This window comes from Leopardus geoffroyi, chromosome A1 (assembly GCF_018350155.1).
Source record: "Leopardus geoffroyi isolate Oge1 chromosome A1, O.geoffroyi_Oge1_pat1.0, whole genome shotgun sequence".
NCBI lineage: Eukaryota > Metazoa > Chordata > Mammalia > Carnivora > Felidae > Leopardus > Leopardus geoffroyi.
This window is the reverse complement of record NC_059326.1, coordinates 106208949-106341098: the sequence shown is the minus strand read 5'-3', so window position 1 is coordinate 106341098 and position 132150 is coordinate 106208949. Positions and strand designations below refer to the sequence as shown.

Here is a 132150-nt window from a genome sequence, read left to right as displayed (position 1 = left end):
TGAATCTGTGCCTTGGTCTTATCTTTTCTGGTTACCATTTATTGAATATTTACTGCTCACGAGGTCTAAGACTAAGCATTTTACATGTGGTTCTTTAATTCGCACAATAATCCAATGAGAAAATGCGTCTTCACTGTCCACCCTCCTCCCTGCTTCTCAATTTACAAAGGAGACTAAGGGCCAGAGAGGTGGAGCTGCTGCTTGGGATCCGTAACTTGTAACTACAGAGTAGGGACCCAGTAGGAGGTCAGTTTATCGGACTCTAAAGGTTCTCAGTCACTTTAGTGGACCACCTGCTCTTGCACGAGTTTCTTTTTCTTTGGGAGGCAAAATTTTAGCTCTAGATACTGCTCAGGGCCACTGTTTTAAGGCCTTAACAACTGTGTCACATCCCCTTCGACGTGATTTTACTGCATGGACCATGAGTAAGACATTATCTTAAGTAAGCAGAAGGAGAAGGCTGTGGAATGTGGCCATTGCTTCCCTCTAAGCCTCTCAGGTCCTTCTCCCTTGTTGCTTCTGATTAAAATGTTTTCTGGTGGCGGGGCGCCTGGGTGGCGCTGTCGGTTAAGCGTCCGACTTCAGCCCGGTCACGATCTCGCGGTCCGTGAGTTCGAGCCCGAGCCCCGCGTCGGGCTCTGGGCTGATGGCTCAGAGCCTGGAGCCTGTTTCCGATTCTGTGTCTCCCTCTCTCTCTGCCCCTCCCCCGTTCATGCTCTGTCTCTCTCTGTCCCAAAAAAAAAAAAAATAAACGTTGAAAAAAAAATTAAAAAAAATAAAATAAAATAAAATGTTTTCTGGTGGAAGGTGGGATGCCACATAGCAGGTTCTTTTTACTTGCCTCTTCAGAATAAGCTTCTGTCTGGAAATCCCTTCAGTAGTCAAGTAAACAAAAACACACTCCTTGAAAATATATAGTTACTAGTCTTTGAGCTGTCTAATCCTCAGTACTTCAGCATGTGCAGTTCTGGCTATTTTCTTGGAATGCTAATAGCAAACGTTTTATAATGCTTAGCATGTTAGAAGCACAAGTCTCAGTATTTGTAGTAGTTTCCTGTGGCTGCTGTAACAAATGACCACAAACGAGGTTACTTAAAACAACATGAGTTTAGGGGCTCCTGGGTGGCTCGCTTGGTTAATTGTCCAACTCTTGGTTTCGGCTCAGGTCATGATCTCACAGTTCATGAGTTTGCGCGCAGCCTGCTTGGGATTCTGTCTTTCTCTCTCTACCCCCCCCCCCCCCCCCCCCCCCGCTCGCTCTCTCTGTCTCTCTCTCAAAAATAAATAAACTCAAAAAAATAAAAGATAAAAACAAAAACACAATGTATTTTCTCACAATTCAAGAGGCCAGAAATCTGAGGTCAGTATCAGTATCACTGGGCTGAAATTAAGATGTCAACAGGCCCATGCTGCCTCTGAAGACAATAGAGAAGAGTGTGTTCCTTGCTTCTTCCAGCTTTTGGTGGCTGTTGGCATTCCTTGGCTTATGGTCACATCACTTCAATCCCTGCCTGCATCAACTTAGCAACTTCTTGTGGTCAGATTTACCTCTGCCTTCTTCTTATATGGACACATGTAATTTCATTTAGGGTACCTCTAGATAATCTCCCCATCTCTACATCTTCCTTGACTTAATGACATTTGCAAAGACCGTCTTTAGCATAGAAGGAAACACAGACGGGTTCCAGGAATTAGGACCAGATAACTTTGGGAGCCATGATTCAGTCTACTACAAATTTTATACATGTAACTCACCTAATCAACATAGACATTGAGGGAAGTATTATGATTATCCCCATTTCCTGGTGAAAGTGAAGCACAGAGAGGTCATTCAGCTTACCCAAGATCAAACAGCCATTAAGGGGCAGTGTGTGGACTTGAACACAGGTTTGTGACCTGAAAAAACTAGCTGCCATCGTAATTCCATGAAAAGAATAACTCCTATAGAAGAACCCCCCTGGGCTGAGTGTGCCAAGATTGAAGTCAAATGTACAGAGGTTTCTCCTTTAAAGGCAGTACTCCTGGGTTATAGAATTTCCTCACTTTCTCCTCTTTGGCAGGATTCCTTGCTCCACTGTGTACCTTATCATCTTATACATACACAATCACTCTAAGTGCAGGGCTTTTAGAGTAATGTGAGAAAAGTGTGCTGTGTAAACTGTAGGCAGGGGAGGTATCTACTAAATGAATGGACTTTTAACCGATCCATCAAAGGAACACCATGTTTGAGTTGGCAGTAAGCGATAAGCAAGCTTGATACTCCTCTTATTTTTTGAATTTTTAAGACAGATCCTTCTAGAACAGCTTGCTAGACTCCTATATCCCCTAAATCCCAGCTTAGTTAAAGATCTTCTATAACCCCTGTATTTCAGGAAAGGCTTTTCTAGACTGAAAATCCTTTGGCATCAAACTTATGTAATTCCAGCAGACAATTCTGTAACCTGTGGACTACAGAGCATTGAAGGCTCTGTCCTTGGAAATCTCAGACCTATCCATCTCTGCCTCTGGCTCAGGTCAGGCTGTTTTAATCAAGCAGCCCACTTCCGTATATGTTCTGGAGTCTCGTCCAGAAAGCTGTGTATTTACATCCTTTCCCAAGTCTCTATTCTTTGGAGTATCCTTTCAACCAGTTAACTTTTTATTTTTCTTTTCCATACAGAGTTTCACCAAAACACAATTTTTCATATCACTAGACTCTTAAGTTCAGATCACTTGGCCTGAAGTTTAATTCCTTTCATGTGAATCTCATTCTCCTCTGACCAAACTAGCACAACAGCTCACATGCCTTTCAGTTTATGGCCTTAAGCTATCCTGTCGGTGCTGGGACACCACAGGTATGACTATTCTACAACATACTGGAAAGATGTATTTAACGCATAACACCATATCAAATAATAAAAATGTTTTTAAAAAAATATTGTATGTTGGGAGGTGAAGTAAGATAGTCCCTTATACATTTCTGGTGAGCAGGTAAATTAACATAATCGTTTTAAAATGCAACTTGCCATCATCTATCAAGAACCTTGAAAATATTATCTTTGATCTATGAATTCTACTGTGTAAGTCGGTATAGGTTGAGGTGCTATATGTGAGAGATTCAAGCATGTAAACTGGTTTAAAGACAATAGACTCTTATTTTTCACTCACGTGATAGCTCCAGTTGAGTCACTTTCTTCAATACGGTGATTCGGAGATCAAGGTCCTTCCTTCCAAGGCATCGCCATACCCTAGTTCTTCATCATCTGCATCTGGCAGACCTAAGAGAAGGGAGAACATGGTATTCACTTCAAGTTTTAATGCAGAAGTGACAGCTATCACTTCCCCTCACATCCCCTGGTGAAAACCCACAAGACAACCCACTGCAGGAGAGACAATAACACAGTCTAGCCTGCATGCTCAGAAACAAAAGGAATTAATATTCTGTTGCTTAGCTAACAGTCTTGGCCACATCAAGCTTTCCTAAGAAGCAAGCCTGAGTATCATACCAGAAGCATAGTGTAGTGGGAAGATTGCCCTAATACTGAGCATATACAAGCATCATGGACAGATAGGTGAGCTTAAGTTTGAATGCTGGCTCTGGCCTTCATAAACTGGGGCCCTCATGTAATTTAAAACTTGTTTATTTTACACTTTGGAGTATTCATTTTCATGGGGATTTGGTAAAGATTAAATGGGATACTGTATTCAAAGCACTTACAAAAGTACTTGTTACGCCATAATCATTTAACAAATGGTGACTATTATTATAACTGCTTTTTTATTTTTTTTTAATTTTTTTTTCAACGTTTATTTATTTTTGGGACAGAGAGAGACAGAGCATGAACGGGGGAGGGGCAGAGAGAGAGGGAGACACAGAATCGGAAACAGGCTCCAAGCTCTGAGCCATCAGCCCAGAGCCCGACGCGGGGCTCGAACTCATGGACCGCGAGATCGTGACCCGGCTGAAGTCGGACGCCCAACCGACTGCGCCACCCAGGTGCCCCTATAACTGCTATTTTAGAGTTATATATGAACATATCTGACAGAGATTCTTGTTGAACGAAAATCTAACTGTATCAGTAAGTTAATCAGGGCACATACATTGAAGCAGGAGATATGTGTAAGGAATATGAATTTAATTAGGTTAAACTACTCAGCTATATTAAAATCCAAAATGCAATAAAATTTTAACCCATGTTATCTATCATTTTTCATGTTTTGTTTTGACTTTTTATTTTTTTGAATTTTTAGTGACTTTTACTGTTTTTTTTCTTGCTTTTGCTGCTTCTTATGTTAAAACTTATTTAAAGTAATAAAATACTATAGATGTATTTGAAATCCCTTTAAATTTCCCCTGATACCCCTCTCTCCCTCTAAGAGAAAATTTTTTCTTGAGTTGATGTATGTCCTTCTTGATCAAATTTAACTCTGACCATGCATATATGTTCACATAAAAATATATGATAATTTGGAATGTTTAATATTACATAAATGTAATATTAAATTTGATTTATAAATTTATAATATATAAACAATAAATAAATTATATTTGATTTATTTTTTTCATACAATATTATGTGTCCAATATATTTCTACATTTAGTCTATAGATCTAGTTCACTTAAAATTCTAGTCTTTCATTGGATGCGCATAATACAATCCATTCATTCATTCACCGTAGATAAATAAAGATTTCCAATTTTGTGCTATTCCTAAAAATATTGCAATGAACATTCTTATACATGCTTCCTGTGAATGTGTCACAGATTTCAACTTATAATTTAGTTTTTTGCTATTTGCAATAATCTTTTACTTATTCATTTGTATGGATCTCTCTCTATATATATATTTATATATACATATATATATATTCTCAAAACTACACACATTTTACTGTATAAGTACCCCAAATGCCATTGCCTAATTGTGTGTCTTGATATATTGCTTGACAAACTTAAAACTCAAACTAAGATTTGGTAACTCTGGTGGGAAGTTGTATTTATTTTCAAGTTGTTTTTATTGTGAATAATATATGTGCTTCACTAGAGAGATTTCTGGGGACAAATGTATATTCCACACAGATCAAAGATAGACAAGCCATTGAACCTCTTGCAGTTCACCTTCCCTGTAGCTAAAGACAACAGAATCTAAAAATGTTGCCAACTGTCAAGGATTTTCGTACTGCTCATCCAGGCTGAGATATCTGCTAATTTGGATAATGGCTACAGCCCATCAGCTAATAGTATTTACAACAAAAACATATGGCCAGTACTTGGAAGGCCAGTTATTAGCTAATGTGAGTCATTTCCAGATGAATTAGAGATAATTTATATTGTCAGTATGAATTCTTTTTGAATAGTATGGCATTTACCAGGGTTGGCCTTAAGAATAGACATTGGTGGCTACTTACGTGTTAACCCTTGAAGGACTCTGAAAAAGACTACCTGCCCATCACAGATTAGGGATACAGACTGAAAAAAAAGCACTAAAGCTTGAGGGAGGCAGCAGCGGGGGAGGGGAGGGGACGGCAGGGCAGTGGAGACATAAGAAAAAGAAACAATCAGAAAAGAGTAGGAGGATAGAGACTGAGCAAGTTAAAGTCTGTGTTAGTCAGAATCAGTGCTATATCATGCTGCAGTAACAAATTGTTCCTAATAACAATGGCTTAACCCATTAAATTTTTTTTTTCTGCTTACATACATACTCCTCAAGAAGTAGAAGTTTCTATGATCATCAGAATTTCCTCCACAAAATTGATATACAGCAAAACTCATATTCTGATCATACCTGAGGGTCTATAGCAGATCCCATGGCTACCTGTAACTTCCACAGGAGCTCATATACCTTCCATGGTAGCCTGGAAGTAAATTAACTGGAAACATTTGGTAAACAGCATACTGACTACCAAAGATCACCATTTTGGTTATCAACTGTTGGTTCAGTTGGTTCACTCTCTATTCCCAAAAAGAGAATACATCTACCCCTACTCCTAGAAAGACAACCCCGAATCCCACCCAACGGAGCATGATATTACCAAACCCCAAGTTCAGCTGCTTGTCACTTGAAAGACCAATACTCAAGAGACAGTTTTGATTGGAAAGGAATTTGAGGTTTATTCAACAAGCCAGCCACCTGAGGAGAAGGTAGACTCTCGTCCAAGAGCCAACTCTGAGGTTTCTGTCTGGTCCAGGGGTTTTGAAAAGGGCTTAGGGTAGTTAATCAGGAAAGGGAGTGCAGTCGTCTGCAACATTTCTTGATTGCATGCCAACTCGATGGTGCCAGCTAACAACGTTATCTCAGTGCCCCCGGGGGTTGTAGAAGCAGGTTCTGTTCTTGTTCCATCATGTGCAGGAATATTCTGTTCATTCTGCAAAGGAGGGCAAAGTCTATAGATACACAAAGGGAAGTTAGTAAAATCATCTCTGTGACCTGAAAAAAGAAAAACATTTTGTTAAAAAAAAAAATGCTAGGTTAATCAAAAAGCTGAGGTGGCTTCAAGCAGACTTGCTGGCCTCTGTGGCCTGGGAAAGTTTTGGTCCTACACTCCTCAAGGCAAGTGGCCTGCTTGCTGTGGATCATCAGAAAGTAAAGAGTGTGTTAGCTTGAAGCAAGTTAGCTCTTAGACTCGTTACAGTGCTATTACAATGGCATTATGCTCATTATTTTAGAATTTCGCATTATATTCTTTCATATCTACCTCAAGTTTGGATGCAGCTACTGTTGAAATGGAGAACTATCAACTAAAAAGACAAGTTAACACCTTCCAACACACACACACACACACACACACACACACACACACTCACACACCCCATACATTAGTGTGACAGAAACAGGTAATCATGCTAAGGCTGGAAGCATTACAAGTCCAGTACAAAAAGTAGAGAACTGCTGAATACCACTAGTTTAGTGTGGTTTCTGTGAATCTTACCAATGAGCAGGATCAGGAGGCTGTCTGGCATCTTTCATCCAAAGCAAGGTTTACGGCGGTACCTGGAAAAGACAGAGACAACGAGCTTCCACTAGTCAGTACTTTGCCAAATTAATGTAATGAAATAAAATTTTCTGTAGCATGTCCAAAGATGGGTAGGCACCAGGATAGGACACAGTTTACTTTTATCCCAGGCTTGTTTGTCAGCTTCTAGATGCGCAAAATTAAACTCCCTGGTGGGCTGACTAAATTTAAACCCCAGGACTCCTCTGGCAAATGCATTTCGCTTTTATTTCCACCTCACTTTTTTCCCGCCTATGCAGTCTGCAGCCCCTGAGCTCATTTAGACTGGAGTCTAATATCCGTGCTTCTGGCATCTGGTTTGTTTGGTCCCAACTGAGTCTTTCCCTTCAGAAGATAGATCTATAAAAAGAAAACAGATATTTTTAATAAGCGTGGAAAACTTTCTGGTTACAAATGTTTTCATGATGAGACCACTGGCTGAAAAATAAAATTTGAAATGAGACAGTTTGGGGGTATTTTTTAATGTGTAGATAACACTTCAAGAAGGATAACACCCTGGGGTAATAACCTGGGAGGAAGTACAGAATGCTAAACACCAAAGGGAATAAGCAATTGAAAAAAAAAAAAAAAAAAAAGCCTGGGCAACTCTTAAACAGAAGTCAGGCAAGGAAGCTGACCCTTCCTGTCAAACAATGAACTGAATGCTAGAAGCATGGGTATCATCTGGGAGGTGGTGAAAAGGGCATAATCTTAGGTCCTGAACCTTACAGTGTCAGAGTCTGCATCTTCACTATATCATTTGTTGATTCCAATGCGCACTAATGTTGGCACTCAGCAAGATTTTAATTGTTAAAAGTTGTTGTAAAATAGTAAGGTATCATTGCTCCTGTATTCCTTGCATTCAGAAATCAGAACCTAACACAGTTACCAAACCTAGCACAACCTAACTAGCTGGTTATCAGTAACTGTTTGTTGTTAAAATTAAATCACCACTTTTGTACTGAAACCATTTCTTTTGCTGTATAGACTATCACTGCTGAGATAAAGTTTATGGCAAAGCAATAAATGTGAAATTTGAAAAAACAGCTTGAAAGGGAGGAATGCCTTATCATTTATGTATTTACATATTCCTGTGCCTGCACACATGCAAAAATCATGTATAGAAATGTATAAAATGTGATATGAATTAAAAATGTAATGTTTGTCATGTGTCTTTATATAATAAAGGATACCTAGATACAGAGAACTTAAATGTATCCAGTGTCATGAAACTTTTTTTTAATCTTTTTTTAAATGTTTATTTATTTACTTTTAAGAGAGAGAGCACACGTGGGGGGAAGGACAGAGAGAGAGAGAGAGAGAGAGAGAGAGAGAGACAGAATCTGAAGCAGGCTCCAGGCTCTGAACTGTCAGCACAGAGCCCAATGCAAGTCTCGAACTCACAAACTGCAAAATCATGACCTGAGTTGAAGGATGACGCTTAACTGACTAAGCCACACAGGTGTCCCCAATGTCATCCAACTTTTTTTTTTTTAATTTTTTTTTTTTAACGTTTATTTATTTTTGGGACAGAGAGAGACAGAGCATGAACGGGGGAGGGGCAGAGAGAGAGGGAGACACAGAATCGGAAACAGGCTCCAGGCTCTGAGCCATCAGCCCAGAGCCTGACGCGGGGCTTGAACTCACGGACCGCGAGATCGTGACCTGGCTGAAGTCGGACGCTTAACCGACTGCGCCACCCAGGCGCCCCTCATCCAACTTTTAAGTGGCAGAATATGGAATAGAATCTAGTTCTCCTGACCATAATATTACATTGTATCTAATAACTTGGATGCTTAAACAATTTATTAACTACAGTAGTATCTCATGATGAGTTTCAAACAAGAATCAAATTATAGCTTAAATGTTATGGACATTATGTTCATGTTTTTCTGGAATTTTAAATAAATGAAATGCTCATCTTGGAAGTAAAAATACTTCTCATTATTTATAATCAGATTTTTAAAAATTTTTAAAAATCTTTTTATTTATTTTTGAGAGACAGCGTGTTAGCAGGGGAGGGGCAGAGAGAGAGAGGGAGACACAGAATCCAAAGCAGGCTCCAGGCTCCCAGCTGTCAGCACAGAGACTGACACGGGGCTCGAACCCACGAACCACGAGATCATGACCCTAGCCGAAGTCAGATGCTCAACTGACTGAGCCACCCAGGCATTCCTATAACCAGATTTTTAATGTTTATGCTATTGTATTATTATGGACTTTTCTACTTTCTAAATAAGATAGGGTAAATTTAATTTAAACCTTAAGGTTTTAACTCAGAAATTTTAATTTCACTAAAGGGTAACACAAAATTTTAAATATGAAAGTGTTTCTAACACTTGATTCATTTTAATCTGTTCAATTTTTATAATGTAAACCATAAAATATATGAATAATAAAGACTAATGGGTATTTTCTGTGTGTCATGCACTTAGACCAATAAAACTTCCTTGTCTTCAAAATACTGATATATATTTCAATTTTTATTATATATAAACAATACCTTATTTATATCTATACTTTTTTTTTTTTTAATTTTTTTAACCTTTATTTATTTTTGGACAGAGAGAGACAGAGCATGAACAGGGGAGGGTCAGAGAGAGGGAGACACAGAATCTGAAACAGGCTCCAGGTTCTGAGCTGTCAGCACAGAGCCCGACGCGGGGCTCGAACTCATGGACGGTGAGATCATGACCTGAGCCGAAGTCGGATGCTTAACCGACTGAGCCACCCAGGCGCCCCTATATCTATACTTTAAAAATAAGGAGTGTAGAAAATCAAAACACTTGTGTTACAATAAAATAATCCAAAATTGCATGTACACCATGATTGTAATATAAAAATATTCATACGTGTAAAGAATGAAATGCAAAAGTAAGTTTATTTGCTAATACAGACTTATAGATTTGTGCTCCTCTAGACATTTACATAATATTATATATTATTTTCAATAAAAATTGAGTGCTCTGTGTGTGTTTTCAAATGAGAAAACAAGTGTTTCCTCCTACTGTGCTTAAATTTTTATCTTCTTAGTGATCAACTTAGGGAAACAGAACTTAATTTCAATTGAATTAGAGACATTGGTCTTATTCATACGTTTTGGTTCTGTTTAAATTTTTACAGATCACAAGTTCATACTCTCTTATCTTTTAAAAATGTCATAGTTTTCTAACTTTCACATTTAAATTTGCGATTAATTTGTAATTGATTTTTGTTTGCGGCAGAATGTTGAAACAAGTTTCATTACTTTTCCACGTGGATATCCAATTTTCACAACATGGTATTTTGAAATCAGTGTCATTACCTCACCGATCTCCAGTACTACTTTTCCACAAGTCAAGTGTTCATATGCACAAGGCCATGTTTCAGGCTTCCCTGTTCTGTTCCTTTTTTAATTTTTCTACCTTTGTGATACCATGATAACACCTTAATTATTTTAACTGTATAGTAAATCTTTCATTACACATTTTATTTACTTCATAGAAGAATATTCAGATTAACAACGTCTTTTTTATTGTTGTAATATGTATTAGAGAGAGAGAGAGAGAGAGAGAGAGTGTGTGTGTGTGTGTGTGTGTGTGTGTGTGCACGAGTCAGGGTGAAGGACAGAGAGAGAGAGAAAATCCCAACCACAACCCGGGGATCATGACCTGAGTCGAAATTAAGAGTGGGTTGCTCGGGGTGCCTGGATGGCTCACTTAAGCTTCTCACTTAGGCTCAGGTCATGATCTCGTGGTTCGGGAATTCGAGTCCCGTGTCGTGCTCTGTGCTGACAGCTTAGAACCTGGAGCCTGCTTCAGATTCTGTCTCCCTTTCTCTCTGCCCCTCCCCTGCTCATTCTCTCTCTCTCTCTCTCTCTCTCTCTCTCTCAAAAATAAATATTAAAAAAAAAAAAGAGTGGGTTGCTCAACTGACTGAGCCCATAGAAAGTCTAACATATATGTAACTAAAGTCTCAGGAGAGAAAAAGAGAGACAAAGAATGAGACAGAAGGAATATGTGAAGTGATAACAATTAAGAATTTCCTGCAACTGATTAAAGACTTCAATTCATAGATTCAAGAACACTAAATTCTGATCAAAATAAAAATCTACAGGCAAATAAGTGGGAAAATGGTTAAAGAGGACACAAAAATAGAAAAAGGAACAAGAAAGAAATCACATAAAAAGCATGTAGATACATTATAGGTTTTAGCTCAAAAACTATGGATGTTAGTTACAAATTCAAATACCCGTTCTATTGCATGTAACTGTAGTAAGTGCTAGGATTGGGCTATTTCAGAACCTCTCAGATGCCTTAAAACTATTGTGCAGTCTCTGCAGACTCTGCAGACTGTGCAGACTCTGCAGGAGTCGATCGATTCCCAGTGTATCCCAACTCCTACAATATAATCTTTTGAGCCATAATGTAAAGCATTGTAGGTTTAGAAGGGTCCCCACCATAGGTGGGTTCTGGAGTGCCTTTGTCCCAGACTCCCAAAATTCTTTCGTTAGTGTGGCTGAGCTTCCCCGACACCACTTACTGGTCAACCAAAGAACCCTGGGCCAAAGCATCCCCAAAGGGACTCAGCATTTCTCTGCTTTTCTTTCAAGACTCAGTTATTTGCATTTCTGTTTTCTCATCCAGTGACTTACTACTTTTTAGGATCCAAATCACTTTAAGGACATTTTTTGCAACCTAGTTTCTTCAGGTTTTCTCATTCTCATTGGGAAGTTACCTAGTTTGGCATTACCAGTGAAGATAATTCCTCCCTTATTATTATTTTTTTTCCACAGGCATAGGGGCTACCATTTCACCTTTCTAATCTAGTTCAAATGGCCTCTTCATTTCTTAAATTTATGAAAAATAAGGGTTTTAATATCAAATAGCATAGAATCTCATTAAAAGTCAGAGAATCTCTGAGTTCAGTCATTAATACTATATTTAATACTTATAAGTCAAGGATTTAACAGGTTTATTGTGTGCATTGCCCTAGTATTCAATTCCATCAAGATTCAAATGGGCCGAAGCTTTATGTACACACATTTAACATCAACTTTATTTAGCTTAGCTAATTCTAAAGAAAAACATAGTAATAATAGATAGAATGTTAGAGATATGGGGCAAATGGTCCCCAAATATTTATAATCTGGAAGACACTAAAGAGATAGGGAAACCAGGAACTAAAAGCAAGGACAGAAATAAAGATGAATATGTGCAGAAGACAAATTCCATTTTTTCTGTTTTTCTAGGCTCTACTATAGTTCTCTGGAGCTGCTCGTTCACCTAGTATGCAAATAATGTGGAATTGGGGATTCGTGTGAGTATTTCTCCCATCTCATTTTCCTAACTTTATGCTTGCTTATTCTTGATAACGCAAACAATGCCAGATGGTATGGCCAGTTAACAGGCTCTAAGAGACAGCTACCAGAACTTAAATGGGAGTTAGTCTCAAATAACTCAATTCAGTTGCTTTCCTTACTGTGAACTGGAAATGTGCAATCAGTTGGCCAGGGATAGACTGACTTACTTTATGTTAATACTTCAAGCTTTGTTTAATGCAGTTCTGTTCAGAAACTGCTTGTGGAGTAGAAAAGATTTCTTGGTAAAGACAAAGTCTGTGATGACTGTTGAATAGTGACTATGAATTACCAAGGTTGAAAGGGTATGGGGGAAGGGTGGCTAACACGGGGATATATTTAAGAGATGTATTTTAAAATCTTATCATGGGAGAAGCATGATAAGATTTTCTGCCTCTAGTCAGACAAAAGTTTCTGACCTGATGAATTGGGTGAAAGGATAATGGTGCCGTTTACTGTGATTAGAAATACAATCGATTGAAATCCTAAGATGCATCAAATTTAAGAAATTGGATTACAAAGAGGTGCAAGGGGCTCTGAGAGGAAATGGAAGAGAATCCAGAGAAAGTAATATCCTAGAAGTCAGGAGATTTGAGAGTTTTGCAAAGAAATAAGCACCCAAAGATATCAAATGAAGCCCGGGAGTCTAAATAGAAAATAGTGAGAAGCCATTGGATTTAACACTACGTTGACTACTAAGGAATTTTAGAAAGCAATTTTGACATCATTATGGCATCAAAAATGAGATTTCAGGGGCGCCTGGGTGGCTCAGTCGGTTAATCGTCCGGCTTCGGCTCAGGTCATGATCTCACAGTCTGTGAGTTCAAGCCCCATGTCGGGCTCTGTGCTGACAGCTCAGAGCCTGGTGCCCATTTCAGATTCTGTGTCTCCCTCTCTCTCGGCCCCTCCCCTGTTCATGCTCTGTCTCTCTCTGTCTCAAAAATAAATAAACGTTAAAAAAAAAATTAAAAAAAAATGAGATTTCAGTGAGTGAACATGCAAAGGAAGGTAAGGAAGTAGAAATAACTAGGCCTAGTAGATGTTCAAGAACCTAGGCCACAGTGACATGGAATGGTAGCTATAAAGGAATCAAGGTTGAGGGAAGGTGTCCCCCTGCCCCGGCCCCAGAAGGAGTAAACTGAGAGATCAGAAAGACCCAGGGGACTGTTAGGATAAGTAGAGGGGAAAAAGTACACAACTGATAGAGAAAATACCAAATGAGAAAGAGTGGTTTTCGTTTTTTAACTTTTAGCTGTTCATTTATTTATTTTTGAGAGAAAGAAAGAGAGAACAAGCAGGGAGGGGCAGAGAGAGTGAGACAAAGAATCTGAGGCAGGTTCCAGGCTTTCAGCGCAGAGCCTGATGCAAGACTTAAACACGTGAACTGTGAGATCAGGACCCAAGCAAAAGTCAGAAGCTTAACCGACTGAGCTACTCAGGCACCCCTGACAAAGGAGAGTCTTGACAGAAAGTAATGGTAAGTGGTTGGTCATAAAACAGAAGGACATTTTGAACATCTGAGGGTAGGCAAAAATTGTTTAATGAAGATATAGATGTGAATGTATTTAGAGAGGCTTAGCTGTGTAGATGATGCATGATCATACCTTAAATGATGAAAGATACATTGATTAAGCTTTACTCTGAAAACTTAGTTGAAGTTGGTGTTTAATACAAGGGATATAATTAAGAGAAATACGACAATTTGCAATAGTCATCCACATAATAGAGACTCTAAGTAAGATGAATGATACTGTGAACCAATCCAACAAGAATATTCTAATTAAAAAATCTTGCATTCAAGACTGAGCTTGAATGACAATTATGGGATGGAAGGGAGTTGCTGATGTCGTGTAAAGGCTATGTTCTCATCAGGAAGGCTGCCCTTAGACTTCAAGGACGTCAATTCCATCAACCAGAGAAAAGGCCAGCAGTCATGATGGGGTAAATACCTGAGATGGCGGAAGTCAAAGAGGAGGACATGCCTAAAAATATGTAGAAAATAAGAGCTGAGGAAAGAGTTTTTGAAGCATTCGCCACAATTCACTGCACCTGGTAATCTTCTATTTATATTGGCCCCTGGGATTTCGATAGAGCTCATACATCCCTGTTTGTCTGGTTTACATCTGTTGTCACAGCATCCTTTCCTATTTAACATTTGTCATGTGGTGAGCCTAGATTTAGGCACACCTGGTTGAACATTAGAACTAAGAAAGGTCATGCAGAGGTTAAGTGAATATGTCAAGTTAAGAGGGGTAAGAAAATTTTAAATTAGATCGCCATGTCCACTGGTGTTTGCCTGAAGCCACTCCCAGCCAAAGCATTTTGCTTTAAAGTAATTTGACCTTGATATGCTTGATTTTATAAGCCTCCCTGTTCAAACTGCAGGAGATTAGCTAAGGCTGAACTACTGACCTGATGATAAAGATCTAATCACAAGAAAAATGTCCCAGAGACTCATAAACTGAATCCACCGAATCCAATGCTTTTAAAATTAAGAGCCAGCTACCTAAAAAGAAGTAGTTATTTGTAGCCGCAAGTAAAGGATTGTATTAGCATTTTTTTTTTCAGGAGACAAAAGGGGGAAAAAATCAAATTAATATCTCCTTTTCCTATTAATTTGCTTTGCCTTTCTTCTTTTCCCTCTCCATTCTGGAAGAGCAGCTTATAATTTGAATATTGTTTCTTGAATACAAAATCAATACAAAAGCCTCTATAGACAGATAAGGGATTTTATACTTCAGGGCAGGATTTTCCAACGTTGGCATTAAAGATGCTTAGGAGGCTCGTTAAAACACAGGTTGCTGGGTCCTGCCCCCAGAGTTTGCTTCAGTAAGTCTGCCACTGAGCTGGAGAGTGGAGTAAAACTCAGGGATTTCTAATGATGCTGCTGATGCTGTCCCAACCCACACCTGAAAGCCCCTGCCTTACTACAGGTAGCAACTCAAAATACTCTCTTCCTTGTGTGGTACTCGAGAAACCCTGACTCATTCTTGCCCCATCACACTGCTGCCCAGATGCGGTGAAAATTCAGGCCTGCACTGAAATCCCACATCACTCACGATTAGTCACATGCTTCAGGAGACTCTGACCCTCAGCGGCTCATGTGAGAATTAAGTGAGAACATATAAAGTTAAATGGCTACCAAAGTAAAAAGCCTGATGAGAAATCCAAAAGTCCACTGGTTACCGACACAAAGCCTATGGGAGCCAGAGGGATTAGCTTAAATGAGCTCATTCCCCCATTTGTTAAGTGTGCTCAACATGGACGCCTGATCAGGGCAGAAATCATCCATCTGCAGTCACTAATCAGTTTCTTTCATATTTTGATATGATTACAATCTTAGTGATATGGGAAATTTTACAGATTTCTTTTCAGATTACTTTTTTTTAAGTAGGTTGTACACTTTTTTTTTAATACAGCAATTTTACAGATTACTTTTTTTTTTATTGGAGCCCAACGCAGGGCTTGAACTCATGAACCTTAACCAACTGAGCCACCCAGGTGCCCCTCATTTTACAGATTACTTCATAAAAGTAGACAAACAGTAAGCCATTGTTCTAATGTAGTGCTTCTTAAAGTTTTTTAGGTCCTGAACTTTGAGAAACTGAGGAAAGCTATGGACATTTTCCCCAAGTAAATACACACGGTTTGTTGGGGGAACAGTTCAAGACCTCCTGAGAGATCTGTATTCTCCAAATTCAGAACCTCTTGTTCTAAGCGCTTCAGGTTGATCCCCTGCTAGTAAATGAGCTTTCCACAAACCTAAAGTCTCCCTTCTGGGAGGATTTCAGAATCAGGAAGGGCTAGGCTCCCCGCCTTGACCTGACAGAGTCTGTGTCTTTAACTCAATCTTCTTTTGTCCTAGAATTGTATTCATTTTAGCTGTTGTGAAAAATTACCACAAACCTTGCAGCTTTAGAACAAACTTATTACCTTAAAGCTCTGGAGGTCCGAAGTCCTAAAATCAGAGTGTCAGCAAGGCTCTAACAGAGAATCTGTTTTCTTGCTTTTGTTTGTTTTCTTGCCTTTGTGAGCTACAAGAGGCTACTTGCATTTATTGGCTGATGGTACCTGCCTCTGTCTTCAAAGCCAAGGGCCTAGCTTTCTTAAATCTCTTTTTCACCTTCGTATCTCTGGCCTTCATTCCAAGGTCTCTCTGGCTTTCCTCTTTCCCTTTGTGAGGCTTCTGTGATTACACTGGACCCACCTGAAAAATCTAGGATACTCTTCACATGTCAGTATCTTTAACTTAACGATTTCTGTAAAGGCCCTTTTGTATGTAAGGAAACACATTCCCAGGTTCTGGGAATGAGAACAAGGATCATGGGGTATGTGTGTGGGAGACATTATTCTGTCCACTAAAGCATTCATTTTATTATCATCCTTCTAACATACACTAGCTCTTGCTTGATTATCATTATTTACAATATCAGTCAAATACAATTAATAACTGCAGATTTCAGTTAAACATTTTAAACTTACTGGTAGTAAGGAAGGACACCGAGAGCTGCTCCACGAAGTGTAAAAAACTTCTAAACTTAGATATTTACACACAAAAATTAATAACGTTTTTAGTTCTTAAATCTTAAACTTGCACATTGTGGACACATGGTCAAAAGAGCCTATATTTTCAGAGCAACTGAAACAAATAAATAGAAAAAAACAAACTAGTTTATCTTAAAAGCACATGATGTAATCCATCGAAAATTCTTGCGCTCAAATATAGAAAAACACTACGAAATGCAGGAAGAAAGACATGATTTCACAGAAAGATTGTCAAAAATAAAATGTTATTTTTTTAATTGACTCCATGTTCAATATGATTTTTAAGATAACATGATTTTAAGCTGAATTGTTAGTAGTATAATATTTAGAAAAGGAGATAACATTCATTCAAAAAAGATTATTTTCATTTTTAAAAAATTTTTTAATGTTTATTTTTAAGAGGGAGAGAGAGAGAGAGACAGACTGCAAGTGGGGGAGGGGCAGAGAGCAAGGGAGACACAGAATCCGAAGCAGGTTCCAGGCTCAGAGCTGTCAACACAGAGCCAGATGTGGGGCTCAAACTCACAAACCATGTGATCATGACCTGAGCTGAAGTCAGATGCTTAACCGACTGAGCCACCCAGGCAACCCTAAAAAGACTGTTTTTAAAGCATCTATCCACCAGACACTATGCTAGATAATGAGGATACTCTCTACTTTGTACTGTTACTATGTCCTCATTTTTAAAAATGTTAGATTCATAAAACCTGAGTAAAAAAAAATCACATTACAATTACAGGAAAAGGCCTAAGCTTTAAACTCAATAAAATCTTGGTACAATGAATATTTTTTTTCAGAATTATTGTATCTGATCATGCAGTTTTATTAGCAAAAATGCATTTAAAACTTTTTTTCTATTATTGGTTGCATCACGCAAGGTTTTAAACCATCTGCTTTTCAAAATGCTCAATTTAACATCACCATCTGCTGAAGGGGATTAAGAGCACAGTTACCTTGATGAGCCCTGAGTAACGTACAGAATTAGTGAATCACTATATCATACACCTGGAACTAACAACACTGTTTTAACTGTAGTGGACTTTTAAAAAAGTTTTAAAAGGAAGAAAATTCTGACACATGCCACAACACAGATGAAACTTGAAGACATTTTGCTAAGTGAAACAAACCCTCTGCAACATTTGAAAACTTTTTTTTTTCATTTTGCCCATATGTCTCATTACACACTACATTATAACCAATTACAGAATTTACCTGCTATCATTACTTTTAGCTAAACTTTTAATAGGTTGAGATTTTAAGCTGCAAGAGTAATAAAGATGGCATTATAAAAATCTTTTAAACCAATAATTATTTACATGATATTCTAAATTGTCTCAACCTTTTCCACAGACTCATTATTGGATTTGGAATGGACACATATTTTTAAAATCCTGAGTTGATGCATGCGTAGGCCGATGCATAAGAGTTGTATGACAAGAAGTTATTAATTCCTCTTCTTCAGTGAAGAAAACATGGGAAAAAAATAGAAAAACATGAGCGGTGACTGGTGAGTTTATCAGGCTGCAGACTCAGGTGCACAGGAAGGGAACCCAGGCCTTGGTCGCTTTGATCACTTGACGCTGGCATGAGCTGACCTGTCCATCATCCCACTTCCCCCATCTGGTCTGCAGATCAGGCCAGAGGCAGGCACATCAGTGGCAGCTGAGCTTCCTCCCCAACTATGAAGCTTTTTGGTCCAACTCTTTCATTATGACAATGACCCTCTAAAAGCCTTGGAACAATACTTGGCTGGGCTCCTGAACCATGCTGGCACAATTAGAATTCTCTCAGACTATCTCAGACCACTTTTGCTTAGACATGCCACAGACAGTTCCTACCACACCACGCCATATTGGATAAAGGGGTCCTTGACGTCTTGCTGCCTCCCAGGGCTTTACTTGAACTGGGGTTCAGACTAGCCCCCTCCAACCACTGCTCTAATTAGGGTTTCTACTGTTCTGTTCTTTCCTGGTATTTGGCCTCAAACATCAGCTGTTGTGATTCCCTGGGAACCACAACAATATTGAACCCTTTGGTATCCCCTACTGCCCCCCACCTCCCCAACTTCTAGTCTGGTAAACTGGAATATTATCTCCAGAGACGGGAAACAGTAGCCCTGACTGACTTAGCAGCTAACCCTTGTGAAACCCAAAAGTTATGTATTGACTTCTTTGTTCTGTGTTCTGCTGTGTTCTTCTTTGTTCTGTGTTCAGGCCAAATCTGAGGTAATGGCTGCCTGTTGCCCTAGCTGGGTAGGATGATGGTGAGGAGAGAAGGGGAAGGGAGGAAAAGCTGGTTCCTGGGATAACTAGGAGGTGGATACATATTCAGAGTCTTAGTCTCAAACTTAAAAACACAAGAAAAAGGACAAATGTATGAGTGAATATTTGGAGGGGAAGCACTTAATTTATGTGGAATTCTTGAAATTACAGGAGTTGTGAATGAAAATAGCTCCACCTGAAAGGGCATAGGATTGAGGCTAGCATAGGAACTTACCTATTCAGGTGAGAGGGAGAAAAGTGTTGGTTACTTAACCAGCTTTTCAAGGTTTGTGTAGTTTGATTTGTTGTAATTTTTTCTGATAAAAGTTAAATTTTAGATTTTTAAAATGCTATGAGGAATGACAATGGGCTGGGCAGAAAGGAATTCACTCCCATTTTTACAAGTTCTCTTCTGGTCACATGGTGATTACAAAATTTTTACCTCAGGAGGGGTGCCTGGCTGGGTCAGTCAGTGGAGCATGATCTTGGGGTTATAATTTCAGACCCGAGTTGGGTGTAGAGATTACAAAAAAAAAAATCTGGGGCTCCTAGGTGGCTCAGTCAGCTAAGCGTCCGACTTCGGCTGAGGTCATGATCTTGCAGTTTGTGGGTTCAAGCCCCACATCAGGCTCTGTGCCACAGCTCAGATCCTGGAGACTGCTTCGGATTCGGTGTCTCCCTCTCTCTCTGCCCCTACCCCGCTTGTGCTCTGTCTCTCAAAAATGAATAAATGTAAAAAAATTTTTTTTTAATAAAAAATAAATCTTAATTTTTTTTATTTCTGAAAACAATGAAAAAAAAATAGGGAGAATTTGTCCTCATCATCTTCTCCCCTTCTTGTTGAAGACTTTCAATCCTAAACCTCAGACACTGCCAAATATTTGAGAAGTTGTCTTTCTGTTTTTCTTAAATTTATATATATTTCATTGTTACTGAAGTAATGCTTGTGTTTTGCTAGACAATTGTATTTTTCAACGCACAATATAAATTTTATTCTATACAATAACAAGGAAAGAATCCAGGCACCAGCCCCAAAGGGCCTTATAATCTCCTAAGAAAATAATCCACTTAGTTCCACGGAGGATAAGATGCCATGATTCCATAAGGGGAATGATATGAAATTGATAACCTGAGCATAGGTCCCCCAGGGACACAGAATGACCCCAACCTATCCTGGGCACTCAGGAAGTATGCTGCCAGCTACTGATACCAAGAGAGCAGCAACCCATACAGAGATATCCTTACTCATGCAATCTATTTTGGCATTTGAAGGCTTGTTTAATCCATCTCTTAAAGAATCGTTTACAGAAGGTAATGCATGGCAATGTTTATTCTTGTAAATTATTTCTTCACGATAACAGCCACATCCAATTTCATTGTCCTTTTCCCCTTCCGGTTATGGCTTAGTACTACTGCTAATAACCTCAGACTTTGTGCTTGACTTATATTTGAACCAGATTTAGCAGCTTTCCTCAAAGTCCCTGATGTGTTTCCTAGTAGATACTGAGCACATCAGGATACTTTCAATGACAGGTAATAGGAACCCCAGTCAAACTAAAGGGACTTCATTGCTTCCCATAACTAAAGGTCTAGATGAAGAACAAATTACTTGAGAGGTCCAATTTGGGATTTTGCTCCATTTCTCTGCAGTGCTCAACTCCACGCTTCTGTATGTGTTTTTTTTTTTCCTTAGCTCAATCACCACGTGATTGGGTTTTTTTTTTAATTTTATTTTTGAGAGAAAGAGAGAGAGAGTGCAAGCATGGGTAGGGGCAGAAAGAGAGAGAGGGAGACACAGCTTGGGAACAGGGTCCACCCAGGCTCTGAGCTGTGAGCACAGAGCGCGAGGCCCGGCTAGAACTCAGGAGCCATGAGGTCATGACCTAGCCAAAGTCCGATACTTAACCAAGTGAGCCACCCAGGCATCCTGTCCATTGCCACATTAACTGTAACACAGCTGCCTTCAACAGTTAGGGCCACTGGCTTCCTCATTCACCTCTGGCTAGAGAGTGTGGCTTTCCATTGTTCTCTGTTAAAAGTAAGGAAGGACTTTCACGGAAACCCCCAGGAAACTTACCATGGTGCCTCATTAATGAGAATGTGAAACTCATTTCTATTCTTAACAAGCCCACTTAACAAAGGAATATCAAGAGCAACTTGTTCTACCCCATAAACTGGGTCAATTACACAAACCTTGTAATTGATAGAAGGAGAAAATCATCATCATCACCATCATCATCACTATTTCAGATAGGTTAAAGAAAGTAAACGTACTGGCCTTCATTTATGGACTTCTTTTTCCTATTAGAGACTCCCACCCCTGCATCTTGCCGGTAATACTTTGGTGATCTATTCCCTCAGCATTGAGCTTCACATAGTCTTTTTCTGAATTTGTATGCCTAACTCCTTCATTTCCAGGCTCCTCCTGCAAGGCTTCTCAATCAAGCACACTACCTCTTCCTTGGTTCTGCTAAATAAAGGTGAATGAACATCCTGTATGGCATTCATTCCTGTTTTAACTTGCTGATTGACTGACACTTAGATAGCTTTGTGATGAACAATATGAGGGAATATTATTTGTTACTTATGATCGTTGTTGTCATGTCTGGATTATTAAGGTTTGGGAATCCACCTCTTCAGGAATGTAACCCTCTACTAAAATCTTGTTTCCATGGGAAAATGACTGCATTTTTATTATTTCCATTGCCATTAAATCCATTTATTATTTGAATTAGTATATGGCTTTAAAGTTAGATACTGGTTTTTCCAAATTAATGTGTTCATTCATTCATTAAGAATGATATTACATGATCTAAATCCTGTACATACAAAATAGCCACCTATGTTTTTGCAAAATGAAAATTACGCACAGTTGTGTATATTCAGTAGGTAGACGCAACAAGCATTTTTTTTTATTACTGAGTGTACCCAGAACCTTCACATTTGTTGTCCATTTCATCTTCACAACATTTTTGTAAGATTTATACTTAGAGTTATGGATTTATAACTCCTATTTTACAGGTGAGGCAAATAAAGGTTAGAGAAGTGACTTCCCAAAGGTAACCCAACTAGGTAAGCACTGAGGCTGTGAGAGAAGAGAACACAGTAAACCTGACTATAATTACACTTTACTCCTGAGTTTATTTTTTATTTTTTTAATGTTTATTTACTTATTTTGTTTGAGGGAGAGAGAGCTTGAGTAAGAGAGAGGCAGAGGGAGAAGGAGACAGAGAATCCTAAGCAGGCTCTGTGCTACCAGCTGGAGGCTTGAACCCACAAACTGTGAGCAAAACCAAGAGTCGAACGCTTAACCAACTGAGTCACCAAGGCGCCCACTACTCCTGAGTTTAAATAGAAAGTCATAATGCTGGACACTGGACAGCGCAATGTCAAGGTGGCAATGCATTTCCAAGAGCCACATATTAAAAGAATATTTTGGTATGCATTAAACTTCTACATCTGCAGTGTGGGCCAGTAGATACACACCACTGTTTGGGAAATTTTTTAAGAAATAAAAATCACTACAGATTAATAATAAGAAAGATCATCATTTGCTATTCCATAGAGTTTTTAGAACTTGTTAATCTGATATCTCTCTTACACAAAGACAATAATTTTCTTAAAATTGCCCAATATTTTACATTCCAAACCTAGACACAAGCCTATACGTCTCTGGGTCTTTACTGACCTTAACAGTTTTGAGGAGTGCTAGTCAGGTATTTTGGAAAGTGTTCTCATTTGGCATTTTTCGGATGCTTTTTCTCACGATAAGACTGGGGTTATCTGTGGGTTACTGCCCACAGTCTTTTTTTAGTCCAGTGTGAATGACTAAAGGCTAAGAAAAACATATGAGAAAACTGTATTATTGCTTTGTTCTTTTTATATATGAAACTTCTCCCATTTCCCAGAAAAAAATTAATTCCTTTTACTACAAAACCCCATTTGATCTAAATGGCTTTTCATGTTTTCATAGCAGATGCATTGTGATAGCTTCAGATAATGTTTTCTTCTTGGGTTTAAATAGAGTATGAAGGTAATTAAATAGCAAAATCAGATATTTTGATGCAGATCAAAAACAATTGGCTATTTATAGACTTCCTTTTTATTTTTATGTATTTTTATTTTTTACATTTTTTTAAAAGCTTATTTATTTTGAGAGATGGAGACTGTGAGCAGGGGAGGGGCAGAGAGGGAGAGAGACAATCCAAGCAGGCTCTGCACTGTCAGCACAGAGCTTGATGCAGGGGTCAAATCCATGAACTGTGAGATCATGACCCAAGCTGAAATCAAGAGTTGGACACCTAACTGAGCACCCAGGAGCCCCTAGATTTCCTTTTTTTTTTTTTTAATTTTTTTTAACGTTTATTTATTTTTGAGACAGAGAGAGACAGAGCATGAACAGGGGAGGGGCAAAGAGAGAGGGAGACACAGAATCTGAAACAGGCTCCACGCTCTGAGCTGTCAGCACAGAGCCCGACGTGGCGTTTGAACTCACGGACCATGAGATCATGACCTGGGCTGAAGTCGGACGCATAACCGACCAAGCCACCCAGGCGCCCCTAGATGTCCTTTTTAAACATAATAGTTTGGCTTGCTTATCAATCACCAAAATATTTGACTACCATAGTTTGTGCAGATTTGACCATTCTCTTTGATATGAACCAATGAGGTCATATTTTTGCCTTCTTCGTTTTCTTGGCAACATTAAGAAAGAATTACCTTTTTATTTGTTAAATTCAGTCTGACAGAAATTTGTTCATTATGGTATTGCCTTTCTGGCATAAGCTTTCACATATTATCTTCAATATTTTTAGCTCATTTGCATGAGAATATAATATCTGGTCTCAATACTGAAACTCTTAGTATATGGAGAATTTGCTTTAATTTTCCTTTATGTCATTGACAATTTACAAAACATATGCCTGTAGAAAATGGCATTTTTTGGCTCAGATGTTCACTTATAAAAGGTAGTACATTCAAGAAATAGAACAAAGAAGAGCCATAGTAAAAAAAAAAAAAATAATAATAAATAAATAAAATAAATAGCAACGATTTACCTAATTCCATTCCCAAATCTGGCATCACGATGTCAGCATAAATCTGTCATTGGCCCACCCATTACTGTTATGGGTCTCTTCTTCCCATCCATCAGGCACATGGAAGCCAAAGTAATCCCTTGGCTACTCTTTCTGTTCCAGCCCTAATTCATAAACAGGTAGAAAGAGGCAAAATATCTGCCAATTCTAAGAGAAGTGCCTCATGAATCATACTAGAAGACCCTCAGAAGCACAATTAATGGACAATTCTCTGAGTATTTATCTGGAGAGTTCCTTTATTGCAATTCTCTTCCATATCAAGAATTAAAAGTTAAGATATTTAATATCAGTTTGAACGAAAATTAATCTAATTTACATTTTGGAAAGCAAGATGGCAGCACTTAATTTCAGGTAACTTTGGCTTCTCTTCCACCTATCATTTCCCTCAACTTTGGGTCTATGTCCTGAAAAGTATGCCGTGGACACTTGGAGAAGAGGGGGCGTATTGGGTCATGTGCCATACAGTGGTCTCTGAAAAAACCATTGTTTTATTTGGCTCCCAAAGATCCATGCTGTTAGTCACTGAGATGCCCCTTATTTCCAGCCCCTAACCCTCTAGAAGCCCAATATCCTTCTCACTAATCTCCTGCTAAAATGGAAGTCATGGGAACCATTCTATTTCTGAAATAGCCTCATCTCTGTGTCTCTAACATCAGAGGCTTTCCACTCCAGGTGGAAGTCTCTTTTCTATATTCTCTTAAGGACTTTTTTTTTTTTTTAATTATAATCAGAAACCTCCTTTCCCCCTGCTTCTATCCTAGCAAAGTTGGATCTTGGTAGGAGTTCCATTTCTCATATATATATATTTTTTGCAATTGTTCTTAACAATACATGTGGCCAACTTCCTTCCCCAAGTTTCTAGATGTTTTGTCTTACTTCCCAACTCTTTAAAAACGTAAATCCTTAGTGTCTTTTGTTTGAAAGGCATTTTGAATGTCATGCAGTCTTATTTTCTTTCTTTTATGTCATGAATTATTTTATGTGCTGATGGAAATTTTTTATAATCAAGAGAAAAGCAGAGAAACTCACTATCTCAATTTGCTACAATTACACAGAGGGCCCATCTTGGTCTTTATATGTATTTTCAATGTGGCTGGAGTTTCTTTTGCCTTTGAAGCAGTTTTCAACTGCTTAATTGTGAGGCTTTGTTTCCCCCATCCTGCTGTTGTTTCTTTGATAATCTGATCCCAGGTATTTTCCATTTTCCAGTAATTTCTGACAATGTTTTATCTACAGAAGACAGACTCTCTTGTCCGCCCCCCCCCCATCTTTTAGTGGATTATTGTCTTCATAATATTCTGTCTTTTACTGTAATGGATTTGACAGGAAAGGTGTGGGTAAGGGAGTGAGATGTGTATGCTAAATTCACCATCATGATCTAATCTCCAAAGATTTTAAAGAGGAATTAGTAGAAAAGTGTTCAGATTTATTGCAGTAAAGAGCACCCATAAATTAAAAATATGTACATAAAGGCAAAGCAGTTTTTTAATGGGAAAGGTAAAGAACACCAATCATCAGTATAAAAATTAAATGCTAATTTATTAATTCACTTAATACTTTTTTAACAAACAACATTTATCCATTCTCAGATAGTGGGAGAATACACTTATTTAATTCATTCTACTTATCATTTAAAAACTTTTTTTCTCTTTTAAAATTTTTTATTTTTGCAAAATTGATTATATTTTCTTTTTTGTTTTCCTTATCCTAAAGTTTGGCCTCTTATTTCTATGTTACTTATGGTTAACCTTTACATTTAAAACATATTTCAGCCTTATAACCTTTGTTTTTCCAACAATGACAAAAAGGAACTACAAGATCTGCAAATTCTCTTCCAACCAAAATAAGCGTTTTAGCATGGCAGGCAACCTGAGGCAAAGCCAACTTTCCTTCTGGTTGCACAGGGAGCCGGGTTTACGGGCAAAGGAGCTTCCTGCCGAGCTCCGCTCCACTTCTCAGTCCAGCTCCACACTCCCCCCTGTGGGAGAAAGCTCACTTTGCTGAGAGCTGTTCATGTGGTTCTAGCGTGAAGCACGCCTTGGAGCTTGGCACTTACAGACTGAAAGAAGTGCAAGGGTGCTTATTACCCTGTCCTTGCCATAGTGTTCTCAGTTAACAACTCACAAGTCTGCTCACACTCCAAGCCTTTTCCTGCCTCCGATCTTGGGGTTCATACCTGCATTCTTGTTCTAGTCCATTCTTTCTCTGTATCATTACTGGTTTCTAGAGCTCTGTTGGATTTTGTAATGAATTTGATCCCATTTATGCATCTTTCAAAAGTTCCTAAATGTTTCGAGCTTACCAGTTTTCTTGTTTTGCTCTCTCACACTTGTATGTTTCTTCTATCATCTGAATGTGAATTCAAGAGAAGGGCGATAGAAGTGCATATATTTTGGCCAGTCAGCTTCCTCTACTGGAAGTTTATAATTAAAAACATCAGAAAAAAAAAAAACACCTCAAAACACATATTAATGAAGATGATTTTATTGAGTTTTAGGACAGGGCAGATAAAAATCAAATATTGGAGTAAAAATAAATCCATTTTTCAAAACTAGAAACTAAATATTTAAAAGTACATTTTTACCAAGTGTCTAAATTGTTACCCACTTATGTATCATTTAGAATCTTTACAACTAAAGCAAATATTAGTTATGCACTAAACCCCAAAATAGGTAAAACAAATAATCAACTAGAGTTTGTTTTGAATTAAAACAAATTAAAGTTCCTACTAAAAGAAAAGCTGTTGCGTATTAAAGAAAATACAGCCTATGTTGATTAATGTCCATTTCCTTCCTCCTTTAATGTTAAAGAATCACACTCTCCTGTCCTCTCACCTGTCCTAAGAAAACATATGAAAATCCAATACGTAAAAAATCTTAAAGTTTGACCTCCCCTAACATGATCTGATCATAAAGTTCTTTGGTCAAGGGAACATAAGACTTTTTCAAGTTATCCATGAAATAAAGTGGGTCAGAAATTTTCAGTGGACTAAACCCTTCTTCCACCAAGTGAAACTTCTGTAGTTTGAATGTCCCTGTTGTTTCCATCTTCTCCTGTAAAATAATCGCCAGAATTAGTGGAATCATTTAATATTGTCTAAAATATATAAACAAAATATTCAGTAATGAGACTATAACGTTTAATTATAACACTTTCATAACCATTGACCATCTCTCTATTTACTACTACTAATTCAACATTAGAAATTTTAAAATGCCCTCTAAAACACTGAAATCTTTAGCTCAATTTACCGCTGAGCTTTATTCAACCTGTAAGAATTACGAAAACTGTCGGGTCACCTGGGTGGATAGTCGGTTGAGTGTCCGAATTTGGCTCAGGTCATGATTCGTGGCTCGTGAGTTCAAGCCCCACAGTGGCTCACTGCTGTCAGTCTGTCAGCAAAGCCCACTTCACATCCTCTGTCCCCCTTTCTCTGCCCCCCTCACTTGCAATCTCCCCAAAATAAATAAATATAAAAAAAAGAATTATGAAAATCGTCAAAAACTAATTACGCTTGATTATAAACCCTCTAAAACACACAGGCTTATCACTTTAATTCACTGTCAGTACATTATGTACAGAGAAAGCTATTAGACACCAAGAAGATAGAAGTTATAAAAGAGAACATTCTATTTCATAAGGCAGAATTCGATAAAAACCAGAAGGGGTAAAGGATGATCTAATACTTGGGTCGCCAAACTCTGCACTAAGGTGCTTTGCAGTATCCCTGGTGAACTTCCAGAGTGTCCAAGGGATATTTAAAATTTTCTAGGTAAACCCTGTGACATCTCAGTCACCACTTGCAAACTACTAGCTCAAGGTAGTTCACAGTTCCTATAGTAGTTTGTGATACATTCTTTCCAATGATGTCATGTCTTTATGAAACAGGGTTTTCAGTGGTTGGCATGATAAAAGGGAAGTACAGCCGGAAATCAATGTGGGACAAAGAATTAGGCTGGCTCTGTTCAGTCTGATCTAATCCCAGGGTTTGAGGAGTTGTATAATGCCCAATTTACATCTCTTTGGTACATCTGGTTATTAAAAAAACAAAGCATTTTTTCTTTCATGTTGTATGCATTACTTTTTCAAACAGCAACTAATGTGTTAGATTTATGAATTTGTTTTGACCCAAATACTGAATAAATCAAAGTTTAGTTATTTGCTTGACTGCAGAATGCCAGGAAATATTTACTGAGACACTATAGATGCCATGAATCTAGAAAATTTCAGAAGCTCTGCTTTAAGGGATTTAAAGGAGATAAAATGGGGGCAGCTGGGTCGCTCAGTCAGTTAAGTATCTGACTTTGGCTCAGGTCTCAATCTCACAGTTCGTGAGTTCGGGTCCTGAGTCGGGCTCTGTGCTGACAGCTCAGAGCCTGAAGCCTGCTTCAGATTCTGTGTCTCCCTCTCTCTGCCCCTCCCCCAATCCAGCACTGTGTCTCTCTCTCTCAAAAATAAATAAACATTAAAAAAACACAACAAAAAAAGGAGATAAAATGTAACCCTTTGTGGTTGTTTTAGGCATGCAGAAGGAGCTTGTTTTAAATCAGATGACCATGTAGAGGTCCTTATAAAGGTTCTATGAGTAATATGGCCGTTTTTATTCATCCTTCTGAACTAATTCAAGAGTCAAGTTCTCTGTGAATCTCCTTCCCTGATCTCATCCTCACTGTCCCCACCCTTTCCCAATACTGTCATCACAGAATTAGATCTGTGTAGAAACACATACACTTTTTCTCATTTTTAGAAAATTAGAAGCTCACTGTACTTACACTATTGATGTTCAACCTTAAAAGAAAAAAGGTTTTACAATGTGCCAGGTATATTTCCCCAGATTAGGTAATTTTTCATTAGGTAATGAAAATGGTTTAATAAGATCTCATCTAATTATAATATTTTAATTAACATTACTCTTATTCTAACTTATAAAGAATATCACAAATTTTTATTGCTATAAACAATATTTTGAAGAACATCTTTATATATAACATTTGTTCATCTTTGATTATTTTCTAAGGACATATTTCAGGAAATGAAATTACTGAGTCAAAACATGTAAATTCTAAGAGTCTGATTATATATTTACCAAATTGTTTTCTAGATAGATTATAACACCTTGTGTTTCTACAAGCAGAATAAAAGGAACATTTAATTTCATTGTACCCATACTGAGTAATACCATATAAAAACTTTTTTTGTAAATTTATTGTCCAAAAAAGTCATTTTTTAATTTGTGCTAAATGGACTTTGATAAGATTTTATTTTGATAATATAGTTGCTTTATTCATTTTGTCAGAGGTGACCTATGCTTTTTGCTCTGCTTATATCACATCATTTATAAGAATTCATTTGTTAAATAAATATTTCGACTGCCAACTATCATGCATTGTAATAAATACTGTAATAAATACAAATACTGTAATAAATGCAAATACTATAATAAATATAATAGTCACGGCTCTAGTTCTTTGAGGTGTTTAATGACACTAGAATATCTTCTAAGTTTGTCCAAGACTGATTTAGACTTCTAGAGTAGTTCAAAGCTAAAATATTTCTTCTGCTTAATGAAAGTGAATTTTAAGGTGCCCTAGGGGAAAAATGTTTAAGATATTATTTAATCTATCAACTGTGTACTCCATTACAATACACTATTTCTAGGGTGGTATGGGGAGGGCCAAGAGGAAGCCCAAGAGGATGGTTATAAAAGGGAAAGAGTTCTTGTGGTACCAGGAATGCTCATATCTTGACGGCAGTCAATGACGAATGAAGCAACATGGGTGATAAAAGTGTATAGGCCTTAAAACACACACACACACACACACACGCACACACGCACACATGCACGTGCGAATATAAGTAAAGCAGGAAATTTAATAAGATGGATAGATTGTATCACTGTCTATGTCCAGGTTATAATAGTTTTGAAAAAATGTCACCACTGGAGGAAATCAAGCAATGAGTACACACAGGATCTTTCTGTATTATGTCTCACAACAGCATGTAAGAATGTTATACATTGTAGATCATTCTACAATGATCTCACTAAAAATTCCAGTTGAGAATGTGTTCCTTCTGCTTTACATCCACTTACCTTTAGTATTTCAGAGCATTTTAATGAAAATAATCTGAGGCAGTGTATACAAACAGAAAAATAGAAAATTACGTAAATATGTATTTATGACAGTTAAGATGATGTGTCCCACTGGCCAAGTAATGACAGGCCACAAAGATGCTCAACAAGTACTTTAAAGATGAATATGAGGCCATCAATTGCTCCCCTAGGAATGTAACAGTGATACGACAAATGTATCCAGAAAAGCTCTATGTGATTGGATGTTAAGAGGTGATAAATATTAGCTTTGGGTTCACAATACTAAATACATGAATGGCTGAATAAATGGGCAAGCAAACTGATACAGTAGCTAAGTAAATTTTCTTTTTACTGTTTTTATTCTAATAACCTAACAAGAGAATGCCCAGCTCTCAAAACAAATACATTCAGAAATCCCTCAAGGTATAAAGTCCCAGAGGGAGGGTAGACAGAAGGAGATAAAAATTAAAAGCAGAATTGCTTAAAGCCATTTGCTTTTAGGCTCTGCACACATCCTGCAGACACCTTGAGGTCAGCTTGGTGGAACATAATTTTTTTTCAACGTTTATTTATTTTTGGGACAGAGAGAGACAGAGCATGAACGGGGGAGGGGCAGAGAGAGAGAGGGAGACACAGAATCGGAAACAGGCTCCAGGCTCTGAGCCATCAGCCCAGAGCCTGACGCGGGGCTCGAACTCACAGACCGCGAGATCGTGACCTGGCTGAAGTTGGACGCTTAACCGACTGCGCCACCCAGGCGCCCCGGTGGAACATAATTTTAGGCACAGAGCACCAAATGTCTTCACAAGGCTTGAGTGAAACGTAGTTTTGGCTTGAAACCATCTCTGAGGTCTTGAGTGAAGAGGCACAAAACAATCCCATAATGAGGACAAAGACAAAGACATCCTAGCATTTCATCACACTCCCTTCTATAATTAGGCTTCGAACATGGCATAAATTAGCATCCTAATGATTTTCAGTGTTCTTGAGATTTTCTAATAGAAATAAAGTGCTCACAATATCTAAAAGATAAAATATTATTTTGTAAGTAGACCATCTCCTGGATTCCTGGTCTTATAGTTCAGTTGAGTCTTTATCCAAGTACAATTACCTGAATTCTTAAAGGTCAAGCAGTAAGATTACCTGAATTCTTAAAAATCTTGGGCAGGCATAAGCTGGTAGAAAAGATACAACTTGTTCATAAACTTTCTCCAAGTCTAACGACTTATTTGGTTTTAAAGTAATAGAAGCCATTCCTGCTTTTCCTTCATAATCTGAAAAAAAAAGTTGGAGATAGCATTAATTTTACAGGTACTAGGTGATTTTTAAAACGGTCCTGTTAATTATATACTAATTGTTGCAAATAGAGACATTAATCGTGTCACAGCAATAACAATGCAACAGTAGCATAAATGAGTGGGTCCTTCCTGGAGCATATGATTTGCTCCCCAGAAATAAGTTACAAACAGGGAACGGTAGACTCTATTCTTAATCATCCACACCACAAAAATGAAATAGATGGGGTGGAAAACACCATAAATAACCCCTAGTTTACATCCTACAACCATTAATGTAAAATATTAAGAGGAGACATTTATTTACAGGTGAATATATTCCAGAAAAATATCCATGTTAAGAATCAATGCAAAAAAAATAAAAATAAAAGATAACATTGTTTTCAAATTTAAAAACTAGACTGCCATTTCCAAAACTAATTCCACAGATCACTTACTGCTGATCATGCCACCTATGGATTTTTCCAGGGAATCAGAATCTCCTATAGCTTTCCTCCAGCACCCAATGTCTGTTAGAGTAAATATCCCCTCCTCTGCCCCCCATTTAATACTCCCACCTCATGTGTCCTGGGCACCTACAAACATTAGTTGGAAAACATTGTTGTGTATCAAAACAGGACAGAAGAGCAAAGGGGCATAGCTATCCTCTAACTCCAAGTTGGTAACTTTTCTTTGCCATTTTCGCCATCATGAGAAATCTTCTTCTGCATACTTTCAAAGATAAATGAGGCCAAACAGACTTTAAAATTATTTTTGAAGAAGACTCAACTTAGCTACAAGTCAGTGTCATAAAACATTTAAACTAGAACATGTCCACGTTTAGTAGCGTGTATAAACTCTAGTCATAAAGAGAACAATAATAAACTATGGAAGAGCTGTAACTATTTTCGAGCAGTGAGTCACTGACCAGAGTTTCCAAGCTTTACCTAAAAATACACACATACATTAAAATTAAGTTGGTACCTGATGGGACCATGACATTTGTTAGCCTGGTCTAGAGTCACTTGCCAAGACAAGACTAAGCTACTTATTTTAATTGATAAAAAAAATGAAATGTGGCATTAGTAAGATCATTGCAGAAGTGAAGAAATGTGGCACATTCTATTCGGAGAATGCTTTCCAAACCTGAATTATATTCATACCTGGCACCACCACCCCATACACATTTGTTTCCTGTATGAAATCCAACATTCCAATAACATCAGCAACCTCTGTGGTTGCAACATTTTCTCCTTTCCACCTAAATGAAAGAAAGAAGTTCTGATTAATACACCTATATTTGAAGAAGTAGGTACCCAGTTTTAGTTTTAGTGCCTTGTACGTGGCTCCATGCCAGTACCTAGTAACTGAACACAATGGCAGATTTCAGAACGAATGGAAGGCATTTGTAAGGGAGCAGACTCTTGACAAGTCAACAAAACCAGAATCAGTGTTTTAGTGAAAATTGCTTTATCTATGTTTCATTGATATAAACTGGTTACTGTAAAGTGTTTTTGGTAATATGTCATAAAAGGAAAAGAATGATAAATCCCTCTTTATTTATGAGATGTATTAACAGTTCAGTACAAAACATTCCCTGTCTCCAACGACAGAGATAGAAAAAAATGAAAGAAAAGCTATAGTGGTCTCTCCACGTACCGACCCCCTTCAACTTCTAGGGATTAACCCCTTTGGTTCCCTGAATGCCAATGAATATTCTATTTCAGTTAAAATAATTTTATGTATGGTGAGCACATAACATGGTACCAGAAGGTGAGGAACTAAGAAGTATGACTCATTTATTCATTCAAACATGTTTTTGAATGTCTCCTGTATGTTCTTCACTGTTCTATAGTCATAGACCATGACTAATAATTTCATAAGCCCAAAATAATCTTAAGGAATTAAGAAAGAAATGTAAAAAAGATAAATTTGGCCCTTTCACTGTTTTTATCATTAGGTTAAGAATTAGACCATATTTGACCAGATTGGCTTCTGTTTCAACCCTGCCATTTAAACACCCAGAGTGGATGAGGTCAAATATAATAAAAATAAGTTCAGAGGAGATATACACACACACACACACACACACACATATGTATAATATTTTATACATATTATATAAACATATATTTTTATATATCTTATATATTTATATATTTACATTTATATATTTTATTTATATTTATTTATTTTAAATATATAAATAAATTATATAAATATATACATTTATTTATTTATAAATATAAATATATTTTATTTATTTATATATTAAATATTTATATATTATATATTTTTATATATTATATATATGAATGTCTAAATATATATCATATATATAATGATATATATATGATATCATATGATATATATATCATATATATATGAATGTGATATATATATGATATATATATGATATATATATATATGAATGTCTAAATATATATATATCATATATATATATATGAATGTCTAAATATGTCTAAAATGTCTAATGTTTATTTATTTTTGAGAGAAACAGAGATAGAACGTGAGTGGGTTAGGGGCAGAAAGAGAGGACGACACAGAATCTGCAGCAGGCTCCAGGCTCCGAGCTGTCAGCACAGAGCCAGACGTGACAGCTCAACAAGCTGTGAGATCATGAAGTGAGCCGAAGTTGGACTCTCAACCCACTGAGCCACCCAGGCACCCCTGTCTATTTTATATTCTAACGAAAGGAGCTCACTGATTTTGACCACACTGATTCATTAAAGTAATGATAAAAATTGACATCAAGATTTAACTTATGTTTCAATCTAACAACAGATGGTCCATGAATTTTTAAATGAGGAGACATTATTGAGATAAAAAGCGCTCTGTCTGCCCTGAAGGTAAAGACCAGGGCATCTAGAATGTTTCCATAGAGCCTTGCTTAGAGCATGGTTCACAGTCACAGAACCAGCAGTACAACCGATGTTATTTCATACCTGAAAGTGTCTCCAATACGGTCCCAAAAATAAAGGAAATTCTCCTGATCTTGGACCATTAAATCTCCTGTGTTAAAGTAAACATCTCCCTTCTTAAAAACATGACAAAGCAGTTTCTTTTCTGTGTGCTTCTTATTCCCAGCATAACCAAAAAAGGGATTATTCTCAGTCACTCGAGAAATGAGAAGTCCAGGTTCTCCTGGAAGAGAAAAGCATTTTTCAGTGATTGGATTAAAACGATTATTACACATATGATGCACGTACTTAAATGGTATCTGACCAACACAACCAGGGTTGCCGATCTTCCTCTGAACTTATTTTTATTATGTTTGACCTCAGGCACTCTGGGTGTCTGCATCCAGCATATCCTTTCACAGACTGCCACAGACACAAATTACTTTGGAAAAACTAACAAAAAAGGAAAGCGAATGTCAACAAAACCATATTAAATTTATTTTACATCCTGCATGGATGACTGAAGGCTACTTTTCTTTTATGTTAACTAGATTTTAACACTAAGAATAATGACAACCCTATAAATAACCACAATAATAATGTTAATAAGATTATGACTGTAGCGATGTTTATTGAGCATGTAGCAATCCCCATGAGCCCCTTGCAAATGCTAGCTTGTTTATTCCTCACAGAAATCCTTTGAAATTGATCATTAAAATTCCTATTTCACAGGGAAGAAATGGCCCAGAAGGGTGAAGTAAATTACCAAAGACCAAAAGATGGAGAGGAATGGACCCAGAACTCAAATGTAAGTCTAGGATTCTGCAGCAAGGTTTCTGTTCACTACTATCTCTGGTCTAGAAGTTATTAGAAGTTTAAGAAAATGTTTTATTCTTATGGGATGTTGTCTGGAAATCCTAAATGGGCAAGAGACAAGGCATAAAAGTTATTAGTATTACTTAGAAACATTATCTGAAAAAAATTTTCGATCAGATTTACTCAAATTGATCAGGATTTTGCCCAGCAAGCTGCGCGGTAAAAAAACTACTTCTATGAGAATGATAGAAGACAAAGGGAAGCAGCAATCACTGCCTGAAAAAAAATTTTTTTAAATGTCTGTTTAGTTTTTCAGAGAAAGAGCGGGGAAGGGGCAGAGAGAGGGAGACAGGATCCAAAGCGGGCTCTGTGCCGAGAGCAGAGAGCCCGATGCAGGGCTCAAACTCACGAACCGTGAGATCATGAGTTGAGATGTGAGAGCATGACCTAAGACATGAGATCATGACCTGAGCTGAAGTCAGACGCTTAACAGACTGAGCCACCTAGCTAGACACCCCTGTCCCAGAACATTCTAAGGCCATTGTTGACTTCCTGTGAAGAGAGGCAACATCCACATGATTGATTAGACGGGGTTAATTCCAGCACATTGTAGAGTGATTTATATCATTTTAACATTCTCTATTCAACTCTCATTGCTTCCACTCATTCTGGACATCCTGGCTTCCAAAGATATACACCAGTGGCAAAGCCATGCCTGCTCTACTACAGAAAAGGCTCCCAGTTGTCACTGTCATCACTGACACCTCCATCATCATCATTGTCATCATCATCATGGCCATTGCTACACTTTCTGAGCATTTTCTCGGTACCAGTCGTTATTCTGAGCACTTTATTTTATGTATCCCATTTGAGTCTCATCACAAACCTATAACACAAGCCCTCATATTATCTCCATTTTAGAGGTGAAGAAACCGAGAAAGAGAAAGTAACTTGCCCAGTGTCACATATTTGCCAAATGTTGGAGATGGTTTTTTTTAACCAGGTTCATCTGACTTCTAAGCCTGTCTTCCGTCACATATTCCTTCAGTCTACATATCCTCTATTTCAGAAATTTCCAAGCTTCTCATATTTCCCTTAGAATTAATGTTCTTCTTTTTTTCTTCAAGACACAGGCTTATAGTTTCTTCCCTGACAATTAATTATTACAAATGCTTAAAAAGATCATAGTGTTTCTTCTATCTGTTCTAGGCAAATGTATGCAAGGCAAAATACCATTAATAGAAAAAAAATACTGAGTAATTCATAATGAGAATTGCAAAACACTGAAGCAGATGTTTGGGGACAATCTGCTTTTTAAAAAACCCTGAGTTTACATAAGCAGTTCTGGGATTCAAGTTCCAATGTCAGATATGATTGTAATTGTAATAAGTAAAATACACCAGGAGTGCTTGGCTGGCTTGGTCGGTAGAGCGTGTGACTCATAATCTTGAGGTTGTGAGTTTGAGTCCCATGTTGGGTATAGAGATTACTTAAACAAATAAAATTGTAAAATAAATAAATAAAATAAAACAAAACACACTAGTTAAGTGTGTATATAGTTTAGAAATGGCTTTTTTTCTTGGACACAGCTTATAGAGTTGAATTAGGGAAAGATATTTTATAGATGCCCTTAGGCTTGAAATTCAGAGGAGAAGGAAATTTGTGTTTTAATAGATAATGCTTATATTTTCCCCAAGCTTTCAGCTACCAGAACAAACCAACCGACCAGGCTTGCAACCTTTATCTCCACATTTGAAGTAACAATTTAAATGAAATCATCTCTGAAATGTAGTCCAAGCATATTCTGAGGCGGCAAAAAGTAATTTTGGCTTGATTTATTCAGACTGAATGTCTACACAATTCCAAATGCACATATCTACATTTAAATTCCTAGACTGATTATATGCAGCAGCAAGTTAATTGGGGCACTTGCTTTTATTAACATGTCTAACCAAAAATCATCATAAAGTCCTCCTTGGGGGAGGAGGGAAGCGAGAGGGAGAAGAGAAGTGGGGAGGTAGCAAGCCACATGCCAGGCTCTCAGTAGGGTTCTACATCTATCATCTCATGTAATTGTGAACAATAACCTCATAAATAAATGTTGTCACCTCTACTCTACATATGAAGAAAATAATCTCAGCCTGAGTGGCCTGCCCAGAGTTGGACAGTTTCTAAGCGTGAGAGCCCACATTTAAATCGAAGTCTGCCTGACTTTCCATTATACCTAGAATGATAACTAGGGCATTCTTTTTCATATTATATCTTAGTCATATGGGACATTAGTGCCACTATTACAGCTAGACGTGGTGGACTGAGAAAAATATAAGCCCAGGAGTGCCTGCATGGCTCAGTTGGTTAAGCATCCAACTCTTGATTTAGCTTAGGTCATGATCTCACGGTAGTAAGACTGAGCCCTTGGTCAGGCTCCACTCTCTCTCCTTCTCTCTGCCACTCCTCTGCTTGCTCTCTCTCTTTCTCTCAAAATAAACATTTTTTAAATAAGGAAATATGAGCGCAATAGCAATCTGTTCTAAATTTCAATATCTTACTGAGTGACCCATCTGGGATCCCTAACAACTAATAATTAAACTCTTCTCCCTGCACTGAAATTCTAAACAAGTCTCATCACATATTAGTAAAAGCCATTCATTCTAAATTCAGTAGTAATTAAACAGAAATTCAGAAACATTGCCTGAGGGGATGTGGTCAAACACAAGAATCTTACCTTTTTTCACAGGAGTACACCAGCCCTGTTCATTTCTAATGGGTTCATCTTTCTGAACATCATACTTTATCAAGTCAAAAGTGAATAAAAGCTGCCAAAACAAAATTAAACACACAATAAAGACAAAAACAACAACAAAATATTCATTTGTGCAGTGACATCTACCGGTTATGGACTTTTTGTTCTGTCAGTTGAAATAAAGAATGAGAATATAGATTTATTACTATAAATCAGTTTTACTGATAAAAAATTAACTATGTATTTGAAACTCAAAACTGAAGGCAATAGTACATAGCACTTGTATACTGGTATTTACTTCAATTTCATTTTAGGTTGCACATTATCTTAGGAAAACGTTAATTCTATTCTTTATTCCTCAATTACATATTCTACTAACTCCAGGTAAGAGGAACACTTCTTGCCTTCTCCTTCAGAAATCATTCAGAAACAGCCTTTGAAATAAAAGTTTTAATAGAACTAAACTGTCAACTATGTGAATGCAAGGATTTTGTTGTCTACTTTAAATTTACAATCCCTTGAAAAGGGAGGGATCAGATGCCTAAAAAATACTTATTTGACATGGACTTTGAACTTTTTCCCTAGGCCTTTCACCTTAATGTCCCTAAACTAACTCAGTACCTCTGTGCACTCTTGTGCTATGAGATGGTAAATTGGTAGAACACACTCATCAGATTGGGAAGCAAGCTAATTGGACATCTCTCCTTGTCCCCAAATATTTCCAGCTACCCTGCTCTTGTAATGTCCATGTTACCATGCCATGCCGATTCACAATCCACTAACGTGTGACCCTGGGAGAAAACTGCAGAGTGGTTCAATCCAACTCATTTATTTTATATATAAGGAAATTGAGGTTTTCCTGATCCAGTAAACAAACAATCTTATTAAGGAGAACTAGAAAATGGTAAGCTAAAATGGAGATAATAAAAGGAGGTAAGAAAAAATAATAAGGAAGGACACAGAGAAGACAGAGACCAAGAGGAGGAGGAACAAAATGAACAAATATAGAACAAGTAAGTGGGAAAAGATTAATAAAATTAGTGAGGTAAATGTATTATTTACAAAAAAAAATTTTTAATGTTTATTTACTTTTCAGAGAGAGAGAATACACACACACAAGCAGGGGAGGGACAGAGAGAGACACACACAGAAGCCGAAGCAGGCTCCAGCTCTGAGCTGTCAGCACAGAGGCTGACACAGGGCTTAAACTCATAAACCATGATATCATGACCAGAGCCGAAGTTGAACGCTTAACGGACTGAGGCACCCAGGCACCCCAAGATAAATGTATTATTTATCATTGAAGACTAGACACAAACATTTGTTTTTGTTTTTTAAGTTTATTTATTTATTTTGCGAGAGTGAGAAATAAAGCACACGAGCTGGGGAGAGGCAGAGAGAGAGAGAGAGAGACAGAATCCCAAGCAGGCTATGTGCTGCCAGCATACAACCTGATGTAGGGCTCGAACTCATGACACCATGAGGTCATGATCTAAGCCAAAGTCAGGAGCCGGAAGCTTAACTGACTGAGCCACCCAGGCACCCCTATTTTTAATGTCAGTAAAATCCACATGTAATTAGAATCACAATTCATTACTTGTGATGAATATAACTGACACCAACTCATGTTGATTGAGTGCCTACTGCATGTCAGACACTGCTACAAGCTTAAGAACAGCATTTAATTTAATGGGATAATTTAATTAATATTATCCCATTTTAAGATGTGGGTCAATGAGAGAGGAGGCAAAACAAAATATATTGTAATTCTAGACGTAAAGATTCTTTATTAAAAGGCAAGCTTGCATCTTGTTGGTCTTCGTCTGTAATTGGGATAACAGCTTTCTGGCCACTTGCCTAATGACTGGTAAAAGGAGAGATTCCAGAAGTTCCGGAACTGCATTTATCATTTTGATCAAACAGGAACAGCGCCCTTGTTCATTACCAATCTCCTTTAACATGTTTTATTGTTTGAAAACTTTGCTCAGGAGCTGATGATATCAGCATTAGTGTTGTTTCTTTCAGATTAATTGGTCAACCGCATTCATGGATGTGATTCATTCTACACCAAACCACTGTGCCTGTTGTCACATATAGGGGACTTGCAGGTCACAAATTGGGTAATTTTATCATACGAATGAAATTTAAATATATTGCAGCATCTTGAGATGGTCTGGGTCTGAGTATTAAGTTTCAGCTAGAGGGATTTCTATTTTTTTCTTGCCTTTGTGATTCCACAAAAATACAAAAATGGCCATGTTATAATAACACAAATAAAAGTAAATAAATCCAAACCTTTTAAAAAAAATTAAGTTTATTTTATTTATTCACTCAGAGAGAGAGAGAGAGAGAGAGAGAGAGACAGAAAGAACAGAAGGGGAGGAGCAGAGAGAGAGAGGGAGAGAGAATCCCAAGCAGGCTCTGCACTGTCAGCACAAAGCCCAATGTGGGGCTGGAACTCATGAACTGCGAGATCATGACCCGAGCTGAAGGCAGGCACTTAACTGACTGAGCCACCCAGGCACCCCACATCCCCACTTTAATATCCCCTGATTGTATATCCGCACACACAGGTATAGGTATGTGTGTCAAGAGCAGAGCTGCACGGGATCCCATTCATAACAGACTAGGTAAACGGATCCCCAGCACTGTGAAGCACACACCTGGGGGCTGTACACAGTGCCTCAGAGTTCCCATACATGTCCGAATGCTTTTGTCTATTCACATCTGTACATTTAGAAGCTGGAAAGGAAATACAAAACTCATTGCCTCTGTTAATCGGTTATGTTTATCTTGTTTGTTTTCTGCCTTCCCCAATAGAATATAACCTGCACATCAACAGGAATCTATGTCCACTGTGTTCATTGGGTTCACAGGGTGAGGCATACTGAAAAATTTTAATAGACTGTATAAAGGAGTTCATTTGATGAGCATCATTACAAATGTGTTTAAATTGATAGAGAGAAAGGTAGGAAACTGATTAATAAAATATACTCTCTGACAAATGAAACCATACCATTTTAGGAAGTGAAACCAATTTAAATTTCCTTGAGTTTAACCAATGAAAATGGAGCTCAAGTTAAATTACAGTGTTTCTTTAGTGTAAAAGATATCAGTCCCTGGGAGGTAAAGAATTTAACCTTAACTGCGGAATTTAACCGGAGGTCTGGCTTTCACTCTCAGCTTCTGGCAGATAATCTCTATGCCCCTCCAATGCCATGGCCAACAGTATGTTTGTTAGCCTCAGGCTGTTCGGCATGTGGATAGTGACAATATGAGTTAGATTTAGTGTCTGAACCACACTGATAATGTGATGTAGGGGCGGGGCCTTTGGTCCCCTAGCTTGACCTCTTGAGGGATTGGAGATGGAGGTTAGCCCCAGAAGCAGCCAACTACATTTAAATGTGGACATCAAGGCTGGTGAGTTTCCCTAGCTGGCAATACTCCATGTACATTGTCACCTGTCAATTCCAGGAGAGTAATGCCATCCTGTCCCCACAGGAAAGGAGTAGAAGCCTTGCATTTGGTGCCCTGCTGATTCTGCCCCATTGCTTCCTCCTCCGTCTGATTTTAATCTATATCCTTTAGATCCTTTAGATGTAGTAAATGGTAATTATTATGCACAACAGCTTTCTGTGAGTTTTGTGAGTACTTAGTGAATTATTGAACCCAAAGGGGGCTTTAGGGACTTCATAACTACAAGTGCTGTCAGAGGTAAGGGAGGGCTTGTATGGATTATTGCCTAACTTCATAGTTAGCTAAATTTCCTAGTCCATAAAAAACACCTACTTTTAGGGCACCTGGGCAGCTCAATTGGTTAAGCAACTGACTCTTGGTTTTGGCTCAGGTCATGATTTCATAGTTTGTGGGATCAAGCCTTAAATTGGGCTCTGGGCTATCAGCACGGAGCCTGCTTGGGAGTCTCTCTCTCTGCCCCTCCCCCACTCTTCCTCTCTCTCTCTCTCTCTCTCTCTCTCTCTCTCAAAATAAATACACTTAAAAAAATGCCTACTTTTAAGATAATAAAAAAGTTTAAAGACATGTGAAGGAGCCTTTTATTTACACTGTATTTATGGACTTACTATGTAAGATGAAAGAATTAGCATTTGTATTTCGGCCTCTGCTCCCACCCAATTCCCATCATTGTTAGTGCTATAATTATTTTTATATTTTCAGGATTTATACTTCCATTCCATCTAGAAACATAATTTGGAGCTGTTCAATCTTCTATATTTAAATGGATTCAATCAATCCTTTTAACTGAAGGTGACTCCTTCATTTCTAAGTTCTGTTTTATCTTCAGGATGACTGGACATTTTCACTAAGTGAGTTTGATAAAGTATTGCATTCCTGTAAATACATGGGTGTTATAGTCTCTGATTTCTTAACTTTTTGAGAACACCTCTTTAGACTCAAAGAACAATGGGGTCAGAAATAAAATTCTTCGGTGAATACATGACTTTGTTTTTTTGTTTCTTTCTGGTATTGAGTGTTTTGTCCTCATTTTGAGAGAAGCCTGAGCTGTTTCACATCTTCAACCTACAGTTTGTACAACCTTTGTTTTCTCTGCCTCAGCATCTCCTTAGAGATCTTTAATTCGTGTTAAGTAATTTCAACAGCATATATTTTTTCTGATGATCATCCTGCATTAAGTTATTTGTCCCTGGAACACAATGTGCTCTTTTGCTAAAGATTCAAGTCTTTAAGGAAGTTTTCCTCTATTAGGTTTCTTTTTTTTTTTTTTTTTTTTTAACGTTTATTTATTTTTGAGACAGAGAGAGACAGAGCATGAACGGGGGAGGGGCAGAGAGAGAGGGAGACACAGAATCGGAAGCAGGCTCCAGGCTCTGAGCCATCAGCCCAGAGCCCGACGCGGGGCTCGAACTCACGGACCGCGAGATCGTGACCTGGCTGAAGTCGGACGCTCAACCGACTGCGCCACCCAGGCGCCCCTCCTCTATTAGGTTTCAAATAAGAGTCTTCTCTTTAATTTTCTTTTTCTGCAGGGACACCAATTAGCATATGTCAGATAACTGTCTATGTTTCCAAAATCTTTCTAATTTATTTTGTATTCCTATTTGCTTATTCTTTTTATTGTGTTTGTGTGATGCCTTAATCCCATCTATCTTGCTCCCTAACAATGTTACAGCCTATAAAGTGGCGTTCATTTGTGCAATACTTTCATCTTCCCTTTTATTTTTTTTTCTTTGAGCTGACTATGTCTACTTTCCAACTCCTTTTGTTGATTGACATTTCCCTGGAACTTTCCTCTCTTTTGAGCTCTTATTTTTATTTATTTATTTTTTAATTTTTTTAAACGTTTATTTATTTTTGAAGGAGACAGAGAGCATGATCAGGGGAGGGGCAGAGAGAGAGAGAGGGTGGGGGGGGACACAGCATCCAAAGCAGTCTCCAGACCCTGAGTCTCCAGACCGTCAGCACAGAGTCCAACGCAGGGCTCAAACTCACGAGCCCTGAGACCATGACCCGAGCCGAAGTCAGACGCCCAACAGACTGAGCCACCCAGGCAGCCCTGAGCTCTTATTTTTAAAGAGAGTATCATTGCAATTTTTGAAATTAAGGGGAATTAAGGGAAACATTCCCTAGTCATTTCGGAGGGCTTATTATTTTCTGTGCATCCATATTATTTTTTCAGCTACCTTTTATTAAGATTTATCTTTTCTCTTTTTTTCAAGTTTTATTTTCTCTAGGGATTTTGTGTTTGTTCCTTCCCAATTATGTTATCCCTGGGTGTAGGGATAAGGAAAAGCCAGTCTGTTGCTGTTATCAAATGCAGGTTCGTCCATCAAAGGCACTGTCACAAAATATAGTGTTTGCTCTGAGGGCACAAATGGCACACAGAGCCCTTCAGCTGTGTGCGTTTAAATGGTAAATGTGACACACAAGAAGGACACTTGGGTCACAGGAGCTCTGTGTTGATGCCTCTTCTTTTTCCTTCTCTGTTAATATCCCATCTTTGGAGGCTGATTTGTTTCTGAGACAGTAAGTGGAGAGGAGGCCTCCGTGAAATTTAAATTTGTGAGAGACAGACTTATCAAATCTCCCCACACGATCATGAAGCAATTATTGGTCCAAATTTTTCAGCTTCCCTGCCCTGTAACAAACTCATATGCAAATGAAGTGAGAAAAGATAAGGTAGAATTCATTGGATATGAGGTACCATGTTTTTCATTTCCAAACTGAAAACATAACTGAGCCTAAGTTTAAAATCAGAAGTTTTCCAAATCAGTTGGAGACAATCATGCCTTCTTGCTTTATTGACAGTATTGCAGTCTGACAGGGAATTTAAGACATTATAAAATTATAATGAAGTCAAGCCAGTAATGTAAAATACAAATCTTCTTCATTGTGCTCTTGTTGGATGATTACTTTGCAATGACTCAGCTTCACTAAAGAGCTTTAACATGAATACCAAATTTTTAATGGAACCATTGCAATGAGTTGAGAAAATTAACTGGAAGGAGTTGTAAACCTCGGTGGTGTCAGCACTTATTTTCCCAAAATTACTTTTCAGAATGTACACGCATGTCTGTGATGTCAATAAGACCCTCAAAATCCCAAAGAGCACATCATAAAAATAGTTTGTATCTTCTCAAGGTTACAAACATCAGAGCAATTTCTATCAGCTTTGAATCTATTTCTCTGCTTTTTAAAAATTATATGCTTATCTCTTTTGATGCTCCTCACTGTTTATTTTATATTTCTTTAATTTATGTTCTTGACTACTTCCTTCTTTTTATTTTCTGTAGGTTTATTTCAGTTGCTTTTTATGTATTTAAAAAACACTTTTTAAGTGTTTATTTATTTTTTAGAGAGAGAAAGACTGTGAGCAGGGGAGAGGCAGAGAGAGAGGGACACACAGAATCCAAAGCAGGCTCTGAGCTGTCAGCACAGAACTTACAAGCCATGAGATCATGACCTGAGCTGAAGTCAGATGCTTAACTGAGACGCCCAGGTGCCCCTCAGTTGCATTTTAATTAACCCCCAGAAATGGATATTTAGCTCACAAATTTTCAACCATTCTTATGTGAGTCCAAAAATTGTGAAATATAATGCTTTCATCTTGATTCAGCTCAAATTACTTTTTAACTTCAATTATTTTTTTTTTTGTTGACTCACTGGAAATGTAGTGATGTTTTATTTCCAAATATATGGGAGATGAACTATCTGTCATTTAAAACATTTATTTCCACTTGAATTAAAATGCTGTTGGAAACATCATCTATATTCAACCCTCTGAGATTTGCTGGAATTCCCTAAGTGGCCCAGTAATCTTTGTGAATGTTTCATAAGGGCTTGAAAAGAATGGGTGTTCTGCAGTTTTTTTCAAATTACTTGTATTTATTATTATTATTATTATTATTATTATTATTATTTGGTAGGCTCCACAACCTGTATGGAGCCCCATGCAGAGCCCCACGTGGGGCTTGAACTTATGACCCTGAGATCAAGGCTTAAGCTGAGACCAAGAGCTGGACACTCAATGGACTGGGCCACCCAGGTGCCCCTATTCTGCAGTTTTTAGAGGCAGTGTCCTATATATATTCATTAGCTCAAGTAGTTTCTTTATTGCATTATTCTGTATCATTGCAGATTTTCTTTGGCTTCTTCTATCAAACATTGAAAGAGCTATAATATAATATCCTACTATGATTCCAGCCTTATTTATTTCCACTTGAGTTTACATACATTTTGCTTTATAAATTTAGAGACTATTTTCTTTACTTTCACTTTTATTCCTTAAAAAATATCGATGACTATAAACTCTATTTTGATAATTACTTTCACCAAACCAGCTGAAGACATCTGTTCAATCTTTTGTCTTCCACAGTTGTTACTGAGAAATCAGCAGGAAGTTGTTTACTCCTAGATAAGTGATTTGGGGCAGCTTTTACGATTTTTAGTAGTATCTTGATTCATTAGAAGCCTGTACATAATTTTTGAGTGATATAAAAATGTAGGGTAAGCAGAAACCCTGCAATGAAAATACTCAGGCAAAATAAAAAGAGTCAAATTAACATGTATTAGAAACTTTGCTTGCTGTTTATACATTATATCATTAAATTTGAAAACAGAACAAAAGACTTAGGTATCATTATCCCTACATTATAGAGGAAAACATGTGAGATGGTTGAGATTTTCATAATCTATGTTCACCTAGAGGCCATGACTTTATAGAAGTTCTCAACTTAAAAAAAAGGAAAAAGAAAGGTGATAATATTTACCATAATTTACAAACAAAAAGTCTAGAAGAGAGGTAAGCAGATCTCAATATATTTCTTTTGTAAAGAAAATACCGTACTTACTTTGTGAAGGAAATTTGTTCTCCCAACGGATCCAATTTTCCCATTATGATTCATTAAACAAATGTTTCCTTCAGTAGCTCCATAAAGCTCACACATCTTAATATTTCCAAATCTGTCTAAAAATTCCCTCCATACATCACTCCGTAGGCCGTTTCCAACTGCCAAACGCACTTGATGATCCTTTTCTCCTTCTCTCTGTTAGAGGAAAAGATTTGACTTGTAATTGATTCATTCTAGTTCTCAGCTCTTTCTCTCATTATTATGACTTAAATGGAAATATCCAGAAGTTGGGTGCACATATGCAATAATGGAAGGGAACTTAAAAACAAATCATGCTTAACTCTGTTGCAGAACCACGTCCAATAGCTAAGGAAACTAACGCTGGCCTAGAGTAACATAGCTTTCATTATCTGGTAAAAGCTCTTCCCACATTCCGGATTATGAAAGCCTTATTTTGGTAGAGATTAGGTAAGGAAGAAAGCTTATTTCAGGAAACAAGCAATAGTTTAAAAGAATTATAAAATGTACCTGAGTTTATCCTCTCAGCTCTATTACTTACTATCTGTATAACTTGGAACAAAAGGTTGAATACCACTATAATACTATAATTCTCATTTTATTCACTTGCTGAGAACTGAGAACATCTATCTCACCTATGTACTGCAGTAGTCATGTAAACCCACCACACAGCAGGTGGGAAACAATAAACTGAGGTCATCTAATCACTATAATATATGACAGTGCAAATATTATGGCAACTACTTGTAAATATTATTTTTGAATGCATAATATTCTCATATTTTACTTCTAATTTGTATTTTAGAATTGAAAGAGAAAACAGAACTATATTTTCTTCTACATTCAATACAATACAATACATTAAGTAACATGAATTATACACTGACCAAAAATGAGAACCTCATACCTGTTAGAATGGCAATTTTTTAAAAAGATAAGAAATAACAGGTATTAGTGAGGATGTAGACAAAAGGAAACATTTGTGTACTGTGGGTGGGAATGTGCATTGATACAGCCACTATGGAAAATGGAATGGAGATTTCTCCAAAAATTAAAAATAAAACTCCCATAGGATCCCATACAATTCCACATCAGTGTATTTATCTGAAGGAAATAAAAATGCTAACTGAAAAAGATATGCACCCCCATGTTCACTGCAGCATTACTTACAGTACGCAAGACACAAAAACAACCTAAGGGCCTACTGACAGATGTTATCAGTCAATAAATAGTGGTACACACACACACAGGACTACTATTCAGCCAAGAAAAGGGAAATATTGCCATTTGCAACAACATAGATGGACTCAAGGGTGTTATGCTTAGTGGAATAAGGAGAAAGACAAACACTATGTGATCTCACTTATATGAGAAACCTAAAAACAAAAGCAAAACCCAAAAAATCCCCAAACCCAAAGCTCACAGATATAGAGAACAGAAATGGGGAATGGGGAAGGGTGAAATGGATGAGGGGGATCAAAAGGTACAAATTTCCAAATATGAAATAGTCATGGGGGTGTAATGTTCAGCATGGTGAATGGAGTTAATAATGCTGGGCTGAATATTTCAAAGTTGCCAAGAGAGTAAATCTGTTTCCATCACAAGAAAAATAAATGTGTAACTATCTGTGACGTTGGATATTAACCAGACTTATTTTGGTGATCATTTTGCAATATACACAAATACTAAATCATTGTGTTGTACACCTAAAACTTAAATAACGTTAAATGTCAATTATACCTTACCAAAAAATTAGAGTCAGACTATACTATCAATGTAGTTATGGTAAATCCATGATTCCCACTCAGCTACCTCCATCCTCATCAAAATACAAACTTAACAAGAAATAATAATACATCAACAACAGTAATAAAATAGAGAAATCAATGTCCCTGACACTTAGAATTAAAAATGATCGATTGATCACATTCTTTATCTCAGTTCCTTCTCAGTCTTAAAGGAAAGATTTAATCGATCAATTCTCAAGAACAAAGAGAATGTGAGTGAAAGGTCATTTTGGAAACCGCAAAGTAAATAGGTAACAGCCATGGGACTAAGCAGAGTGGGGAAGGCTGACATCAAAGTCCATAGGTGGGGCACAACAAATGCCTTAAGGTGTTATGGAAGCATTCTTCAAAAAGAATGAAGAAGGTAGAAGCCTGGGTGGAAAACAAGCAGCCACACCCACAGATAATGTCGGCATGGGTGATATACATCTGGGCACCTGCCCTTGCTACACATTAGGCAAATACTGGAGATTTCCCCTCTGGAGAAGTCCATCCAGACAGACATCAGTCCGGGTTGAGGAATCTACTGAAAATAGTAGTGTTAAATAAAAGGTGAGATCATTAAACTCAGAGCAAAACTAATCTATAGTGATAGAAATCAGAATATTGTAGGCATTTGGTGGGGCAATGACTGATCCTTAAGGACATTCAGGGGGAAGGTCTTCATGAAAAAAAAAATAAAATTGCTTAAAAATACTTGAAGTGTTAAATCATAATGAGAAATTTCAGCTTCAATGGAGAGTTTGAGATAAATTAGTATTGCAATACTAATTCATTTAGATCCTAACTCATTAGGCATTTAGAAAGCTCAATGCCTTTTTAAAAAGGCTATTATTAGAAATAAGATGTTGCTGCATCCCAATGTTTATAGCAGCACTATCAACAATAGCCAAAGTATGGAAAGAGTCCGAATGTCCATCGATGGATGAATGGATAAAGAAGTTATGGTGTGTGTGTATGTATATATATATATATATACGTATATATATATATATATATATACGTATATATATACATGGAGTATGACTCAGCAATCAAAAAGAATGAAATCTTGCCATTTGCAACTATGTGGATGGAACTGGAGGGTTTTATGCTAAGTGAAATTAGTCAGTCAGAGAAAGACAAATATCATATGACTTCACTCATATGAGGACTTTAAGATACAAAACAGATGAACATAAGGGAAGGGAAGCAAAAATAGTATAAAAACAGGGAGGGGGACAAAACATAAGAGACTCTTAAATATGGAAAACAAACACAGGGTTGCTGGAGGGGTTGTGGGAGGGGGATGGGCTAAATGAGTAAGGGGCACCAAGGAATCTACTCCTGAAATCACTGTTGCACTATATGCTAACTAACTTGGATGTATATTAAAAAAAAAAAAAAAGAGCAGAATCTGGTAATTCATCACTTACATACAATATCCAGTGCTCATCAATTTTACCTAATTTTAATGAATTGAGATTTAAATTTAAAAATCGATTCTTGGTTTGAGTCATTAGAAAAATTTTAACTGTATTTGGAACAACTTGGTCATTCGAATCTTTTTGCTTTAACTATAAATTTTGTGACCTCTACATACACACCAGATTCAGGCTTAGTTAAAAAAAAAAAAAGGGTTATAAAATATCTCAATTTTTTAAATATCTGTTATATGTTGCAATGATATTATCTTGGATATATTGGATTAAATAAAACCTATTTTTAAAATTAAAAAAAAAAAAAGGATATGTGTCATTATTGTACATGGCAGGGGTGAGGGGTGTGGAAATTAGGGAGTAAATCTTTTCTCCTGGGTTGTGAAGACTTCCTAGGGGAAAATGGGCAGGACAATTTATTCATATGTTAATTTTTAAAATTAATACATTTCAATTTTTATATTAGGTATTTTCTGTTCATCCGTTGAATTTGCTTTATGACCTGACAGTAATTTATGATTAAGTCTAAAGAGTCTACTCCAGACCTGGCATGCAGAAAATAATATATATTTTCAATATGTATTAATATATTCAATATATATTGAATATATAACAATATTCAATAAATATTGTTGACCAATTAAAAAAGAAAGAAAATGTTGCAAAAGTCAAATTGTAATTATATTTTAAACACATTCTGTGCCTCAGCTATGAATAAAATTTACATATTATAATTTCTTTATAATAAAAAACTGATGATCAACATATTTTAAAATGATCGCAATCATATTGGTACCAAAGAGGGAGAAGAAATGTATGTATATATGTGAGTAGGAAGTCAGGTAGATGACAATTAAAAATCAAGGGGTGCCTGGGTGGCTCAGTTGGTTCATTATCTGACTCTTGATATTAGCCTGTGGGACTGAGCCCTGCATAGGGCTCTGTGCTGACCCTGGAGCCTGCTTGGCATTCTTTCACTCTCCCTCTCTCCCTGCCCCTCTCCATTCCCCGCACCCCCCTTTCAAAATAAACTTTAAAAAAAAGGAAGGAAAAACCTGAAAAGTCAATAGTCATATACATATTTTATTGAGAAATACGTGACTATATAACAACCCAAAATATCTTAAAATAATTAAGAATGTTTTGGGGCGCCTGGGTGGCGTAGTCGGTTAAGCGTCCGACTTCAGCCAGGTCACGATCTCGCGGTCCGTGAGTTCGAGCCCCGCGTCGGGCTCTGGGCTGATGGCTCAGAGCCTGGAGCCTGTTTCCGATTCTGTGTCTCCCTCTCTCTCTGCCCCTCCCCCGTTCATGCTCTGTCTCTCTCTGTCCCCAAAAAAATAAATAAACGTTGAAAAAAAAAATTAAAAAAAAAAAAAGAATGTTTACCTGTAGAGATCAGGTATTGATAGCAGGGGGTTACTATTTATCTTGAGAGCAGATTGATTTTTTAAAACTACAGAAGTCCTTATTTGATAAAATAAAAATTAAAGAAACTAAATAAGAGGCAAACAAGAGTGTGGGTACATCAAAAATAAGACTCCAACTTGCTGATTTCCTTAGTCCCACATCAATAGGGTTTAAGCTAAACATTCTCCAGACAGAAAAAAACTCACTCAGACAAGAACAGCTCCTTCTTAGACAGGGGATTCTTTTCTACCACTAAATATAACCCTGAGCAGTTCTGTACTGGCTCCCAGCTCCCATGGGCATGTTGGATATTGCCTACCTGGCATGGAACTAGTTCTTAGATTTTCCACTTCCATTTTTCTAGACAAAACAGTAGTGCTGCAAATCTTAAGAGTTATTCTGCTTGAACAGAGAACAATGTTTTATATGGTACAACTCTTGGAAGCTTTTCAGGTCAGAGATGAGTTTGAGCAAGTATCATTATTTCTAAAATGTGTTGGCACACTCTAGAAAACAATAAGTAGGTGGTTTACAAACCAAATTTCATAGACTTTAACCTGTGTGGGCCACAGCTATAGAAGTTTACTAAATAAGGACATTCATTCAAAATAATTCAATTGGTAGAAAAATCAAGTTATCAAAACTAGGATAAGGCTTTTGTCTGAAAAGATCAAATGCCCTTATCTAACTCGCAAGATATCTTTATTCTATCTACTTCAAGCAGAGCCTGATGTAATGACTACATTAACCTGGCATCCACTGGCATGATGAACTGGGAGGTTGGTAGGGGTCAGGAAATGGAAAAAGGGGGTCAACAGAAAGGGAAATGTGAGAAAGAAAACATAATAAGGATTGGCAAAGGGAGCTTTAAAAAAGTGACCCTGGAATGTATGGAAATTGGAAGGTGGGTCTAAGAGTTGCTAATTATATTTGGTTTTGTATGTGTACATTTTATAATTGCTCAGAAACTAGCCAGTACATCATCTAAAACACAACCAAAATTTCTCAACTCCCGCCTACAATTAAAAAAAAATCCCCTTCTCTGTCCATAAATTCCTTCAAAACTTCTTTTTTTATTAATTTTTTCTAATGTTTATTTAATTTTGAGAGAGAGAGAGAGAATGCAAGCAGGGGAGGGGCAGAGAGAGAGGGAGACACAGAATCCGAAGCAGACTCCAGGCTCTGAGCTGTCAGCACAGACACCGATGTGGGGCTTGAACCGACAAACAGTGAAATCATGACCTGAGCAGAAGTCAGGTTCTTAACTGACTGAGCCACCCAGGCACCCCCCTTCAAACCTTGTTAGAACAAATTCCTATTTCTTCTAATTCTCCCTGAGGCAGGAGGTTACTACCTAAATATCTCTAGATATCTGAGCTGCATCGGGAATGGAATGAGGAAAGCATGCATAAATATAAGTACAATTAGATGAATGAAGGAATACATAACACATATATACATGTGCAAGAGAAAAACACAGACTGGCAGAGAGAACAAGTAATGAGAGAGACAAAGTGATGGAGAGAGAAAGAATACATAAGGGACAAACAGAGACCCATGGAAAGCAGGAAAGACACAGAGTAAAAATGAAAGAAAGTGAGAGAGACCTACACAGAAGAAAGCAAGAGTGACACACAGAGCAAGGGACAGAGGGCAGGGGGAGGAAAGGGTGGGGAGAGAGAGAAAGACAGAAAGGATAGAGTATAAATAAAAGAGAGAAAGGGACAAAGAGTGAAATAGAGATACAGACAAACAAAAACACAGTCGGGGCACAAAGACAACAGTGCTTGCACACAAAGGGATGCGATCTCTCTCTCTCTCTCTCTCTCTCTTTCTCTCTCTCTCTCGTGCACACACACACACACACTCACACACACATAGGCAGAAAGGTAGGAAGAAAAAGATAAACTAGATACAGAGAAACATATTCAAAGAGAGAGAAAGATGCACTCACAGAGACACAAAAATAGAGACACATGGTTGCCCAGAGAGACACAGGTACTGAGACATGCAGAAAGGGATACAAGCAAATAGAGAAACAAACAAGGAAAAACAAGTAAGGTAGAGACAGACAGAGAAAGAGGGCAAATACAGAAATCCAGAGGATGATGTTGGACAAAAAACAAAAGACATGTTTGCAGCCAAATCAGCAGAAGCAGAAAGATCGAGAATATGTTTGAGTCCCTGTGTCCAGGTTATTGTATTATCTCATTTTAATCACCGTGATAACCCTATAAAATAAGATGCATTATCCCCATTTTGCACACTGGGATAATGAAGTTCAGGTCCAAGGTCATAGACATGAAATAAACAAGAGACAGAATTTGAACTCATGAAAATGAAAGCCCTGTGTAGGCAGGGCTGTTGCCTTTACTCTCCTCTGCTGTGCTCCATTGACTAGGCCAGTGCCTGGTACATAAGAGATGTTTAAAACATATCTGTGGAAGGAAGAAAGAAAGAGAGGGAAAGCAAGTCAAAAAAAAAGGAAGACAGGGAGGGAAGCAAGGAAAAAACAGAAGAGAAAAAAACAGCTCAAGCCCCCCAACCCCGTACCCCCAAAGCCCATGTTCTATTTTTCCCAACCTTTCCCCAGGATTTTAGTAATAGGAAGCAATCAAAACATGGGTTTCTAATTCAGTAGTTAGTGCCTAAATATTTATAGACTTGCACACATGTAGAGTAAGCCATTTTAGAACACACACAAAGTATTCATTTTATCTCCAGCCATTTAAAATCCCATTTGAATTTTTTTAGAGAGAGAGAGAGTGAGAAAGAGAGAGTGTGAGAGTTGGAGAGGGGCAGAGAGAGAAGGAAAGAGAGAATCCCAAGCAGGCTCTGCTCTGTCAGTGCAAAGTTGGACGCGGGGCTCAATCCCACAACCCTGGGATCATGACCTGAGCCGACCTCGAGTCAGACACTCAACCCACTTGAAATTTAAAAGTGAATCTGTTGGATGAATCAGACCTTTTAGGACAGAGATCCCAAGGTCTTGGATTTCAGGAGAGCACTTTTTTCATTTGCCTTTCAGTACCATGTATCCATTCCAACTTGGACGTACAATGCCCAACAGATGTGACCATACAGGACTCACATCAACTGGAACCAAGGCTCTTGTTTCTTCAAAGTGTTCTTGGGGAGCTGTTTTTCCAGCAGCGTCTATTGGTTGAGCTGCTACAGGGCAGTCAGTGGTTGAACTACAGCAACCTCCTACTGAGTCATTTATTTATTTATTCAACTGCTGAAGTGGGCAGGCCTCTAACAATACCCTCCTAGAAACAAAGTCTTCTTCTTCCAGAACATGTGCTTAATCCTCCTCAGAAAATCTAAAACACACCCAAGCAAAATAGCCTCTTTATGTGCCTATGAAAAATGAAACTCTGGAGGTTCTGCTTAAACACAGGTAACTTGGCATCAACTATGATTTCTCGGGAAACAAAGAGCATCTGTTGATAGATGGAGACGCAGAAAAGAAATAGAAATTGACAGTGAACACAAAGGGGCAAATCCTTTCGGCCTTCAGTCCTGGATAACTAGCTGCTTAGTGCGTAAAAAAAAGTATGGTCTAACTCCTAAAGGATCATCTAAAATTTATAACAACACATGTTAGGGATTATGATTCTTCCATCTTGATTCTCTTCAACGTCAGACCTCTTTTTCCCAAAGCCCACTGATAATTATGCATGCATAAGTGCATGTGTGACATCAACACACTCCATATAATAAGAATGAACTACATTCCAACAGTTTGCTTCCTTCACAGCCACTCCAATATTATACCTTGAAAAAATAAAGGCAGTGAGCCACATGGGTATTACAGAATGGGTACAAGACTAACACTAAATGCAAACAGGCTGTCAGAGAATCCTGGGGCAAAAAATACAGGCAAAAAAAAAAAAAAAACACTCTGCAGCCTCTCTTTTACTGAAGGGGGAAAGGAATGGTGGGGGACAGAGTGGAGGTCTCTGTTGAGAAGGGACCAGAGAGTACTTGAGAGACCTGTACTGCTAACTGGGTGCGGGGCTCCAGCACCCCATAAGTCTTTGCCTCCCCAGCGTGGGTTTGGGCAGGCCATAGTTTCCGAGATGCCAGGCCACAGTTCCACAAACCATTTGAAGGCATAAATAGTAGCTTGAAAAGACCTCTGTGATTTCAAGTGTTAAAGCAGAAATTTCTGCAGCCACATCGTGGGCTTATTTCACACTTATCTTTTAGATATAATATTAAGAGGGACTGCCATTTACAATCTGCTTCTGAACAGGTGTTTTCTAACCTGACAGCACTGGGGGGGGGGGGGGGGACTCAGAGCAGGGGGAGAGTCCTGCTTTAGACCGGAGACATTTCAAAGTTGCCTTGTTTGAGAAAGACTGGTTCCAAGAGTCTCTGCAAGACTTGCCTTAAACCTGAATTTTATTTCATCTAAGTACAAAAAGGGCTGTGTAAACATAGAGGGGAGGGTAGTCTTCTCTGGAAACCCAGAAAAAGGGTCACCTGAGCCACAACTACTGTGATTTATTAATGAAAGGTTCTGAAAAGTGCAGGGGCCCATTACCAAGATAATTTCTGCTCTGAGCTGGATGCAGCAATGGTCTGACTTGCTCCAGGCAATGATGCAAACCTTTGATTTATCCAAACTCCCTCTGAGTTCTGTCCTCAGGAACTTGACTTTCTGATTTTTATAAAAAAATCTTTAACCTTTTATTTTATTTATTTATTTTGAGAGACATAACTGAGCAGGGGATAGGCAGAGAGAGACAAAGACACAGAATCCAAAGCAGGATCCAGGCTCGGAGATGTTAGCACAGAGCCAGACGCGGGGCTCAAACCCACGAACTGTGAGATCGTGACCTGAGCCAAAGTCAGATGCTTAACCAACTGAGCCACCCAGGCACCCCTTGACTTTCTGATTTTAACTGAGCTTACCATGCAGGGCTGGGACTAGTGAAAGATCGTGCTGGTCATGAGTACATGAGTATCCCAGCAATGAGGCTTCTTACATTGGTTACTTTATTTAAAAAATAATAATAATTCAACAGGGGAACCTGGGTGACTTAGTAGGTTAAGTGTCGGACATCAGCTGAGGTCATGATCTCACAGTTCAGGAGTGTGAGCCCCAGATCTGAGGCCTGGAGCCTGCTTCAGATCCTGTGCCCCTCTCTTTCTCTGTCCCTCACCCATGCACACTTTGTCTCTCTCTCTCAAAAATAAATAAACATTAAAAACAATTTAAAAATAACTCAACAAATTTTTACTGAGCACCTACTATACGTCAGGTACCATTGTGAGTACGGAGGATATAATTATAGATGAAAAAGATAAAGTCCCTGCTTTCCTGGAACCTATATAATAGAAGGGAGGGATTAAGAGAGAATAAAGAACAAGTACATATAAAATCTATAACAGGGTAATAAGTTCCATGAAGAAAAATAAAGCAGTAAACGAAGACTATGGGATAAACATTGTAATAGAGTCTGACTCCATTCCTGGTGTATGACTACTGATAGCCTTCAAGCCCCAACACTCCCTTCTTCCCCCGCCTCACATCTGGGCAAGCAGGAGAGAAAGCCCAGTTTTCCTTCCCTTGGCAGCAACAGGAAGTTCAAAGCACACAAGCAGCCCCACCTGCACAGGACCACTCACCCTGGTGCCTCCTCCTCATCACAATAAAAGCCGAGCCCATCCCTTTCTCCTGCTTTCTGAAGCCATTTTTAAAACATGTTTATTTACGGTGAGACAAACAGAGAGGGTGAGTGGGGAGGGGCAGAGAGAAAAGATCCAAAGTAGGCTCTGCACTGTCAGCACAGAGCCCACGTGGGGCTCGAGATCATGACCTGAGCGGAAATCAACAGTTGGATGCTTAACTGACTGAGCCACCCAGGTACCCCTGAAGCCATTTTTGGATACGCTTGGGACCCTGCCCTGCTCTCCCCAGAAAGCCCCATTATGTAAGTAATAAACCTGTTCACATTCTCTTGGTGCATGTATGGTATCATAATGTGGCCACCACACTACACATCAGTAGGACTGTGGTCAGAGAAGCTCTCTCTGGTGAGGGGGATTGGGATGGGCTAGGCAGTGAGTCATGCAAATATTGAAGGAACATTCAAGGGGAGGGAACTGAGAGCCCCCTTTCATTGAAGGAAAAGCAAGGAGGGCAGCAAATGCGGTGGAGTGAACATGGAGAGAGAGCGGTGTGGCAGGGAATCGGGGGATGAGGGGACATCCCAGTAGCGGAAGCAGACCACATAGAGCTGTGTGGTCTGTGATAAGGGAACTGAAATTTTCTTCCAAGTGAACCATCAGAGGGATTTCCATAGTGGAGTAACACAACCTGACCTATATTTTAACAGAACCATTCCAACTGCTATGCAAGAACAGAATTTAAGGGGACAAGAGTGAAGTGAAGAAGAAGCCAGTGGTAAAATATCAGAAGGAACCAGAGCTGGCTCAGATGAGAGCAGCAGGGAGGTGTTGAACTGAGGTTTGGTTCTGGATGTATTTGAACATCAAATCTGTAGGGTTTGCTCAAGGATTAGATGGGGTGTGAGGGAAAGAGAACTCCAAGAGAGATCCCAGGGTGTGTGTGGCTGAGGACTTGGAAGAATGGAGTTGTCGTTAACTCGGAGAGTCAGGTTGGGGCAAGGAGAGCATGCCAGAGGAAGTGGTGAAAAGTTGGGCTTTGGCCACTTTTGAGATCAGGTGTCAGGAAGATTAAGGAAGACCCAGCAATGGAGACCATGTAAAGCTCTCAACTGGCATTCTTGAGCTTGGTCGATATGAGTCTAATCTAAACACATACACTGATAAAGGGCAATCTGAACCTATCACGCTGGAGACTAGCTCTTCAATTTAGGCATATTCCCTAAGGTAACAAAAACTATCTCCGGAAGCCTCTTTCAGGGCGTCCCTGGCCATTGTGATCAATCTGTTTCCATTTGAATTCCTGCATTTAACTCATTAACCCTTACATCAACTCTGGACATAACTGCTATTACACTCATTTTATAGATGAAAAAACTGGGGTGTTGGCTATTCAGGAAAGCAAGATAATTTGCTCAAGATCACAGAGCTTTTGAGACATGGAAGTTAGGCTTGAATTTCAAACTCCCTGATGCCAGGGGGCAAACAAATTAAATTACTTGCCTGACGTCACGTGGTGAATTAATGGAAAGGTTAGAAGTAGCCCCCTGACATGTTTACTCTAAATTTATTGTTATTTTTTTTCCATTGGGAATAAAATGATCATTTGGAAAATTCTAGTCATTTATCACTTGCTGAAGATTCTTGTACTTGCTCATTGCAGGGTAAAGATTGGCCATTTCTCACTTTGATTTTGTATGTTCATAGCAAGGAAGTCAGGAACATACTATTAAAGGAAGAAGCAACGTGAAAAATTGCAAATAAATGATAAAATAATCTTAGATATAATTTTAATATTTTAAATCGATTTGGACTGTAGGAAAACCTCACTCACATACCATATATACAGGAAAAATAGTATATAATCCAAGAGGAAACAGGCATCATATTTTCAGGATTTCTAATTTTATATTTTTGTTTTCAGTGCTTTTAGTTGTGAAAACACAGTATTATAAAATTACTAATATGTTAATATTTTAAAGTTGTAGTTTAAAATTATGCTGTATTGAAACTGGCTTTTATAATTAAAGTGTGATTTTTATTGGTCATAGACCAATTATTTTCAACACTCACAAAAATTACTCTCATTTTACAATGACACATGCAGAAAACATTACTACATTCTGTTTAAAAATAAAATCCTTCAGGGGCACCTGGGTGGCGCAGTCGGTTAAGCGTCCGACTTCAGCCAGGTCACGATCTCGTGGTCCGTGAGTTCGAGCCCCGCATCGGGCTCTGTGCTGACAGCTCAGAGCCTGAAGCCTGTTTCAGGTTCTGTGTCTCCCTCTCTCTGACCCTCCCCCATTCATGCTTTGTCTCTCTCTGTCTCAAAAATAAATAAACTTTAAAAAAAATTTTAAAAAAAATAAATAAAAATAAAATCCTTCCATTTGTATTGGGCTTCCCAGTTTAGATTTTTTTCACATATATCTCATAACTGGATTATGTGAGGGACAAGTGAGGACAAGTAAGTACTGTCACCTATTTTAGATAAAGATGGCAAGTATGGCTCAAAGAGAAGTGACCAGCAGAAAGTCATACGACAAGAATTTGAAACTGAGGGGCACCTGGGTGGCTCAGTCTGTTAAGTGTCTGACTTTAGCTCAGGTCATGATCTCATAGTTCATGAGTTTCAGCCCCACTTTGGCCTCTGTGCTGACAGCTCAGAGCCCGGAGCCTGCTTCAGATTCTGTGTCTCCCTCTCTCTCTGCCCCTCCTCCATTCACGCTCTGTCCCTCTCTCTTTCTCTCAAAAATAAATAAACATTAAAAAAATTTTTTTAAAGTGGGTGCCTGCGTGGCTCTATAGTAGGTTAAGAGTCCGACTTCAGCTCAGGTCATGATCTCATGGTTCATGGGTTCAAGCCCCATGTCAGGCTCTGTGCTGACAGCTCAGAGCCTGGAGCCTGCTTCAGATTCTGTGTCTCCCTCTCTCCTTCTCTCTCTGCCCCTCCCCTGCTCATGCCCATGTGCGTGCTCTCTCTGTCAAAAATAAACAAACATTAAAAAAATTTTTTTTAAAGAGTTTGAAATTGAACCTGTGTCTTTTGATTCCACAGTTAATGCACTATCTGATGACTTTGTGCATAAATTTCATGGGAAATTTAATAAATAAGGGATATGTGTACTCTTAACGGAAATCATAGCATGAATGGTAAAAGCAGATAGAAAAAAATGTGTATTTTATATGTATCACTACTAATGAAATATGAATCATTAAATTTTAAATTAGCAATTAAAAGCTTTTAATAATTTACACAGTCTAAAACATTCTCAAAATATTCATTAATTCCCTGCTAATTCTACTAGCATTTAGGGTGCTTGTAGTTATTTCTTATCCTAGTCCTTCTGAGGACTATATTTGTATATTTGTAGTTTCTAAGCAGAAAAGAAGGTTCTGGGAACTTGCCAACTTTTCTAAATGTTTTCATAGCTAGTATGAGAATATTAAACACACCTTTGATTTACTTAAGGAAAAGTGAGTTTTAAAAGAGAGATGATTTACTCAACCATATAATAATATGTTTCAAATATCTGGGGGAAACAAATAACAATAAATGTATAAATATCTTAAAATGCCTAGGTCTTGGAGATAAAATCAATTGTTTTGAGTGTTCCAGAGAAGAAACTGGTGATGAAACTAACTTAGGACATCTTAATAACAATTAAAGTTCACATTAATTTAAAAATGTCATTCTTTAGAGGTTATTAAGTGTGATGAGAAATGTTTCCAGACCTTCATGCTTTGATAAACTACATCTTTTACAAGAGGTGGAATAAGGAAAACATGATGATAAAACATTTGAGGTTATGTAGAAACTAAGAACATGAAAACATGATATAAGAACAAATGTTCTTAATATACCCATTAAGGTACATTTATTCACCTACATGAACTCAGCATCATTTGGTATCTTCTAGTGGAATCATATCCTTTGACACTGCTATATCTTCTTTATTCCCACCTCCTACCTAAATACGAAAAGGAAAAAGCTTGTCTTGTCTGGTCTTAAAGCTTGGAAGAAATGATGGGCGTTCTTCAGGGAAAAGAGGGTGGGTAGTTTTTCAAATTGAAGTCTTAAAAAAATCTCACAGTGCCAATACTTGATCACTGTTACTCAACATTTTCGTTTTGTTACACTCAAAAAAGCCCAGCAATCGCTTAAAGGTTCCCCACAGGACTGTCCAAACACTGCTAGTGAAAAAACTCAGTAAAATTTATATGGCTTTTGATGAGCAATAATTAATAAATATTTATCAGTTATCCAGGTCCTGCAAAAGATCTCTCTTTTCATAATGGGAATCAAGTGTAACCCATTTTGTCAAAGTTTTAATGCGCTTTAACCCAAGTATCTAGAATCCTAAAGATGCTTTCTAGCTGCCAGTGAATTTCTTGGCTTATAAGAAAACAGAAGGAAGAGGGGCGCCTGGGTGGCTCAGTCGGTTGAGCGTCTGACTTAGGCTCAGGTCATGATCTCACGGTCTGTGAGTTCAAGCCCTGCGTCGGGTTCTATGCTGACAGCTCAGAGCCTGGAGCCTGCTTCGGATTCTGTGTCTCCCTCTCTCTCTGCCCCTCCCCCGCTCATGCACTGTCTCTCTCTCTCTCTGTCAAAAATAAATAAACACTAAAAAAAAAAAGGAAAATAAAACAGAAGGAAAAAAAGGGATGTAACTTATGATGTATACATTAGAATACATATACCAAAATACATATACTAGAAAGTATAGGTAGGCTATGCCTTCAGAATGTGAAAACATAGGTGTTTTACATGGAGACAAACTACATTGCCCAAATGATAAACCATAACAATAACTTGAAAAAAAAAAAGCATTTCATATGTGCACCATAACATAGGTCTTTGTTTTGCTAATTATATCCTGCCCCCTGTATGCTTTGGGCTCCAGATTCCCACATCTAATTGTATATTCCACTTCTTTACCTTGATGCCTCATGAACAGACCAAAATTAACAGATACGAAAGGAATTTCATTTTAATTTCTCAAATCTTGATTTTCCTCATCTCTGCAAATGGCTCCCAATTTACCTATTTCCACCAGAAACCTGAAACTCATCATTGATTTTTTACTTCACTCCCTACCCCTGAATTAACAAATCTTATTATCATTCCCTCAAATAGGTCCCAAATCAGTACAGTTTTTTCAGTTAGCCTTCATGTTTTTCCAAATGCTCTGATGGGAATGACATGCAAATTTCTCCTTCACGTAGACTGAGCCCTTCAAGATCTGGTCTGTCAGTGGCCTGGCCAAAACTTCCTTCTCTTTAAATACTCAGACTGTGTCCTTTATTTTATTTTGCTTTGTTGTGACTGCAACCCCCCAGCTTTTCCATGGCTGGATCCCACTTGCCAACCCAATTCCTCAGCTCATAGGTCACCATTTCAGGGAAGCCTTCCCAAACCCCTCAACCTCATTAGCAAAGTCTCACCCTCACTACCCATCAACCTCCACCGCCTCACCCTCTTTTTCTTCATCACACTTGTCATTGTCTGTAATGAATTTCCTTCATGTGTTGGCTGGTTGATTTTCTCTTTCCCCAAGCTAGACTGTGAGATCCATGAGAAAAGGAGTCCTGTTTGTCTTGGGTGCCCCCGTATATGGAAACCTGCAATATTACCTGAACGAATGAGTGACAGATATGATCCTATCCCTAGAGAAGGCTGCCTGCTGTCTTAGGCACAATTTATTTAAATAAGATGAAATGCTGCAGGAATTCCCCCAAAGGATCAGTGATATGAAGCACTCCCCCGCGTTCCTCACCAAGCAATATTAAATGCAGCATTACTGGTATGAAACCAAAGAAGTAGGTCCAGTCAGAAGTTGTATGATGGCACTTCGGTAACGCAGAAAACGTGGAGGATGGATGTGAGGAAGAGCTGCTTTCCTACTCTCCAAGGAAGAGAATAATTACTCCATCCCTCTGTGAGTAAGAAGGGCCAGAACCTTGGCTTTTTTAAAAGGGCAGTGCTGCTGCCAGAAGTTTGAGGCATATCCAATGTGTACGCCACAGGAACTTTTGTAATTGGACTTTTGAAATGGAGAAAAAAGACAGGGTTTAGGGGGTGGATAAATGCTTCCATCCAGGGAAAGCCAAGTCCAGGGTGTTTTTATGCAACTAAATAAAACCACATACAGCTTTGGGCAAAGCTGTATTTATTTTCCTCTCCCCTCCTCCATTTGCCTTCAGGTAATTGCTTTAAGATTATTTCACACATACTAACTTTTCCCCCAAAGAACTTTAGTTAAGAATTTAAATATATAGGAATTCTGCTTTTAAACACTCGATTCAGGTGGTGAATTCTACCTGCAGGTAAATCTCCTTTGGAATATATCACTTACCCTTGGATGGACAACAAATCCAGATGTATTTGTGGAATAGGTGATTTTGCTTTCTTTTCTTTAAGGATTTATTTTAACCAAGTATCTAGGAGGCTTCAAACCACGGTTTATGAGACATCCACTTTTAACTCCCTGAGGATATGGACCCTATCATCTGTTCACTGTCTGGTTGTACCAGAACTCAATGCTATGCTCACAGAAGACATGGCCCCTTCTCTGCAGAAGCAATTCACTGAAAAGAATAAATACTGGATAGGGGGAAAAAAAAAAGACCTCCTTGAAAGTGTAAGATGTCATAACAGAATGACTTTCTTCTTTTCCTGATCTTTAATGCCAAGAACTGTTTGTTCTCCTTCTGTGTGAAATCAGCAAAAGTGATTAGGTAATACAATGCATCTCTGCTTAAGAAAATTATTAAGTTTCTGTCTCTCTCTCTCAAAAATAAAATAAACATTAAAAAAGTTATTAAGTTTTCCTTTGGGCAAAGCTATTTTTATTTCTTTCTCTTCTCCACTTCCTTCAGGTGAATGCTTAGAGAATATTTCACAAACACTATCTTTTCTTCGAAGGACTTGAGTTAAGAATTAAAATATTTAACTAACTAAAAGAAATCGAGTGATCTACTTTCAATTCTCGGTTCTCTCAAATTCTCGGCAGCTATAGCATTTTCTCAAAATTAGTGCATTAGAAATTCAGACAGGTGAAAATGATATTTCATTTTATAAAAAAAATCAAAGGAAAACACTCTGAAAAAAGATTTTTAGTGAACATGACAAACTATTAATACCTTTATTATAGGAAATGATAGCTCAAACAGGTAAGAGAAAATATTATGTGCTAAAGACATAAATGAGTAAAAGGCTCAGAAGAGACATTTTCAGGTGAAGAAAGATAGAAAATTATTCCACCTTGCCAGTAATCTTAACAGAAAATTTAAAAACATGTTTGTTTCTAGTCTATAAAATTATAAATAAAATTATAGTTTTCCCATTAAAAAAACAAGACATTCTTTGTGCGAACAAAATATTATTAAGAAGCCCAACCAAATTGAGTTTCATCCATCATATCTGAAAGGGTGGATCTTGAAGATTGGTCTATTTTCCCTGTTCACCTCCTTCAGGGACTTTTGAGGAACCTTGAAGGAGGTGCTGGTTCCCCATGAAGCATAATTAGAAAACCATATTTTTAATATCACACAGTACTGATAAGAGACCGTACAATATGCATCCTCCCACAATGGTCGATGAGACTGTAAATCACGTTAACCATTTCTAAGAGCAATTTGGAAATATGCCATAAAAATCACCAAAATATCCATGTCCTTTGTCAGCCTTCACTTCTGAGCCCCTATACTGGCGATCTTGCATAAAGATACTAATGGCAGCATCATTTAATACAGTAAAATGTTAGAAAAACTTGCATGTGTTCAACCATTCAGTACATACTTAATGAGAAAAAAGTCTTGCAAAAAGCTAATGTTGTCACTGAAGGATAAGGAGGAAAAGGAATGGATAGGGGCACAGTTTAGAAAGTTCATGAAGAAGCACCTGATCTATCCTTTACTGAAGGTGGCTCCTATTTTACTGGAGGGCATTAATTCCCTAAATTATCTTAGTCCAGATACCACATTACCAAAGAACACAATGAAAACTAGAAGAGAAAATATGTCAGGCTGTGGCATTATACTTAATTGTTCTACCAGGTCTTTTCAGAAGACCCCAACACCGACATTGGCAAAGCCTCCCAAAGAGAACAAAGGTCAAAAAAGTCTAGAACATGTCTCTGAGACTCTCTGTCTTAGCGATAGATCGAGGGAATCTGTAGCTAACTGAAGCATTCTTGACCAAGGAAGAACAAGGATGGCTTCTGGCCACAGCGGGGGGTGTGGGTCGGGAACTAGACGGGAGGTCTCTACATGGTAAACTATGAGCTTAAAGTGAATGAGAGCATTTTATAAATAAGGTTATCCAGTTTCACATTCTTTTTGTGTTTTTCTGCCCTGTGTAATCCCATATCTTCAACAAAGTCTTATTTAAATGCTTCCAGCCTAGTCTCAGCTGTGCTGTGGGTAAAGGAAGGATTACATGTCCATATTTTAGCCAGCCAGAGAAGACATTTGGCCCACCATCCATGCCTTAAGCTGGCATGATGATGGCAAAGGTGATGAGAAATGAACAAAGAAGTTTAGCAAGGGTCAAGGGCAGGTCATCAATTCTGCTGCCCGTCCTACACAGGGAGCATTGTCTATCACCATTATTCATGGGGCTGGTGGAGATTTGATTACAGAAGCCCACTTCTTTATAGCCTCAAGAATGTTTAGAAAACCAGACAGTTAAAAAATAAGCACCTTGAAATATAAATGAGATCAGGAAAAGGAAAATAACCTCTGAGGCAAAAAAGCAAACAAACTAATAAAGACAAACTTCAGGCTCTTGCAACTCTCTCTGCTTGTCTATTTTCAGAAAGGGGCAATTTGTCAATTGTCTGTGGAAATGATTGGTTTAGGTGGGCAGACAAACATACATCAAAGCAAAATTTCTTTTTAAGTTGAAATCAAAACCAAACAGAAAGATATACTAATATAATCACATATTCAAAAGAAAAGAAATAGAAAACAAGTCTAATCCATGTCATTAGTTTTGTTTTGTTTTTTCAAAGAACAGCATTTTAAAAGATTCTCGAATTCAACCTTGTAATAACTGCTTTCTGTGTGCATCATCTAATGTCATAATCAGATGTGTGCTATGTTTACAGAAATTTTAATCAGTCTAAACGCCAAGTGGACTGGATTGTGGGTCTGTCCTATCCTGCCAGCATAGAGAGCACATTAGTACAATCCTGCCTAGCTCTCCTTTTATTTTTTCTGACTTGTTTTACATTCATTTCATCTTGGGGTGTTGCAAACATCTGTCAGTCAGTCAAACTATGCTCTGGAAGAAGTAGAATATACATGAACAAAAATTAATTTTCTCCCCATGCTTTTTCTTTCTGAAATTACTTTTCCTTTCTGGTAATGATTATTCTTACCTTAGGTTGTTTGCAAAGATAGTGACAGAGTTCTCCAATATACTGAAACACAGTCACATTGTACTTTCTACAGTCATTCCAAAACTGACTTGCTGAGAATTTCTTCTTTAATACACAAGTAGCTCCTATGAGAAAAGGCAAACAAAACAAAACAAAACACAACAACAAAAAAACAGGCACTAGGGGAAATATTTGAGGGCAGAATGAACAGAAAACTAAAATGATGCTGCCCTGTCTGGTGCACTTGTATTCAATTTCAAGACTTTTATAATCTATCGGTGGCCATTTATATCAAGCTCATTTGAAAACATTAATCTTACAGTCCAATAAACTTTTTAAAAATTCATGTTACAATTCTGTATTTTGACTACAAATATATTCTTTTTGGGATGAAAGAAGCAATCAAAATGCTTAGGGAGTTGCAAGCATTAGAGGATGACTACCAATAAGGGTTAGTCTTCTCCACAGGGATCAACAATATTCATTTACTTTTGACCTTGAATATGTACATCTTATTTACTTTTAAAACCTTAAAGGAGCCTTAGTGTCTCCAAGGTTGAGAGTTAGTAAGGTAGAATTGGTAACATAGTACCAAAAACAAGTTCACTGATGGCTGCAGAATTTAACTGTAACGACCTGATTTTCACAACAATGTAAATCATATGACTTTTTTCCAAGGAAAATGCTAATGTCTTGACCCTCATCTTTATTTATTTTGGACACTGATCATAGTCTAAATATGCTCCTCCATAAAATTACTTTATTGTAGTTCAGACATATACACTGTGACATATAAACACACACATAACTATAGTTAAGTACTCTTTCAGGGCCAGACACATAATCTGAGCATGTTTATGAATGAAATCTACTGAGTCACAAATTCTACCAACTGAGTTACTGGATGCCCGGGTACCTTGTCTTCAAAGACAGGCTCAACAATTCCTTCTATACACTTACCTTTGCACTGTGCATTTGCCACTCTTCCCCTCAAGGGGTAGGGTCTGTTTCCCCACCTCTCAAATCTTGAATCTGGACTGGCTTTGATCATCAAAATACAGGTGAAATTATCTAAGTGATTTCTGAGGGTAAGCCTTTAAAGCAATGCAGCTTCCACATTCACCCTCGTGGAAGGCTCCTAGTACCATCTAAGGAGGCCAGGGTAGATCATCCAAGGATGAGTGACCGCATGGAGAAGGAAGCCCACTCAACAGTCAGCTCCAACCACAAGGCCAAATTTCCAAGGCACTGGTCTTCCCAGTTTCAGGAATAGAATACTATGCCATGAAATTACGTCCTTTTAATAAATGTACTGTTGTAATTATATAATAAGCACACAATCACTCTGAATTCTACTGATAGAGTTTCAAACTTTAACACAAGTTACAATTAACAGGCGTTTTGAAAACTTACCAGACATAAAATAAAAACTTACCTAACTCAATACATCCACCAATTCCCAGAAGAGCTCCTGAACTATGATACAGGGGAAGGGTTATATAAATGATGTCATTAGCAGTACAACCAAAAGCCCACAAGCCAGCAGAGCCCTTTAAAGTCTGCATCTGAGTGATCACGGCTGCTTTTGGCAGCCCTGGAAGACAAGAAAAGAAATATACGTAACAGAAGGTTTATGCTGGTATCAACTACAGTGGCAACGGAGACAAAATACATCAAAATATTATTTGTGCTTTAGAGGGACCATGCAAATGTGAACTGCCGCTGTACTTAGTTCCTAGAATCTTGGATCTACCCAGAAGAATCAAAACTAAAATTATAGAGTTTGGGATGCCATAAACTTCCAAGAGCCACAGCTGCTACAAGAATGACAAAAATGTCCCAAATCCGAAAATGTACACCCAAAATGAGGCAGATCACAACATAAATCTAAATTATACTTAAAATAGAAATTTTCTAGTGAGAAATTCTAATTCCAAGATTCTGTCTCAAGAACCAGTAGTTTTATCATGTTTCATTATGTCCTGAATTAAGATCATTATAGAATATCAGATTCAGTAATACATAATGTTGAAACAGTTCTAAACATTCATGAGCCAAATGTCGATCACTTTCTTTTTCCCTTCCAGTCTTCTTCTATGTACAATGGGTTTCTTAAAAACGTTTGTAGCTGTGATTAATATATACAACGTCTTGCTTACTGTTTTTTATTTTCCATATCGTTATAGTCTTTTGAGTTACAATGCCAGCATAATAAATTCATCCAGTTAGTATATAATGTAATATGAAATTGGCTTATTTGAGATTGACTATCAGCAATTTCATGTTTCAACATACAATTCCTTAGCATGGGACACAACTTGTTTTCACAATGATAAGTACCCTCTCTTAAATTCATTTGTTAGATTAAATGCTACTTTAGTCCTATTTTGTGTCACTTCAAAGAGTTCTAAAATTTTTGGAATGTCTTCACTCAGAGGGTCCCAGCCCAAATCTACCTCACCAATAAAGTTACTTCACCTCACAAAATGCAACAGTGACAAGGAGTATCATTTGTTGTTCCAGAGATGCAAGTGGAAACCAACGTCAGAAAAGCCACAAGAATAAGCAAATAACAGGATTAAAAGTGAAGAGCAGCAGAGAGTAGAGCCAGAAGTATAGCCTTTTCCTCTACCCCACATACTGATACAGTCCTACTCACTATCTGTCAAAGGCAGGTCACTGTCAGTGGCTCTACAAACTTACTGCTGCACCTACGTGGACTTGATTTCCCACTTCTAGAAATGGAGTCCTAAATTTCACAATGTGTTTCCCAAACGGAAGTACTTCCTTATTATTTTCAGCTTGCCTTGAAGTCTTATAGTAAAATATACCCCTACAGTGATGTCAGCTGCGAGGCTGTGTGAGTCAGTCCTTGTTTCTCTTCCCTCTGATATACAACTAAGGGGACATGTATAACTACTTCCCTCCAAAAGTGCCGCGGCATAGCTCACGAAGGAACCCCAGAGGTCCATCCACTGGTGGATACGATCATGGCTGAACTGGACCCCAGAGGCAATGACAGAGAGAGGGAAGTGGCACAGGAGCCGTGGAGGCAGAGAATGAGGTAGCTGGCCCAAGAGCAGGCCAGCATGACCTTTGTGGCGGAGGAGATCCAAGGTGAAGGTGAGTGAGTGGTGAATTGGCCTGGCCACATGTGCTGCGGCTGGAAGGACCAGTTGCTCTCTCTCAGGAGTGACCACAGTGACTGAGGGGAGGGAAAGGAAAGTCAAAGAGGCAGACAAAGAGAAGTGAAGCAAAGTGACTCCTACTGGTTGCCCCAGGACTCAAGGGGACCACCCATAGATCTCTATGACACCTTTTCTCCCAACACTTGATGATTCCCTCTACAAGGGCAGAGGCACACCCAAAGCCCCAAGCGCTAAGTAGACCCCCAGGCCCCCACCACTCTGCCTTTTTTAAGGGCTGCCAGTTCCAGAAAGAGAAACCAAGAACTGGTGCTATAGCGCCACCTTCTGGAAAACAAAAGGAAGGCTCCTAACTACCTTTGTTTTCAACTGTTTGTATCAAAGAAAACAAAACCTTGCCTGGGAGACCTGGCTGGCTCAGTAGATGGAGCGTGAGACCCTTGATCTCTGGTATGTGGCTTGGAGCCCCACACTGGTGTAAAGCATTACTTAAAATATTTACCAAAAACCCCACCTTGCCTACGTAAGAAAAGTGTCTGCCACTTTAAATACTGCGCCAGAGGCACTTTTCATCAAACATCGTGAAAAATCAGGGTAATACAGTATAACAAAAAGAAAATGACAATATTTCATGAACAGAACCTCAAAATATGGAATGATGGAATCTAACTGGTATGGAATTTAAAATATCTATCATGAAGAAATTCAATGACCTACAAGAAAAGTCAGAAAGACAATATGATGATCTCAGGGATAAAATTAATGAATAGGAGTACTTTACCACTTCTGGAGCTGAAGAATTCAATATATGAGATGAAAGATGCATTAGAATTCACTGGAAATAGACCAGATCATATGGAAGAGAAAATTAACTAGATGGAAGATAAAAGTATAGAGATGATTCAGGTGTAAGAGTAGATAAAAACTAAGATTTTTAAAAAGTGAAGAAAACCTATGAGAACTATCTGATTCCATTAGAAAAGCCGACACAAGAATAATGGGTACCCCAGAAGGAGATGAGAGGGAGAAGGGGGCAGAATGAATATTTAAAGAAATAATAGCTGAGAACTTACCATACCTGGGGAAGGAACTGGGTATATACAAGTCCATGAAGCTATGAGAATACCTTAGTATTTCAGTGCAAAAGATCTTTTCCAAGACACATTATATTAAACTGTCAAAAGCCAAAGATAATGAAAGAATGATAAAGGTAGCCAGGGGGAAAAGAAGAGAACAGTCTACAAAGGTACCCCCATTAGGCTATCATCAGATTTCTCAGCAAAAATTCTACAGGCCCGGAGAGAATGGAATGAAATATTCAAATATTGGAAGATATTGGAAGATAAAAACTGCCAGCCAACAATAATCCATCTGGCAAAGTTCTTTCAGAAATGAAGCAGAAATAAAGGCTTTCCCAAACAAACAAAACTGAGGGAGTTCACCACCACACGAAATATTGAAAGGAGCTCTCTGAGCTGAAACAAAAAGACAAAAATACACAAAACTCTGATTAAGTCGCTAAGTAGTCAGAACTAGAATACTATAACTCTTTGTTAAAATAGTATAATAAACTCCTAATTATAACATAAAGGATAAAGAAAAATAGCATTAAAATTAGCTCCTGGGGCACCTGGGTGGCTCCGTCGGTTAAGCATCAGACTTCAGCTCAGGTCATAATCTCGCAGTTGGTGGGTTTGAGTCCTGCATCCGGCTCTGTGCTGATGGCTTAGAGCCTGGAGCCTGATTCCGATTCTGTGTCTCCCTCTCTCTCTGCTCGTACAGTGCTCACTCTTTCTCTCTCTCAAAAATAAACATTAAAAAAATAATAATAACTAGCTGCTACAACTTGGTAATAAAATCACAGCATAAAAATAGATAACTTATGACATCAAAATGTAAAAGGGTAAGAATAAAAAGACAGAAACTTTATAGGTGAATGAAGATAAATCGCTATCAGCAGAATAAGAACTATTTTATCTAAGATATTTTATGTAAATGCCTGGTAACCACAAAGCAAAAATCTAGAGCAGAGACATTAAGCATAAAAAGGGGGGAGACTGAGCAAACCAGCATGGAAAACCACCAACTTCCAAAGGAAGACATAAAGGGAAGGGAAATGAAACAATGGAAACACAAAATACCCAGAAGGCAAAAGATAAAATGACTGTAGTAAATCTTTGCATATCAGTAATCACCCTGAATGTAAACAGATTGTACTGTAAGTCAAAAGGCACAGCGTGGCTGCATAGGTTAAAACAAACAAGACTCGACTATATGCTGCCTATAGGAGACTATTTCAGCTCTAAAGACACACATAGGTTCATAATCAAAGGATGAAAGATGATATTACAAGCAAATGGAAATGAAAGGGTGGCAGGCATAGCCATATTTATATAACAAAACAGACTTCAAGCCAAATGCGTAATAAGAGAAAAAAGGTCATTATACAGTAAGGGGTCAATACAGCAAGAAGATACGATGATTGTCATTATATGTTCTCCACACCTGACCATCAAAATGTATTAAGCAACTAATAACAGATCTTAAGGGAGAAATAGACAATATAATAATTGTAGGGGACTTCACATTTGATCTTAACCAAAAGACCAAGAAGCAATTGTAGGGGACTTCAATACCCCACTATCAACAATAGGTAGATCATTCAGTAAGAAAATCAACAGGGAAACACTGGAATTGAACCACATTTTAGAACAAATGAGCCTAATAGATATAAACAGAACATTCCATCCAGCAGCAGCAAAATACACATTCTTCTCAAATGCAATGCAAAAGTCTCCAGGGTAGATCACAAAACAGATCTTAGCAAATTTAAGAAGAATGAAATCATGCCAATTATCTTCTCTGACCAGAATGGTATGAAACTGGAAATCTGCAACAAGGGAAAGTGAAATCTACAAATGGTGGAGGCTAAACAACACACTTCTAAACATCCATTGAGTCAAAGAAGAGATCAAAAGGGAAATAAAAAATGTATCTCAAAACCAAAGAAAAGAAAACACAACATAACAAATATTGTGGGATGCAGCAAAAGCAGTTCTTAGAAGAAAGTTTATAGCTATAAATACCTACATTAAGAAATTAAAAAGGTCTCAAGTAACCTCACTTTATACCTCAAGGAGCTAGTAAAAGGAAAAATTAAGCCCAAAGTTAGCAGAAGGAAGGAAATAATGAGGATCAGAGAAATACAAACCAAAATAAACAATAAAAAAAAATCGACAAAACTAAAAGCTGGTTCTTTAAAAAGCTCAACAAAATTGGTAGACTAGAGAAGAGAGAAGAATCAAATAAATAAAATTAGAAACAAAAGAGAGGACATTACAACTGACACTATAGAAATAAAAAGGATCATGAGAGACTAATATGGACAATTATATGCCAACAAATTACATAACACAGAAGCAATGGATACATTGCTAGAAGCACACAACGTACCAAGACTCAATCAGGAAGAAATAGGAAATTGTAACAGATCAATAATGAGTAAAAAGACTGAGTATAAAAAAACCAAGAACTCCCCAAAGTGAAATCTCCAGGACCAGCTCCTTCACTGGAGCCTTCTACCAAAACATTTGAAGAAAATACTGACAAGGAAGCAACACTTCCAAATGCACTGTACAAGATCAGCATTACTTTGATACCAAAACCAGATAAAAATACAAGAAAAAAAAAATAGTAACCAATATCCCTGATTAAAACAGATGCAACAATTCTCAATATCAGCAAACTGAATTCTAGAACACATTAAAAGCATGATACACCATGACCAAGTGGGATTTATCCCTGGGATCCAAGGATGGTTCAACATATGCAAATCAATAAATATAACACACCACATCAATCAGATGAAACCTAAAAATCACACGATCGTTTCAAGAGACCTAGAAGAAAAGCATTTGATAATAAACATCCTCTTTTAATAAAAACGTTTAACAGACTGTGTATTGAAGGAATACACCTCAACATAATAAAGGCCATATATGACAGTCTGACAGTTCAACAGAGAGAAATTGAAAACGCTCCTAATAAGATAAAGGACAAGGCAAAGGATGCCCACTATTACAATTCCTATTTAATACATTACTGGAAGTCTTAGCAAGAGCAATTAGGCAAGATAAAGAAATAAATGTTCTCCAAATAGGAAAGAAAGAAGTAAAATTGTCATTATTTGCTGATAATATTATCCTATATATATAGAGAAAATCCCAAAGAATTAGGCAAAAGACTATTGGAATTGATCAACAGTTTCAGTGAAGGGTCAGGACACAAAATCAACATACAGAAATCAATTGTGTTCCTTTACACTAATGATGACTCATCTGAAAAAGAAAGAAAACCATCCCATTCACAACAGCATCAAAAACAATAAAATGCATAGGAATAAATATACTCAAGGAAATAAAAGATCTGTACAATGAAAACTATAAAACTTTGCTAAAAGAAATTAAAGAAGACACAAATAGAAAGACATCCCATGTTCATGGATCGTAAGAATTAATATTGTAAGAATTGCCAAACTACTTAAAGCCATCAACAGATTCAAAGCAATCACCATCAAAGTATCAAAGGCATTCTTCACAGAAATATAGGAAACAATCTGAAAATTTGTGTGGAACCACAGAAGACCCCAAATAGCCAATGTAATACTGAGAAAAAAAGAACAAAGACAGAGGTATCATGCTTCCGAATTTCAAACTATACTACAAAGCCACAGTAATAAACACAGTAGGCACTGGCACAAAAATAGGCATATCTACTAATGGAACAGAATGGAAAGCCCAGAATTAAACCCTGGCATATATGGTCAACTAATATTTGACCAGGAAGCCAAGAATACCTAGTGGGTAAAAGGTAGTCTCCTCAACAAACGATGCTGGGAATACTAGAAAAACATACGTAGAACAATGAGGGGCACCGAGGTGGCTCAGTCAGTTAAGTGTCAGCCCCTTGATTTCAGTTCAGTTCATGATCTCGCAGTTCATGAGATCGAGCCCCACATCAGGCTTAGAATGTTCTCTCTCCCCTCTCTGTCCGTCCACATGCTTGCTCTCTCTCTCTCTCAAAATAAATAAATAAACTTAAAAAGGTGTTAAAAACATATAGAACAATGAAATTGGACTTCTATCTCACACCATAAAAAAAATGAACTCACCATGTATCAAAGACTTAAACATAAGACCTAATACAATAAAACTCCTAAAAGAAAATATAAGGAAGAAGCTTGTTGATATTGCTCTTGGCATTAATTTTTTTTAACATGATACCAAAAGCATAAACAATAAAATAAAATTCAACAAATGGGATTACATCAAACTCAAAAGCTTCTTTACAGCAAAAAACAAACAAACAAACAAACAAACAAACAAAAAAACAAAAAACAAAAACCCAGCCAAATAAAAAGACAACCTATAGAATGGGAGAAAATTTCTGCAAACCATATATCAGATAAGGAGTTAATATTCAAAATATGTAAAGAAGTAAATCAACTCAATAACAGAAAAAAAATACAATTAAAAACTGGGAAGAAAAACTAATAGACAGTTCTCCAAAATGTACATCAAAATGGCCAGATACCTGAAAAGATATGCAACATCACTAATCACCAGGGAAATGCAAATCAAAACCACAGTGAGATATCACCTCACACGTGTTAGAATGGCTACAGCCAAGAAGACAAGAGACAACAGATTCTGGCAAAGATGCAGTAAAAAGGGAATATTTATACATTGCTTGTGGAGTGTAAATTGGACTCAACACTATGGAAAACAATATGGAGGTTCTTCAAAAATTAAAGAACAGATTTACCACACAGTCCAATTCTACTTCTGGATATATACCCAAAGGAAATCAAAATGTGATTTCAATCAGATAATCTGCTCTCCCATGTTTATCACAGCATTATTCATAATAGTCAAGATAGGGAAACAACCCAAATGCCCATCAATGGATAAAAAAAGATGTGGTCCATATACACAGTGGGATATTATTCAGTCATTAAAAAGAAAGCTATTCTCCCATTTGAGACAACATGGATAGACTGTGAGCACATTATGCTACGTGAGATAAGTCAGAAAGAGAAAGACAAGTGCTGTATGATGTCACTTATATATGGGATCTAAAAATATTAAGCCTGCAAAAACCAGAGAGTAAAATGTTGCCAAAGGATGGGTGTGTGTGTGTGTGGGGGGGGTGATAAAAGTGATGGTGTTTAAAGGTACAAACTTTTAAGGAATAGTCAATAAGCTGTAGAAATCTAATTATAGTACAATTTTACTGTTATATTCCTTGTACTATACTTATGTGATATGCTAAATATCACTATATAGAGATGTTATATAAATGTTTCAAAGTAACACTTTATATACTTTAAATTTACAATGCTACACATAGAATTTATTCAATAAAAATAAGTTATAAAATAAAATACACTCCCATGTCTGGTGTTCGAATTTTATAGCCAAAATCTCCTACTGCCCACTACATGCTTCTCTAGGTATTCTCTGGCCCCATGTAATGCCCTATGGCTGGTACTTTCTCCTGGACCTCCTACTACTGATCATTTTTACCTGTTTTGGCTCAACCTCTTTGAAATGATACTTCATCTTCCAACTGAGATTTGACTCATGGTGGTATTTCTATCTATCTCCCAACATATATCTCACTGAGACAACAAGCACTACCTATTGCATACAAACTAAACTCCAGTTTGCTCTGGTAGGCCTTCTCTGATTTCATCGTATATTCGCCGCTTTGTATAGTAACCAAAATTACTTACACGTTGCACAGTCAACTGGGGTACCATCTTACTAATAGTAGGACATCATTCTTTCCTCTGATTCAACACATTCACTGATAAAAAGCCAACATTCTCATGGGGTTTTTGGTCACAGCAGCACATAGAGCTATGAACCAGAGGCTTCAATGACTCCTAGACATTTTACCCAGGTGAACCTCAAGTCCACCCTGTTGCCTCACCTGCTTTGACATTTTCTGACAAGCTTTGTGCTCCATGTCTACTAAAATGGAAGATAATTGATCTCATATGCAAAGCTGGCATTGTCTTGCATTTTATCCTAACTAAAATTTACTAATTTTTTTAAAAAAGAAATCTCTCTGGCTCTTCCTGATAGCTTGGCATCTCACACCATAGAAGTTTGTTGTCCTCCTCATGCATGGGGAATCTCTCCAAATTTTCTTGTTAAACCCTTTGGGTGAGACTAGCTCCATCTTTGACTTTTGGTAATTCAACGCCTTTCTCTTCTTCACCCAGAGGATCAAGCATTTATGTGTTTTCTGCTTCCAAGAAGTTGCCACCCATGGTCCTTCAGTCACTATATTCCCTACTTCCCACACTGTTCCTGATTTCATGGCAACCCAGCTTTAAAAGTAGCTTTTTACTAGGGGTTGTGACCAAAAATAAGGATGCTTTATCTAGGTGTTTCCTGTGAGCTTATGTACCTCCTTCAAAGCACACTAGTAAACTAATTAGCCAAGTTTCCCTTCCTAAGCTGGTTAGCTTTAAGTGATAATGACCTTGTTAAAGTATTATAAGCCGTCCAAAGTATTCAGTTAGATTTTTTGATAAGAGACAACAATTATGAACTTGTCCGGGAAATGAAAGTGATCAAAACTTGATGGAGGTTAAAGTTGGAAAGAAGGAAAAAAGAAATAGGAGAATAAAGTTTGTTACAACAGCATTTTAAAGTCCTGTCTTTAAAGAGTTAGAAAGCACATTAACATATTAAAGCCCTTGTGGAGCCCAATGGTGCAGAAACTTTGATATTTTTGTTATGGTGTTTCTCAAACTTATGTGGTCATAAAGTCCCTTTTCGATTTTTATTTCATTTTTTTAAAGTTGTGAAGGGATATGCTGTACAACAGATGTGGAGAAAAGAAACCTAATATGGTCTCCAAAGTCCTCTGCTCCCCTAACCTTCTATGAATCCCTAGCACTGGAACTCCTCACATGTCCAGGAGGAGGTCCAGGCATAAAGGTGGAAGGGAAGCTGTGTCCAGTGAGTTGAGGATTAGGAGGATAAAGAAGGGAGAGATGATCCAATTCAGAGGTAGGAATAAATAATTTAAGGAATTCTGGGATAGTTTTGGAAAAATGAAAAAATCCATAAGGTCAAGAAAAAGGAGAGACAAAGGACAGAGAGATTGAGATGGTGCTAGCCACTGGCTTCCAGGCGTAGTGTGGCAGGCAGTGACCTCGTTTTCTTCTTCCCCCTCCTTCTTAGGAACGGTCAAACCAATGGCTCCTCTGTCCAGGATTAAACAGCTTTCCTAGAGATTCCTGAAGCTACCTAACCAAGCCCAGTGAACAATAAGAGAACTAGATGTTGGCAGATAGAACACATACACTCAAGGCTAAAAGAATGTAATTACAGATGAAAACAACCAAATTTTGGAAAAGCAGAAGGACAGCTGTGTACACAGCAGACCCAAAAAGCTGACACAGGAGATAAACCTTGAGGAAAGCTGATCTGCCCCCACAGAATCCCAGAAAGGCTCAGAAATTTGATTAGCAGGCACCCTATTGAAATGGAAGATAAATATGGAACTATAAACAAGGAGCTTTACAGAATTTCTATTTAAGAAACCATGATGTCAATGTTATAGAAAAGGGAATCTATATAATTCTCAACCTTTGTTCATTAAAATATCACATTATCACTTATGTCAAAGAAACATGAATGCCATCAAAACTGAACTCAATCTTTTTCTCACTTGGAGACAGACAGTGTCTGCTCAGATCCAGGAATATATTATTTTGGTGACCTTGGGCAAACAGAACTTGGCAGTGGTAAGAATGGATAGGAAATGTTTAATACCAGCTGACAGGCTTCCTTATAACCTGCCAAAAGGGCTTACGAGAAGATTCTCTCTCCATCATTCACTTTTTCAAAGCCCACTTTCTTTCTTTTTTTTTTTTTTAAATCAAAGCCCACTTTCTTTTTTTTTTTTAATATGAAATTTATTGTCAGATTGGTTTCCATACAACACCCAGTGCTCATCCCAACAGGTGCCCTCCTCAATACCCATCACCCACCCACTCTCCCCTCCCTCCCACCCCTCATCAACCCTCAGTTTGTTCTCAGTTTTTAAGAGTCTCTTATGTTTGGGCTCCCTCCCTCTCTAACCTTTTTTTTTCCTTCCCCTCCGCCACGGTCTTCTGTTAAGTTTCTCAGGATCCACATAAGAGTGAAAACATATTGGATCTGTCTTTCTCTGTATGACTTATTTCACTTAGCGTAACACTCTCCAGTTCCATCCACGTTGCTACAAAAGGCCCTATTTCATTCTTTCTCATTGCCACGTAGTATTCCATTGTGTATATAAACCACAATTCTTTATCCATTCATCAGCTGATGGGACATTTAGGCTCTTTCCATAATTTGTCAAAGCCCACTTTCTATATCACTTCCTAACTTGCATCAACACCTTCTTCATTATCAACATCCTAAGACTTTATTGTGTGAGAATCAAGTGACTTTTATAACATCAAATGGCATACTAATATAAACGATCATATTTATTACCGTTACAGTCACTTAATTCAGCACAAGATTTTGAGTTGCAAAAGCAACATTTTGTATTAGACAGGGATGCCTTTTATAAAAAAATATTAATTAAATCTTCAAGGAGGCTCCATATGGTTTTGTCAGACTCTTCGATAGCATTATATTATTAAATCGTGATATCTGTGACCAGTTCTGTACATTGCTCTGCTCTGTTCTTTATAAGAGGACCCCACATTGCTTAGACTTTAAGTTAAAAGGGGATGACATTTGTAGAACACTCTCTGTGTAAGATCATTCACAAACCAATTTTAGAAGAATGTCAATAAATGCTTCTTGATATTTGTTTTACAATTCAAAAAATAATACAAAATTATAGCCCCAGACTGCTTCCACTATTCTGGTAGAAATTATGAGATTTACCCTCCGGAAAAGAGAAGCCTCCGGAAACCTCGGGAAGAAGAAATACTGAGCAAATAAGGGGAATAAAAAAAGAAAGTCTGCCTTTGCCTTCAGCTCCCTTTCACATTTGACTCGTTTCACCCTTTGAGAACCCTGTCTGAGGAATCTGAATCCTCCACAAGTAACAACTGAAAGACACTGACAGTCATGAATTCCCTGACAAAATGTGCTTTACGATGAAACCAAACGGTCCATAAATTCCACTCAGGCACACAGAGCCTCTAGTCAGGATTTGTTTTGGGGGGGTTTATGTGTGTTTCTTTGTATGCATTTTCAATATGAAGTGAATATTTAAGGAAATCCTCTAGGATAAAGGACAGAGACCAAAACAAACCAAAAGATAAAAGGATGTTGGCAAAAATAGAGACAAGGTAGAGAGGAGAAATTTTCAAAAGATTATTGCTAATATTCTGAGAGATACGGGATAATAAATAATAACACAAAAATAACATGGTGGAAAAAAGAGGCATTTTCAGAGAATAGAGGTTTGGAAGATAAATCTCTCAAAAAGTAGATGAAAAGTAAGAGAAGGAAAATGGGATAAAAAGATTAGAAAATTAATTACTCAGTCCAGGAGGACCAATCTTTAAGAAGTTACAGTTTCAAAGACAAAAGAATAAACAAACAAATATAATAGAAGGAGTACATGGGCAGAAAGAATAGCAATAAAAAAGGAAAGAGAAGGGGACAGAGAACTTTTTTCTCTTTAATTTCCAAGTACCTAGACTTGTAAGACATGAGTTTCCAGACAGAAAAGGTCTATAAATTTCCCAGCAAAATGGATAAGTAAGACCAGGCCCAGTATAAGTCATCACCTCATTCGGGACCACTGAAGACTCACAGGAGATAATAAAAATCCCCCCCCCCAAAGAGAAAAACAACACTAGCTTGGATGTAAAGGCAAAGAAATCAGAAAAGAAATGATGTCTCACTATGTGTCCTGGAAGTCAGAACATGGAGCCATGTCCTCAAACCCTGGCATAGAAATTTTCTTCTAACCTAGAATACTACGTGGCTAAGTAGAAGGGTAGAAAATAAGACATTGCTGGATGTGAGGACTTAACCATTCATCTCCTACATACTCCTTAGCAGATAGCTACTGGAAGCGGGGCAGTGAACTGAGGAAACTAATTTAGGATCTAGGAATTGGGGGATCAGAAAAAAAAAACTGAAGGGAATTCCCAGGACAATGGTGACAAATAAACCCAGGATGGTCAGAGAGCAAGGGGTTGAGACTGAAATCATAGGGAGGCTCCAGGCAAAAGGTGGCCAAGAACACATGCTTGACAACATACAGACTATGTTTTCAATATCAAAGGTGAGCTCTCTTTTTGACAAAGGGGTGAATATGAGTGATAGGTGTATAGATAACTAAGTAAGCAAGCAAACAAAACAATAATGTTTAAGTCCAGGTTGGGGGGAAATCTTACACAAAAGGAGATAATAGTGTTTACTAAGTTATGATACTGATACCAATCTAGTCAAAATTAATGATGACACATTAGCAGGATGTTGGGGAAAGAAAGTGTCTGCACCAGAGAGAAAGAAAGAAATGGAGAGAAAGAGTGGCTGGTGATGGAAGGCAAATCCTCATTTCCATCATGGGAAATCAGTAGATACTTTTCAGTAAGAATCTACTAAATATCCAGTAAGATACCTGTTTTGTTTAGAGAAATGAAGGTGATTCCTAAAAAGAAAGATCTAAAAATACTGAATGCATTTGGTTTGGGGAAGGAGAAATTGAGGCGGCAGGGGTGGGGGGGGGGGGTGGGCATGCAGGGTACTTTTCTCTAAAATTTCTTAAGCTATTAGAATTTTTCATCTCTGTGCTATAACTTTAACACAAATAAGTATCAAATAAAATAAAAATTAGTAGTACTTTTGCTTTCAGCCTGTTGTACAATGCATTAAACAATCTGGTTTCAATCTTGAAAAACAAAAATTGTTACTAGTGGCTTTGGCATGTTCTCTTTGGGCTGGGGGAGTGGTGAAGATTGTTTGGAAGACCAGTCACTTTCTGTTTTTAGCAAGAAAACAGCCATACAGATAGATTGGTTAAGTACCTTCTATTGGAAGTTTTTAAAACATATCATTTCTGAAATTTTACTGTCTCTTGTAAAGTCCAAAGTCAGACTAAATGTATGCAGACAATTTGATATGCATTAGCATTTTCCAGTTCATTTATCAAAGCTGTTCTAAATGAAGTTAAAAGCACAGCCTACTTTCCAGTGTAAAAGAGATCGTTAGCCTCCAAAGAGTAAATTTAAAAAAGACAGAGAGAGAGAGACAGGCACACACATACACAGAAGAGGAAAGAAAAAGAAAAATGTAAGAAAACTATTTATGCAATAATAGTTTGCTTATATTACTGCCTGTGCCCAGGAAATGAGGAACAGAGTATTTTTAATGTACTTAATTCAAATACCCAATCATCTTTACACTAACTGCAAAAGTGTATTTGCCTACCATAAAGACCATTCAACTTTTCCTAAGAATCAACTGAGTTTAATATTTTGTTGAATTCTTAGGCAGTTTATTCTTTTTATTTTGGTGTGTTGTTATTTTTACCAAAAAAAAAAAAAAAAAAAAAAAAAGGTGTGAATGTTTAGTTACTTGATCCTATTTTCTATCTTCTACAAAACATGCAGGGCTTCCAAGACTTCCTATTTGTCATGTGTTCCGATCACCCTAAAGAAAAACTGGGAGAGCCTGCTATAGGTGCTTAAATTACAGCTATAGCTGGATTGTGTTTAGGATTTAACATGGTACACGAAAATAGAGAAGACCTTTAAAATAGACTAACGGATTTTTGAATCCAGTAAGATAATTAGAAACTACTTCAGCTAATTTCTTCATTTTATGCATCAGGAATCTTAAGGAACAGAGAAGCTACCAGGTATCTTGCCAAAGAGGCTGGCCAAATTTCACACTCCGAGCAACTGGGTTGGGTCAAACTGTTCAGACATTCCAGAGTCCTTCAGCGAATCAAGTTTGAAGAAAATCTTTCTAAATGAGACAGACAGTGGCCAAGTGAACAGGGTAATTTGCCACGTTGTGGTTAGAGCAATTAACTTTTTCATCCAGGTTTGAGGGTTCTAAGATCTAAGAGCCTCAGGACTTCTTGGATGCATGCTTTTTCAGATGTTTGCTGAGTACCCATGGTGACTACGGTTGCTTTGCAAATATGTTGCTTTCTTTTTAATTCTCTAGATGAAAGGGATCATACCTGTTGTTCCAGAGGTAAAGATATAAACGTGAGTAGACTTGAGGCTCGAGGCAACATGGTGGCTGCGTGCCACAGGTTTGTCAGATGCCATCCTCAGTTTTTCTTTGAGTGAAATCACTCCTCGTGGAACAGAATCACTCATTGCCCAAACACCGATACCTTCTGGGATTCTCGGCAGGATTTCTTCTATAGTTCCAAGCAAATCTAAAAACCAAAGGTTTAGGAATAGATAAATAAACCATAAATCTCAAGCGATTAACCTGTGTTTTCTTTTCTCTGTTGAAACAGGGATAAAATGTAAATAGAACACGGACTTCCTTTTCATTAGGATAACTATATAATTCTGATTCAACCGGACCAATTGAAAGGGAAATCCGGTTATCACCTGACTTAATAAATTCAAATAGGCTGATTCAAATTGAACTTCACAGACACCATTATTCAGATTATGGTTTTTTCCAATATTTAACTGGAACTCTTTTTATATCCTGCTTTAAATCTACACTGAGGATACTAAACATTTTCCGTGAAATACATCTTAGTGGCTCATTATACCTGAAAAAAACCATCTGTCTGTCACTGTTTAATTCTACTATTCTGCTATACATTCAGGAGACTCCCCTGACTCTTCTGGTATCATAAGACCATTATGGTTTAGAGACACTTTTGGAGTCAAAAGTTAAAGAAATTAGAGATGTCCTTTTCTCTGGATCAGGATAATGGAAAGTCGGTTTGGGGTCGCCTGGGTGGCTTAGTCAGTTCAGCATCCGACTTCGGCTCAGGTCGTGACCTCATGGTTCACGAGTTCAAGCACTGCATCATGGTCACTGCTGTCAGCCTGTCAGTGCCGAGCCTACTCTGGATCCTTTGTCCCCCTTTCTCTCTGCCCCTCTCTTGTTTGCACTCTCCCTCTCAAAAAAATAAATAAAACTTTTTTTTTTCCTAAAGTGAAAGTCTTTGAAAGCAAAGGAGGAAATGAATGTCTTCCAGAAAAGGTAGTAAGATCCTCAGTTCCCAGCAAGGTGCAACAATGGCAAGTAGGAGCAGGTTGATGACAGCAGCACCCTCCATCAGCAGCAATGGAATCCAAGGCTCAGGTAGAACCAAGGTCAGGCGAAAAGGGAGGCAGGGGAGTAGAAAGAAAATCCTGAAACACTGGTGTCTTCAAGCCTGAAGATCTTGAGAGTCTCATAAGACAAAGAATCTGGGTTGCGATAAAGGTTTCAGAAAGGAGAAAGGGACACCTCTCTCAAGAAGCATCTACCGTACAGATCACAACAAAGCACCTGGAAAGGAGAGCCTATGTTACATTAACTTGGGAGACTGAACTAAATCTTCTTAATTTGGTCATTAATGTAGAAGAAAATGTAATCTGCTCATGGGGAGAGGTGGGTAGAGAAAAAGCAAGACAGAAGGTGGGCATGAGTCCCTGAGGAGGAAATACTTATTAAGGTACCCAGCACACTGTAGGATATAAAACAAGGGTGGGGGAGGCATCTTGTTCCTGGAGAGTCTTTGCATAAGCCAGTGAGGAGGCCTTCTTTTTTTTTTTCCAGGGGAGAGACACAGTTATTTACGTATTTTAAACTCTTTTAAAATTTGAAACTTCCCTACTTTAATATGGATCTCTAACAGTGAAGTTTCACTTTTACATTCCACAAAGGTGCTCCGATTTTAGTTTGGTATTCCTATAAAATGTCCTAATTGTCGAAGATACAAGTGATTTCTGAGGGCTACATTATTTATCTTAAAATTTACATTATTGTATTGGAGATATAAAACACTAATACCCCACATAGCCTGTAGAGTTAATGCAAGAAATGCCAAAGATTACCAACAACCACCAGAAGCTAGGAAGAGTCAAGGGAAGATTTTTTGCTTAGATCCGTTAGAGGGAACATGGCGCTGCAGACACTTTTATTTTGGACTTCTAGCGCCAGAGATGTGAGGGAATAAATTCCTATTGTTTTAAGTAACCTGGTTTGTGATATATTACTTCAGCAGCCCCAGGAAATTAATACACCAAGGTCACAAGCTGGTGAACAGAACTGTTATTCTTTTTTTTTTAATTAATTAATTAATTAATTTTTAAATTTACATCCAAGTTAGTTAGCATATGGTGCAATGATGATTTCAGGAGTACATTCCTTAATGCTACTTACCCATTTAGCCCAACCCCCCCCACAACGCCTCCAGCAACCTTCTGTTTGTTCTCCATATTTAAGAGTCTCTTCTGTTTTGTCCTCCTCCCTGTTTTTATATTATTTTTACTTCCCTTCCTTTATGTTCATCTGTTTCATACCTCAAATTCCTCATATGAGTGAAGTCATATGATATTTTCTTTCTCTGAGTGACTGATTTCCCTTAGCACAATATCCTCTAGTTCCATCCACGTAGTTGCAAATGGCAAGATGTCATTCTTTTTGATTGCTAATACTCCATTGTGTGTGTGTGTGTGTGTGTGTATATATGTGTATGTGTGTGTGTGTGTGTGTGTGTGCGTGTGTGTGTGTGTGTGTATACCACAAATTCTTTATCCATTCATCCGTCCATGGACATTTGGGCTCTTTTTATACTTTAGCTATTGTCGATAGTGCCACTATAAACATTGCAGGGCATGTGCCCCTTTGAAACAGCATGCCCGTATCGCTTGGATAAATACCTACTAGTGCAATTGCTGGGTCATAAGGTAGTTCTATTTTTAATTTTTTGAGGAACCTCCATACTGTTTTCCAGAGAGGCTGCACCAGTTTGCATTCCCACCAACAGTGCAAAGAGATCCTCTTTCTCATCATCCTCGTCAATATCTGTGTTTGCCTGAGTTGTTAATGTGAGCCATTCTGACAGGTGTGAGGTGGTATCTCATTGTGGTTTTGATTTGTATTTCCCTGATGATGAGTGATGTGGAGCATTTTTTCAAATGTCTGTTAGCCATCTGGATGTCTTCTTTGGAGAAGTGTCTATTCATGTCTTTTTGCTCATTTCTTCACTGAATTATTTGCTTTTTGGGTGTTGAGTTTGCTAAGTTCTTTATAGATTTTGGATACTAACCCTTTACCTAATACATCATTTGCAAATCTCTTCTCCCATCCAGTTGGTGGCCTTTTAGTTTTTCTGATTGTTTCCTTTGCTGTGCAGAATCGTTTTATCTTGATGAGGTCCCAACAGTTCATTTTTGCTTTTGTTTCCCTTGTCTCTGGAGATGTCTTGAGTAAGAAGTTGCTGCAGCCAGGCTCAAAGAGGTTTTTGCCTGCTTTCTCCTCTGTGATTTTGATGGCTTTCTGTCCTTCATTTACGGCTTTCTGTCTTACACTTAGGTCCATCCATTTTGATTTACTTTTGTGTATGGTGTAAGAAAGGTTCATTTTTCTGCATATGTCCAGTTTTCCCAGCACCATTTGCTGAAGACACTGTCTTTATTCCATTGAATATTCTTTCCTGCTTTGTCAGAGATTAGTTGGCCATATGTTTGTGGGTCCATTTCTGGGTTTCTTATTCTGTTCTATTGATCGGAGCGCCTGTTTTTGTGCCAGTACCATACTGTCTTGGTGATTACAGCTTTGTAACATATCTTCAAGTCCGGAATTGTGATGTCCCCAGCATCGGTTTTCTTTTTCAAGATTGCTTTGGTTATTCAGAGTCTTTTTCAGTTTCATACAAATTTTAGGGTTGTTTGTTCTAGCTCTGTTAAGAATGCTCGTGTTATTTTGATGGGGATTGCACTGAATATGTAGATTACTTTGGGTAGTATCGACATTTTAACAAAGTTTGTTCTTCCAATCCAGGAGCATGGAATGTTATTCCATTTCTTTGGGTCTTTAATTTCTTTCATAAGCTTTCTACAGGTTTCAGTGTATAGATTTTTGAACTCTTTGGTTGTGTTTATTCCTAGGTATTTTATGTTTTTTGGTGCAATTGTAAAAGGGATCGATTCCTTGATTTCTCTTTCTTTTGCTTCATTATTGGTGTATAAGAGTGCAACTGATTTCTGTGCATCGATTTTATACCCTGTGACTTTGCTGAATTCATGGATCAGTTCTAGCAGTTTTTGGTGGAATCTTTTGGGTGTTTCATATAGAGTATCATGTCATCTGTGATGAGTGAAAGTTTGACCTCCTCCTGGCTGATTTGGATGCCTTTTATTCCTTTGTGTTGTCTGATTGCTGAGGCTAAGACTTCCAATACCATGTTGAGTAACAGTGGTGAGAGGGGACATCCCTGCAGTGTTCCTGACCTTAGGGAGAAAGCTCTCAGCTTTTTCCCAGTGAGGATGATATTATTGGTTGGTCTTTCATATACAGCTTTTATGATCTTGAGGTATGATCCTTCCATCCATATTTTCTTGAGGGTTTTTATCAAGAAAGGATGCTATATTTTGTCAAATGCTTTCTCTGCATCTATTGAGAGGATCATGTGGTTCTTATGCTTTCTTCTCTTAATGTGATGTATCACACTGATTGTTTTGCGGATATTGAACCAGTGCCCTGCATCCCAGATATAAATCCCACTTCGTCGGGGTGAATAATTCTTTCAATGTATTGTTGGATCCAGTTGGCTAGTATCTTGTTAAGGATTTTTGCATCCATGTTCATCAGGGAAATTGGTCTGTAATTCTCCATTTTAGTGGGGTCTTTGTCTGGTTTTGGAATCAAGGTAATGCTGGCTTCATAGAATGAGTTTGGAAGTTTTCCTTACATTTCTATTTTTTGGAACAGCTTCAATAGAATAGGTGTTAACTCTTCTTTAAATGTTTCGTAGAATTCCCCTGGAAAGCCATCGGCCCTGGACTCTTGTTTTTGGGGAGATTTTTGACTACTAATTAGATTTCTTTGCTGATTATCGGTCTGTTCAAATTTTCTATTTCTTCCTGTTCCAATTTTGGTGGCTTATATATTTCTAGGAATTTGCCCATTTCTTCCAGATTGCCCTTTTTTGTTGGCATATAATTACTCATAATATTCTATTATTGTTTGTATTTCTGCCATGTTGGTTGTGACCTCTCCTCTTTCATTCTTGCTTTTATTGATTTGGGTCCTTTCCTTTTTCTTTTGGATCAATCTGGCTAGGGGTTTAACAATTTTATTAATTCTTTCAAAGAATCAACTCCTGCTTTCATTGATCTGTTCTACTGGTTTTTTGGTTTCGATAACATTGATTTCTGCTCTACTCTAGTATTTTCTGTCTTCTGCTGGTTTGGGATTTTATTTGCTCTTCTTTTTCCAGCTCCTTAAGGTGTAATGTTAGGTTGTGTATCTGAGACCTTTCTTCTTTCTTTAGGAAGGCCTGGATTGCTGTATACTTCCCTCTTATGACTGCCTTTGCTGCATCCCAGAGGTTTGGGCTGTGGTGTTATCATTTTCATTGGCTTCCATGTACTTTCTCATTTCCTCTTTAACTTCTTGGTTAGCCCATTCATTCTTTAGTAGGATGTTCTTTAGTCCCCAAGTATTTGTTACCTTTCCAAATTTTTTTCTTGTGGTTGATTTCGAGTTTCATAACATTGTGGTCTGAAAATATGCACAGTATGATCTCAATCCTTTTGTATTTGTTGAGGGCTGATATGTGTCCCAGTATTTGATCTATTTTGGAGAACATACCATGCACACTGGAGAAGACTGTATATTCTGCTGCTTTAGGATGGCATGTTCTGAATATATCTATTAAGTCCATCTGGTCCAGTGTGTCATTCAAAGCCATTGTTTCCTCGTTGATTTTCTGTTTAGATGATCTGTCCTTTGTTACTAGTGGGGTGTTGAATTCCTGTACTATTATGGTATTATTATCAATGAGTTTCTTTATGATTGTGATTAACTGATTTATATATTTGGGTGCTATCATGTTTGGAGCATAAATGTTCACAATTGTTAGGTCTTCTTGGTGGATAGACCCCTTAATTATGATAGAATGCCCTTCTTCATCTCTTGTTACAGTCTTTATTTTAAAATCTAGATTGTCTAAGTTTGGCTACTCTGGCTTTCTTTTGGCGACAATTAGCATGATAGATGGTTCTCCACCCCCTTACTTTCAATATGAAGGTGTCTTTAGGTCTAAAATGGGTCTCTTGTAAAAAGCATAAAGATGGATCTTGTTTTCTTATCTGTTACCCTATGTCTTTTGATTGGAGCGTTTAGTCCATTGACCTTTAGAGTGGGTACTGAAGATATGAATTTATTGCCATTATGTTGCCTTTAGAGTTGGAGTTACTGGTGGTGTTCTCTGGTCCTTTCTAGCCTTTGTTGCTTTTGGTCTTGTTTTGTTCTTTTTTCTTTTTTCTTTTCTCCCCTCAGAGAATCCCCCTTAAAATTTCTTGGAGGGCTGGTTTTGTAGTCATGAACTCCTTTAATTTTTGTCTGGGAAGCTTTTTATCTCTCCTTATATTTTGAATGGCAGCCTTGCTGTATAAAGAATTCTTGGCTGCACATTTTTCTGATTCAGTTCATTGAGTATATCCTGCCACTCCTTTCTGGCCTGCAAAGTTTCTGTGGATTGGTCCGCTTCAAAGTCTTATGGACTTTTTTTTCCCTTGCTGCTTTCAAGATTCTTTCCTTGCCTGAGTGTTTTGTGAATTTGACTATAATATGCCTGTTGATGGTCAGTTTTTGTTGAATCTAATGGGTGTTCTCTGTGCTTCCTGGATTTTGATGTCTGTGTCTTCCCCCAGGTTAGGAAAGTTTTCTGCTATGATTTGCTCACATAAATGTTCTACCCCTTTTTCTCTCTCTTCATCTTCTGGGACCCCTATGATTCTGATGTTATTCCTTTTTAATGAGTGACTCAGTTCTTCAATTCTTTTATCATGCTCTTTTGCCTTAGTCTCCATCTTTTTTCTGCTTCATTATTCTCAATAAGTTTGTCCTCTATATCACTGATTTGATGCTCTGCTTCCTCCATCCTTGCCACTGTGGCATCCACTAGAGATTGCTGCTCAGTTACAGAATTTTTTATTTCATCCTGACTAGCTTTTACTTCTTTTATCTCCGCAGAAAGGGATTCTAATCTAATTTCAACCCCAGCGAGTATTCTTATTATCACGATTCTAAATTCTGGTTCAGACATCTTGCTTGTATCTGTGTTAAGTCCCTGGCTTTCATTTATTCCTGTTCTTTCTTTTTGGGTTTAATTCCTTCATTTCATCATTTTGAAGGAAGAAAATAAATTAATAAAGTAAAAAAAAATTAAAAAATTAAAAACAACATGGGAGTGCAAGCTGGTGCAGTCACTGTGGAAAACAGTATGGAGCTTACTCAAAAAACTAAAAATAGAACTACCCTATGACCCAGAAATTGCACTACTAGGTATTTATCCAAGGGATACAGGTGTGCTGTTTCAAAGGGACACATGCACCCCAATGTTTATAGCAGCATTATCAACAATAGCCAAAGTATGGAAAGAGCCCAAATGTCCATCGATGGATGAATGGATAAAGAAGTTATTGTATATATATATATATATGTGTGTATATATATATATATATATATATATATATATATATATGTGTGTGTGTGCGTGTGTGTGTGTGTGTGTATATATGTATGTGTATATATATGTGTAAATATATGTATATGTGTATATATATATGTGTATATATATGTATGTGTATATATATATGTGTGTATATATATATATATATATATGTGTATATATATATATATATACACATACAATGGAGTATGTCTTGGCAATCAAAAAGAATGAAATCTTGCCATTTACAACTATGTGGATGGAGGAACTGGAGGGTATTATGCTAAGTGAAATTTGTCAGTCAGAGAAAGACAAATATCATATGACTTCACTCATATGAGGACTTTAAGAGACAAAAGAGATGAATGTAAGGGAAGGGAAGGAAAAATAATATAAAAACAGGGAGGAGGACAAAACGTAAGAAACTCATAAATATGGAGAACAAACAGAGGGTTACAGGATGGAGTGTAGGAGGGGGAGTGGGCTAAATGGGTAAGGGGCATTAAGGAATCTACTCCTGAAATCAGTGTTGCACTATATGCTAACTAATTTGGATGTAAATTTAAAAAGATAAATAAATAAAATTAAAAATTGAAAAAAATTGAAAAAAATAAATAAATGCCTATAAAAAAAATTTAAAACAACATAAAAAAATCAAATAAGGGTTGCTAGATCCTAGGTGTGTTTTGGTCTGGTTGTTGAAAGAAGGTTGACAGATTAGAGAAAAAAGGAAAAGATAACAAAAGAAAAAAAAAGAAAATGTTTTTAAATTAGAAAAAATAAATACAATAAAGTAGAATAAAATGAAATGATGAAAGTCTAAAGAGAATTTTAAAAATTTACAAAAAAGTAAAAAATACAGTAGAAAAAATTAAAGAAAAATCTTTTTAATAAAAATGGAAAATAAAAATAAAAATTTTCCCTTTCTGTATTCAAGAATAAGAAAAGAAAAAAAATTGGATAGATGGATCAGGGAACAGAATAAAATACGATTGAAATTACATCTGGTCTCCCCTAGAAGTCAAACTATGAAGCACCTTATAGTCTGTAAACTAAGTAGGCAGAGAGACTTGTGGTGTTTCTCAAGAACATGGTTAGCCCGTTTGGGAGGGGCTTAGTGTCATGGTTCCATTCTCCACTAGATGGCACTGCTTAGCTTACCGGGGTGGATTGTTGTGGTGCTTGTAGGCATGTATGCACATGCGCAGGTGAAAATGGCATACCCATCTACCCAGTCTCTAGTTTTAGAACTCTGTGCTCTCTCCTACTGGCAATCTACACCCCTCCTTGTCTCTGGCTTCTGTCCACTCCCCGCTTCTCCAGTTTCTGTGACCAAGCCATCAGGCTGACAGGTGGCACTTCCTTTCTGAGTTTTATCTCAGATGGGGCTGTGTTTCCCACACCTCTCACTTCTGAGGGACTGTGGCTTTGACCCACTCAGACCCTCTGGGGAGGGTCTCACTGAGCAATGGCTGGGTGCTAGCCCGCCCCCAGGAACATCAGCAGGACCATGCTGCTGCCGATGACCAGAGACTGCTGCTCGGTGCCAGGCTGCCCCCAAAAAGTTTGTGCAATCGTGTAGCAGCAGCATGTCAAGGATTATGGTTAAATCACAACACGCATCTGGCACCAGGCTTCACCCTTAATGTCCTTGTTTCAACACCAGTGAATGTTGTGTTCTCTGGGTTCTCCTTTGCCTGTGGAGAGGCCACACAGCCTCTACCAAATATCCTCGCAGCAAAGGAACCACCGCTCCCCATGTGACCTGAGGGCCTCCTGGACCTTGCTGTCTGCTCCTGGGGATTTGCCTTTCCCACCAGAGCACTGCCAGGCATTGATCTGCAGAGTTTTCAGACTCTGCACATCCCCTGTTTATAGAGTCTTAATGGAATTTAAACCCTCTCCTTTCTCCTTTTTCGTTTTTTTTGTTCAGTCCCTTGTGGCTGTTTGCACTCTTCCACTTTCTCTCCAGCTACTTTGGGAGGGGGGTGCTCTTCCCATATTCTCCCTGCCATCTTCTTCCTCTCTCTGCAAGCAAAAATAGCTCCCTGCCCTCTGGTTTCTCTCTCCCCCAGTTCACCTCTCTGTACTGTGTACCTGCTGAGTTCTATGGTTCAGGTGGTGCAGATTATTGTGTTAATCCTCAAATCAGTTTTCTAGGTGTGCAGGATGGTTTAGTGTTGATCTGGCTGTATTTCATGGATGAGACACCAAAAAAACCTTCCATGCTGTTCCACCATCTTGGCCCCTCCTCCAGAATTGTTATTCTAACCTGTGTTTGATCATCTCTAAAGTGTATACACTACCTCATAAAAAAATCAATTATAAAAAATAATATTAGGGGCACTGTGTGGCTCAGTAGGTTGAACGTCCAACACTTGACTACAGCTCAGATCATGATCTCACAGTTTATGAGATTGCGCCCCACTTTGGGCTTTGCACTGAGCATGGAACCTGCTTGGGATTCACACTCTCTTGCTCTCTCTGCCCCTCTCACCCCCAAATATGTAAACATTAAAAAAACATATTAAATATTAAATATACCCTGGTCAGAATGTTCAAGTGCATATAGATATGAACATTTCCAATCAAACAATTATATTTTTTTCTAAATTTTTAACAAAATTTTAAAAATAATTACAAGATATATTTGAAGCTGAACTCAGTGTGCTGCATGAAACACCTTTTTTGAAATGTAAATCAGAATCTGATTACCTCAAAAAGCCATCTGTCAGCCACTACTTAATTCTACTACAATTCAATACATTTGGGAAAAAACTCATGATTTAGTTCCTCAAAATCTATCATTCAGATTGATCACAAAGGAACAGCAAGAGACATATGTCAAATGGGACCAGGTTGTTCACAAGTAAAACCTGCAATAATACTAGGGAAACACAGAAAATCATAAGGAGTTCATATGTAGGACGTAGCGAGGAAAACTGGGACTTGAACTTTTCTGAATTAATTTCTATTCCTATAGCAAATCCAAAGAAAAGAAACTGTAAGAGTCCAGAGTTCCACTGAGCATATACAGCATGCTGCAGGTTGCTTTGGTAAGAAGAAGTGAAAAATCACAAGGAATGCTGGCTGGGGGGGAAGAACAAGCCACAAATAAATGAAAAAGATAGGACAAACAAATCATCTAGACTTTCTATTTTCTTTTATTTTAATGACTCTTTCTCACATTTTGAACATATAAGTACAAGTCTCTTAAGTGACTCATTTCATTATCTTAATTTCAAATTGCTCACAGGGAATTGTAAATTAACAGCATAAACTTTTATATGTTCATAATGGTAGGTATGTCTAAATAGGAAAAATAAGTACAAAGAAAGTTAGAGGATGATGAATTCTGGCCTGAAATCTTTGTTGGAATTGTAGAGGCTAAAGAAATACTCAGGGGCATCTGACTGGCTCAGCTGGCTAAATGATCGACTCTTGATTTCAGCTCAGGTCATGATCTCATGGTTCATGGGTTCCAGCCCAGACTCAGGCTTCATGCTGCCAGTGCAGAGCCTGCTTAGGATTCTCTCTCTTCTTCTTTCTCTGCCCCTCCCCTGCTCGCTCTCTCTCTCTCTCTCAAAATAAATAAGTAGACTTTAAATACATATATATGTAGTTTAATATAGATTAATATTTACTAATATTAATATATATACTTATTTAATATATATTTTAAAAATATATATGTAAATAAATATATATTATAAAATATATATATAATAAAAAACAAACACTCAATGTTGTCAAAGAGTCATGATTTTTACAAGAAAAAGGAAGTGAGTAGATTCCTAAGAATTAGAGGAAATAGAATTTCATTTCCTTCATATGTTAACATTAAACTGACTTAGCTGAAACATTTAGAATTCCACAGAACTTTCATCATACAAATTATTTCTTCAGTAGTAGTAGGAAATGTGGGTGAGGATAGTGAAAACTGAAATAAAAATTTAAAAAGTCTTGCAGAAGATAAAATATTATTTTACTTATCATGGCCAATTTATGTTAACAAAATGAAAAGTTTCAGTGTAATTTTGAAAGTAAATTCTAAACATTAAGTCCTGACAGAAAAGAACATTTGTTCAAATGCCTCAAGGAAATTTGCCTGTGTTTTTCATGAAGATTCACTCTTTAGTGAGGTGTGCTACCACTGAAACCCAGAGAACTGTAAACATCTCAAGGTAATGATGTGGACCCTAATCCATACTTGAGCGGACTGTGCCTGGCCCACACACACGGGAGTTGCTGGACACAGATGTGCTTACGGAACTGAGCTCTGCCCATGGGATCCACTGTGGACGCAGGTTTTGACGGAAAACTACCATAAGAAAGTGAGACAGCTGAATATTCTGTGACCTTTAATTAAGTCACCATTATAGGACAAGGCTAAAATGGAGAAGACTTTCAAAGCAATAGGTTCTTTTAAGAAACACTTATTATTGGAGCACATGGGTGGCTCGGTTGGTTAAGCATCTGACTCTTGACTCTTTCAGCTCAGGTCATGATCTCATGATTCATGAGTTCAAATCCTGGTTGTGATTTCACAGTTCAAGCCCCTGTCATGATCTCACGGCTTGTGAGTTTAAGCCCCATGTCAGGACCTGAGCTGACAGCTTGGAGCCTGCTTGGGATTTTCTCTCTCTCCCTGTCTCTCTGCCTTTCCCCTGCTTGTATGCATGCATTCTCTCTCTCTCTCTCTCTCTCTCTCTCTCTCTCTCTCTCAAGAGAAAAAAATAAACTTAAAAAAACACACATTATGTCTCAAGCATGCAAGGCATTTCATTATGTGGTGGTGCAAGCATAAAAACAGGTAAGTTGTGATCTCTGCTTATGATCATGTAGCACTTTTTGTACCAATGAAGTTGTTTCTCGGTCAAGTCTCTTATTCCTATTTCTGATAGTACAAATGCAATTAGTAAAACTTAATATATCACTCTACTATGCCATTAACATGAATTAGGTTATTAAAAGGCTTGCAAAGGAAGAGCTTGTGGCTCTTAATATACTTGAATTCTTAGGTAAGAAGAAAACTTACATGAAATTCAACTACAAACGTTTAGATTGAGCTTTTCACACTCCAAAGCAATAATCACACAGAATCCAAAGTGGAATTATAGACCTCACTTCATGCTTTAACTACCATCCTACTACTTAGGGCAGCTTTTCAGCAGCTTAGAACAGGTTTTTCATAGAAAACATGGGCAGACTCTGGTTTCTAAGAAAGTTGATATTTAGTTGATATCCTAATGAATATTAGTTTATTGATTATCATAATAACCCTAGGAAGGGCACAGAAGCACAAGACTTTCAATTGTGATAACATATTCTTCCCTGAAACGATTTTATTAGCTGCCCTGAATATATGCACATGAGTTTGTAAGGGGGTTTATGTGTTTTCACTCTTGGCTATCCCCACCCATTTTGAGGAAGAGACATCATATTCCTTATGGGTAAAATTGTGCAAAAAAAGAAAAAGTAGAACACTTCATTTGACTTTGTTTCTGGCACATCTCCTATTGCCAATGAAAAATTATTACTCAAGTGGGACCACAACACCACAATATATTTGGCTTACTATTTTTCAATGACAAAGTAGTATAAACCAGTAAATGCATAGAAAAGCTCTCTAGACACAGACTAAACAGTAAGTAGAGGATAAAGTTGTAAAAGGCAATTACAAGGTGGTATTTCTACAAGTTTCGGACCCCATCAGAGTTCTTTTCCACATTCCTCTTTGGTTATAAATGAAGTATCCTCTTTTTCTTGGCCACAGAAGAGCTAACCCATTTGGCTGCTAATTTGTGCCTGACACTCTTCCAGCCCCAGCTGCTGATGACGGGGAAGTGGACATGTTTGCAATGCTACTGGGGAGGACACAATAGATGCTTAAAACCAGTTCACACGGGCCGTGTGCCATGTGCCTGGAACTCCCTCCTGTCAGCCCTCTCCCCAACAATGACAGAGACTCCTACTTCGTATACATGTCTCTGCTCCTCTGCAATTAAAAATAATTATAGCAACCATTTAATGGATAGATACTACAGTCCAGGGACTCTGTTGCGTTCTTTACATTTAATTCACACAAGACCCAGTGATACTCATTGATCATCTGCTATGTGTCAGCAGTCAGTTAATGGCAGAGCTAGGATCCAAGCCCAAGTTTTCCTGGCTCCAAGATGTATACTTCCCCATTTTACCCTGCCACTTCTCTAAGCAGTCACGATGTCCTTTTAAGTAGTTTTTGCTCCTGCCAGTATTCAAACATCATCCCCTTACAGTAAACACGTGTTCAGCAGACAGTGTAAATAAGAACCCCATTGAGTGTCCCCATGATTAGAAAAGAAAGAAAACTACAAATGTATCAGTACTTAGAACACTGTCTTTTTTAGTTAATGAATCATGAAGCCACTGAACCTTCCTATTGAAGTGAGCAATTTTCTTTTGGAATGGAGGTAATCTTTGATGGAGCTGAGTCTAAAATGGAAAAGAACAATGCAAAACAGCCAGTCATTCTACTAAACATTAGCAAAAATATTAAAATGCCCCCCAAATTAAAACCAATATATGTGAAGATAATTATGCACATGGATTAAATGATAAAAGTGTACATGAGCCATGTATCTTATCTGAATATGCATTCCTTTCTCTACAACTTAAAAGGACTTTGTTTTTCTCCTAACTCTTCCTCTTGGTCTTTAAAAAGCAGTTATCTTTATGGCTGATAGTCATTGGGAGAATTACAAAGGCTTGATGACTGGAACAGTCTGAATGAGATGGTTCATGAAAACTAATGAGGCAAACCTGCATGTTACTCTAAGTTTATAGTACTGTTTCTTGGGAACAGGAACACAAAACCCTTCCAAACATGTTGAAACACAAAATACTATTGAATCTAAAGTAAGAGTTCAGGGTAATATTAATATGTATTTTTTAGCTATCCACTGATAATAATTTGTGTATATTCAGAAGGAAGAGTGTACAAAACACACACATGCAAGTAAATCTGAAAACTTGGGGATGCCTAGTGCGTCTAAAAGACTTCATACTTTTGGGAAGTCATGATCCTAACACTTAGCAACATTAATAGAAAATAAAACAACAAAGAAATTCCACGGATATATCTACTGTCAAAATCAGTTACCAGATGAACAGCAGAGGGACAGTTTATTAGCAAAACCATGCAAGTAAATAAAAAGGTATTGAGTGTATATATGTACTTTGGAGTTTTTCATTAGTTCATTCATTCATTCATTCATTCATTCATCCATCTAGACAATAAATATTTGTTGAGCATCTCCTTTGTGCTAAGTTCAGGGAATTTAGTGGTGAACCAAACCAACTTCCTCGGCTCAAAGAGCTTACATCCCCATTCGGCCTAGTCCCCAGAGAGACACAAATAGCAACTAGAACTTTACCACTCCATTGGGTGGCTGTGAATAGCCAGAGCATATGGGAGGCAGGACGGTTTAGTGGAAAAGGTACTGAAAGAAAGTAAGTGGATAGATGAAAGGTGAGAGAGAAGGAAAGGAAAGGGGGAAGGGTGGGGTGGGTGGGGGGGATGGAAAGCAGAAAAGAAAGGAAAAGATGGAGATGGGGGAATGAACAGGAGCACGAGGACAAGGACAAAGGTGTACCCAGCAGGCTTTTGCATCAGAAAATGCAGGCTCTAGTCATATGCTTCTTCTACATATGTGAGCTTCAGCGAAGAGCTTGTACTCTCTAACCTATGCTTTCCCGATCTTTAGAACAAGGCTCCTATGGCTGTGGTGAGAATCACATAAAATAATACATATAAAAACAATTTGTAATTTATTAAGTACTTTAGAAAAGAGAGAGATTATTTATTAGTAGTAGTAGTAGTAAATAGTTCAAAGAATATAATTACACAGACTTTTTAAAGTGATATACAAGCATCCCAACATTTTCCTATTTATTCTAAGCAAAGAGAAAAGCATATAAACATAGACAATCATCTTGGCAACAGCCACTATTACTAATATCAAAGTTGAGATATTGTGAGGAAAGGACTAGGTTTAATCCAAGCCTATTTTTCAGTAAGCACTGACATTTTCCAGGGAAATCTCAAATGCCATTTGACACTTCTTCAAAACTACAGAGTACACACAGGAAACTTCCTAGTAAGTATTTTTGAAACTTTATACTGTGAGAGAATGAAATACAAGTTTTAAAACCATTTAAATTGTTTCTAGTTATCTGTGTATGAACTACCTGGTGTTTTAATATTGGCAACTTTTATTTTACTATTTTTATATAACTGGAATGCGTATTTTTTCCTAGTAGTATCACCAGGGGACTGACAGCCTCAGAAACAATTAGGTTCTACAGTCCAGCACTGTCTTATATAGGAGACCAGGTTGGGAATGTCTGCTCTTTTTTTTTTTAATTTTTTTTTTCAACGTTTATTTATTTTTGGGACAGAGAGAGACAGAGCATGAACGGGGGAGGGGCAGAGAGAGGGAGACACAGAATCGGAAACAGGCTCCAGGCTCTGAGCCATCAGCCCAGAGCCCGACGCGGGGCTTGAATTCACGGACCACGAGATCGTGACCTGGCTGAAGTCGGACGCTTAACCGACTGCGCCACCCAGGCGCCCCGGGAATGTCTGCTCTTAAACCTGAGTTGTGTCAACCTGGACACCCTCAATCAATTTCTTCCCTTCGATTTCCAATATATAACTCTGTACCTGCCTCTCAGAGTCACTGGGAATATCTTTTACATAGTCAGCCTTGAGTAAAAGGCAACTGTTAACATTTTTGTTAATGCCACTAACAATTTGCCTGGTAGATTAGTTGCTATCTTCTCCTTTTGACTTGTTCATGGAGACAGAATTATAAGACATTATCTGGCCTACCTGTAAAACCTGTTTGAAATCGATTCTAGATAACTTCTGGAAAATAAAGTGTTGTTAAAACATACCAAAGTAAGGTGTTTGGGGTCCTATGCCAAACCACACACTAGCCTTTCTTATAGCTAACACCAGATTAGATGGTAGCAGCAAAATCCAAACAAGTTTCCTTATTAAAGGCCTCAGATGACTTAATAATGATAATAGTAACAATTATTTCAATTCACTAAGGCTTCACTTGGTACATACCAGGTATTCAGCTAGCCAATTTACATAAGGTCTATCATTTAATTTCAGAATTACACTGTGAAATGGATGGTATTGTCACCATTTGCAAGTAAGTAAAATGAGAGGGAGCGCAGCAGATCATCTTATCCTTAATGTCTGGCTTATCTCCATCTAAACCATCTGATTGTTCTTTCCACCTCAATACAGTTTCCCTGGGGATATAATGGTTTAATGGTACCTCTCCATCAGAAACATTCCATGAGATTCTAAGAGCTCTAACATTTAAGGCTCTAAAAACCATATGTATATGTTTAACTCAAGATGCCAAAAATACAGAATTTCTTGTATTTCAGGCTAAGAGCTTCAAATATAGAATGGTGCTTGTGATATAAGCCACATCTTAACAACAACAAAAAAAATCTAGTATTTAAATGAAACGGAATTGTCCCATAGCCGAAAAACTTATGTACTTTATATATTTTAAAGATATGCTGAAAAGAACTGTTAAAAAGATTTAAGGTTGATTTCTCCACCTATCTACTCCTAAGCAAATTGACTGCTGTTGGCTTCAAACTCCAGCATCTCAAATAGGCTTTTATATACCAAAACTTACTGTTGGTGTTAAAAACAAGGAAACAATGCAATTAAGTTACTGGCAAGGAAAGCAAAACTCTGGCACAAGTAACACTGCAAAATTAATTGGTCCTAATTAGGCAGTCACTCAGCAAAGAGCAAAGTTGGAATGTCTATGTTGAAAGGTAACAAGCCCCATACATTTTGAGAGGAATCCCTCAGGAGACTGGCTGTAGGATGTTTCTCAGGTTGGCTTGAAAAATATGGCTACAGAAACCTTTTCAGGGACACTCTGGCCCTCTTTGTTTGCTCTTGTCAAAGGAATTTATGGCTTTATCGAATTTCAGCACAATTTAATTTTGATTTGTTCTAGAAACTGTGACCTAAATTGGATTTAGGGATCTAATTGGATTGAGCAATAATAGGGGCAATGGAATAAAATGTTAAAATATATCCAAAGAAGAACTATGATATTTTTTTTCTGCTTCATTCACATTCATTCACACTTGCCCCATTCACCATGATATCAAAATTCTGTATGACTTATTTATCCTGCTTATGGTCAGAGTTCAGAGAAAGTTCATCATGCTAGTTAAACTTGAACAAATGAACAACAAATGAACAAAAAATACACAGGAGAGACTATGCAGCCTCTCCACTCCTTTAGATTAAACAAGACAAAATCAATGCTTGAGAGTAAACATTTTGCTACTTTTTCAGGTCCTAAGTTGAGCTGGAAGGACAATGGGAGCAAGGAGAAATCAGTCTTGAGTAACCTTTGTACTATATATCGCCTAACCCATTATTGTGTGATGTGCAATAATGATACAAGAAAGGTTACTAGTGAAGTTCTACACCTTCAAGATCACTTACATATCAATGTAGATAATTTTTCCAGACTGCTCTGTGAATCTAAAAACTCTGCACGAGTTGTCAGTATGCATCTATTCATCTAAAATACTTAAATACTTTAGCTAAGGTCCTTGCCATGGAGCCTCTTCATCCTCTACTTTCCTGGCTTCATGCAAGAAGAATATACATAAACCCATTACATTATACCAAGTATCACTTGTCATACTTCAATTCCACTTGGTGGTGCAACTCAACTTCCCAGGTTCTTTGTTAATGAGGTATTCAACCAAAAGCTTTTCTTTGCAGTTCTGTGTATGTGTATCCAAAGCCTAACCCAAGGGAGGAGGGAGAGAAGACTAGAACATAATGGATGCGAAGAAAAAAAATGCAGAGATGGGGGAGAGCAAGAAGCCTAGACTCCGCCAAGAGCCCGCCCACTGGCTGGGAGATGGGAGCCTAACCTTGCTATGCAAGTCCCAGCTTGCAGGGATGGCAAAATAAGAGCAGACACGAAGATAAGAATTCATGCAATTCAGATTCATTTGCTCTTCAAATGTAGTCAACCTTCACATTGTTACTGCTAGAGGCAGGTAGGTATTCCACAATGAAATGAAAGTAACTTTCCTACTCATCAAATAATTTTGTCAGATCTGACAAAACTAGACCTTACCGAATTCTATCTCTCTGTGTTCTTGCATTCATGGAAGATACCAATAACTGTAAAACTGCCCCTCTTTCAAAATAGTAAGAAGCAGAGATTTCAGAAAAGTTTTCTGAACCTTTCCTGTTGGTTACTAATCTACAAAAGGGTAAGTGATTGAAACAGAACAGGGGATATTAAACCAGCAGTCACAGAACTGTAAAACTATTTTGTAGCCATACTATGCACACTTCATCACACACCCGAAGTATTAGTTGTGAAGTGTTGTAACCAACAGGGGCCAGGGAGCGATGACAGGCAGGGTTGCCTTTTGCCCATGGAGACCTCACCCGGACGGGCTTTTTACCTGCACCCACCACGAGGGCCCTGGGCTCACAGCTGCGGATGCAATGCAGAAGGGAGTTGGAGACAATGTTGGAATTGAGGAAGGCCACCACGCAGCCCAGCTTGGCCAGGCCGAACCACACATGGACGAAGTCAGGCTCGTTGCTCATCAGCAGAGCCACGGTGTCCCCCCTTTTCAGCGTGGAATGGTTCAGGAACACGTGAGCCACTCTGCTACTCCTTTTGTCCACATCCTGGTAAGTGTAGATGTCTCCCTCATAGATGATGAAAGGTTTCTGGGGCTGCTTCTTGGCAAGACTCAGGAATTTATCCAGGACAGTGAACAGCTCCCCTTTCAGCACGTACATCTCCAGCCGAATTCCATAGCGTACCACCTTCAGCAGGTACCAGAAGTCATCCCAGAAATAAGGGAACACCAGTTTCTGCACAAAATGCAGGAAGCCTATTCCAGCCGCTAGTCCTGTTAACCATGGCAGGAGCATGGGGGCAACCGGAACAGAGAGTAGCTTGTGATCCCAGCCCTTCTTTTCAAATGCAGCTTTCCGCAGAGACCACGGCTACTCAGAGCTGAGGGCTGGCACCTGCAGCTTGAGTCAGCCTTTCTGGGAGGAAGAGGGTGATCTTGAGAAACAGAACCAGAAGTGTGCACGGAAGAAATCGCCCCGAGGGATGCCGGAGATAAGGCTTAGGTCATCACCTATCAGGGGCCTCACAATCTAGGAGTCCAATTCGCAAGCCCCGACGGCTGTCCGCGCCCTGCGGGGTTCTCTGGCCCTCTCAGCCCTCTCGCGGCAGGCTGGCTCAACCCCCGACGGCTTTGCGGCCCTGAGCCAACCCCACCACCCTCAGGAGAACTATGTCCAGGAGCAGACGTTCTTCTGCTGGGTGTGGGCTTTCGGGCGGCTGCAACTTGGACGCTGAATTCGAGCCTGGAGAAGCTGGAGTTGGCGAGGGCTGACAAGCGCAGCCGCTGCGGGTCTTAACCCGCCAGAAACCGCGCAGGGTCTCAGGGCCACGCCTCTGCCGGGGATGCCCCCAAGTCAGGTGGGATCCAGGCCCGAGCCCCGCCCCTGTTCCGCCCCGCGCCCCCGCCCCGCGCCCAGGAGCTCCCCCCTCCCCTCCGGGGGTACAGACACACTGGGTCCCCGCGAACTGCTCCGGGTGGCCACCATCTCCCCACCTGGTGCTCTTGGGCTGGTGTATCTCTGCTCGGAACCGCGGCCGTGTCGTCCGCCTGCAGCCCGTCTCCAGGCTCCCGGCCAGCCCCTGCTCGGGGCGCCGCCGCTGGGACGGCTCGGGCTCCGTCGCCGCCTCCTCTCCGGGCGCGCGTCCCGCCGCCCCGGCTAGTGTGCCGCTCGACCCGGGCCCGGGGCTCTGGCCGGGAAAGGACGGTCCCCGAATGCAGGGAAAGCCGGGGATCCTGGAAGTCGTGGCTAGAGTCAAGGGCAACCAGGCTGCTGGAATTGGGTCGAGAGAGTTCATTCACTAAACAGTAAGACCTAAAATCGCTGGAGAGGCGATTGGAAGAATTAAAAAAAAAAAAAAAAAAAAAAAAAAAAAAAGTCCCGACAGAGCGAAAACGACAAAAAAAAAATATATATATATATATATATGAATTGGTCAGATCAAGGAATATTTGAACTCTTTCTTCAGAAAACACAAAATTGGGTTGTTGTTCTACAAAATACTTTTGAAAACTTAAAGTTTGGTATTGACATGTATGTTGAAATTCTATCCTTAGAGTGCCTAGTCATTGCTCTTTACAAAATGTTCCAAAATTACTGATTGATGTGGAAACTTAAGTCCATATCTACATCCATATTTCTTTTTAGGTGAAAAATACTATTCTCTGTCCTTAACAATAACTGTTTTTTAAATCCCCCATTTAGATCGGGACCTTGAACTAAGAATTCCCAAAATGGGAGAGGAGATGGTGAAGAAACAAGTAATTGCAAAGAATTATAAAATTTTCTGCAATGATGAAATTTTAACTGAAGGTAAAAAACTGAGGGGCATTTAGTTACACTTTTTTTTTTCTTGCAGACACCGTCATCCCAGGCCCCTGCTTTTAAGGAGTGTGAATAAATGGTTAATTGTACATAATGAAACCATTAAGCATTGCCTCACATTTCCCTCTTTCTTCTCTTATGTTCTGCAGCTGGGTTCTAGCTAACCTCAGATTTCCTAATAAAGAAAAACCTGGTAACTCCAAGGCTGACTCTGGTTTATCAATCTGTAAATGATTACTTTGAAATCACAGCGAAGAGCCCAGGAGAAAGACAGGCTCTTTGATCTTTTTTGCGCAGATGAAGAAAATGCTTTCTCAGTTTATTCAGAAGGGATGGTCTTTTCAATTCAAAAACATCTTTTCAGTTAAAAAAAAAGTGTTAGTATCAAGCAGTTTACAACTTGAAAAGTCAGTTTATGACTTGAAAAGTCAGTTTATGACTTGAAAAGCACCTTTGAAATTGGATCCTTTGCTCTCCTAGCTGTAATCTGATTCAGTCACCTGGAAAAACAACTTTCAAAGCAGATCCAGGAAGACTATGGAGAAAGCAGACCATGCAGACCGTGAGCAGTGGGTTTCAGCTTTTGGATTTCCACTACAAGTAAAATCTGTCCTCCTCTAGTGGGAACAGAACAACTAAGGAGACACAGGTTTGCCATCCTTTAATTTGTTAAATTAAACACATTAAGCACACGTTAAAACAATTACCTGCTACTGTCACCATTGTTTTATAAAGGGAAGGATTTATTTCAACATTAAAAGCCAAGAAAGGAATACTATTATAATAAAGGACAGTCTTTTAAAATAAATAAAATTAACTTCATGAAAAACTCGTTGGGTTACACTTATTTTTCTCATCATTTTTTTGAATGTTCACTTATTTTGAGAGAGAGTGAGCGAATGGGGGAGGGACAGAGAGAGAGGGAGACAGAGAATCCCTAGCTGTCTCCTCAGGGTCAGCACAGAGTGCGACCCAGAGATCATGACCTGAGCTGAAATCAAGAGTTGGATGCTTAACCGATTGAGCCACCCAGGTGCCCCTTTGTTTTGTTTTTATTTATTTATTTATTTTTATTTTATTTTTTTAATTTTTTTTTTCAACGTTTATTTATTTTTTGGGACAGAGAGAGACAGAGCATGAACGGGGGAGGGGCAGAGAGAGAGGGAGACACAGAATCGGAAACAGGCTCCAGGCTCTGAGCCATCAGCCCAGAGCCTGGCGGGGCTCAAACTCACGGACCGCGAGATCGTGACCTGGCTGAAGTCGGACGCTTAACCGACTGCGCCACCCAGGCGCCCCTTGTTTTGTTTTTAAAGTAGGCTCCACACCCAGCCTGGGGCTTGACCTCAAGACCTGAGATCAAGACCTGAGCTGAGATCAAGAGTCAGACACTTAATCAACTGAACTACCCAGGTGCCCCTCACATCATGTTTAACATCACCCCAAGGCATGGAGATAGATTTTTATCAGCTACAGATATAAGTGAGTCAAGAAAATATTTGGCACCATGAATATGAGACACTTCGATTTATTAGGAGAGCTACAAGCTACGTTGCCAAAATTTATATGGGCCAAGAACAATTCCTCACCTGAAATCTCACCATAAAAGAGTCAATGAAAATATTGGGACAGCTAAGCAGTATTGTATGTACTCTTAAATCAGCCCATGTGTCTGTTCCTGTTTTTTTTTTTTCCATAAATTTGGTATTCACTTTCAGAAAGAACCAAAGACAGCTCAGTAAAATATATATAATTATTTATTACAGTTGCTAATTATTGCAAAATGGGGGTAAGACACTAAGAATAACTGCAAGTGAGTAAATTTATTGTTAAATTAAAATAAAAACAAACACATGGGAAGAGTCTAGACGTTTCTGTTACTATTACTTTTGATTAGGGACAATGCAGTATTTCTCAGGTTCCCTTTTATGGAATATAGAAATTTAATTGCTTTTAATGTTATCTGAAAATAAATATTGTGACTAAATGCAAGTCAATGCAAATAAATCCCCTTCCTTTATTTCCAGTGTATATATGATCTCCTCTCCCCAATTCCCATTTCTGGTTTGACTTTCCCCTCTAACCTGCTCCCAGTCCCTTCTGTTGCAGATTGTTTAGGCAGCAGATAGAAGTAAAACGGAACAAAAAGCATCATATGGTAGACACGGAGTCATCTTATGCCCCTAGGATTTTACCACTGTAACTTAAGAATTCTGACTTTGTGTAGACAAATTACTTGCGTCTGTAAGTATTCTGACAAAATTCTACAGCAGTCATATTTTGGATTATAGGAGGTTTGGGGAAGGCAGAGGTTTAGAAAGTCAAAAATCCGCAAAAGGTGTTTGCAATGGGCCAGGAAGCTGAGTTCCTTGACTGTAGCAGAGCTTGAGGAGGTGGGTGGGAGTGGGGTGGAATGTGTGAGGGAGACGGATTGGTAAAACAAGGTAGGGAAGGGTGAATGTAAGACTTCCACTTAACACTTCCATACAGGAAGGGGGTCTCGCTCAGGTTTTACTCACTGTCTTCGTCTCTCATCATAGCTTGATTTTAATGGGAAGCCTCACTCTTCCTACCGTCAGTTGCTTTGTTTGTGTTAATGAGCCATCATTGCCCACAAGATTATTCCCCACAAGAACTCATGAAGCCAATTCAACATTAAAGATGAGAAGTGGGTTAGAAGGTTGGGTGGTATTAACATTACCATATGTCTGAGACACATCAAACACTTCTTGAAATATAAAATTTTTACAGCACCAAATAAGTGATCCTATAATAACAGTCTGGGCAGCAATTCTCAAGCAAATTAAATGTTTAACTATCATTTTTGCCACAGACTACAAACCATGCCTAGAAACTTCTGCCAATCACCATCCTGCCAAGAAGATATTTTACACATGTATTTTATTCATGCACTTTAGAAACAGTTTTCTTATATCTAAGTATGTCTGTTTACGGCAACTTTCCCTTCCTCAGTGTTGGTGAAATATACCATTTGGGAAGGACATTTATGCAGAGTTTTGTATGTTTATTCTGAATCTTCAGGGTAGCTTCATTTCCATTTAATAAGCCACCTACATGGAGGCAGGTCATTTGGTCATTAGTGACATAAATCAAAGAAATTCTTTGGCAACTTTTATTAGGAATTAACAATGTTCCAAATATCACAGTGAGTTCTTCCATGGCCCCCACTTTTGCAAATCCCATAGGGTCTAAGATTTAGTCTCAAAGCTCTGGGAGGGGACAGTGGGAATTCTGAGATTCAGCATGAATATTTCATTTCTTGGCACATCCTGGAAATTTACAACACTTCAAATTAAATATTTTTCCAATGGCTTAATTATAATAATTATTTCTCCCTGGGTAGACAGGTGGTCCAGTGCTGGTGGGCGGGTGCTCCAGACCTGGCACTACTCTGCCAACTTCAACTCATGCCTTCTATTTAGGGGGGTCAGGGCAGCTGCTCCAGCTCTTGCCTGCTCCCAAGAGGGGGAAGGGATAGGGACTGAAGGAGTCACCTCATTTAGTGTCTTGTTGTTTTATTTTATTTTTTAGCTTTTTATCAAATAAAATTTGCAAAGACGCATAAAAGTAGAAATAATATAATAATAATACCCCCTACCATATAGTCATCACCTAGAGTTCGTGATGGCTAACATTCTGGCCAGTTTGTTTAAACTATTTTTTTCTGAAGCATTTTAATCGCAGACAACATAGTATTTCTATCTTAAATATCTAGGGACATCTCTGAAAGAAGGACATTTCCCTACCTCATCACCATATCATGATCACATGTGATAAGATTAACAATAATTCTTTAATACCATCTCATACTTAGTCCATATTTAATTGCTTCCAAAATGTCTTTGGGAATTGGTTGGTCTAAAACCAGAATCAATTCAAGCTCTGAAGTCTAAATTCTCTTTTAATCTAGAAGAGTCCTTATCACAAACTCTTTATCTTTTCCCCAGAAATTTCCTTTTTAAAGACAATAGACCAGTGGTTGTGGAGAGTGTCCCACCTTCCGCTTTGATCTGACTGTTCCCCCATGTCCCCTTTAAAATGTTCCTCTGTCCCCCATATTTCAAGTAAACTGAGAATTAGACCTATAGACTTAGACTCCAGTCAAGCACTTTTGGCAAGAATACTTCATAGGAGAATCTATGTATTTTATGCTGTATTACATCAAGATAAACATGATATCTAGTTGCTGTGAATCAGACTGCTCATCACTGTTGATGATGAAATGCACCTTACTGTATACACTGATGTCCATCTTGCCTTTTCCACCTAATGTACTCTGGTGACCCCAATCTATCATTATGCAGACATTCTCCTCACTTCCTTTTATGGTTGTATATACTCCATCATGTGATGATATCATAACTTATTCAACTTGCTCTCCACTGATGGGCTTGTTTTTAATCTTTTGCCATTATGAATAGTGTTATAAGTAATGAATCTATGCACATGGTATATATTTTTCCCAATGTAATTTTGGGATAGCTTCCTAGAAATGGGATTTATTGCTGAGTCCAAGAGAAAACAGATGTATTATTTTTCTGGATACTTTCATTTTGCCCTCCACTGGTTCAGGTTTCACAGAGAAGGAAAAGCAGATCCAGAGAAGCTGCGTAGGCATAGCCTCGCAGGGCATTCATCATCTGCAATAATTTGTAAAATTAACTTATGACTCTTCTGGAAACAGAATTTACTTCATTTTTATTTTTGTTTCTAAATATACTTAGATTTTGAGCTTGTCATTCCTAAACAAAGTAGCATTCAGAAATTTATGATAAAAGGAATAAGATATTAAAATCTTCACATATTTCTGTGATAACCCTCACATGATTTTTTTAATCAATTGGATCAAAAATTGAAACTATTTGCTCTTTAAAAACTTTAAGTATTTTCCTTCTCATTCTTGATTACATGAATATTTGTGAAGATACCTTATCTATCAGATTCTGGAAGTTAACATTAGCATTTAGTTTATGAAGAAGAATCATTCTTTCCAACACGTTAATACTTTATTGGAGGGGCTCCAGATTGACTCAGACGGTTAAGTGTCCGACTTCAGCTCAGGTCATGACCTCACAGTTAGTGAGTTCGAGCCCCATGTCGAGCCTGGAGCCTGCTTTGGATTCTCTGTCTCCCTCTCTCTCTCTCTGCCCCTCCTACACTGGTGCTCTCTCTCTCTCTCTCTCTCTCTCTCTCTCTCCCTCTCTCCCTCTTTCTCTCTCTAAAAAAGAAATAAACAAACATTAAAAAATTAAAAATTAAAAAGTTGAGAAAAATACTTCATTGGATGAACTAGATGATGCCCTCAAAGGTCCTGCCCCTTCACACCTCAGACCTAAAACAAGTTCAGGCAACTCAGCCTTAATATTATTCAAGCCTGAAACCACAGGTGACACCTTTTAATCATATATTCATATGATTCAAAATTCCTATTGCACAATAATTCATGTGAACACTATCTGTGCCCTACATCTCTATCTCATTATCATGATGCAGATAAAGAAGAGTTCTAAGAAAAAAAAATTTCTAAGAACTATTTTTTTAATAAAAATTCATGAGATCAAACCCAGTAAATATCACCTTTCCAGATGTTTTGAACATTAAAGTTGATATTTTGATACTAAAACAATATTCATTAATTGTATCTATATGGTCACTACCTATACTAAATTAGCCAACATTTAAATGAAAGTATTTGTTACATCTTTTGGGTTTTTTTTGTTGTTAATTTATTATTATTTCCTGTTTATTTCACTAGTTTGCAAGTGCTTATTGCTACAAGAACATATTTCTGTTTACTTGGCTTAGCAGCAGGCAAGGAACCATCACATTCACACACTGAATTAGTCCAGTATGGGTTTGGTAGGCTGGTGACACTTGGGTTGGAAGTTAAATTTCCAACATATCTGTACTTACTGGATTTACACACAAAGTACTTTGTCTGAAATATCTTGTGTAATGAGGTTGAGATGTCAAAACATTAATGTCCTAAAAAGAAAGGCAGCAATGGAATTGAGTGAGTGTTTGCTCCAACAAACCTGTATCTTTGGACTTGGGTACTCCTTATTCCAATCCTATTTACTAGAAGCTGCAGAAGTTGAGGTACCACCTGATGACTCAAACTAGAGAATTTAAACTGGCCATCTAACCAGTATAGCCCTTGATTTCCTTGACTGGGAAGAATTAAATTGGATCTAACACTTTGCTGACAGCAAGCAAACAATCGAGAAAGAAAGAAAGAAAGAAAGAAAGAAAGAAAGAAAGAAAGAAAGAAAGAGGGAGGGAGGAAGGTAAGAAGGATGGAAGGAAGGAAGGACGGGAGGGAGGGAGGGAGGGAGGGAAAGAAGGAAGGAAGAAAGGAAGGAAGGGAAGAAGGATGGAAGGAAGGAAGGGAAGGAGGAAGGGAGGGAAAGAAGGAAGGAAGAAGGGAAGGAGGGGAAGGGCGAAGGAAAGGTTGAATCAGATATTTATATTGCAGTGACTGTTCATGGGTGGTACATGTATTGCAGTTTCATCTATAGCATGAGTATACTCATGTATCCCCTGGACTGGCCCTCTGGAATGTGAAAAGCTATCCCAGAGAAGGACCATAATAGTTTACTTTTATTCCTCAGGCCTGCACCTTCCCTTCCCTTTCATTGCCTATGACTGCCTTCCCTATTCTCCACACACAATCTACAACCCACACTCTGAGTTTTTCATAGTAAGAAGAGAAATAACAAGGAAGCTAATTGAGAAAGGAAAGTGGAAAACCTCCAAGGTGGGTCCTCCCCTTATGTACTGTCTCACCAGCAAGATGCACTGTCAGTCTCCCAATGAAGCTTTCACCTGTCAGAGTTCCCCATCCTTCTCTTCACTGGACTTCTAATGCAGATTTTGCAAGGAACTGCCAAGATAGTCATCTTTTGCATAAAGCAGAGTGAAAATCCCTAATGTTTAACTAAACCTTAGGGAAACTGATTGCAACTGATAGCAAATGAGAGAAACCAACTAACGCCATGCAGATTTAAACAGAAAAGGAAGGAGGGAGTTTGGGAAGATGGCAGTGCAGGAGGACGCTGGGCTCACCGCGACCTGCTGATCACTTAGTTTCCACCCACACGTGCCTAAATAACCCAGAAAAACCTCCAGAAGACTAGCAGAATGGATTCTCTGGAGCCAAGCGCAGAGAGAGGCCCATGGAAGAGGGTAGGAAGGGCGGCGAGGCGGTGCACGCTCCACGGACTGGCAGGAGGGAGCCCGGGCGGAGGGGCATCCCGCCGGCAAAGCAAAGCCCCCGAGTCTGGCTTGCAAAAGCGGAGGGGCCAGATGGAGTGTGTTCTGACAGCAAGCGGGACTTGACATCTGGAAGGTTATAAGTTAACAGCTCTGCTCGGAGAGCGGGAGGGCTGGAGGACAATGGGAGGGAGAGTTGGAGAGTTTTTGAGCCCCGGACAACAGAGCTCAGCTTGGTGGGGAACAAAGGCGCTCGCCAGCATCATCTCCCTCGCCCATCCCCCAGCCAAAATCCCAAAGGGAACCAGTTCCTGTCAGGGAACTTGCTTGCACCATGCAAACACCCATCGCTGTGCTTCTGCGGATCCATCCCTCCGTCGGCGGGTCTGACTCCCTCCTGGTGCCTCAGGGCCCCTCCCGAAGCGGATCACCAAAGGAAAAGCGAGCTAAGCCTGCCCCTCCTGCCCCTGTGCACCTTGCTGATCCACCCCAGCTAATACCCCAGATCCCCAGCAGCACAAACCTGGCAGGGTGCAAGTAGCCCAGACGGGCCACGCCACCCCACAGTGAATCCCGCCCCTAGGAGAGGGGAAGAGAAGGCACACACCAGTCTGACTGTGGCCCCAGCAGTGGGCTGGGGGCTGACGTCAGGTCTGACTGCAACTCCACCCACCAACAAAAGTTATTCAAGACATCACAGGGGAAGTGCCCCGCAGTCCCGCACCACCCCAGGGACTATCCAAAATGATGAAACAGAAGAATTCCCCTCAGAAAAACGTCCAGGAAATAACAACAGCTAACGAACTGATCAAAAAGGATTTAAACAATATAACAGAAAGTGAATTTAGAATAATAGTCATAAAAATAATCGCTGGGCTTGAAAACAGTATAGAGGACAGCAGAGAATCTCTTGCTACAGAGATCAAGGGACTAAGGAACAGCCAGGAGGAGCTAAAAAATGCTATTAATGAGCTACAAAATAAAATGGAGATGACCACAGCTTGGATTGAAAAGGCAGAGGAGAGAATAGGTGAACTAGAAGATAAAATTATGGAAAAAGAAGAAGCTGAGAAAAAGAGAGATAAAAAAATCCAGGAGTATGAGGGGAAAATGAGAGAATAAGTGATGCACTAAAGAGAAATAATCTACGCATAATTGGTATTCCAGAGGAGGAAGAGAGAGGGAAAGGTGCTGAAGGTGTACTTGAAGAAATAATAGCTGAGAACTTCCCTGATCTGGGTAAGGAAAAAAGAATTGAAATCCAAGAGGCACAGAGAACTCTGATCTTCTGCACGACATATCATAGTGAAATTGGCAAAATACAAGGATAAAAAGAGAATTCTGAAAGCACCTAGGGATAAACGTGCTCTTAACATATAAAGGGAGACCGATAAGACTCGTGACGGATCTCTCTACTGAAACTTGGCAAGCCAGAAAGGAATGGCAGGAAATCTTCAATGTGATGAACAGAAAAAATATGCAGCCGAGAATCGTTTACCAGCAAGTCTGTCACTTAGAATAGAAGAAGAGATAAAGGTCTTCCCAAACAAACAAAAACTGAAGGAATTCATCAGCACTAAACCAGCCCTACAAGATATCCCAAGGGGGATCCTGTGAGACAAAGTACCAGAGACATCGCTACAAGCATGAAATCTATGCACATCACAATGACTCTAAACCCATATCTTTCTATAATAACGCTGAACGTAAATGGACTCAATGCGCCAACCAAAAGACATAGGGTAACAGAATGGATAAAAAAACAAGACCCATCTATTTGCTGTCTACAAGAGACTAATTTTAGACCTGAGGACACCTTCAGATTGAAAGTGAGGGGATGGAGAACTATTTATCATGCTACTGGAAGTCAAAAGAAAGCTGGAGTAGCCATACTTATATCAGACAAACTAGACTTTAAATTAAAGGCTGTAACAAGAGATGAAGAAGGACATTATATAATAGTTACAGGGTCTATCCATCAGGAAGAGCTAACAATTATAAATGTCTATGCGCCAAATACCGGAGCCCCCGAATATATAAAACAATTACAAACATAAGCAACCTTATTGATAAGAATGTGATAATTGCAGGGGACTTTAATACCCCACTTACAGAAATGGATAGATCATCTAGACACACGGTGAATAAAGAAACAAGGGCCCTGAATGATACATTGGATCAGATGGACTTGACAGATACATTTAGAACTCTGCATCCCAAAACAACAGAATACACTTTCTTCTCGAGTGCACATGGAACATTCTCCAAGATAGATCACATACTGGGTCACAAAACAGCCCTCAACCAGAATTGAGATCATACCGTGCATGCTTTCAGACCACAATGCTATGAAGCTTGAAATCAACCACAGGAAAAAGTCTGGAAAACCTCCAAAAGCATGGAGGTTAAAGAACACCCTACTAAAGAATGAATGGGTCAACCAGGCAATTAGAGAAGAAATTAAAAAATATATGGAAACAAATGAAAATGAAACTACAACAATCCAAATGCTTTGGGATGCAGCGAAGGCAGTCCTGAGAGGAAAATACATTGCAATCCAGGCCTATCTCAACAAACAAGAAAAATCCCAAATACAAAATCTAACAGCACACCTAAAGGAAATAGAAGCAGAACAACAAAGACACCCTAAGCCCAGTAGAAGAAGAAAAATAATAAAGATCAGAGCAGAAATAAACAATATAGAATCTAAAAAAACTGTAGAGCAGATCAACGAAACCAAGAGCTGTTTTTTTGAAAAAATAAACAAAATTGACAAACCTCTAGCCAGGCTTCTCAAAAAGAAAAGGGAGATGACCCAAAAAGATAAAATCATGAATGAAAATGGAATTATTACAACCAATCCCTCAAAAATACAAGCAATTATCAGGGAATACTATGAAAAATTATATGCCAACAAACTGGACAACCTGGAAGAAATGGACAAATTCCTGAACACCCACACTCTTCCAAAACTCAATCAGGAGGAAATAGAAAGCTTGAACAGACCCATAACCAGCGAAGAAATTGAATCGGTTATCAAAAATCTCCCAACAAATAAGAGTCCAGGACCAGATGGCTTCCCAGGGGAGTTCTACCAGACGTTTAAAGCAGAGATAATACCTATCCTTCTCAAGCTATTCCAAAAAATAGAAAGCGAAGGAAAACTTCCAGACTCATTCTATGAAGCCAGTATTACTTTGATTCCTAAACCAGACAGAGACCCAGTAAAAAAAGAACTACAGGCCAATATCCCTGATGAATATGGATGCAAAAATTCTCAATAAGATACTAGCAAATCGAATTCAATAGCATATAAAAAGAATTATTCACCATGATCAAGTGGGATTCATTCCTGGGATGCAGGGCTGGTTCAACATTCACAAATCAATCAACATGATACATAAAAGAGAAGATAAGAATCATATGATCCTGTCAATTGATGCAGAAAAAGCATTTGACAAAATTCAGCATTCTTTCTTAATAAAAACCCTTGAGAAAGTCGGGATAGAAAGAACATACTTAAAGATCATAAAGGCCATTTATGAAAAGCCCACAGCTAACATCATCCCTAATGGGGAAAATCTGAGACCTTTTTCCCTGAGATCAGGAACACGACAGGAATGTCCACTCTCACCGCTGTTGTTTAACATAGTGTTGGAAGTTCTAGCATCAGCAATCAGACAACAAAAGGAAATCAAAGGCATCAAAATTGGCAAAGATGAAGTCAAGCTTTCACTTTTTGCAGATGACATGATACTATACATGGAAAATCCGATAGACTCCACCAAAAGTCTGCTAGAACTGATACATGAATTTAGCAAAGTTGCAGGATACAAAATCAATGTACAAAAATCAGTTACATTCTTATACACTAATAATGAAGCAACAGAAAGACAAATAAAGACACTTATCCCATTCACAATTGCACCAAGAAGCATAAAATACCTAGGAATAAACCTAACCAAAGATGTAAAAGATCTGTATGCTGAAAACTATAGAAAGCTCATGAAGGAAATTGAAGAAGATATAAAGAAATGGAAAAACATTCCGTGTTCATTGGTTGGAAGAATAAATATTGTCAAAATGTCAATACTACCCAAAGCTACCTACACATTCAATGCAATCCCAATCAAAATTGCATCAGCATTCTTCTCGAAGCTAGAACAAGCAATCCTAAAATTCATATGGAACCACAAAAGGCCCCGAATAGCCAAAGTAATTTGAAGAAGAAGACCAAAGCAGGAGGCATCACAATCCCAGACTTTAGCCTCTACTACAAAGCTGTCATCATCAAGACAGCATGGTATTGGCACAAAAACAGACACACAGACCAATGGAATAGAATAGAAACCCCAGAACTAGACCCACAAAAGTACGGCCAACTAATCTTTGACAAAGCAGGAAAGAACATCCAATGGAAAAAAGACAGTCTCTTTAACAAATGGTGCAGGGAGAACTGGACAGCAACATGCAGAAGGTTGAAACTAGACCACTTTTTCACACCATTCACAAAAATAAACTCAAAATGGATAAAGGACCTGAATGTGAGACAGGAAACCATCAAAACCCCACAGGAGAAAGCAGGAAAAGACCTCTCTGACCTCAGCTGTAGCAATTTCTTCCTTGACACACCCTCAAAGGCAAGAGAATTAAAAGCAAAAATGAACTATTGGGACCTCATGAAGATAAAAAAACTTCTGCACAGCAAAGGAAACAGTCAACAAAACTAAAAGGCAAACAACGGAATGGGGAAAGATATTTGCAAATGACATATCAGATAAAGGGCTAGTATCCAAAATCTATAAAGAGCTCACCAAACTCCACACCCAAAAAACAAATAACCCAGTGAAGAAATGGGCAGAAAACATGAATAGACACTTCTCTAAAGAAGATATCCAGATGGCCAACAGGCACATGAAAAGATGCTCAGAGTCGCTCCTCATCAGGGAAATACAAATCAAAACCACACTCAGATATCATCTCACACCAGTCAGAGTGGCCAAAATGAACAAATCAGGAGACTATAGATCCTGGAGAGGATGAGGAGAAATGGGAACCCTCTTGCACTGTTGGTGGGAATGCAAACTGGTGCAGCCGCTCTGGAAAACAGTGTGGAGGTTCCTCAAAACATTAGAAATAGACCTACCCTCTGACCCAGCAGTAGCACTGCTAGGAATTTACCCAAGGGATACAGGAGTACTGATGCATAGGGGCACTTGTACCCCAATGTTTATAGCAGCACTCTCAACAATAGCCAAATTATGGAAAGAGCCTAAATATCCATCAACTGATGAATGGATAAAGAAATTGTGGTTTATATACATGATGGAGTACTACGTGGCAATGAGAAAGAATGAAATATGGCCCTTTGTAGCAACGTGGATGGAACTGGAGAGTGTGATGCTAAGTGAAATAAGCCATACAGAGAAAGACAGATACCATATGTTTTCACTCTTAGGTGGATCCTGAGAAACTTAACAGAAACCCATGGGGGAGGGGAAGGAAAAAAAAAAGAAAAAAAAGAGGTTAGAGTGGAAGAGAGCCAAAGCATAAGAGACTCTTAAAAACTGAGAACAAACTGAGGGTTGATGGGGGGTGGGAGGGAGGGGAGGGTGGGTGATGGGTATTGAAGACGGCATCTTTTGGGATGAGCACTGGGTGTTGTATGGAAACCAATTTGACAATACATTTCATATATTGAAAAAATAAATAAATAAACAAACAGAAAAGGAATTGCCAGAAAGTCTAGAGAGCTGGACAAAGCCAAGGCAAGAGCCAAAGGAGTTCAGACACGATGAGTACAGCTAAAACCACACCTTGACCAAGCACCATGTGGAGGTAGCCATTGCTATCTTTCCAACTGTATGTGAGGTATAGTACCAGACACCCAGTTCCATGTGGCACCAGACAGGGTACACTGATGCACCAGCCAAAGGCTTTGTAAGGTGCCAGATGAATTCTTGCTCTAGACCAAGGGCCTGTAGGGTTGTACTCATCCCTCACTTCTAGGGCTTGGAGAAAGAACAGTGTTTGGACAATGGAGACTTCGTAGTAGGAGATGGGTCCTGCCTCCCCAAGCATCACGAGGTGGAGAATTCCCCAAAAGTAGGAAAGAGCTTCAATAACTAAGCAGGCGGAAGTAAAGTAAAAGGCCCAGTAGAGGGACACTTTAGATGACTTGAATTCTGTGAATTTCTCTATTTGTTAGTTTCAAGCTAATGTTTATAGATTTATTATTAAAATGTTGGGGCACCTGGGTGGCTCAGTCGGTTAAACGTCCAACTCTTGATTTCGGCTCACGTCATGATTTCTCAGGTTCGTAGGTTCGAGCCCTGTGTTGGGCAGGCTCTGTGCTGACAGTCTCTCCGTCTCTCTCCGTCTCTCTCTTCCTCTCACGAGCGTGTGCGCATGCGCACGCGCACACTCTCCCACTTTCTCTCTCTCTCAAAAATAAATAAATAAAAACGTTTAAAAAAGAAGTTATAAAATGTTTTTAAAACCTTCAAATAAGGGTTCTGCATACAGTGAGATGTGACCTCTAAATCTGTCATTAAATCAATTTAGTGAGCTGATTTTTTTCAATATGCTAGAAGGAAATACAAATGATCAACGTGCCTATCACCCAGTGTGATGAGTTTTCTTCCCTAAAACAGTTTCAGTTATGCAAATATATAGGTACATATTTATTTAATTACAATGTAAAATGCTGTGGGTCATAGTAAATAAAAGTTTGAAAACCATTGCTCCGAAGGACTGTACACTTGGGTTCAGACATTTGGAGACTAGAGAATAACTTCAGTTTTTCACGATTGTGACCTGGGAGTGGAGACAGACCGGGGGCAGAAGGGACAGATCAGGGCAGCAGAACTGAAAACATGTGGGTCACTGTCAGCGCTCTGTAAGCAATGTAATTTGAAGATGATGCAGAACAAAGGACCTAAGAACTGTCGTTGCCCTCTTCCAACTGTCCTTTACCCAAGCCCCAGATGGCTGCAACTCTTCATCCGGGTCTCAATAGTCATTCCCAGTGATTGGGGAGGCAGTGTTGGAAAGGGTTACAGCAGTGGGACGTGGTTTTTGTCATCTGAAGTTAGAATACATCATGAATTTCCCCTGGGAGAGCTTAGAGCACAATGCTAGTGTCACGTTATGCTATAATGCTGCTCTAATGAGGCGCATTATGAGTCAGGTAGGCTACACGTATTTATTATTTCTCCAATAAATATCTGCAATTTCCAAAGAACTGACAGACTTCCTAATGATTTGGCAATTTCCTCCATACTTCCAAGTGGAAGTGGAGGTTGATGAAAAGTCATGTGCACAAAAGAGGAAGTATCTCCCCGTATAAACACACGGACAGGCAGTAGAGACGTGTCAGGACCGCTTTGTCATTTGTCATTTGCACAAATTGTTATCTAGTAACACCAGACACCTTTAATGCCGTTGTACTCTGACATTACTCATTTTTAGGTCTCCCCCAAACGGAGTTATCACTAACCTGAACACATTGAGAGATAGTCTGTTCTTCCTTTTTGTAGGGGGGATAATCTCATGATATGATCACGTTGATCTTCTTGTGGTCCATGCCAGAACATCTTTTCTTGGCATTGGAGCACGCACTGAACTGCATGGTTCGTCTGCTGAATAAACACTGTTCTATACCTTAGAACTGCATAGTGTGGTGCGGTTCACAGGACAGAGAACTACAAAGAGAATCATCCCTAATATGCAAACACATTTTCTCTCACAGATCACTAGACTGTAAACTTCCAGAGAGTAAGGAATGTGATGTATTTAACTCTGAGTTCCCGGGTTGAGTATAGAGCTTGATATTCAACGGACACTCGACATATCATTCTGGAATGTGATAGCCACATTTCTCTCTGACATTTATTATTACAGGCTTTACTGATCAATCTTTACAAAAAACGTTAGGAAATAGGTTTTATCACCTTTTACACTATGCAAATGAGAAAGCTGGGGAAGGTTAAATAATTGCTCCTGTCATACAGCTCATGGGAGGTCAAGCTGGGATTTTAACCATGTAGTCTGACTCAACAGTCTGCAACCTTAATCACTGAGCAAAACTGCCTCTCTTGAAGTTGAAGTATTGTTGGAAGGCAAGAGGACCACAAGAAATACTACCAGAGGCTTTAAGAAATTATCAAAATGAGAATAGAGATAAAATTATACAATCTCCCAATAGAGTGTTGAGTGTTACTTTCCTTGCTAAAACAACTTTGCTCTCTGCCTCCCTTTAATGAAACGGTCTACAGCTTATAGTGTTATGATCTTTAGAGACCAGAATATACCTTAACAGTAGGGGTTACATAAATATAAAGTTGATTTTATTCTCATGTAAAACAAATCTGAAGGTAGGAAGTCCGTCTTATTTTTTAATGTTTATTTATTTTTGAGAGATGGTGAAGGGAGGTGCACAGAGAGAGAAGGGCACACTGGACCCAAAGTGCACTCTGCACTGACACCAGAGAACCCACGTGGGGTTCAAGCTCACAAACTGTGAGATCATGACCTGAGCTGAAGTTGGATGCCTAACTGACTGAGCCACCCAGGTGGCCTGGTAAGAAGTCCATCCCATGTTTTCATCAGAAACCCCAACTCCTGTTGTTCTCTTCTACCAGGTTAGCATAAGTTTGCTACATTCACGACACATCGAGACCTAAAACGGTCTGTGTAACTTCAGCCATTATATCTGAGTTGTGGGCCAGAAGACAAAAAGGCAGAACAATAAAAAGAAACTCCTTCCTGCAAGTCAGCTACTCTTTAAACATCCTTCACAGAAATCATACATCACACTTCTGTGGACATCTCACCAGCCAGTGCTTGGTCACATGACTGCAACTCACTTTAAGGGAGGCTGGGAAATGTGGTCTTTCCATGCATCAACAGGCTCAGCTAAAATTCAGGATACTGAACTAAGAAGGAAGGGGGATTGTGGATATGTAGGTAGACAACTAATAGTTTCTGCCACAGAGTCCCTAAATGACATGCCACCTATCTCATGAAACTTTTCCTTTAATTTCTTTTTATTTATTTTTTTTGGGGGGGGGAGGGACAGAGAGAGAGAGATTGAGAATGAGCAGAGGAGGGGCAGAGAGAGAGAGAGAGAGAGGGGGGGGAGACACAGAATCTGAAGCAGGCTCCAGGCTCTGAGCTGTCAGCACAGAGCCTGAAGCGGGCTCCAACTCACAAACCATGAGATCATGACCTGAGCTGAAGTCGGACAGGTGCCCCAACTTTCCTTTAACTTGTAATCTGATGTGATATGTCCTTACTTCAAATTCCATAGCATATCGTGTGGGCCTCCAATTACAGTTTTTATTATCTGATTTATACTGTGCTCTTGTTTTATCCTTACGATTTGATGGCCAGATCCTTGAAGTCAGACACTGCCTCGGTCCTTTATGCATTCCATGCAGCACCAAGAATACAGTCTTGAACCGAATGGAGGAGGTTCAGTGTGAATGCAAATGGCATCTTCTTTGTGCTGCAGGAAAACAAAAGAGTAGTCACACGTGATGCTAATGTTAATACACAACAGGTAGGTGATTTCCAATAAAGCAATAAGACTGTACATTTTTCAGCAAATAGAATTATTTGAGGATCTACTTTAACCTAACTACGGAGCTAAATAATAGAGATAATTTTACTGCATTGTGCAGACATGTTGGAATAACACAAAACATGAACGCTGAGCTTATAATCATTGTCATTATTCTTTCATATTATCATCCAATCATCATTGCCTTCGGGGAGCTGCCTTCTACACAAACAAGGAGGTTCACTAGTATATAAATAAATATGTGCCATATGAGCAAATCCCTGGTATTATCTGAAATAGAACAATGACACTTTAAAAAGAGAAAATAGGGGCGCCTGGATGGCTCAGTCAGTTGAGCGTCTCGGTCTTGATTTAGGCTCAGGTCATAATATCTTAGTTCATGGGATCGAGCCCCATGCTGGGCTCTGAGCTGATAGTGCAGAGCTTGTTTCGGATTCTCTCTCTCCCACTCTTGCTCTCTGCCCCTCCCCCACTCACATACTCACAATCTCTCTCTCTCTCTCAAATAAATAAATAATCATTAAAAATAAAATAAAATAAAATAAAATAAAATAAAATAAAATAAAAAGATAAAATACCATAAAAATGAAGGAGAAGTTTTTCCTCAGAAAGTGATTTTAGAAAAGGTGAGAATACTAGATCTCTCTTTTAAAAAAACTTGTTTTTTTTGAGACATAATTGACATAAAACATTACATCAGTTTTAGGTGTACTACATGATGATTCAATATATGTATATGTATCAGAATAATCACCTCAATAAGTCTAGTTAACATTCATCACCACATAGAGTTATAAAATTTTTTCTTGTGCTGAGGACTTTTAAGATTTACCCTCTTAGCAACTTTACGTATACAATATGGTATTATTACCTATGGTCATCATGTTGTACACAATGTACAATGTACTTTACTTCATCAGAAATTATTTTTTTTTTAAACTGGAAGTTTATGCCTTTTGACCAAATGCACCCATTTCACCTATCACCTACATCCCGATATGTTCTCTGTACTTGTGAGCTCAGTTTTTGTTTTTCTTTTAGATTGCACATATAAGACAGATCATACAGTATTTCTCTTTCTCTGACTTATTTCACTTAGCATAATGCCCACATATGTGTGGGTTTATTTCTGTACTGTCTTTTCTGTTCCATTGACTGATGCATCTGGTTTTTCTTTTTTTAAGTTTATTTATTTATTTTGAGAGAGAGAAAGCACAAGCAAAGGAGGGGCAGAGAAACTGGGACAGGGAATCCCAAGCAGGCTCCAGGATGTCAGCTGCAGAGCCCAGCATGGGGCTCGATCTCACAAACTGTGAGATCATGAGCTGAGGCAAGATCAAGAGTCACATGCTTAACTGACTGAGCCACCCAGGGGCCCGTTTTTTTTTGGGGGGGGGCGGGGTTTTTCGGTTGTTGTTTTTTTAGGCTTATTATTTATTTAAGCAATGTTTACACCCAATGTGGGGCTTGAACTCACGACCCCGAGATCAAGAGTCACATGCTGTTCTGATGGAGCCACCCACACCTACATAACTGTTTTTATGCAAATGCCATATTGGATAGCAGAGGAGTTAGAACTGTGGTATAACCTGTATGTACAATTTGTCAAGGACTTTGACGGTCAGTAACTATGTTGAGCGTGTATTCAACTAAGTCAATATGTGTATCTTCTTTGAAGAACTATCTATTCGGATCTTTTGTCCTTTGGTTTTGTAGATACAAAAAGAATTATTTCAGCTTATTCATTGTTCCAGTTTTATTAGGGTATAATTGACAAAACCATATATATTTCAAGTGTACAACATGATGATTTGATACGTGTGTACATTGTGAAATGATTACCACAATGAAGTTCATTTTATAATAGTATTTAAAAAAAAATTTTTTTTTTAATGTTTATTTATTTTTGAGACAGAGAGAGACAGAGGATGAATGGGGGAGGGTCAGAGAGAGGGAGACACAGAGTCCGAAACAGGCTCCAGGCTCCGAGCTGTCAGCACAGAGGCCGACGCGGGGCTCGAACCCACGGACCGCAAGATCATGACCTGAGCCGAAGTCGCCCGCCCAACCGACTGAGCCACCCAGGCACCCCTATAATAGTATTTTTTAAACTAGGCTTCTATTAACCTTATTTTATGTTTCTCGGATTTTGTTTTGGCTTTTTTCCGTTTACACTTTAAGCATTTGAGTCATGTTGCTGTATTTTATACAAGCTAACTCAACTGATTTTGAGTCAAAGATGAGTATAAATAAAGAAATAACTAATCCAGGTATGCACTGACCTAGTTGTTTGCATAGAGCGGAGAACATTTTGACTTTCCTCGTGATAATGATGTCAAAAACCGACCTCTGTGCTCCGGAGTCCAAATACGTAAGGTGAAGACAGTTTGGGCATAAAGAGGAACAAGAGCTTCATTGCTTTGTGGGGAAAAGGAGATGGCAGCAGACTAAGGCCTTCAAAGCTACTAGCCCCTGCCAACCAAGGGGCCGTGGGGTTTTATAGGAGGTGGAGAATCTAGCCGGTTTCAGCAGGAATTGTGTTTGTGCAGCCAGCCTCCTTGCTCTTGTTTTCAGAGTGGTACTGGGCTCCTGAAACAAAAGCCTCAGAAGGGAGGAGGGGAGGTTTAAGGCATAGAGGGAAAAAGTTACTTAGGTTAAAAATCAAGGGGCGCCTGGGTGGCTCAGTCAGTTAAGCATCCAACTTCAGTTCAGGTCATGATCTCGAGACTTGTGAGTTTGAGCCCCGCGTCAGGCTCTGTGCTGACAGCTCAGAGCCTGGAACCTCAGAGTCTGATTCTGTCTCCCTCTCTCTCTGCTCCTCCCTGTTCACACACACACACACTCTCTCAAAAATGAATAAACATTAAAAAAAAAAAAGAGAGACTTGATTTTGGCTCAGGTCATGATTTCATGACCATGTTGCTGAGAGTGGAACCTACTTAATATTCTCAGCCCCACTCTCTATCTCTCTCCCCCTTCCCCCCCACCCCCATTCAAGCTCTTCTCCCCACTTGAGCTCTCTTGCTCTCTAAAATAAATAAATAAAAATGTTTCCAAAAATTGAGCCTCCTGGAAGCATTAATGCAGCCATTTTGATTTTTGTTCAACTTCATGCTTTTAAGTGGTTTCTATCACATCGCAAATTTTCTTTCCCTACCCACATTTAAGTCACATTTACATCTTCATGAAGACAGAGCAATTGTAAATATAATCTGCTCCAATGTGTGTATCTCATATATACTAAACTACCAACTGGCACATCTTAAAAACTTGTTTTTATTTTAATAGTTCACAGCAATAGGCTTAATATCTTTTATTGCTTATATCTGTTAGCCATTTGGTTATAGTAATTTTTAAAACTTTTATGACTTCAGAAATAAAGGTAATAAAATAAAAATAAACATTTATCTGTGGGAGCAATTACATTACAGAACGACTGGTATTTTTTAATCCTTCTACACAGTGTATATTAAGCATCAATTAAGGAAATAGAATTCTTAGCACAAAAGGAGAATATTTCTCTACCTCAAGTACATATTTCACTTCAGTTTGATAATTCTTGATTTTTAGGAATTGAACAAATAACTTGAGACATTCTGTGTTAAACAAGGATAATTGTTAAGCATGAAATGTTTGCCTGAAGTGGTCATTTCTTTTCAAATCCACATGGAATTCACTGACACTATGTAATTAAATACCACACCTCCCATCTCTCTCTCTGCTTCTCATTTTATTCTAATTTAGGAACAACTTGCATGATTAAGAAGTTTCTTCCAGTAAGTTCTGGGATGACTACTAAAAACACAGTGACCATGTTCCTATAGAATGGGGAAGTTCTGCCATTAATTGTGTAACAAACCAAGGGTGAACTTGACAGGCAGGGCTCCTGAACTGGGCACAGGATACGGGGCAATGAACTCTGCTTTTCACAGACATTGGTTGTCAACCAGGGAGATTTTGCCCTGATTTTGCAATATGTTCACAACGTTCTTCATTGTTACAACTAAGGTTTCAGGTAGCCAGGAGGGGTGGAGGTGGGGGGCGGGGGATAGTGGAGGGGCAGATACACCACTAGCATCTAGTGGGCAAAGGTCAGGCATGTTGCTAAACATGCTACAATGTGCAGGACACAAAGAATTTTTGGTCTCAAAATGTCAATAGGGTCCCTCCCACTTGAGAAACTGATGCAGAGAAGAATGGCTCTATCCGCATGTCCTGCCTCTTCAGCTTCTTACTTATCAGTTGAATGCCAGACAGCATACTAGGGCTTTGACACTGCATCAGTCTCTCTTCCGACCCTATATGTATTACCTTAGCTCACTCTTACATTATCTATGCAAGGAAGTATGATGACCACAATACACTTTTCACATGTGATTCAAATTCATTACAAACTCAAAGATGCATGACGTCTGAAATATTGCTCAACTGAAATCAAGCAGCCCTGGTCCTTGTTTTTATGGAACATCACCTAAATACTAATGGTAAATTTTTATCTTAAAATATAAGGGTAAGAAAAAATATACCATTCTTTTCTCCCTCCACTCGTACATTTTCAATTAGCAATAATCGCACCTCAGATAAACCTCTTTGGCTACGATACTGCCACTGTGCAAAGCTTCACTTGTACATTTTCAACTAACCTGAATTTCAAGTGATTCCTTCTCTTCAATCCATCAACATTAGAGGGAAGATTGTTATTAAGCACTTTCAGTTAATCTAAAGATACTTCAGGAGACATCATTCTTATGATTGTCTTCCTTTGCAATAATATGCAAAATTAATATGAATAACAGAAAAAATAAACTTATCAAAAAGAGCCTAGGGGGCACCTGGGTGGCTCAGTCGGTTGAGTGTCCAACTCTTGGTTTCTGCTCAGGTCATGAACTGATGGTTTGTGAGTTTGAGTCCTGTATCGGGCTCTGTGCTGGCAGCGGGGAGCTTCCTTGGGATCCTCTCTTACTGTCTCTTTCTCACTCTACCCTGCTCTCTTTCTCTCTCAAAATAAATAAATAAACTTTTTTTTTTTAATGATGTGCTTCTTTAAAAAAAAAAAAAGAGTGTAGGGAATTGAGTAATGCAGAATAAAACAGTTATCATGAAAACAATCAGACATCTTTACTTTTAATTATATTTTCAAGCCATCCTCACTATCACTAGGTCAAGAGCACCTTTCCATTTACTCCATCAAATAGTCTCAGTTTTGCTGTGGGGCAAACAGGAATTTAGCCTAAGGTTTAGGAGAAACCTCCTATTTATATTTAATCACTGGCGAGGCAATTATAGTTTTTAAATAAAAAAAATATGAACCTGTTCCCGGAACCACAGATATTTCAAATTTATCTTATGAATGACATTTAGTGCTTTGTGATTGGTGTGTATATTTCTTCCAGGCGCTCATTTCTCTTTGTTCTGATTAGTGGCTATTTTTGCATACTCCAAACACTTCTAATAATACATATGAGCAAATATACAAAAATCATCTATTTTTAAATAATTTTTTAATGTTTATTTACTTTTGAGAGAGACAAAGAGAGAGAGAGAGAGAGAGAGAGAGAGAGAGAGCGTGAGTGGAGGAGGGGAAAATCATCTATTTTGTATCGTAATCTGTAGTTTGGATCATGTTCAGTGGGATTTCCCACAAGAATTTTTTGTATGTGAAAACTATAAAGTGGACATTTTTGTTTAAAGAAACTCATATTTTCCTTTATACCATGAACCACAATCTAGTTAACAATGGGGAAACAACTAACCATCACATGCAGGGGAAGAGGTCAAAAGCAAGAGAAGGATAAGCAAAATATAAGAATATTTCTAGGGGCGCCTGGGTGGCGCAGTCGGTTAAGCGTCCGACTTCAGCCAGGTCACGATCTCGCGGTCCGTGAGTTCGAGCCCCGCGTCGGGCTCTGGGCTGATGGCTCAGAGCCTGGAGCCTGTTTGCGATTCTGTCTCCCTCTCTCTCTGCCCCTCCCCCGTTCATGCTCTGTCTCTCTCTGTCCCAAAAATGAATAAACGTTGAAAAAAAAAAATTAAAAAAAAAAAAAAAGAATATTTCTAGTAGTTTGTTAAAAGGAAAGCTCAAGGGGAAAACCACCCTGGAGAAAGAAAGCCTTGAGAAGGAAAGGTTCCTCCTCCAGGAACATGGCAGGGATACTGCTACACAACCATCATCGTAAAATTGTAAATTATTCTGAATAAACACTTTTACGAAATGGATACACTGATTATCACAACTACCACCCACATAGCTTCATACACACCCGCTTGCTAATTGTGAAAGAGTAAATTTGGTCAATTATCCACAAGCGGCCAGGGAGTGTTGAAGAATGGCGCCTCTTATTCTGAGGTCATTTGACCTCACCTCTAAGATCTTCATTTCAAAATCTGTGAGTAACTTTTGAGACGTACAAAGTGACAGTGTTCTGACACAATCCTCAAATCGTTCCTCGTTGTCACCAAGGGGCAGAGTTCTCTAGAGGAGCGTAATGAATAAGAAACAAATTATTTGGCTTCCAAAGATTGTTGTGCCATACAAAGGTCAAGTAAAAATTCATCTTGAGAAAGAAAGACTTGCATTTTCTGCACTAGAGTCATTGTATATCCAATTTTAAGACCCTGTTAGCCAGTAAAGAAAGTCAGCACCGTACTGAGTCTCATATATAATGTAATGATTGAAAGTGTATTTTACAGTTTCTATAAAGTACTCAACACAAGCTGTGCTTCCAGGATTTGGCCTCACTAGTGTTCCTCCTCTCTCTCTCTCTCTGTCTGTCTCTCTATTCTTTAATTATATCCCATATAAAAATGTTACATATAACACGTTCAGAATAAAAAAGAGATCATCAAGTATGCTGGCATTGGGAAATGGGACAAGGCCTAAGACTTGGAAGGAATTTCTTGAACGGTTTGGTCCAACTAAAAGGCTGGAGGATTACAGACCCACGGAGTGAAATATATTTATCTTCATCTACACAAATGCTACAGGAGCTATGGGACGTCACAGTGTCTTTTCTGAGATAAATGTCAGCATGCTTTTGTGGAGACAGCCTGCCTGGGCCCTTCCTGTGGAGAGCCACAAGGATGATTCAGGTTTCCTTCTGTGTTTGCCAAAATCACCATGATTTTCCCAAATGATATTTTTACTTCACTTACCTTAACGTTCCTTCAACTGTCTTGATATTTAAAATGAAAAAGAATGAACAATTTGGAGAGGATCACGGATGGTATGTCAAGGCCAAACGGGGTATAAAATGGCTTTCTTTCCAGTTCATCCTTTCTCTTGCTCTCAGAATGCTTGCAGCTCCATGCTAGATGACCTGTTAAAGCTACGCTGCTTAGATTTCACATATTTTCTTTTTTTTTTTAAATGTTTGGGATGCCTGGGTGGCTCAGTGGTTGAGCGTCCAACTTCAGCTCAGGTCATGATCTCTCAGTGTGTAAGTTTGAGCCCCGCATCGGGCTCTGTGCCGACAGCTCGGAGCCCGGAGCCTGCTTCAGATTCTGTGTCTCCTTATCTCTCTTCCCCTCCCCCACGTGTGCTCTGTCTCTCTCTATCAAAAATAAATATAAAAAAAATTTTTTTTTAAGTGTCTAACGTTTATTCATTTTGAGAGAGATAGAGTGAGAGCAGGGGAGGGGCAGAGAGAGGAGACACAGAATCTGAAGCAGGCTCCAGGCTCCGAGCTGTCGGCACAGAGCCCCACGCAGGGCTCTAACCCACGAACCACGAGATCACGACCTGAGTGGAAGTTGGATGCTCAACGGGCTGAGCCACTCAGGCACCCCCAGATTTCACATACTTTCTAAAGGAGATGTTTCCAGTAGAGTGAGTGTATCCTCAGGGGAGCAGGTAGCTGCACTGAAGCCGTGTAATGTGTGAACCAACTGATTTTTTGTCTACCATGTGCAATTTAAAGATTTTTTTTTTTCAACGTTTATTTATTTTTGGGACAGAGAGAGACAAAGCATGAACGGGGGAGGGGCAGAGAGAGAGGGAGACACAGAATCGGAAACAGGCTCCAGGCTCCGAGCCATCAACCCAGAGCCGACGCGGGACTCGAACTCAGGGACCGCGAGATCGTGACCTGGCTGAAGTCTACCATGTGCAATTTAAACAACAGGTATTTACTAACAATAAACACTGACAATGATTCTTTTGAGAATAATGAGAAGAATGCATTTCCAAACTGTCTGTACACAGGTGCCTAAGTCACAAATGAGTAAGAAGGCAAATATCATTTTTCTTTCCTTTGAACACTCGGAAGAGGTTGCCTTTTTGTACCCCAAGTGATTCCAAACTACGCCTTCCTAGGCTGTGATAGAAATGAAAAAGCCGTTAACAGCAAACTCCTAAATGGTGTATTTGTAAACGGGGATCAGAATTTGGGGGTCCTGCTTTTTGTGGCCCAAGAAGGGCTTCTGTACTCAGGAACCGAGTTGGGGGGTGTACTCGGGAAGCATTTTCCGCAAAAGTACACAGGTGAGGCTCAGTCACTGAGGGAATGCTCTGAAATGAGCTTTAGAGGTAATGATGTCATGCTCCTTCTGAAAATTATATTCAACAGAGGCTAAAAGCCTAAAATTAAAACGTTCTCTTTTCTAGACCAGAAATCTGAGATCCCAGTGACATGGCTGTATCTTGGTTGGGATCATTGTAAAATTAGGTCCTTTCATACTTTCCTTTCTTTTCCTTTGTGTTACGTTGCCATCAGGCACTGCTCACACTGTAACCGCACCATAATGAATACTTTTCTCGTATTGAGTTCGTGCGATCTCTTCACAGCTTGAATAAGATGTGTTTCAAAAGGAATGACTGGGAACAGCCAGCTCACTTAATGTGTTTTAAGATACAGTTTCCAAACTGGAATTCAAATATTTTAGGAACTCACTGGGCACTTTTTCAACGAAAGCTATCTTGTACGCTATTTCCTTCTCGGTTCCTAGGCACAATCTTTTCCATTAGTTGATAAACTACACCTTCTGTCTTCCTGCCCCTTGCTGATATTGTTATCTTTTTTTAACCCTTCGGCTTAGATCTTAGATATCTGGATTACAGCTTTACTGGGAATGTAGGTTTTCCTGCTGCTGTTGTTGTTTTCCAAGGACAGTAATGAGGACATTTGCATTAACGCTTGAGCTAAATAAACATCTCGTTGCGGTTCTATCTGCTCTCACTTTCTGGAATAAAATTTAAAATGCCAGTGTAGAGTACGTGAGTATATACGTGTAAAATAAACTGGTTTGAAATAAAAGCTTCCAACTTTTTGACAGAAAGGAACTTATTTTCTGTGCACTATATATATTTAATGAGACGAAAAGGAGAATGCAGTTCAGCTAGGGAAGCCATTGCCACGCTGGATTTTTTCAAGAGGCCCCTGTATATGAAGTGAGACTAACAGATATGATGGAGCTTTGGTTTTAGAATTCAGTTAATTTTTTAAACCTAAATATAGGGGCGCCTGGGTGGCTCAGTCAGTTAAACGTCCGACTTCGGCTCAGGTCATGAACTCACAGTCCATGAGTTTCAGCCCCACGGTGGGCTCTGTGCTGACAGGTCACAGCCTGGAGCCTGCTTCAGATTCTGTGTCTCCCTCTCTTTCTGCCCCTCCCCTGCTCACGCTGTCTCTCTCTCTATCTCTCTCTCAAAAAAAAAAATGTTTTTTAACCTGAATATAAATTTATCAGAGGGGTTGAAATTCAAAGACCTCTAAAGAGGAAAGTAGTAGTGTGACTAAGAATTAGGATTTCTTGCAAAGTGGACTTAGAACTATTATTTCTTCTTTCCATTTGTAATTTCATGGAGTTATTCCATGTCACGTTTCTGTACTCACTACTCTGACAGAAAATTTGGCAAAGGTGTGAGCATGTTTTTCTGAAAGCGTCAGTGGACTGGCTCAGTGAGTCTGGGCTAACTCTATGAGATTTAACGTAACACCCTAAGTGTTATGCCCTTAACACGCCCTTTAACACTAATTGTCTTGATTGGGTGTAGGGGGTTTTGTTTGTTTTTCAGTTTACCTGGTTGTAATGTAATAAGTCATGAAATTTCGATTGCATGACATTTAAAGGCGAATTCCATCCCACTGGTAATTTTAAGGTGAATTTGAAACCATGTTAATCATCAAGCAACAATGATAATGACTGTCTGTTGATCTTAGTGTCTAAAGAGCAGGTAGGAATGGTGATAGTCACTCTTATCCATCTCAAGAGCCAGAAGGGAAAAGAGTTTACGAGCATGCTGTGCGTTTCCTCCTAAGTCGAGTCGTGGTAAGAAAAGGGATACCGCTTCCAAAGAACTATACTTGTTTCTGCTAAATGGCTTGCTTCTGACTCCATTCCTCTGAATGCAGCCCAGAAAAACCACAGAAACGAAGTCGGCCTGGGAAGACTGAGGGCTGTCAAGAGCTGGTGTGAAGAATGAGTGAGGCCATGTTGGTATAGATGTAACAGTGGCTGGAGGCTGAAGTGAAGGGATAATTTGGAAGAAAGCTGTAAATTCCATTCTTACTTTTCACCACACTGCCTACGGAAAATCATTGCTTATCCTATGACTGAAGAAATTCTCAGCAATTGCTAGGCTGTTGGGATTGGTGGCGTGTACCAGGCCATGCCCCACCCCCGCCCCCCAAATTCTCTCAGGTATTTTTGAAGAGACATGAACAAGGATTTCACTACGGCCTCCTGTGAGCGCAGCGAATGCGGCCAGTCTGACCAGGAAACAGTTCCGCGTACTTTGGAAAAATAGCTTTCTCAAACAGGTTAAATTATCCAAAGAAATGAGGTAAATCAGAGTTGTCAATATAAATTACTAATACCAGCAATTTCAATCTTCTCCTTTTCCCCATATTCTCATATCCATCAGTCCACAGAAGCATGACTGTCAGTCTTTCCTCATGCATAGTTACCTATGTGTCATGCAATCCAATAGGGTTGTCCTTGAGCCTGTTTGGTTCCACAACTGAACTGGATAAGTCAGGAGTTTTATAAGGCAAGCACAGAAATCAGGATGTTTTGACATCATAATTAACCTGTTGTTTTCTAAAGACTGATAATTTAGTCCCAACTGTCTTCAGAGAGAGATTCTCCATCATTCCTGCACTTCATAATGGCAACCAGTCTCCACACCTGCTTAACCTATGTTAGGTAACTCATGTCTCCAGCTTTGGGTTTGGTAAAGATTATAAAAGAGGGCTGAAAAACCAAACAAACAAACAAATAAAAAAACTTTGCTACATTAGAAAAGCAATATTGAGGTGTGTCTGGGTGGCTCATTCAGTTAAGTGTCCAACTTCGGCTTAGGTCATGATCCCACGGGTTGTGGGTTCAAGCCCCGCGTCAGGCTCTGTGCTGACAGCTCGGAGTCTGGAGCCTGCTTCAGATTCTGTGTCTCCCTCTCTCTCTGCCCCTCCCTCACTCATGCTCTGTCTCTGTCTCTCTCTTTCAAAAATAAATAAACATTAAAAAAAATTTTTTTTAAAGAAAAGCAATATTGAAAGAGATACTACATAATTTTAAATTTTCATTAACTGGAAATTTTAGGATCTCATGAAGGCAATACCAACATTCAAGGTATTTTATTTTATTTTATTTTATTTATTTATTTATTTTTTCAACGTTTATTTATTTTTGGGACAGACAGAGACAGAGCATGAACGGGGGAGGGGCAGAGAGAGAGGGAGACACAGAATCAGAAACAGGCTCCAGGCTCTGAGCCATCAGCCCAGAGCCCGACGCGGGGCTCGAACTCACGGACCGCGAGATCGTGACCTGGCTGGAGTCGGACACTTAACCGACTGCGCCACCCAGGCGCCCCTCAAGGTATTTTAAAGGAACTCTAAAAATAAAAGGATTTAATGCAGGTATATCACTGGGTCATTCTATTATTTGGAAATCCAACTTTCCTTTAACAAAGGAAACCTACAAGAATGTA

General features: G+C 38.6%; 1 protein-coding gene, 1 long non-coding RNA gene and 1 other non-coding gene across 4 annotated transcripts; 1 reads left to right on the top strand and 2 right to left on the bottom strand.

The window, feature by feature from the left end:
* Positions 1–26680: 26680 nt before the first annotated feature.
* On the bottom strand, positions 26681–102429 carry SLC27A6 (solute carrier family 27 member 6). The gene is made up of 10 exons (XM_045487681.1): positions 101398–102429; positions 82408–82611; positions 67470–67628; positions 66035–66159; positions 46385–46579; positions 38040–38130; positions 34544–34742; positions 32741–32838; positions 31447–31577; positions 26681–27265 (listed from the first exon to the last, which is right to left on the bottom strand). The coding sequence occupies exons 1-10, from the start codon at positions 101876–101878 to the stop codon at positions 27089–27091; spliced, it is 1860 nt and encodes a 619-aa protein (XP_045343637.1). The 5' UTR covers positions 101879–102429; the 3' UTR covers positions 26681–27088.
* A 78-nt stretch (positions 102430–102507) lies between these two features.
* On the top strand, positions 102508–104228 carry LOC123603162. 2 transcript variants are annotated; one of them, XR_006714765.1, is made up of 3 exons: positions 102508–102888; positions 103286–103393; positions 103886–104228. It is a non-coding gene; the product is annotated as an uncharacterized LOC123603162 (long non-coding RNA). The 2 variants fall into 2 exon arrangements; XR_006714764.1 differs by lacking the exon at positions 103886–104228 and adding an exon at positions 103440–103608 and having other exon boundaries at positions 103286–103341.
* A 20478-nt stretch (positions 104229–124706) lies between these two features.
* On the bottom strand, positions 124707–124841 carry LOC123581480. The gene has a single exon (XR_006703755.1). It is a non-coding gene; the product is annotated as a U4 spliceosomal RNA (small nuclear RNA).
* Between the last annotated feature and the right edge of the window lie 7309 nt (positions 124842–132150).

What these genes read in the sequence shown, in the direction of transcription:
- SLC27A6 (XM_045487681.1), bottom strand. Translation starts at nt 101,878, where the DNA reads ATGCTCCTGCCATGGTTAACAGGACTAGCGGCTGGAATAGGCTTCCTG. An exon ending in TGGTGGATGTATTGAGTTAG is followed by an intron (nt 66,160 to 67,469) that starts GTAAGTTTTTAT and finishes CTTTTCTCATAG; the next exon opens with GAGCTACTTGTGTATTAAAG. An exon ending in GTGTACTCCTGTGAAAAAAG is followed by an intron (nt 34,743 to 38,039) that starts GTAAGATTCTTG and finishes TTTCTCTTCCAG; the next exon opens with GAGAACCTGGACTTCTCATT.